The following is a 101,694-nucleotide window of genomic DNA, read 5'->3' on the forward strand; positions in this document are numbered from 1 at the left end:
CCATGCGCCGAGGTCTGATCTCCGGTAATGAGCCATGCGCCGAGGTCTGATCTCCGGTAATGAGCCATGCGCCGAGGTCTGATCTCCGGTAATGAGCCATGCGCCGAGGTCTGATCTCCGATAATGGGCCATGCGCCGAGGTCTGATCTCCGATAATGGGCCATGTGCTGAGGTCTGATCTCTGATAATGAGCTGAGGTCTGATCTCCGATAATGAGCCATGCTCTGAGGTCTGATCTCTGATAATGGGCCATGCGCTGAGGTCTGATCTCTGATCCTGCATTCTGAGCTGAGGAGCGCACAGGTAAATGCTTACTACTTCTTGGTTTAAATTAACTAGTCTTTTATTAAAGATGACTTGTATTTAAATTACTACACAATTTATTAAACAAACATGCAATGCTACTTTTACAGCACTTGATTTATTTAATGTAACCTTTATGTAGGTCAGTATAGACAAAAGGAAAAAAAAAAAAAAAAAAACTTATGGCATTATTAAATATTTCAGAAACACCACCAAACCTGTCACAGCCCATCATATCCATGTTTACTAGTTTTGAATTACGGTGTATGGGCAAGTGCCAAATAAGCATACATTTTATGGGAATGAGAATACTACTTCACATTGCAGATTATTCAAAGTGCTTTGTTTTCTAAACCATGGTTAAATGGAAAACCATACTAATTAGTTTTGCGTGAGAACAGAGTAGAGATGGGTCAACACCTAAATTGTTGAGATCCCACTGTCTCGCCTTGTTCCAGTCATATGGAAGCAAATTATGTTTGGTCTCCCTGGAGTGCACCCTTTGCATAACCTCAGAGAATCCAGAATATATAAAAGTGCACTCCTGAGAGGAGAAACAGTACAGCCTACAGCATTGATTTAAGTGCTAAGAGAAGAAAGTGAAACACCATCCAAAACTTTTATTGTCTTACCCAAAGTAACATAAATAAGGTTAGAATCTCTGACCAATTATAATGCTGCTGACATCTCCTAGTGATCTGTCCTGGTGATACTAGGAGTTCTGGATTCCTTTTATTGTTTGTTTATTAAATACTTCAAATCAACAAATGTACTAGGAAGCCAATAAAATTATCCCAAAGCCATAGCAGGGCCTTCATAGGTATATTATAGTTACGCATTTATACAGAACTAACATTCCACAGCACTTTACATTTACAGACTACAATAAATGACTCATTTCATTAACTGTCCCTCAAAGATGGTCAAAACCTTATGTGATATGCTAACAATCTTGGGCCAATTTAGGTTAAGTCAACTAACCTACCAGTATCTTTTTGGAAAGTGAAAGGAACCTGGAGTTTCAGGGGGATACCCTATGCAAACAAGGAAGAACATACAAACTGTGTGCAGATAGTTTTCTGGCCAGTATTGTAACCAGGTATTCTAGCATTGCAAGCAGAGTACTTTACTACTTAGAAATAGAGGAGAAACACAACCACCGCCCTCCCTGAATATCGAGAGGAAAGTTCATGTACGCTCTACCCCCTGTGGATTTACTGCACGTTGTCTTGTGGATTTCCTAATAAAGAACAGCTATTTTTTTTTCATCAGCCAAGTCTGGTTTGCGGATCCTTTTCCACTTGCCTTCCTGAAGATCACTTGAAAAGGAAGTGAAGGAAGATCTTGTGAAGAAGGACATAAACCATGAAATCCTAGACACGGATTTTAACCCTTCATCGTGCTATCCATAATTAAAGGAAAGAGGTTTTGGCTGGAGTTCCACTTCAGAGGCCAACATAAAACACAAACAGAAGACTCAACTTTGGGTTGGTACTAGCAGGTTGAATCACTTGCTGGCTTGCCTCTTTCAGGAACAGTATTGCCAAGATGTGCCTGGAGTGAATTCTGTTTCTACCTCTTGCTTCATGGTATTTTTTTGAAAAAGGAGTGCAACACCATTTATTGGCTTTGTAATGGTCACTGTCAGTGGGCAGTTTTGGAAATATTATTGGAGATCTGTTGATGCTAAAGAAGGTTGGAACTGCCAATTGGAAACGCTTGTACCCATTGCTAGGTGCAAAACTAATAGTTGCCCCATCATAAAAAAAAGAAATATACAAATTTATTCGTTACCTGTGTCCATGTCCAGCACCTGTATACTGAAAGACACTGAAGTAAGCACTCTTCTCCTTATGACGCACTCCTCCCCGCCTTCTCCCTCGTAGAGACACATTCCTGTGGCAATGGCTAATGCCTCATTCAGGAATGGACCCAAACTGTGTAGCTTTCCACTGGCCCAATACTATTGATGTCACGGTGACTGACAGCAGTATTGGGCCAGTGGAAAGCTGTGCAGTTCGGGTCCATTTTGGAATGATGCATTTGCTGTCGCTACAACGTGTCTCTGCTTGAAGTACGTGCTCCTCTTCCTATAGTTTACACCTCCTTCCTTGTAGACACCTTTTGGTATACAGGCACAGGTAATGTAAAATTGCATCTTCTTAAAGAAAATGTTGGGGGAAACTATGCGACACTAACTGCTCTTGTACCTAGCAATAAGTACAAGAGTTTCAATTGGCAGTTTCAAACACTTTTAAAGCTCAAAAAGATGTAAGAAGCCAGCATGTGATTTTACTTGCCAACAGCACAAAATTTTACTTGGCAAACTTGCATTTGTTAGATGTCATAAATGGCTCTTCGCTGCATGTTAATCTTTATCAATGAAATTAGCATGATCAAGATTAAATGATAAGATTGCAAAACTGGCTGCTTTAAAAGCTATGATATTGCAATATGTGGAATGGATACTTAAGGTGACTTTCCTCACTCTGTAACAGATTGCACTTACTGTATATATTACATATATAATCCATTTTCTGCTTTTCATTCAAACAAGCATGGCAATACTCCCAGCACCAGATATTCTGTTAATTTAAAAAGCAAGGGAGATTCTTATCTTTAATAATATAATCAAACACTTCATTGTTAACCGTGTACACAAAATTCCACCCGCATCACATCAGTCCTGGCCATGAGGATGCTTGGCTTGGCTGCTTAATAAGGGGTGCGCAGTCAAGGGTCTGAAGGCTCCTGTCCTCTCATATTTGGTACTGCTGGGCTGCAGGGTGAAAGCTAACTAAAGAGTCCACAGCACAAACAGATAATGGCACTGGTAGTAGCTGCTGTCTACTGTCAGTTAGGCACCCTTTAAAGAACAGCACAAAAAAAGCTCAAAAAAGTCAGAGCAGCAAATGCAAACAGTGGGGCTGAGTATGAGTGTCAAGGCGAGGACGCTCTGCGTGTGTACTGCACTCTGTATCTTGTGACCGTCATGCCATGAACCTCCGAGATCTCACAAATTGTCTTGCAGGGAACCATTTCCTCGTCATCTTCACCAGTCAACCAGTCTTGAACCAAATCAGCTGCCCTGGAACTAACATTCTCCTGAAGCCAGCTGTTGTGCCAAGTGACAAACTTCTCATGCAGCCTCTGGAAGATCATAGGCTGGAACTGCAAAGGAAGAGGTCTGTTAGACAGTTTCACAAATAAGAGTTTTTCACTTAAAAACCAATGTGAAATAAGGACAACAGAGTTTGGCATATGATGCAAGTATTCTGGTTTTTAATGCAAACAATGCTACTTGGAATTTACCCAAAACAGCTGCCGCTTTTCTTTGCTCAAATTCCAAGCTGCATGAAATGTGTATGTAAACCAGCCATGTGTTATATCATTGCCCACCTCTCCAACAAAGCACATTTACAGCAGTTGTAAGATTTAAAATATGTTATTAAAAAATGACATTTAGATATTCTTCACAATACGATTATTGAGCATGTCTACTGAGGTAATCACACAAAACCAACAAAAGACAGGGGACTGTCTTATTAAGATTTTATTCTTCAAAGTGCACATAAAGAATTGTGCTTAGTGAAGGTGGGTGCTTATGAGGACAGGGCAACGACTGCCCTTTCCTCCGGAGCACCTGAAAAAGGGTCCCCTATGTTCAGAAACATAATTGGAAAGGTCAGAAAGGGTCCCCTATGTTCTCCTGCTGTTTTTGAGCGGTGCATGCTCAGCAAGTAGATTATCAAGTGCTTCCAGTTTATTCATATAAAAGTTTTATAACTGGATTCTCCACCACAACAGCTTACCAGAATTTAATCCTGTGAGCCAAGAGCTTTTGTTCTATCTCCTAACGTAAAAGTCTATTGAAGTCACAGTCAAACCAACGAGACAATCTGCCCCCACCGATTGTGTACCTTTCTCAGTCCACTACAATAAATTGTTGATACCGTTCCCCAGCTGATACCACTGGTTTAGCTATTTACCAGGAAAGCCACAATTCCAAAAAATTGCACACGCAGCACAACCCACACTAAGCTGCCTCCCACAACAGCATGACCACAGGTGCTTCCGGGTTAGTGCACATTTACAACATTTGGTAAGTATATAGGATTTAAAGTGTTCAGAGTCGCTGAGAATATAATGCATTTTCAAAGAAAAAACTTTTCTGACACAACATGTACTTATCATATAGTCTGCTCTAATCAAGGGCTGGAAAATCTTAGGAGTAATTTTTTTGGAAAGGTTTAAGTACACTTAAAGTGTAACTGTCGGGCAGAAAATCAATTCTTTATTTTTATCTGGTAAACAAGTGATAAGGAAGCTAACCAGGCAATCCGAAAGTTAAAAAATCACTCTAAAGGTGCCCATACACTCAGCCGATTTTCTGGCCGATCGATCAAAATCAGTTGACCGATCGGCGGGCAATTTCGATCGATTTCAATCGATCTGGCAGGGTGGAAAATCTAGGTCGATCTGTTGAGATTGCTTATTTTGCATTGGCCCTAATGGAAATCTGATGGCAAAAAAATGCCATCAGATCGATTTTCAATAGATTTCAAACTGCCAGATCGATTGAAATCGATCGACATTGCCCGCCGATCGGTCAACCGATTTTGATCGATCGGCCAGAAAATCGGCTGAGTGTATGGGCACCTTTAGAGTGATTTTTAACTTTCGGATTGCATGGTTAGCTTCCTTATCACTTGTTTACCAGATAAAAATAAAGAATTGATTTTCTGCCTGACAGTTACACTTTAACCACTTGAGGACCTAGGGCTTTCTACCCCTTAAGGACCGGCCACTTTTTTTCCATTCAGACCACTGCAGCTTTCACGGTTTATTGCTCGCTCATACAACCTACCACCTAAATGAATTTTGGCTCCTTTTCTTGTCACTAATAAAGCTTTCTTTTGGTGCTATTTGATTGCTCCTGCGATTTTTACTTTTTTTTATATTCATCAAAAAAGACATGAATTTTGGCAAAAAAATGATTTTTTTTAACTTTCTGTGCTGACATTTTTCAAATAAAGTAAAATTTCTGTATACATGCAGCGCCAAAAATGTGGACAAACATGTTTTGGATAAAAAAAACCCCATTCAGTGTATATTTATTGGTTTGGGTAAAAGTTATAGCGTTTACAAACTATGGTGCAAAAAGTGAATTTTCCCATTTTCAAGCATCTATGACTTTTCTGACCCCCTGTCAGGTTTCATGAGGGGCTAGAATTCCAGGATAGTATAAATACCCCCCAAATGACCCCATTTTGGAAAGAAGACATCCCAAAGTATTCACTGAGAGGCATAATGAGTTCATAGAAGATATTTTTTGTCACAAGTAAGCGTAAAATGACACTTTGTGACAAAAAAAAAAAAAAAAAAAAAAAAAAAAAAAGTTTCCATTTCTTCTAACTTGCGACAAAAAAAAAAAAAAAATTAAATCTGCCACGGACTCACCATGCCCCTCTCTGAATACCTTGAAGGGTCTACTTTCCAAAAATGGGGTCATTTGTGGGGTGTGTTTACTGTGCTGACATTTTGGGGGGTGCTAAATTGTAAGCACCCCTGTAAAGCCTAAAGGTGCTCATTGGACTTTGGACCCCTTAGCGCAGTTAGGCTGCGAAAAAGTGCCACACATGTGGTACCGCCGTACTCAGGAGAAGTAGTATAATGTGTTTTGGGGTGTATTTTTACACATACCCATGCTGGGTGGGAGAAATATCTGTAAATGACAATTTGTTAATTTTTTTTTTACACACAATTGTCCATTTACAGAGATCTTTCTCCCACTCAGCATGGGTATGTGTAAAAATACACCCCAAAACACATTATACTACTTCTCCCGAGTACGGCGATACCACATGTGTGGCACTTTTTTGCACCCTAACTGCGCTAAAGGGCCCAAAGTCCAATGAGTACCTTTAGGATTTCACAGGTCATTTTGAGAAATTTCGTTTCAAGACTACCCCTCACGGTTTAGGGCCCCTAAAATGCCAGGGCAGTATAGGAACCCCACAAATTACCACATTTTAGAAAGAAGACACCCCAAGGTATTCCGTTAGGAGAATGGTGAGTTCATAGAAGATTTTATTTTTTGTCACAAGTTAGCGGAAAATGACACTTTGTGAAAAAACACAATTAAAATCAATTTCCGCTAACTTGTGACAAAAAATAAAATCTTCTATGAACTCGCTATACTACTAACAGAATACCTTGGGGTGTCTTCTTTCTAAAATGGGGTCATTTGTGGGGTTCCTATACTGCCCTGGCATTTTAGGGGCCCTAAACCGTGAGGAGTAGTCTTGAAACGAAATTTCTCAAAATGACCTGTGAAATCCTAAAGGTACTCATTGGACTTTGGACCCTTTAGCGCAGTTAGGGTGCAAAAAAGTGCCACACATGTGGTATCGCCGTACTCGGGAGAAGTAGTACAATGTGTTTTGGGGTGTATTTTTACACATACCCATGCTGGGTGGGAGAAATACCTCTGTAAATGGACAATTGTGTGTAAAAAAAATCAAAAGATTGTCATTTACAGAGGTATTTCTCCCACCCAGCATGGGTATGTGTAAAAATACACCCCAAAACACATTATACTACTTCTCCCGAGTACGGCGATACCACATGTGTGGCACTTTTTTGCACCCTAACTGCACTAAGGGGCCCAAAGTCCAATGAATACCTTTAGGATTTCACAGGTCATTTTTGTTTCAAGACTACTCCTCACGGTTTAGGGCCCCTAAAATGCCAGGGCAGTATAGGAACCCCACTAATGACCCCATTTTAGAAAGAAGACACCCCAAGGTATTCCGTTAGGTGTATGGCGAGTTCATAGAAGATTTTATTTTTTTGTCACAAGTTAGCGGAAATTGATTTTAATTGTTTTTTTTCACAAAAGTGTCATTTTCCGCTAACTTGTGACAAAAAATAAAATCTTCTATGAACTCACCATACTCCTAACGGAATACCTTGGGGTGTTTTCTTTCTAGAATGGGGTCATTTGTGGGGTTCCTATACTGCCCTGGCATTTTAGGGGCCCTAAACCGTGAGGAGTAGTCTTGAAACCAAATGTCGCAAAATGACCTGTGAAATCCTAAAGGTACTCATTGGACTTTGGGCCCCTTAGCGTACTTAGGGTGTAAAAAAGTGCCACACATGTGGTACCGCCGTACTCAGGAGAAGTAGTATAATGCGTTTTGGGGTGTATTTTTACACATACCCATGCTAAGTGGGAGAAATCTCTGTAAATGACAATTGTTTGATTTTTTTACACACAATTGTCCATTTACATAGAAATTTCTCCCACCCAGCATGGGTATGTGTAAAAATACACCCCAAAACACATTATACTACTTTTCCTAAGTACGGCGGTACCACATGTGACACTTTTTTGCAGCCTAGGTGCGCTAAGGGGCCCAACGTCCTATTCACAGGTCATTTTGAGGCATTTGTTTTCTAGACTACTCCTCGCGGTTTAGGGCCCCTAAAATGCCAGGGCAGTATAGGAACCCCACAAGTGACCCCATTTTAGAAAGAAGACACCCCAAGGTATTCCGTTAGGTGTATGGCGAGTTCATAGAAGATTTTATTTTTTGTCACAAGTTAGTGAAAAATGACACTTTGTGAAAAAAACCCAATAAAAATCAATTTCCGCTAACTTTTGACAAAAAATAAAATCTTCTATGAACTCGTCATACACCAAACAGAATACCTTGGGGTGTCTTTTTTTCCAAAATGGGGTCACTTGTGGGGTTCCTATACCGCCCTGGCATTTTACGGGCTCAAAACCGTGAGTAGTCTGGAAACCAAATGTATCAAAATGACTGTTCAGGGGTATAAGCATCTGCAAATTTTGATGACAGGTGGTCTATGAGGGGGCGAATTTTGTGGAACCGGTCATAAGCAGGGTGGCCTTTTAGATGACAGGTTGTATTGGGCCTGATCTGATGGATAGGAGTGCTAGGGGGGTGACAGGAGGTGATTGATGGGTGTCTCAGGGGGTGGTTTGAGGGGAAAATAGATGCTATCAATGCACTGGGGAGGTGATCGGAAGGGGGTCTGAGGGGGATCTGAGGGTTTGGCCGAGTGATCAGGAGCCCACACGGGGCAAATTGGGGCCTGATCTGATGGGTAGGTGTGCTAGGGGGTGACAGGAGGTGATTGATGGGTGTCTCAAGGTGTGATTAGAGGGGGGAATAGATGCAAGCAATGCACTGGCGAGGTGATCAGGGCTGGGGTCTGAGGGCATTCTGAGGGTGTGGGCGGGTGATTGAGTGCCCTAGGGGCAGATAGGGGTCTAATCTGATAGGTAGCAGTGACAGGGGGTGATTGATGGGTAATTAGTGGGTGTTTAGGGTAGAGAACAGATGTAAACACTGCACTTGGGAGGTGATCGGACGTCGGATCTGCGGGCGATCTATTGGTGTGGGTGGGTGATCAGATTGCCCACAAGGGGCAGGTTAGGGGCTGATTGATGGGTGGCAGTGACAGCGGGTGATTGATGGGTGGCAGTGACAGGGGGTGATTGATGGGTGATTGACAGGTAATCAGTGGGTTATTACAGGGAAGAACAGATGTAAATATTGCACTGGCGAATTGATAAGGGGGGGGGGGGGGGGGGTCTGAGGGCAATCTGAGCGTGTAGGCGGGTGATTGGGTGCCCGCAAGGGGCAGATTAGGGTCTGATCTGATAGGTAACAGTGACAGGTGGTGATAGGGGGTGATTGATGGGTGATTGATGGGTAATTAGTGGGTGTTTAGAGGAGAGAATAGATGTAAACAATAGATTTGGGAGGTAATCTGACGGCGGGTTTGCGGGCGATCTAATGGTGTGGGTGGGTGATCAGATTGCCCGCAAGGGGCAGGTTAGGGGCTGATTGATGGGTGGCAGTGACAGGGGGTGACAGATGGGTGATTGACAGGTGATCAGTGGGTTATTACAGGGAAGAACAGATGTAATTAATGCACTGGTGAATTGATAAGGGGGGGTCAGAGGGCAATCTGAGCGTGTGGGCGGGTGATTGGGTGCCCGCAAGGGGCAGATTAGGGTCTGATCTGATAGGTAAAAGTGACAGGTGGTGATAGGGGGTGATTGATGGGTAATTAGTGGGTGTTTAGAGGAGAGAATAGATGTAAACAATAGATTTGGGAGGTGATCTGATGTCGGATCTGCGGGCGATCTATTGGTGTGGGGGGGGGGTGATCAGATTGCCCGCAAGGGGCAGGTTAGGGGCTGATTGATGGGTGGCAGTGACAGGGGGTGATTGACTGGTGATTGACAGGTGATCAGGGGGGATAGATGCATACAGTACATAGGGGGGGGGGGGTGATCAGGAGGGAAGGGGGGGGGGATAAAAAAAAAAATAGCGTTGACAGATAGTGACAGGGAGTGATTGATTCGTGATTAGGGGGGTGATTGGGTGCAAACAGGGGTCTGGGGGTGGGCAGGGGGTGGTCTGATGGGTGCTGTGGGCGATCTGGGGCAGGGGGGGGAGGGGAAATCAGTGTGCTTGGTGCAGACTAGGGTGGCTGCAGCCTGCCCTGGTGGTCCCTCAGACACTGGGACCACCAGGGCAGGAGGCAGCCTGTATAATACACTTTGTAAACATTACAAAGTGTATTATACACTTTGTATGCGGCGATCGTCGGGTTAACATCCCGCCGGCGCTTCCGTATGGCCGGCGGGATGTTGCGGCGGGTGAGCGGCGCCAGGCAGAGGCGGAGGATCGCGTCACGGATGACGCGATCGCTCCGCCCATGCCCCTACAAGGACCGCCGCCATTTGTCTATACGGCGGTTCTTGCGGGGTGCACTTCCCGGCCGCCAATTGTATATACGGCGGTCGGGAAGTGGTTAAGTGTTCTTAAACCTTTCCTCTCCTTGAGAAAGCGGACGGGGGTCCGCGGAACTAGTGGGACTTATCCATAGGGGAACTCCTGCCTGCCTCGCCACCCTGCACTCCCATTCATTCAGACCCGGTCTAAGTATCAGATTTTTTTTCTAGCACCTTTTTCTATTATCCACTCTGCGCACTTTATCTATGGGATTCTCTTATTAGGATGTTATCACGTGAATTTATGCAATTTGTACTATGTATTATATGAAACGCTGTTTGTTATTTTGTTTATGCACTGAACTTTAGACTGAACCCGGGTTCCTTCACTTCATGGGCTTTACTTTAAACCCTGAGTGGAGTTAGATATACAAACTGATTGGCTTATCATTGTAGGGATGTGCAATAGGGATCAGATGGCTTGGCTGTGCAACAATGCGTTTTTAAATGTCGTTATCTTTGCATTGGTATAAGCATATGGGTATATTATATTATGATCAAATGGCTTATATACCGGTACTTCATATGGACTATATGTTGTGACTTCATTATGTGTGTATAAATAAAGATTTTTTTGTGACTTTAAATAAGCACCAACCAGCTAGTGGTAAATATAATGGGCTGCTTTTCTCTTATTTAAATTAACTATTAGAAGCTAGGATAACAAGTACAGCAGCTGAAGAAGGAAAAAATAAAACGGTCAGCAATAAGAAACTCCAGTCTCTAAAAACGGAATCAACTGTTCTCAATGACACCCTCACCTCTCTGGCTCTGGTCAGTGTTCCCCATCGGTACATGTAATCTTCAGAGTTTATGATGAACATCATCTTATGGCTGTTGAGTCTAAAGCGGCAATCCATATTGCTGGCACTTTCCACACCCATTAGTCTTTTCCATGAGCTCTTCACTTCATCCTTCATCATCCGCATTGTTCTGCACTGCCATCTATGAAAATTTCTGATATTCCTGCGAAAGTAAATGCCGGTCACACAAATGCTTCAACAACTGATACATGCACGCAGACATTTATCATTATGTTATTTAACCCATCAATAGGCCTGATTCACGACGGGCCAGCAAACACTTATGCATTGCTGAGCTGATTTCAGCAGTGTGCGATATGCAGCAAAATCAGAAAGTGCATAGACTGCACTGCTTGATGGGCAAACGTATGTGCTGCGCAGCAGTGTATTTCGACAGTGCAGAGAAGCATGCATTTGTATGCAAATTTCAGTGTCATCCCCATCAATATCATTGAATGGGTTCCTGCACTGCAAGGAGTTTCTGTAAAATGCAAGGCCATCTGCATTACACAGCAATGCTACAGTGCTCAGGCTCTCAGGCATCTCCAGGTGACCCAGCAAGCACATTAACTATGGTCTACTATGTAAGCAACCTTTACCTCATTACTTGTATAACGATTCAAGTTTACTTTCAGAGTTTTGACAGAGGGGACTACAACACTATTGTAAATAAGAAGGTGGGAAAAGCTAACCAGTTGGAGAGTGCACTCAGCTTCCCACATGGACACATCCCCTCTTGAGTTAGAGTTGAGCTCTTAGGAGATATTTTAGCAATGGGTCATAAAATGCCTTTTCAGCTATCAGCAAGCAAAAAAATACTCAAAATAGATTTGATAATACTTTTTCACCAACTTTTGGGTACTTTGTAAAATGCTGAAAATTTAGTTTAAAGAGAAGATGAAAATCAACTCCCAGGAGAGAACTCAGGTAAAAATAATTGCATATGGGCCAATATGTTTAAGATGCACTATAAAACAGGAAAAGAATTGTGTACAGGAAAATCCACTAACGCTTGTAGACCACACATGCTGTTAAAATCTTACACAGTAAAGGTGCCCATATATTACTTTTTGAGGGCTGGGCGACCTTCCGTCAGGAAATCAACTCAAAGGATCGATTGGGAATGCTGACAAGATCTCAAAAGGGATCCATCAGGCCTGATGGAAAATCTGGGTGACAAGGGCTATTTTTTTTTACAATTCAGAGCTCTGCAGCTTGAACAGCTTCCTGCAGAGCCATACAACTTAGCACACATAAATATTACTTCCTTTTGTTGCCATCAAAAGCGCTTTCTGTTGGTGGCATCTGATTACTGCTGTGACATGTAGTTTTTTTTTTTTATTTAATTTTTTTTTAATAAAAAAATGCTTAATTTATTTAAATGTATCCCTCCCCCGACAGCCAATCAAAGTTATCAGCCTATGAGAGGGATCGGTTTCTCTGACTCTCCTGGGGTTAGCTCAGTGACAGAGCTGTGCCCCCGTACAGCGTTGCAGTAGATTGCAGCTCTGTATACATTTTTTTTTCCAAGTAACATGCTACCGCCAGCGATTGCGGGCAGGCTGATCTCGGAACTCTGCTCCGTCATTCAGCGGGGATGTGCGCACATCTGTGTGTGATCCCCTGCAATCTCCACCCCCAGGACTTGACGCCAGTTGGCGTTAGGCAGTGTTGGGGGAGCCACTTTGCAGCCGCCGATCGTCGTTAGACGGTCGCAGAGTGGTTAAAAGCAGATTTATAATAGTGGTTGAAATTCATGCCAGACAGACATGTGTTGCATGATCTGATCACAAACAAGCTACTACACATTTGTACAATTTAGGTTTGGAGAAATAAACTGAAAATGGCTTCTGTTGAAAAACTTGTGTGATCACCTTTAACTCTCAAATGTTTTATGGATTCCATTAATTAAAACAAAATCAATTAACTTCAACCATTACCTCTGTAAAAACACAGGCTTTAATAAAAATCCTTCGCTGTGGGCGTTGTCTTCACCTTGCACATTAATAAACTGCTCCACGTAGTTTGAGAGATGCTGAAAAGAAAACACACATGCATTGGTATGGTTTACAGCACTCTTCGTACACTATTATATAAGCCTCAAATACTTTCCTACCTGCACTTCTGCAGGGTCTTCATTTTGGACATCTTCTGTGTCAAGCAGCTCGATTGTCATTATTACCTGGCCCTGCCTTTGCAGAAACATTATCTAATAAAAAATAAATAAAATAAAAAGTAAAGCATTGCAGATTTTATTCCACTGACACGATACAATGTAAATACTATTTAAAAGGGAAAAAAAAATGAATGCATTTTTCGGTAGAAGTTTTATTGGATCTGCCATTTGCTATGCCCAGATGCTGGTTACAGAAACTATCCTTGTGAGAGATTGGTTTTCACCCTCGGTCCAAATGTGTACCTCAAGTCACCATTGTGAGTCCATCATCGTAACAGGCCTACTGGTGATAGTTATGGTCAAATGAGTGCATGAGAAATATGGGCACCCAATTTTGGCAAGTAGAAGATCAGTAAATTTACATTTGAACTTGGCAATCACAATAGTAAAAAACACTAAAATATATCAGTAAATATTACTATTTTGAGACAACTATACCTAACTATTCTCACACAGAACCCTCCCTCTACCAAACCACCCCTGCTGATGCCTAATCTTTAACCCCCCCCCCCCCACACACACACACACACACCAATGCCTAACCTAAATGACACCCCTCTCCTTAAAGAAAACCTGAACTGAAAATAAAAAGTCAAAATAACCATACACCGGTCATACTTACCTCCTGTGTAGTCTCCTTCTCAATCTCTTTCTCCTCCCATTTGTCCACTGTGATCAATGGAATTCTCCGTCCTCCATTTTAAAAATGGCCATTAAACCATAACAGCTACCTGGCCAGCAGACTGGTCAACTGTAATATCACCCAGTTGAGCCATAGGGAAACATGGACATTACCTTGCACATTCAGTTGTAACTGACAGCTGCTTATATATAACTGACAGCAACTAGTATATTTCAGTTCTGACAAAATATTGCCAGAAATGGAAGGGATCCTTCTAAGAAAAAAAAGTGGTGAGCTTCTGAGAGGAACTGATGGTGAGGTTAGTATGGAATATTCATTTGCAGTGCTGTTGTGTTTATTTTAAATAATTTTTCTCGCTTCAGGTTCCCTTTAAGCTTAAACTCCTCCCAAACAGACATCTATCCATAAACCCCCAACCCCTGCAAATCGGCAGCAAAAGACAATTAGTATTGGGCGCCCCATTGTTGCCCATAGAAGATAGCTGTCCAAGTATTAAATTTGGAAGTCTGTGGCACGGCAATGAAAAATGCAGCTACAGATAGTGGGCAACCGCTATTTTATATGGGTGTCTATGAGGTGCCCAAATACTGCCACTAAAGGACGCCCAAATTTCCTGCTTCTAAATAAATTGAACATCCTGGGGAGTGGACGGAAAGTGTAACTACCAGCTAGGCATTTGGTGCTGACCCTATGACATATACCTAAATAAATTCTGTATGCCTAAAAAAATACATGCATGCCTTTCTTATGCAATGGTGGTTGTCCTATTTGTTCCATTCCTTTGTTAGAGAAGTGAATTTCAGGAAGCGTCCTCACATATCACACAAAATATAAGTTTATAGATTTTAATGAAAGTGCTCCGTGCTCCTTATACTTTTGCCTGATGATGGTAATTACTGTTTCATTACCGAGGCAATTCTAAAAGCCAGTGGGCTGTATTACAAAGTGTGTTTTACAAACAGCATATTTCCTTTCCCACCAATGTCGGTTAAATGGACTCCTTCCACTGATTACCTTGAAGCAATTCTCATCTGCCATACAATGCTCTGCTTTCCACTGATAGCTGGTCTCTTTAGCTGTACGCACACACTGGGTGATCAAACTGCCTCCAGCTGCCCCTTTCTTCTTCTCATTCAAGTACAGTTCCACCACCTTCAAGCAGATCTCATCACTCACAAGATGATGGAGCTAACAAAATGGAAAATCACAAAGCAGCTTTGAGATCACGTATCGGACAATAAAATACAATGAACGTTTATTACCAGCAAGAGTATCATCGGCAGGACTGTTAAAGCGGACCCAAACCAAACATTTTTTTTTTAATTCAAAATATTTAGTTGCACCACTCTGACACATACAAAGATAAATAAACACTCCTTTAAGCCTATGAGCATTTCAGTGTATGCTTTTCACCCTTCTCTTTTCATAACTAGGGCTATACAGGTGGCAGCCATTATTTCGGAGCTTAGTAGGAGGTTTTAGAACATGGGTGTGTTTGTCATCAGCTACCCTCCCTCACAGGGGCGTCGTCTATGTGAAATCTCTCACAAGCTGAGATCACCTCCCTGTGACATCAGTAGCAGCCTGTGTTTTGTTTTTTATCTCCTCTACCAGTTTGCCAGAAAAATCCTGGCAATTTGAAAGGAAGGGAGGGGTTCCTCCAATAAATGTAAAATATTTTAGGTTTGTCATCATGCAGCTGAAAAAAGGCTGCTATTTATCATTATAATTTAGAAAATAGATTTTATTTCTGAAATCTTGTATTTTTAATTTGGGTCCACTTTAAGACAGCACAGGCATAGGTCGGTTTAACATGTTTTAATATATTACCACAGAAAAGATTCTGAAAATTACAATCTGGAGGCTAGCAATCATGTGATTTAGCAGGAACAGTTTAAAGCATACCGGAAGGGAGATATTTAACAAAATAAATAAAAAGATAACCCAGTAGAGGGAAGCCTCTGGATAGTCCAGAGCTTCCCGGATTTTTCTATGCCCCTCCGTTCCAGTGCTGGAACACTTTAAAATTTTCAACAATAATGCTGAATATTGCTCATGGTCACGCTTTCTAAAGTCTGTAAATAATCAGCATCGGGAGTCAAATACCCAAGGTACGCCACTGATAATGAGGCTTCCCTCAACAGTGGTAAGTATATAAAGCTTTTGTTTTTTTTCTTCAGGCTTCAAGTTTACTTTAACCTTATGGTGCATTAGGTTAATTGAAGGCCACATTTTCTTAAAGGAAACCTTAGTTCTAATTAAATTCTAAAAAAATGACGCCCTGTATGTGTGGGCATAGGCTTACAGCACCTCCCATGGCCCAACAGCTGCCTCTGTCTGGTATTGCTGCCATTGTCCAGGTGTTGCTCGGAACGGGCGGTGCCCTTTGACCTGGACATACTGCACAGTATGTCCTCTTGGGCGGCTTGTGACTGTGATCACAGGAAATCCAGTGTGCTGTATGCGCGCGTATCCACACGATGATGTAATCAGCATTGTCACAAGCCGCCCAAGAGGACATATTGCGCATGTGCAGTATGTTGGGCCAAAGGGTGCTGACCGATCTGACCAAGCCAACGGCAGCAATAGCGGGCAAATGGAGGCAGACGCCAGGCCACGGGACGTGCAGCAAGCCTATGTGTACCTCCCCCCACACAAACAGGGCGTGATTTATAGAATCTATTAAGGCCTAAGGTAGGTAAGGTTAAAAGGACTATAACAACCATATACTCACTGCAGAAGCCTGTATTGCAGCCAAATACAGTATATCATGTGTCAAAGCTGACAATGGGAGTCGAAGAATGTTAAAGAGAAACTCCGACCAAGAATTGAACTTTATCCCAATCAGTAGCTGATACCCACTTTTACATGAGAAAAATAATGATTTTAACAAACAGACCATCAGGGGGCGCTGTATGACTGATTTTGTGCTGAAACCCCTCCCACAAGAGGCTCTGGTACCGTACGGTACTCTGGGCAAACTGTCACAATGTAACAATGTTCAGACAGGAAATAGCTGTCTGTTAAAGCCAGACCAGCTAGAAACAGCTCCATAATCTGCCCACAGTAACAATGTCACCATGTAATACAAGTCAGAATGTGAATCTGGGAGAGGAAAGATTTTACAATGAGCAAACACTGACTAAATCATGTATACATAATTATTGTAAAAATGAAGCACTTTTTTTATTACATTATTTTCACTGGAGTTCCTCTTTAAATAACCTCCATCTAATATTTATTGTGAATCCCTGTAAAGAATTATCTTTACCAGGCTGGATAAAGGTTCACTCCTGTTCAGTATATTCAATACATTTATTTTATGTAGAATGAAGGAAAGTTCGGAGAGTTCAACCCTTAAAGAGGAACTCCAGTGAAAATAATTTAATATAAAAAAGGTGCTTAATTTTTACAATAATTATGTATACATGATTTAGTCAGAGTTTGCTCATTGTAAAATCTTTCCTCTCCCAGATTCACATTCTGACATGTATTACATGGTGACATTGTTACTGTGGGCAGATTATGTAGCTGTTCTGGCTTTAACAGACAGCTATAAACAGCCATTTCCTGTGTGTGTCATTGTTACATTGTGGCAGTTTGCCCAGAGTACCGTACGGTACCAGAGCCTCTTGTGGGAGGGGTTTCAGCACAAAATCAGTCATACAGCGCCCCCTGATGGTCTGTTTGTGAAAATCATTATATTTTTCATGTAAAAGTGGGTATCAGCTACTGATTGGGATAAAGTTCAATTCTTGGTCGGAGTTTCTCTTTAAGTATTCTCCATTACAAGCAGGATTGGTTTTGAGAGGATTTTCCAATTAGTTGTGATACCATTTTAGTTTAATAAAAAAAAATACACAATGTATAGATTCCTCAAAAGGGCGACATGTAAGTGTGAAAGCTTGCTGACATCTAGGCAGCTACCTGTCTTGTGATGTTTTGTATCAGCTTGTCCATGGTAAAGCCAATGTAAGCATGTATAGTGAACATTTCCCGTAGTGTGTCCTCATAATGTGTAGGGTCCATATTCCCAACAAGGAGGTTCCTCACCATGTCCAAAAATGCAGGGTAGTATTCTTCTAACTCGACCTCACCTGAAGGGAAAAAAAAACAAAAAAAAAAAACAACATGTTACACACCATAAGTTCCTAAAATACTCCTGAAAATTAATCTTTTTTTGTCAGCTGTTGAAAAATATACAGGTAGCTATGCAAGTGCTTTTAAAGGGAACCCGAGGTGAGAGATATATGAAGGCCGACATATTTATTTCCTCCATCTCTGCCGTGGCAGTCATGTGACACAGGGGAGAGATGAAATTACAACTTATGATAAGACACAAATGAGGGGGAATTAAACAGGCTAAACTCTCTAAATACCTACAGGGTGCATTTATCTAGGTTTTCCTTCTGTCCTGTGCAAGAGTTCAGGTCCACTTTAAAACAATTCATGTTGCTTGGCTGTTCTGCTTATACTTTTAGCCAAAGTGCATGAAAAAGCATGAAGATCAGTTACTGACAAAAATCTGACAAGATTAGCTGCAAGCTTGCTTCAGGTGTGCGATTCAGACACTACTGACCAGAAAGAGCAGCAGAACCACACAGTGTTTTCATTTAAGTATGTTTTAGGGAGATAAGTAATTACATGATTTATGACTTCAGACATTAATCCTGTTAGCTTAAAAGATATTGGAACACACAGCTATATACATGTAACAACCTCTTACCCCATTTAGATGTTCTGTTTCTTTTAAAGGTTACGAGAGCCCCCTTCTTTCATACCTAAGGCCCCTCCGGCAGCCTCTTCTCCGGGTCGCCGGAGTTGGGCATCACAGTGCCTGCACCGGCCCGGCTGCGCATGTCCTACAGCACACGACCGTGGCAGGGAGCACTCTGCGCATGATGTCACGCATATGCTCAGAGTGCTCCTGGTTGCGAGCCCAAATTTGGATGCGCACAGCCGGACCAGTGATGCCCAACTCTGTCAACTCGGAAGATGCTGCCAGAGGGACTTTATGCATGAAAGGAGGGGGCAGAGCAGTGGGCTTCAGTAAAGCTCCCCATACATGCTGGTCATTAAGATGCCTTAAAAGGATACCAGAGTCAAAAAGGGGCTCTGGTATACTTTAAAGGACATCCGAGGTGAAAATAAACTGATGAGAAAAACAATTGTGTCTATCCTCCTAAAAATGACTCCCCCCCCCCCCCCCCCCCCCTATTTTTTTTTTTAGATATCCCACAGTTGTATTTCATATTTGAATCTTGTATTGTTTTAAGTTTTTACTGTTTCATTGTCTCTGCTCTATGACACCTTCATTGAAATGTCCCAGAGTTTAAATCTACGAATAATTGACCCGTTTTTAATCTCTTTCCTGCTCTCAGAAGCCATTTACTGACAGGAAAGTGTTTTAAGGCTGTAATTACTCATCAATGAGGGTTATGCTATAGTCTGACCCAGTCCCAACCCGGACAGAAACTGTCACATGCAAACCTAATGTTTAACTCTTTCAGGCAGAGAAAGGAAAAAAAAAAAAAAGGAACACAGCCTAGTTATTTGTATGCTTGGCGCTGTACATATATATGTGTAACGCAACATATCACCTCGGTTGTCCTTTAACCTCCCTAGCGGTACTGACAGATATAGCCGTCCATAAAATCATGCTGTGAACAGTATAAACGTGCATACACATCAATACTCTCCTGCACTGTATACTAGACCCTCGCTTGACACATTTTGGCAAGTTACAGGAAAAAAAGTTTTAAAAATACATGTTATCACTATTTGCACAGAAATCCTGGGGAAATTGAACACCAGGTAGGTTAAGGCATCTTAATGATGTATTTATGCTTGCAATCCAAAAAAAATAAATCAATCTATCCCCTTTTGATGTTGCATGTAAATAGCTGTCTGTTCCAACATATTGTAAGCAAACAGGATTGAAGTCTGATGAAGGCTGCACAGCCAAAAGCTTATTCATCTCATTCTTTTAATGCTGGAGACAGTGGCGTAGCTAGGGTGTTTGACACCCGGTGCAGATAATTCACCAACACCCCCCCCCCCCCCCCAAAAAAAGCAAAGCTTGCAGCGGCAAAAAAATGGGTGTGGACATGACATGGGTGGGGGTGACTGTAGGGCAGTGGGCTAATATAGGTAGCCAGAATAGTTGCCCCCAGCATAGGTTAGATAGGTAGGTGCCCCCAGTATAGGTTAGTTAGGTAGGTGCCTCTGATATAAGTAGCCAGTATAGTTGCCACCAGTATAGGCTAGGTAGGTAGGTAGGTAGGTGCCCCCAATACAGGTTACATAGGTAGGTGCCCCAGTAGAGATTACATAGGTAGCTGCCCCCAGTATAGGTTAGATTGGTATTTGCCTCCAGTGAAGGTTAGATAGGTAGCTGCCCCCAGTATAGGTTAGATAGGTAGGTGCCCCCCAGTATAGGTTAGATAGGTGCCCCCCAGTATAGGTTAGATAGGTAGCTGCTGCCCAGTATAGGTTAGATTAGGTAGGTGCCCCCCAGTATAGGTTAAATAGGTAGCTGCCCCCAGTATAGGTTAGATAGGTAGCTGCTGCCCAGTACAGGTTAGATTAGGTAGGTGCCCCCCATTATAAATTAGATAGGTAGCTGCACCCAGTATAAGTTAGATTAGGTAGGTGCCCCCCAGTATAGGTTAGATTAGGTAGGTGCCCCCCAGTATAGGTTAGATAGGTAGGTGCCCCCCAGTATAGGTTAGATAGGTAGGTGCCCCCTAGTATAGGTTAGATAGGTAGGTGCCCCCCAGTATAGGTTAGATTAGGTAGGTGCCCCCCCCCCCCAGAATAGGATAGGTAGGTAGCTGCCCCCAGTATAGGTTAGATAGGTAGGTGCCCCCCAGTATAGGTTAGATTAGGTAGGTGCCCCCCCAGTATAGGATAGGTAGGTAGGTGCCCCCCCAGTATAGGATAGGTAGGTAGCTGCCCCCCAGTATAGGATAGGTAGGTGTCCCCCCTAATGGAGGGGAGAGCCGCAGCGAGGGCAGCCCGACCTCTCCCTCCCTCTCCCAGGGCTGCCCTCCATGCTCCCCCCTCCAGAATTCATAGAGCAATGCGCAGGGGAGCCGGTGTACTAAACGACTCACCTCCCTGCGTTCCCATCGACGCTCAGTCGCCGCTGGTCTTCTCCTCTCCGCATACGCTGTTACACACACTAGCAGTCGCCGCTGGTCTTCTCCTCTCCGCATACGCTGTTACACACACTGCTAGTGTGTGTAACAGCGTATGCGGAGAGGAGAAGACCAGCGGCGACTGAGCGTCGATGGGAACGCAGGGAGGCGAGTCGTTTAGTACACCGGCTCCCCTGCGCATTGCTCTATGAATTCTGGAGGGGGGAGCACGGAGGGCAGTCCTGGGAGAGGGAGGGAGAGGTCGGGCTGCCCTCCCCGTGGCTGCGGCTCTCCCCTCCATGCAGCGCACCCCCTCTAGTGCGGCTGGGGTCACCCCACCTGGTGCGGGTTGCACCCCCGTCACAACGCCAGTGGCTGGAGACCATGCTGGGTGTTAGGCAATGGGTAGTCTACGGTGCAGGGTAGGAGTCCATGCGGAGGCTGTGGTAACCAGTAACATGAAAGGTTCTACATTCAGCAACTTCAGCTAGTCCTTGTACTAATGTTGCACTAGTCATACTTTTGCACAATTTTGTTGTAGTTTAATGGAAGTCACTAGTAAATGTAATCTGACAGATGAAAGAGATAAGTGTAAGGCCATATTGTACATGTACTGTTGCAATGCCATATGATCTGTGCTTTTCAATATTTTAATATTTAGTATTCATACTAAAAGTTGAATACCTCTTTGGCACTCCTTGTGCAAGCTTCAAAATCACTTGCTTCCTCATCAACGCTCGATTCCCTGCCATTGTCCGCCGGCGGGAATCGAGCGGGCGCGGGTCGAGCGCCATGATCGGGCCAGCTGAATATTATCAGCTGGCCGATACACGGTACAGAAACGTACTGTGTATCCCCAGCAATAGAGTGACAAACAGCTCACAGTTCTCCACCAGGCTTTTAGGATAAAATTGATAATATCTATGGGGAAGGTAAAAAAAAAAAAAAATCTGGTACAGTACACAGGCAATTTCTGGTATTAAAAGGATAACTCTCCATTCACATATATACATAGCACTAACTCTTCCGCACAGAGCTAATACAGACATATGAAAGGGTCCTTTCCAAGGCATGGATCCAATGCACCAGACTGCCGCAGTACACAACAGTGCAGCGCAGCCAGCACAAAATGACTAACTGCCCTTATACAGTACAGTTATCTAGAAAGCCTCTTGAATGCTTCCCCAGATCGCGGGTACCTGCTCCCACCTCATGACCACATAGCAGCAACGAAAAGCTGGGACACGATTTTCAGTACCACCATTTCCTCTGCAGCCCTGAGGTGTCATAGGAGAGTATGCTCAGCACTCAAAATGTTGTGCTAGATGTAAACAGGTAACACGCGGAGCAGGAGCAGACATGGTAGAAGTAGGCCCTGGAGCAAAGGGGGCCATGCCTAGCCAATATATACTATGAAGTTAAGGGGTGGGATGAGGCAGGGGAGACACAGCAGCCATGTTTGCTGGTAGAGCTTCAACTAAAATCCGATGTATTCACACTTTTCAAGGCACAGGTCAGGTTTGTATGTACCAGGCACTCACCTAATTTAGGGAGAACATCAGGGTGTATTTACAGTACAGGTTCAAAGAAAAAAAAAAAAAAAAAAAAAGTGCAGCAGATGCTTTGAACCTTTGTGTATCAGCTGAAATGCATTTGGTGCTTTTGACTACAGACCCAGTTTTCTTTGCAATTGGCTTGATAAATCAGTACTTCTGCTATTAAGAAAAAAAAAACTCACTTCAACCTCTATCCGACTGTACGTGTTGCATCACAAAAAATAATCAACATATCTGTAGCGCAGCAGTGTCACTGAATGTTATTAGCATTGCAAGTGCCATGCATTCATGTATAATTCATGCCCACTTACATTGCATAGAAGAGGATTAAGGTTTCTATCCACTCATTGATTTACTCATTCAATTACTTGCAGATTTGATTCATCTGCCAGGAATATATTTTTTAATCAATTTTGACTAAAGATCGATTGAAAGTATCGATTGGACAGGATGGAAGATTTAAAACAATTGGAGGAGGTGCAAGAGCATTGGTAGATTGCTGGCCTATAGCTGTGCACTGCTTCAAACAGTGCAACTCTGCAGTTTGTTCGATTTTCAATACATCCCATACTGGAATCTATTGGAAATTGATGTGCGGTGTATGGAAAGAATAGATTCCTTCAGCATCAATTCTTTTCAGAAAGGAATCGATTGTTTTGAGACACGGGGTGGAAAGCTATATGTGTATGGCCAGCTTTACACACCGCTAGAATGTATTTAACAGATCTTAATCTTAAAAATCATAAAGCAGACCTCATACAAACAAATAGTATCATCATGCTTCAAGCAGTATCTGAATTATGTGACAACATATGAACACCAGAGGATTTGCAGCAAAAATACACTGAAAATAATGCTCACTGGGCTGTTTGAGTCGCAGCTCCATGGCAGGTCCATTCGATTTTTCTTTCCTGCCCTCACACAGTAGTTTTTCACGCTCCTTCTCAGTCCTATACTCGTGCAACTGGATCTGTGCCTGACGATAGATCCTCAGAAGCCGAGAGCACAGTGTGTGGTGCAGTCGGAGGAAGAAATACCAGTTATTATTTGCAAAGAACAAGCTGTACATTTCTTCTGTGGTCTTCGGTGGTGGTTCAGGAGGAGACCGTGTTGGGGTAGTGGGTTCTTGAGGCACTCCAGGATTTGCTGCTTTTCTCCTGCGCTCAGGAAGTTCTGTTACAGGAGGTTCTATGACTGTCTCTGCTGGAGTATCCTCTGTGTTGGGACCAAGTAAGGTCTGAAATGTGGAAGAGGTTGGAGAAAAAAACAACTCCGGAATAAACTGATGTAAGATCTGTCGGATGGTGTCTTTATCTTCCTTTTGAATGGCTGGTTGCCTTTTCACATAGTAGCTAACTAAAGATGCAGCATCTTCCAGAATCTGCCAGTCCTCATATGTATAAATAAGGTGCGGACTGCTAGATGTGTTCGGCCTACCATCTGGATGTTGTTCCTGGTGCTGTTATGCAAGAGAAAACAGTATGAAAGTTACGTGATGGAAAACATTTTTATCCAATTAACTAAAAAGTTTGATAAGAAGAGTGTACATAAACAAACAAATTTCATAGGGCTAAAGCCTCTACATTTGTGCCTGCAAAATGATTGTTCGTTATAGTTTTGTTAAGTTCTATGTCAGAAGCCAGTAACAATTCATTAAGGTTCAAATAAATTCAAAGTTGACCAAGGCAAATTCTAACAAAATTCACAATTGATTAGATACCACAATGCAAGAAAACTAGCGCCAAGGGAGAAAGTATACATTTTGTGTGGGGTTTTTGAAATACTATAAGTAGTGTATAAAAATGAATGACTTGGTAGTCAAGCTAAACAAACCTCACCTCATCATACACACTCTCAATTTCATTCAGTAGGCTCTTTGAGCGCAAAGCCTTGGTGTCATTCTGCTTAAAATTCACAGCTTGATGATCTAAGGATTTAAGGTATGCCCTCTCGTACTGCTCTCGCCAAGTCTTATTAAAGCCTTGCTGAGCTTCCCTCCACTCCTCCTCTTTTGCTTTCAATCTGCAAAACAAAAACAAAAAAAAATCATGAATATATTCTTGACAAAGACAGGTTATATGATTAAAGATCTTTCTAGCAGGTATTATTCTGATCATATCTAAATCAGAGAGGGAACTATTGTCGGCCCACACAAAGCAGATAAGATTTCCAATAAATTTCAACACAAAATCTATTTGACATTGTCCTAGTGCCGTCTACCTGGCTGTCCCCCTCCTCTGTCCCATAGCGAATGCTGAAAGCTCACCTGAACACTGGAGCGACTCATGACCTCCACCTGTGTCTGGTGTCCCCGCGAGCGCCTGTACCACATGGCACAGAAGCTTGCAGTGATACCGGAGGCGAGAAATCACACCAGCAGACAGGTGGGCCTTTAAAACTCCCCAAAGACGCCGGGGGACACGGCATACACTTGGGGGTACAAGCCGGGGATCCATCTGTCTTCAGCAAACTGAAAGCTGTCATCACCATGCACCCAAACAAACCCTTGTGACGAGATTTTCCAGCATGTCCATTCGATCTTTTTGAAAGATTTCGGTAAGAAAACGATCCAAAGATAGATCAGTTGGCCAAAATTATTTGTGCCTTACTCTGAGTATCACTTGCCTTTTTAGCACAACAGGTACAGCAGTAACTGGATTTTTCTTGAGGCTTTCTATGATATCCGGAGCTTTGTCCCCATAAATGCGATAGATAGCACGCCGTTGGATAACCTCGGACGTGCCACCTAAGCAGTCATCCAGCCGAAATTTTTCCTGATCATCTGCAGACATGCGAGAAAGTTTCTTTTGCACACTCTCCAGAACACGAATTGTTGCCAAATTTGTTTCCAACACAACGTCCAGCTGAAGAAGCAGAAAATGTAGACGTTAAATTACTTTGGACTTCTGGAAGTAAACATACAGGTTAGTAAACCTGGAATAATTCCAAAGCAAAGGTTTGACTTCTTATAACAGGAGGAATTTGCAATAATTCAAGTTGGAGTGGGCATATGACCTCTCACCCGAAACAATGCCAAATATGCAAATTATCCCTTGTTGTTCTGGAGGTGTGGCTAGCTTACAGGGACAACAAGGGATAATTTGCATATTAGGCAGTGATGCATCGTGGGAGACAGAGGCTCACACCAACCTGAATTATTGCAAATGCCTTCTGTTTAAAGACGGCAAACTTTTGTTTTGCGTAACATTTTCGTAAGAGGGCTTTTTGGTCCTTTGTAGCCCCTTACACACTCCTAGGAGTTCTGGTTCACCATGAGTTTGCAGGGTAGTATGTAACTTTCGAATAATTACAGGATTCATCCCACCCATACTGGCTGCTGGTAAAAATACGCCCATGTATAACACTGGTGGATCTCGGCCTTTTGGCTAAGATCAAGTGTAGTATCTGTTCTTGAGGTTTTGGGGGGGACCTGGAAGGATGGCACTGTGGCAGGGTGTCCCTTCTGGTCGTAATTCCCCAGAGGCTGATGGAATGGATCGACCATAATCAAAGCTGAAGGGCTGAGGGCTTTGCTTAGGCATATTGCCCCTGAAAGTGGCGCTCCAGGTGTACCTGAAAAAAAGTGTGGCAGATCCCAAGCTGAAGTACGGTGCTTTGGTCTGTACTGCCCATATGCATAGCCGACTAACGCAGCTCCCCGGCCTTTTGGCTAGGGAGAGTGCGGAATTTTTATAACTCCGGCCGCAATGTCGGGGCCAGCTTGCTGGCACCGGGGACTTGTCCCCTGGGGACCTTGGTTCCCACCCGGGCTCCCTCTCAGGGGAGCCAGCCGGACCAAGTGGATGGCCACATGGCCCAGGCCCTTTGGGCAACCACTGGGCAGTTTGGGGTCCTCTTATCCTTCGGGTGTTGGAGCACCCAGTAGCCCCCTGCGCCGAAGGCAAAGGGGGAAGGTTCCCGACGGGGAACACCAGAAGGGCCCTGCTGCATTGTGGGGCCCGTGGCTGCTCATGCACGTTTTGTGGGGGTGTTTACGCACTCCCACTTTTTCCGTGCATGGGCATAAAGGCCTTGCTTACCCCGGGACTCCTGTTGCATGCAACAGGAGCCAAGAAAGCTAAAAAAAAAAACAAAAACAAACCGGTGGATCTCCACTACTGCTCTCACTTCAGGATGGTGAAAGTGTATAAATGCAGCCCTCTGAAATCATCCTACAGTGTCTGCACCAATGCAGAGACTGAAGCAGTGAGATAACTCAGGGCCCAAGGCTAGGATTGTGAAAACATCTTAGCCCTGGAAGTTCCTATTAAAAGGAAGTGGAATGAGAGTGGTATTTGTAAAAGCAGCCAGCATATATAAGTGAAGTCTGCCATTTTTTCAGTTACAGCTTTGCAGCAAAGCCTTTAGCGGTCACCTCACAAAAAGACCGCCCCCCCACCCCAAAAAAAGTAAAAATCAAGTAAATTCTACGTTAAAATTTGGGCCCAACTTAGGTCTGCCTGACCAAAAAAATAATGTTCAGCAGTTAAAAAGTTCATGATGCACTTTAGATTTGTTGTATTTGCACACGGGAGTGAGAAATCCTTCTTAAAGGGAACCTGAAGCAAGTAAAACTATTTAAAACAAACACATGACGTAGCTGCAAATGAATATTACATACTAACCTCATCGTCAGTTCCTCTCAGAAGCTCACCATTTTCTTCTTACAGTGATCCCTTCCAGTTCTGACAATATTTTGTCAGAACTGAAATCTACCAGTTGCTGTCAGTTATACATCAGCAGCTGTCAGTCACAACTGAATGTGTAAGGTAATGTCCATGTTTCCTTATGGCTCAAGTGGGTGATATTACAGTTTAACAGTGTGCTGACCAGAAAGCTGTTGTGGGGTAATGGCCATTTTTAAAATGGAGGACAGAAAATTCCATTGATCACAGTGGACACATGGGACACAAAAGAGGAGAAAGAGATTAAGTAGACTACACAGAAGGTAAGTATGACCTGTGTCTTTAAAAGATGAAGTCTATTATCTACTCAGTATTTTTTTTTATTTTTTTTTGATCAACAAAAGTTTATTCTAATGTAGAATTTAATTAAGAAGATTGCAGACCAAGTAGGAGTGGGCACTGGTGCTTCACCCTTGTAGCAAGGATAACAAGGTCAAAGGGAGGTTCCACACACAGGCTGATTCAGTCAGATGTCTTTAAAGGAGTTATCAGGGAAAAGCTTGAAAATGAGCTTTACTCACCTGGGGCTTTCTCCAGCCTCTTGCAGCCAACTGTCCCACGCCAACTGCTCCGTTCTGCGCGCCATCCCGGTCTCCGTGCATGGTGCGGAGGCCGACCCCGAGGTAGTCCTCACTGCGCCTGCGCTAACCGCCGCTGTCACTCAAGCCCACTTTGTACGTGGCTTACTGCGCAAGGGGCTGGAGAAAGCCCCAGGTGAGTAAAGTTCATTTTCAAGATTTTCCCTGATAACTCATTTAACTTGTGTGATGGGACAATAAATTGCACAGTTCCTGAAAACAGCCTGTGTGCGGAACCTTCATTTGACCTGGATTATTCTAATGCAGAGGTTGTTACCATGTTACCACTTTGCCTCGTAACACTGAATGCCAAACATTTTTAAAAAATAGGTCTCCAAGTTCAATTATGCGAAGTTCCTTTTGAACCAATAGTGCGGCGCTCCTAGGTCTCTTTAATTGACAAACATTGTATGTGTAGGGCTTCTTTTTCAAAATGTTTATATTAAAGTTTTATTATATTACAGCACAACATATTGCAGGGTCATTGCATATCAAAAGAGTACCACCTGATAATCATTCAAATTAATAGGTGTAGGGCTTCTACTCTACAGTATTACTGCTTCATAGATCACTACTTCTATATATAGTTTGCTTTGAGGCTTTGCTGATGCCCTTTTTCAAAATGTTACTCCTAAGCTGCCATAAAGATTAGATCAACCATTGGAGGTACTCTGATCTCCCTCTGGACTGATGGATAGCACAGCCAAGATGGGGATTTGAGGGATAATCTATTCTGTTATAGTATTAACTAGTGATCTTAGCCCGTTTAAAAACGGGCTAGGTTCGTCACCGCTGCTAGCGTGCGTGTGCGCACCCGCACATCCCTGGCTGTCCTGCTCCCTGTCCAAAAGGTGTCCCTGCAGCACATACACAGTAGCGCAAACGCAGGAACCCACACGGACACGGGACGCAGAGACACAAGGGTTTTATTAGAGGGTAAGGCAAAATAAATTTAACCAAAAAATATGAATACATGAAAAGAAGTGGAAATATGCACATTTAATAAAAGTGCACAATGGAAAGGGGGCAGGAAATAGCCGATAGTAGAATATCAGTAAAATTATAGATGTTCTGCTAATTCATAGAGTAAAATAGCGGCAATAGTTACTGATATTTTACTATGACCTAACTTTACACTCGCAAAAAGCCCTCCCTCTACCAATGCCTACTCCCAAGAACCCCCTGGTAATGCCTACTCCCAAGAACCCCCTGGTAATGCCTTCACCCAAGACCCACCTGGTGTTGCCCAACACCAAGACCCCCTGGTCATGACCAACCTTAAAGAACAAGTGACACCCATGCTAACCTAGAACAAAAAAAATAAATAAATAAAAAACACACACAACTTCTACTTACATAACAGATGTATTGTGCTATCCACGTAATGATTCCCATGAATTTTATAAAGGAAAGGCAGAAAATCCTATTCTAGGCAGTGGCCATCTTGCCAAGCTAATGCTGACATCATATCCTCCCTGACTCTTGCCCTCCTCCCAGAGTCTTCAGACACTCCCACTGAGATGTATACTGACAACTGCACTGTTTTTTATTTACACTGAGTCACCTCAGCCTTGCTTGTAAACACAAGTAATCAGAGGGTGTTTCTGATAAGCAACTATGCAGGGAAATAAATGGAAGAGGAGGAATATATTATAGATAGAAAGAACTCCCAGCATTCAACTCTTTGGCACTGTTTGGCACCAGGGCCAGTGCTCCTAAAGTATGTGATAACTACAAACCATAACAGCAGAAAAAGTTTTGCAAGTTTTGAATGCAGGATTAGCAGGTTTATCACTTAATACGCTCAGACCAGTTGCTGTTGAAATTTGATTTTTTATGGTGACAATACCGCTTTAAGAACCCCTGGTGGTGCCCAACCTTAAATCCACCCCTTGCCCAATACTAAGGACACCACCGACAACGCCTACCACTAAAGACCTCCCACTGATGTCTAATCTTATCTGCTGATGTCCTGGTGGAAAGGACGCCCTATTCAACTGTACCATGGGAATATCTAGCTCACCTCAAATCTCTCGTCTTCACAACGGTGAAGCTGCTCCTCATATGGAGTCTTCTTAGAACTGACAAAAGTAGAGTCTTCAGACCATGCAGGAAAAGACACCCAGGTGTCATTTAATACCTAAACCAAATGAAAAAGTAAGTAATAGAAGTACATAGATAGATCTGGGATAATTGAAAAAGAATACTTAGCTAAAATCAAAAAGATTTTCAATGCAAAAAAAGTGCTAGCTCTACAGTGCAATGTATACTGCTGGTTTCCAAACACAGGTTCAAAGAAAACTAGAGCAATATCGGCTTTGAGCTGATAAAAAATTTCACATCTGCGCCAGTTCTTCCTGCAATGACAGACTGGAATATAGGTGCAGGTCAGGCATAATTTTCAGTTTAGGGTGTGCAGTTTAGGGTTATGCTTAAAGCACTAGTTTAGTCTTCCATTGTTTGATGCATATTAAAATATACATTCATTAGCAGTGCAAAGTTGTGTGCATTACAAATTACCCAGCACCATAAAAATGTATTGATAGTAGGAGAATGGAGTTGCTATCCCAGCACAGAGCTGATCTCCTGACTCAGTCCACCTCAACTGCTACTAGCAGAGATTAGGGCTGTGTTAACATTGTGTGTTGCAGTTTACACACTGTGTGTTGCATTAAATGTAAAAGGGCCCTTAACCTAATATTTTCTCACAACCTATTACATGCAATTACTGCAAGCAAAAAATTCTATTCTTTGAAAGTTGCCCGTGTCTACCATTCTCTCTGTCTGGCCACTCTGGGGTCGATATTCCTTTTGGTGCGGATTCTGGGAGGTTGATACAGTCCAAAGGACCATACACATCTTAATCTTTGCAACTGTTGTATTAGAAACTTCAAGGTGCTTGGTGATGGCCAGATAGACTTTTCCTTTAAAGAGACTCTGTAACAAATTTCATCCTGTTTTCTACCATCCTACAAGTTCCTAAACCTATTGTAATGTGCTCTGGCTTACTGCAGCACTTTCTACTATCACCGTCTCTGTAACAAATCAATGTATCTTTCCCCTGTCAGACTTGTCGCCCTGTGTCTGGAAGGCTGCCAACTCTTCCGTGCTGATCTGTTATGCACACCCCTCTCCAGGCCCCTCTATGCACACTCGAGTGTGTGTGTTATTTACATAAGCCAGCAGCGTCTCTGCTCTCTTATCAGTGACAGAAGAGAGCTGGATAAAAATCCTACTCTGTTAGGCTGTGAAAGGAGCTGGGCTGTCACATGCTGAGGAATTACAGACACAGGCAGAGCTGTCTGCAGGAAGCCTGTCACTATTCAGTGGATGAGAGCTGCAGGGGGAAAGAAACACACAAATGATCTCTTGAGATTCAAATTGAAGGCTGTATACAGCCTGCTTGTGTATGGATGTATTTTCTATGTGTGGACATACTGTACATCAACCTACTTCCTGTTATGGTGGCCATTTTGATTGTTTATAAACAAACTTTTTAAAACTGTTTTTCACTACTTTTAATGCGGCGGGGAGTGGCGATATTGTGACAGAGGGGAATAGGAGATGTCCCCTAACACACTGGTATGTTTACTTTTGTGCGATTTTAACAATACAGAAACTCTTTAAAGCGGACCTGAACTCAGAACTCCTCTCTGCTCTAAAAGATACGCAACAGCATAATAACCTTTACAGAAAAACATTTTTGTTACAGCTGATACAAATCCTGCAGTAAATCTGCAGTTTGTCTACTTCCTTCTTTCATGGAAGCAGGCATATTGTTGACATCCTGTGTTTACCAATTAGCTTCTCTGCCGTGCAAGTCAGCTGACACAGGTGAGAGATAAAATTACAACTTGTGATTAGACACAGATGAGAGGGGATTAGACAGGCGAAACGCTCCAAATACATACACGGTGCATTTCTCTAGGTTTTCCTTCTGTCCTGTGCAAGAGTTCGGGTCCACTTTAAAATGCTTGTCTGCAGTGCATTTAAATAACCTAGATAGCTAAATGCATGATTTGAGACGTGGGGTGTTAAAATAAACAAAACCGCTGATTTAAAAAATAACTAATTCAATGAATTGTGATGCCTTCTGGAGTTACAAGCAAATATGTCCAAGCCATTTAAAATTATGTAGATCAAAACACTATATTTTGCACACTTGCGTTGCTGTACTTGAGGACAAAACAAATGGCACTGTCATTTACTACTTGCTCTAGGAACTTTAGTTTCAAAAAGGTTTTATTTAAGTTACTGTAAACTACATATCTATAAGCATACATACACACTAACCATATGTTCCAATTGTAAAAATATTGACGCCTGGACACCATGTTATGGTTTCGTTCTATTAACATCACATAATTTGGGCAGCACCAGTTCAAGCAAGTATAGCTCATAACAAGGTAACTAATAAATAGACATCTGTGTGTGCAGAAAAGGACTCTGAACAGGCTAATCTATACAACAACAAAGATGAATCCTGAGGGACCGCACCACACAACCAATTGAATATAAATGAGCTTTATTGTACTAATATCATACAAGGAATGATAAAAACAGTTAAAACAATGAACACCAGGTAGACACAATTGATAAAGCCAAATGGCTATAAATATGAAAAATAATAAATGCTGGAATGCATAAATCAATACTGCCCAACCCTTCACTCACAGCCAAAATAATTCATTGAGTAGCAAACCTAGATGAGAAAGTGCCATGTGGTAGAAGCCGCTTTATGCGGCGAATCACGAAGGCACATTCCAGGCAGACGCAGCCCTTCCTCCATCCAGTTCCTTTAACTTTGGTGAGTCTCTTCCCCGATGCACCCTGTCTTTTCGTGGTTCTTGGAACTCTCACTTTCTATGGTTGATACACTTTTTCCTGTGTACACTCTGCACACATTGCATCCCTTTTCTATGGGACCCATATTTTATCACGCTTCATGTTAGCTCTTCTCATGCACTTATGCACTTTGGAGTGTTGGATCCTTATCGATCCCTTTAGCGATCTTGCACTTGAGCACATGGCACTTTCTCATCTAGGTTTGCTACTCAATGAATTATTTTGGCTGTGAGTGAAGGGTTGGGCAGTATTGATTTATGCATTTCAGCATTTATTATTTTTCATATTTATAGCCATTTGGCTTTATCAATTGTGTCTACCTGGTGTTCATTGTTTTAACTGTTTTTATCATTCCTTGTGTGATATTAGTACAATAAAGCTCATTATTTATATTCAATTGGTTGTGTGGTGCGGTCCCTCAGGATTCATCTTTGTTGTTGTATGGTTTCGTTATATATCCTATTGTTATACATCTCTATATTTTTGCTCTAGAAATTTTTAATGCATTTACCTCTTTGCAGACAGCAGTTCTTCCACTACACTTTGGCTGCTGATAAGTCTTAGGGAGAGCTCTGTAGCTGGAACCAATGCGTTTACAAGAGGCATAATCAATTTCCCGACCAATACCTTCATTAGAACGGTCACCGGTTACCGGTGAGGTAAAAGAAAGTTCTTTAACACCTAAGAAAGACTTAAACTGGGCAAAGAGCTCTGGGAACTTCCTGCAAAAAGAAATAAATATGGATTTACAAAGATGACCAATTATAGCACGATAACATGTTTTCCACTAAGTTTTACTTTTTTGGGGCGAACTAAAGGCGCGCATCCATATCTAGTGAACTTCAATAAACACAATATGGTAACACAATAGATTTTTTTTTCAACAGTCAGTTTGGTAACTGGTAAAATTCTTCTTACAATTAGTGTACATCTACATTAGAGTGTAGTGGGAAGGGCTATCGAGATGGTGGGGGTTGTATATCCACTGCACATGTTACGCTTACAAGGGGCACCAGAGGTTGCACTTTCCACTGCATTGAACGGTGGACACCGTGATATAGGATAGGAAGCCATTGTTTTGGCCCCCCCCCCCCCATTTTTTTTTTATATTCTAGTATAAATAGAACATACTTCTTTATTTAAAAAAAAAACAAAAGAAAAGAAAACATAGGTGGTAATGTAAAATATTTGGTGACAAACAAATAGTAACTTATGGGAACATATAGTAACTTATGGACAACTGTGCAAAATTGCTTAACTTTTTAGGTGAGAAGCAATTGTCATAGTTGACCTTGCTTGTGTGTAACTTACCCTAGAAAAGGTGTGACCAGTTGAAGAAGCTCTGAACCAGATACCAGCTCCTGATTAAAAAGTGCAATACATCTTAAAAAATTCTCATAAACTTCTTGACTCTTCAGTACTCTGCGAACCTTAAAATATACATATGATTAGAAAGGCAGAAAACATAACTGGTTAAACTTAAAGAGACTCTGTAACCCATTTTTCAGCCTTAGTTCTTCTATCCTATAAGTTCCTATGCCTGTTCTAATGTGTTCTGGCTTACTGCAGCCTTTCCTAATTGCACTGTCTCTGTAATAAATCTTATCTCCTTTCCTCTGTCGTGTCTGTCGGGCTAAGGCTTGAATGTGTGGAATGTGCTTGTGATTGGATAGAAGCGATACACACCCTCTGCAGGCCCCCTGCACACTCTGTATGACTCACACACTGTTTATGTGAGCCTATTACAAGCTGGTTAGTTTGTTTGTAAACACTGCCTAAAACTGTTAATTACAAGCCAGGATTGCAGCAGAGAGTGGCAGAAACAGCACAGCAAGAGAAAATAAGGAATAGAATGGTATGCTTTTTAGTGTAAGAATATTAGAGTACAGATTCTCTTTAACAGAATGTACAAATATCAAAAGTGTTCCTATGTATGCTGTAGAAAATTATGACATGATATCAAAGGAGATGGAAAGAAAAAGCAAGGAATTTAATTTTGTACAAATATTATTGGTCTCGTTTATGAAAAGGGACTAGAACATTCTTTGCTCCCCACCTGAGTAATAAAACAGATTCTCTTTTTTTATTTTAACAGGATTACACTTTTGATGCTTGAAAATACTGCAGTAACTCCTTTTAATTAGCCACTTGTACAGTGGCTTGCAAAAGTATTCAGCCCCCTTGAAGTTTTCCACATTTTGTCATATTACTGCCACAAACGAATCAATTTTATTGGAATTCCACGTGACAGACCAATACAAAGTGGTGTACACGTAAGAAGTGGAATGAAAATCATACATGATTCCAAAAATATTTTACAAATCAATAACTGCAAAGTGGTGTGTGCGTAATTATTCAGCCCCCTTTGGTCTGAGTGCAGTTGCCTATAGACATTGCCTGATGAGTGCTAATGACTAAATAGAGTGTGCCTGTGTGTAAACTAATGTCAGCACAAATACAGCTGCTCTGTGATGGTCTCAGAGGTTGTCTAAGAGAATATTGGGAGCAACAACACCATGAAGTCCAAAGAACACACCAGACAGGTCAGGGATAAAGTTGTTGAGAAATTTAAAGCAGGCTTAGGCTACAAAAAGATTTCCAAAGCCTTGAACATCCCACGGAGCACTGTTCAAGCGATCATTCAGAAATGGAAGGAGTATGGCACAACTGTAAACCTACCAAGACAAGGCCTTCCACCTAAACTCACAGGCCGAACAAGGAGAGCGCTGATCAGAAATGCAGTCAAGAGGCCCATGGGGACTCTGGACGAGCTGCAGAGATCTACAGTTCAGGTGGGGGAATCTGTCCATAGGACAACTATTAGTCGTGCACTACACAAAGTTGGCTTTTATGAAAGAGTAGCAAGAAGAAAGCCATTGTTAACAGAAAAGCATAAAAAGTACCGTTTGCAGTTTGCCACAAGCCATGTGGGGGACACAGCAACCATGTGGAAGAAGATTCTCTGGTCAGAGGAGACCAAAATGGAACTTTGTCCAAAATGCAAAACGCCATGTGTGGCGGAAAACTAACACTGCACATCACTCTGAACACACCATTCCCACTGTCAAATATGGTGGTGGCAGCATCATGCTCAGGGGGTGCTTCTCTTCAGCAGGGACAGGGAAGATGGTCAGAGTTGATGGGAAGATGGATGGAGCCAAATACAGGGCAATCTTGGAAGAAAACCTCTTGAAGTCTGCAAAAGACTTGAGACTGGGGTGGAGGTTCACCTTCCAGCAGGACAACGACCCTAAACATAAAGCCAGGGCAACAATGGAATGGTTTAAAACAAAGCATATCCATGTGTTAGAATGGCCCAGTCAAAGTCCAGATCTAAAACCAATCGAGAATCTGTGGCAAGATCTGAAAACTGCTGTTCACAAACACTGTCTAGCTAAACTGACTGAGCTGGAGCTGTTTTGCAAAGAAGAATAGGCAAGGATTTCAGTCATCTGTAATTGCAGCTAAAGGTGGTTCTATAAAGTATTGACTCAGGGGGCTGAATAATTGCGCACACCCCACTTTGCAGTTATTTATTTGTAAAAAATGTTTGGAATCATGTATGATTTTCGTTCCACTTCTCACGTGTGCACCACTTTGTATTGGTCTTTCACGTGGAATTCCAATAAAATCGGTTCATGTTTGTGGCAGTAATGTGACAAAATGTGAAAACCTTCAAGGGGGCCGAATACTTTTGCAAGCCATTGTATGTGGATTGCTACCTTTTAATTATGGCAAACTTGAAGTTAAAACTTTAAATTCTGGTATGTTATACCATGAACCACCTAATACCAGGTGACAAGTTTTTTTTGTGCAAGATTATTTTTTTTTCTACATATACTCGTGGGCTGCTCTGTGTGCATGCCTGTGCACACATCTGTGCGTCCACACATGCACACAATTGTACGCTTATTCCCATGCATTAACCGATATTTTTTTTGGGGGAGCGTTTTAATGTATTTTGATGAGCTTTTCAATTTTTTAGGCAGAACTTAGGCAATTAGGTCTATATATATATTAGGGTTACTTCTAAGAGTAACCTTTTTTGATTGGATAAGTTATGGATGGATATAAACAGCTTATATATACATATGAGTTTTGCAAGCATTTATAAACTTATGATACATATCCTTTGATATTAGTTTTATATGCATTTTTTTCCATATAGTATGAAAATAGTCTTAGATTTTGTGTCAGGATAATTAGTGTATATTTTGATATGGCTCCTACATAGCCCCTTTTTGCCTGAGGAAGCAGGAAGAGTCACATGAAACGCGGTGCATTCAGAAGTTTTAAGTGACAATTAAAAATAAGTCTAAACCTAAACTGACTATTTGGGTCATTATTGGAAAAGTAAGACCACCACTAACTCTTTTTAACCAGTTTTTGATACATTTTGTTGGCGCCTTTGTTGTTGCATTGCTTTTTTCACCTAACACCGTAGTCTTACTCAAGAAAATGTGTAAAACCTTTGCTAAATCACTTGAGATCTGGACGCTGTCACAGTTCATGGTACCATCACAAAGTAATAAAAGTTTGCTTGCAAGCAAGAAGGTTTCCCATCTCTTTGAAGGAAGCAATCACCAGCCACCTACTCAAAGTCCCAGATGCTATGCTCTACTCCTGAGAAAAGTTAATGAAAAGGCAATATCTCTCTAATTTGATCTTAACCAGATCTGCAATGATCTGCTCATGGCAGGAGATAGAGGTGAATGTTCTTGTTCCACCCATTTTCTGCTGGAACTTTCCACGACTTGATAGTTGACCAAGGAATATTTCTTAGTAAGTTATTGAAGTACTGTGATATCAACGGTTTAGTTCTCCAGTGATTCTGATCGTTCTCATCTGTCAGACCACAAAAAAGGTATTTACATCAGCTTTCCTGTCCTACCCACTTAAAAATGGTGTGCCCCAGGGCTCAATCCTGTCCTTTTTTCTTGTCATTCAAAATATACATGCTACCTTTTGGTAAACATATTCAAAACCATGGCATGATGAACTACTGATATGCTGTTATAGTTATATATATATTATTCAAAGCTGAAATGAAAGACCCTACTCCAGCCACAAGCACTTGTTTAATGTGTACCTGAGGCGAAAAGAATAGATGGACAACTGTCTAAACCAGAAAAATGAAGTTCTCGTCAACGGAGTCAGCACCTAGCAACCAAACAGCTCCAATCTCAGTCAGCATCATTGAGGGTAGAGAGCTAAAACCTATATAGCTCTGACCATGTGTGCATCTTGCAAGTAATAATGGATGGGAAATAAAATGTCAGCAATTAAATCTCTGTTGTTGTGAAATCTTACTACTTTTACCGAAGAACACTGCAAAAAAATTGTGCGATTCTCTCTCCGACCAATCACAATTAAGATGCCTTAATGTAAGACTTGTTTGTACTTCATTTCACAAACCAATAATATGCTTGGATTTAAAATAAGGTAATCATTTTTTCCCCATCAAAATGCAAACAATGGAGTAGCTAAACTTACTTTGTTGAAAAAGGAAAACTCCTGCAGTGTCCCATATTTGCCAACACTTGCCACTGAATGGTCCTTGGACTTTCTCATCTTCATCTTTTTCTACATTAAAGCACAATAGGTTGTAGAAAGCCAAGATATTACAGCATGTATCACCTGGAAAATCTAAAGATTAAATTACCTTTGAGGGACAAGACATGGGTCGTAACAAAAGAGATCTGGAGCGTTTTCGACTCTGATCTAGATTTCTCTGGTATTCAAGTTTTCTTGCACTGCTTAGATCACATGTACCATTTCCAGTGAACTATAAAATATACAGTTGTAGTTTGTTAATTCTGATCCACCTTACATGCCAACACAAAAAAAATGCACAACAAAGAAATCCATCATTTTTAGTCAACAATACTACAATTCTGATGTGCACTATAGTGTGAACAGTAAAATAAGTTTGGGAAAGATGAAATTATTTAATACCAGAGATCTCTTTGCTTCGGGAAGAAACTGGCCAAATTCAGAGAGTAAGTCTTCCTGTCCACGGAATAGGCTGGCTACTTCTGTGAAGACCTCTTCCTCTGACATACCGCGGAATGGACACCCTTTTGGATTGAGCTGATCCTTCTAAAATGAAAATATCTGTTACTCTAAAGTTACACATCATTGCGGTTCAGCAGAAATTGGTGTTAACATGAAAATTTCCAGTTACCTAGGAAGGGAGAGCAATTTATAGGAAAACAAATCCACTGGCTGATCCTGAACTTGCTAACAGCTGGTCAACAAACTAGTAGCTAGTTGGTTTGATTTACAAGAGACTTTATGTTTCTGAGAAAGCAGAGACTTACACTTAACCATTTTCTACTAAGCACAAAAGACACACACACACACACACACACACACGTTTGTGACACCCTCCAGTAAATAGAATTGTGCAAGCACACATACCTAACACCAGTGACATGCCCTTCAGAAATCTGCTGAGCCAGAAACTCCTCCAGCCATTACTCTGGTTCCTGTTGCAAATTGTAGCAGAACATCCCCTGCATATCCTCTCACTTCTATAAATAGGGGTATTCAGCAGAAGGGCAAGCAGACAATGATTAGGGATAACCTGTCACCAGAAATCATGAAAGATTGCTACAAGTGACCTGTATCCCAGATGTGTATATAGCTTTAAATGTATAATTTTTTCACAAGATCAGATGGCTACCACCATCAGATCTTTACCTCAAGTGCTTCACAACTCCTTATATCTCAGTCACTGTCCGCCATACTTCAGAATCCTTTCTTTGCATTATACATACTTGCACCCCAGACCATTCTGCCCCTATCCAAATCTCATTGGAGTTTAAAGGTTTGTGAAACCTTTAAAAAATGGTTATGTTTTTGAAGTGCTCTAAAACAATCTGATTTTCAAACAAAATCCTACAAGTAGATGAAGAAAAACCTAAATCAAACAAAACAAAAAAAGATAATGTGGTCATGTTTTGATTATATAGGAGTGTCAACAGTACAAAAAGTGAAGTATGCCTCTGTGTATTTGGTCTGACCCCTTTGTTTCACAATAACTGCAAAAATATGTTTGCATTAAGTGAGGATCAACCTTGCACATCAACTTGGAGGAATTTTAGTCCATTTCTTCACACAGAACAGCTTCAACTCTTGGATGTTGGTGGATTGGTGGATTTCCTCACATGAACCGCTCACGTTAGATCTTTACACCACATTTAAAAGGGATTAAGGTCAGGGACTTGGCCACTATATTCACTTTATTTTTTCTTCAACCACTCTTTGGTAGAGCAAATTATAAGTTATGTGGTTTTTTGTTTTTTTTGCATGACCCACTGTCTTTTGACAGTCAAGATTGGATTGTCATCCCACTGACTGAAAACAATTAAGAGCATAATACGATCTGACGGTGCCGGTCCTTTCTACGATACAACATTGATCTGGAGTGCTACCAGACCATCCAACGAACATTAAATCGGGACGAGAGGAGTGGTGCACCTTACCTAGCAACTGACTGAAAACAAACACACACTGATTTCACCTTCAAAACATATGATGATTGTAGGGATTCACTTATATTGGTTACCTGCAGATATTATTGGATTTTATATGAATACAGGACCAGACAGGATTTTTTTTGTTTAATTTGTTTAACTATGTTTTCTTCATCAACTTTTAGGTCACAGTCATAAAAATAAAGAAAATTTTGAGGTGTTCACAAACTTTTAAGTATCACTGCAGTTCTGTCCCCCATAGTGTGCAAGGTATTGGAGCTAAATGCAGGGTGAGCAAATAAACTTTCAGGCCTAAACAAGAACACAGAGTAGCAAAGTCCAGCAACAGTCCAGGGTTATACACAGGTAAACAGAGATATCGCAGTACAGGAGGGCAGAAGGGAGGTCAAAGAGCGTATCAGAGGTCAAACCAGGCAGCATACAGTCCTAACAATAATCCAGGCAATAGGTTGGTTCAGGCAGCAGACAAGGGAGATCCAGTAAACAAGCAGAGGTTGAAATCCAGATCATCCAATAAGAGCAGGTATACAGTGCACCCAGCAACCAAGAGCTATCACGGGCAACATGCAACTGTCACAGCAAGGTTTAAAATACTGACAGCATTCAATCAGTGGCCGGCCACATGCACACAACAGCCAATCACATGCAGGCATTAATCCTGTTTAAGTGTCAGGCGACAGAGAGATCAGCTGACACAGGTGGCAATATATGTCAGCGTACTAACAAGCAAAACATCCTGACTGTGTGTCAGCTATAGCATACAGGTTAAAAGCATAGCCTCCGACGTGAGAGACCAGGGTTCAATTCCAGCCAGGGTCAGCGTCCATTATATTTATATCATAAACCCCTGCCTAAGTGTCAGCTGACTATCCCGTCGGCTGACACTACCTCTGTCGCCGCCTCAGACCATACTGCGGCCGAGAGGAGCGAGACATCCGCCCACCGGTATGCGCAGAGCGATTCCTTACAACAGCCTTACTGTCTGAATGTGATAATAATGTTCAGTTTTACTTAACCTCCCTGGCGTTCTATTAAGATCGCCAGGGAGGCTGCGGGAGGGTTTTTTTTAAATAAAAAAAAAAAAACTGTTTCATGCAGCCAACTGAAAGTTGGCTGCATGAAAGCCCACTAGAGGGCACTCCGGAGGCGTTCTTCCGATCGCCTCCGGCGCCCAGAACAAACAAGGAAGGCCGCAATGAGCAGCCTTCCTTGTTTTGCTTACATCGTCGCCATAGCGACGAACGGAGTGACGTCATGGACGTCAGCCGCCTCCGATCCAGCCCTTAGCGCTGGCCGGAACTTTTGTTCCGGCTGTGCAGGGCTCGGGCGGCTGGGGGGGACCCTCTTTCGCCGCTGCTCGCGGCGGATCGCCGCAGAGCAGCGGCGATCAGGCAGCACACGCGGCTGGCAAAGTGCCGGCTGCGTGTGCTGCTTTTTATTTTGTAAAAATCGGCCCAGCAGGGCCTGAGCGGCGACCTCCGGCGGTGATGGACGGATATATTCGTCCATACCGCTGAGGAGGTTAAAGAGAAACCGTAACCAAGAATTTAACTTCATCCCAATCAGTAGCGGATACCTCCTTTCCCATGAAAAACCTATTCCTTTTCTCAAACAGATTATCAGGGGGCGATGTGTGGCTGATTTTGTGGTGAAACGCCTCCCACAGTGTGATGTCAGCGCCTCACAGTTCTGAGGTCCTGACATCACACTGTGGGAGACTTGTTGCATTGTAGGAAATAACAGCCGTTTACAACTGCCAAAAAAAGCAAGCAGCGTCTCCTTTCAATTAAATCACCTGCCAGCAGTAAAATGTCACCATGTGATAAATGTCAGAATGTAAATCAGGGAGAGGAAAGATTTTATAATGAGCAAATACTGACTAAATCATTTATACATAATTATTGTAAAAATGAAGCACTTTTTTAATTACATTGTCACTGGAGTTCCTCTTTAACCACCCTGGCGTTCAGTTTCCCCAGGATTTCCGTGCAAAAAGTGTTTCAATTAATTTCCAATAATTTGCAACCAATTTTTTTTTAATATTTAATTTAATACAGATTATTGTATTGAATTCAATTTAAAAAAAAAAAAAGAAAAAAAGTGTTTTCTGCAAGATGTTGATGACGCTGTGTGACCCTGGTGTCATCAACGCCGATCAACGGGGGACATGTGATCGCTGAGGAAGAAGCAAAATCCGCCAAGGGACATGGAAGAAGACACTGGGGAAGCTATCAGAGGTACGCGACGAGGGATCAGCATGCCAATGGTGAGTATAAGACCCAGATGTATAGGTAGAAGATGTGCAGCCAGGTATAGTTAGCCAGATGTGCAGCCAGGTATAGTTAGCCAAGTATAGTTAGCCAGGTATATAGTGAGCCAGGTGTTTAGCCAGGTATATAGCGAGCCAGATGTTTAGCCAGGTATATAGTGAGCCAGGTGTAGCCAGGTATATAGTGAGCCAGATGTTTAGCCAGGTATATAGTGAGCCAGATGTTTAGCCAGGTATATAGTGAGCCAGGTGTTTAGCCAGATTTATAGGTAGCCAGATGTCCCCCCTCCCGATCCCCCCCCCCCTCCAGCACGCTGTGGGTAGCGATCTGTGCTACCCACAGCGTGCAGAACAAGCATCCAGCCACCCTAGGGAATCCCTGGGCAGCCAGCGGGGCAGAGAATGTGCGGGGGATCCCCCTTGTATGTGGAGGCTGTGCTGGCGGGGGATCCCCCTCTGTGCGGGCGGGGGGAACCCCTTTATATGGTGGCTTTTGCGGGCGGGGGGATCCCCCTTCTATTGTGGCTGTTGCGGGCGGCCTATCCCCCTCCCTCCCGATGTCCCCCCTCCCGATCTCCTCCCCCCTCCCCTCTCTAAGCCCATTGAGTAAATAGATTTACTCACCGAGGGCTTTTTCCAGCGACGGCAGCAGCACTTCCTCCTCCATCTCCGAAGTCTCGTTCTCTGTACAGTTACATTACGAGACTTGGTGACGTCACCAAGCCTCGTAATGTAACTGTACAGAGACCGGGACTTCGGAGATGGAGGAGGAAGTGCTGCTGCCGTCGCTGAAGAGAGCCCTCGGTAAATAAATCTATTTACTCAATGGGCTTAGAGAGGGGGGGGGAAGGAGATCGGGAGGGGGGACATCGGGAGGGAGGGGGAGGAGGGGGATAGGCCGCCCGCAACAGCCACAATAGAAGGGGGATCCCCCCACCCGCACAGAGGGGGATCCCCCCGCCGCAAAAGCCACAATAGAAGGGGGATCCCCCCACCCGCACAGAGGGGGATCCCCCCGCCCGCAAAAGCCACGATAGAAGGGGGATCCCCCCACCCGCACAGAGGGGGATCCCCCCGCCCGCAAAAGCCACCATATAAAGGGGTTCCCCCCGCCCGCACAGAGGGGGATCCCCCGCCAGCACAGCCTCCACATACAAGGGGGATCCCCCGCACATTCTCTGCCCTGCTGGCTGCCCAGGGATTCCCTAGGGTGGTTGGATGCTTGTTCTGCACGCTGTGGGTAGAACAGATCGCTACCCACAGCGTGCAGTCAGGCATCCAGCCATCCTGGGGAATCCCTCTGATAAGAAAAAAATGCAGCCGGCAGGGCAGAGAAACAGGAAATCTCCCTGTCGGCATGGACGAGCTCAGCTCGTCATTAACGTTTTTTGCAAGTTTTTGCTGGACGAACTCAGCTCGTCCATACCGCCAGGGAGGTTAATATTAACATTATTGCCAAGAATGCTTTCTAAGCAACATTAATACTGCACACAAATGTGCATTATAATTGATTTGTCATACCTGGTAAGTGTGGAGGATTTCTAAGAAAGATCTATAGATCTCAGGCCGATCAAGAAATCGAGTTTTAATTTTATTGACATAGCTGATGGCATTGTGAAACTCCAGTGAGTCCGATTCTGGTGGAGTCTGGGTCTTCTCTTTCTCCTGGAGTCTGGACTCTTCCACTAGTTCACTGTGCGAGTTGTCAGGAACCGGAGGCACTACAACACGAGCATTTGGCAACATGCCTGCCGTTGCCTCTGATGGAACCTGGAATGACATTAAGACAGGTCAGTCCTAAACCTTTATCCTCTCACACACATACTGAACATTAGAATAAATAAAAAAGGTTTTGCTAACTTACAGGACTGGCCAGTGATGTCTGTATCACCACTTTACCATTTTTCGGAAGCTCTATTTTGTAGCCAAGTGGCAAAAAAGCATTGAAGCCCAGTATTAAATCTGGGTGGTCGTGAAAAAGCTGAGATACGCGGCGTATTACACCAGGAGTGTCAATGCTGAAAGAAAGTACAGATATGTCCAACATTATTTCTTTACCAAATTTGTGAAAGGATTTTAGTTTTAGGCAGGGTAGAAAAGGGGTTACACTCTTTATTTTTTTAATTGACAGGACTTCCTGTCCAGACACGTCATTTTGGCTGGACATTTAATGCTTAACTAAATGGTTAATACTCCTCCTGTAAATAACTACTTAAGCAACAGCATGCAATTGCAGTAGGAGGGAAAAACCTTCCATGAGGGGAGCAGGATGGCAAGTCTTGTAAAATAAGGCATAAAGCCCCATCTACACTATGGGACATTGCAGCGATCCGGCGGCTCGATTAGCCGCCGGATCGCCTCTTCCGCGTGCCCGCCGCGTCCCCGCTCGCCGCATTCAATTCCCCGCCGGCGCCGCTTATCTTCCGCTCGATTCCCTGCCATTGTCCCCTCGCGGGGAGCGAGCAGGAAATCGGCGGTGCAGAGATCCGTCCTGTCGGATCTCATCAATCGAGAGCATCAGCGGCCTCGATTGATAAGGAGCATCGCGGCCGCATCTACTCGTGTAGATGCGGCTCAAGGGCAATACTTAATAGTAGAGTTTTATGGCTGCACTTCCATGCATATTTAATACACATTGGCCCATATGCAATTCCATTTTACTCCTGAGTTTTACAGCACATTGGCATTGAAAATGTACCAAAAAGTGAAAAAGTACTAGCGTAATTATTTTGAGTATTTGCTTTCTTGCTGGTGGTTTAAAAAGGTATCTTATTGCCCAGTTGTAAAATATCACCTAGGAGAATCCTCAGAAAAAGTAAATTGCATATGGGCCATTGTGTGTAGCTTGGTATTGGGCCACTCAAATTCATTTCCTGCTGATTTTGTTGGCTCATTTCCAAACTACATGCAATTCAGACTTCTTTTCACCTTTGACTACTTCAGGGCCCGTTTCCACTTGCAGATTCACATAGACAATACAAGTGGATGGGACTGTTTCCACTTGTCAGGATTTCTGAGCGTTTTTCTGTGCAGAAAAAAAATCTGCACGGCAGAGCCCTCAGAGTGTGATTCACATACAATGTATTTAATAGGAAATTAGCATGCGTTTTCGTATGCGAATTTTACCGAGACTTTGCGGGAGTTTTTGCATAAAATCAATGTAAAAGCACACAGGCACTGACATGGTTAGATTCGCATACTCATTAACATATACGAAAACACCCGCAAATTCGTGGTAAAATTCGCATCCGCGTGCGAATTCCCTTTTTCGTTTTCCCCGACTAATTCGCACCGCACAAGTGGAAACGGGCCCTCAAGGTTGGAGCTACTTTAAAGAGTTCAAAATGTACTGATTTCACGGCTGGAAAAAACTGCTGCATGAACTTACAGACCCTTTAAAACGACACTGAAGTGAAAAAAATAAACAAACAGACAAAAAAAAAACAACAACTTAGGATATGAATTGTATATGTAGTATGGATAATTCATAGATTAGTAGCACCTGCAACGGGTACAAAGATACGTGTTGGCACCCGCAATAGCATCCTGTACTTTCAGGAACGCGTGCAATGATACGCATGGAGGCCCAAAAAGGAAACTTGGTATGACACTCAAAAACTGAGTCTAAAACAGCATGATTACACCACACCATAATAGGTGTCTCAACAGAAGTATGTAATACAACAAACACTTAAAGAAAAAGATCATCTGTCTGAGAAGCAATAAGAATGATTGCTTCTCACACAGATAATCTTTTTCTTTAAGTGTTTGTGGCAAAAAGGAAACTATCTGGCGGCAGCGGACCAGAGGATCCGGGAGTGACTTCGAGGGCACAGGATGGCTGCAGGGGGGGGCTGGTAGAAGCCCCAGGTAATTGATTTTTTAAGGTTCACTTTAACTCTTCCTGTACTGGAAACAATATTACACTCATATATGTGCTACTAATGTTCTATTAGCTGTACTACACATACAAATCATATCATAAGTTTATTTTCTCTTCAGATTCCCTTTACAGCATGCACAGTAGGTTGGAAAATAGAATATAGAGATTTGTACCCTCATAGGCTTTTTTAAACTAAAATGAGAAAAGTATGGAAGGTGTAACTGACTACATCCTTCTGATTTGTCTGCCTAAAAGGATGAGCATCTAAATCATAAATCAATTGCTTTTCATAACTTCATGCATATGATTCAAAGGTAATCAGGAACACAACATTTCAGGCCTCTCACCCTTCCTAAAATGCCCTTGGTGATGGCAGAGTTCCTGTATTTGGTTCAAGTTGAAGCCTTTTTTAGTGGAAATAAAACCAGTTATTTAATAATTAAGAAAGTAATCAATAGGAGCCTCAACGGTTCCATCATAAAACATGTATTTTGAAGATGAATTCCCAGCAACAAAAACAAGCAAAAGAAAACCACACAAGTGTTACCTTTGAGATTTAAACTCCTTCATTATCTCTAAAAATCCATTGTAGGTAGCTGGATCACTGCCAAATCGGATTTTGACCTGATCGAGATAGGACAAGGCATCTTCCACCTAAGGGCAACAATAATTACAAACAGACGGGCTTATTACATAATAGTTTCTATACTTCTGTATATGTTTTGCTATCTAGAAGATCAAGTCACTGTATTCTTTGTTCATGTGCACTCCCATAGCATACTAGCAGTTTTGCATGTCCGTGACACTTGAAAAAGTGCCATCATTTTTTTCAAATAGAAACAAAACGCAAATAGCTTCAATAGCAAGCACAGACATTCAAATGCCAATTATTTATTTTTACAATTACAGCAAATCTTAAATACAAAATACAGATAACTTTGGACACATACCTCTAGTTAATTGCCAACAGACAGATTCTACTCAAACACTCCTATGTTTTAGATAGTCCAGACAGGACAGCAAAAGCAACTCATTCTACTCTGCTTTTCTGTAGGCAAACTAAATTAACCTTATGCTAAAAAAGTGATCTGTAGTTGCTTAGTTGCACAATTTTAATCTCAACAGGCTTCATGTTCAGCTTGGATTGCATATGTAAAAATAAGAGTCGATATACATACATTTCAGTAAAATCCAGTGATTAACCTTCTCAATAACACTGAAATCTGTTGTGCAATCTCTGATCTTCTTTTCACCTGGTACACAACATGCAATTTCCCATAATATGGACTAGTCAAATTGATTATTTCCAACAGGTCCGATCTGATTTACGTTTTAGTGATCGATTCTGTATAGAAGTGACCATAAAATCAAATCGATAATATTTGTCTATCAGACCGGAAATTGCATGTTATGTACCAGCCATTAAAAGGTATTTAGCGGTTGCAAACCAACTGGAAAGTTATTGCTTTCAGAGATGATACAATGTCATAGATAGCGCGTGGATTAACAAAGTATTAGGAATTAGTGACAAAAGACTACACAAAATACAAGCAAGAAGCATTCCTTTAACCACTTGCCCTCCCCCCGGGACAATTAACTACGTCCCTGCAAAATGCCACAACTCTGTGCAGGGACATAGCTACTACGTCCCTCCCCGTTGCACATTCCCGTAGTGTTTTTAATGGTAATTCAATTCCCAGACAGAGAAATGATAACCAGTTAAACTTTTTCTGACTATCCAGCTATTGGAAGTGTTTGTACAGCCACACAAAGTTTTTCTGCAGTCAGGAAGTCTTGACTGCATAAAATATCTAACACTAAGGGCCTGTTTCCACTAGAGCTAATCCGCATGCGTTCTCTGCATGCGGATTCGCATAACCAATACAAGTGGATGGCCCTGTTTCCACTTGTCAGTTTTTTCCTGCGTTTTTCTGTGCAGGATTTTTCTGCACGGTAGAGCCTGCAGAATTCGCCTGCGTGAGGAATGCAGGCGATTCGCAGGCTATGTATTTAATAGGGAAAACACGCATGCGGTTTTTGCCGCGATTTCGCGTGCGAATTCGCATGAAAACTAATGCAAATTGAACCAGGCAGTGACATGGTTAAATTCGCATATACCCTGCCTATGCGAAATCGCGGCAAAAAACACACGCGGAATCGCATCCGCATGCGATTTCGTCAGCGGTGGAATCCCGGTGATTCGCACCGCACTAGTGGAAACGAGCCCTAATACAATGAAAAATGCTTAATTAAACCTTTGTACAGATAAGCATGCATTATTATTATACTTACATGTACAGGAAGTTTTTCTTGAGACTTGCACCAGCTATTTGAGCTTGGCTTACCACTACCACCACCGCTGCTACTGGCCATGATTGCCGACGAAAAACCACACTTGACACCAGGCAGAATTGGTTCTTCAGAAATGACTAAAGACTCAAATGTGAGGAGACATGGCACTCGGCTTAATTCCTCTTGCTTAAGGATAATCACAATACTGAGAACATAAAACAAGGATGTTAAGTAACATACGATACTCTAGATTTCACTCAGTTTGTTGTATACCGTCTATTCCGGCGTATAAGACTACTTCCAACGTTTCCAGTTAAAATATACATTTTAGGATATACTCGCCCTAGAAGACTACCCCCCTCTTGACTCTTGGAGATTTGTATACTGTACCTGCTTATACAGTATAGCACCAGTACATACAGTACAGATACTGGTACTATACTGTATGTGGTACCCTGTATACAACAACCAGCCAATCACGGCAAGCGATATACCTTATCGGCAATTGGCTGGTTGTTGTATACAAAGTCTACTTGGATTGGTCAGCTATCCCTGTCTCTAAGACTATCAGAGCGGCAGCGCAAATATGACCCTTTCACTCGTCTGGCCCACCCATGTATACTATTACCTCCTCCTCTGCCTCTCAGATCTTGCACATGCATGCCTGCACTGCTTCACTGCAGTCCTCAAAAGCGAGATCTGAGAGGTAGAGAAGGAGGTATGGTAATACGATACAAGGGCAGGCCAGACGGGTGAAAGAAATGAGTTTTCTGGGTACAGCGCCACTCTTTTTTCCATACCCCGGGCATCCCGAACGCCTGCAGCAGTGGATTTTCTTTTGCCATACTTGTACAGCACCCTCCTTGCTGCTTTGATACGGTCGCTGCATACGGTAAGGATACGGCCTCAGATGTTTTTGAGCTCTCCCCACCATATGCGACAACCGCAGATTCTCCAGTCCGGCTCAGAAGTTTCATCACCCGCCCTATAAGACGACCCCCTGACTTTTGAGAAGATTTTCCTGGATTAAAAAGTAGTCTTATATGCCAGAATATTATAGTGGACATTATTGTGAATACACCAGTGCACTTGCAACATCAAAAAAAAGGCTGATAAAGAAAAACCATGACCAAGAATTGAACTTTATCAGTAGCCGATAGCCCCTTTTACATGAGAAATCTATTACTTTTCACAAATGGATCATCAGGGGGCACTGTATGGCTGAGATTGTAGTGAAGCCCCTCCCACAGGAAACTGTGAGGACCATTTTCCTGGCAGTTTCCTGTCTGTGAACCTCGTTGCATTGTGGGAAATAGCTGTTTACAGCTGTTTCCAACTGCCAAAAAAAGCAAGCAGCAGGTACTTCCAGTGACATCACCTGCCAGCAGTAAAAATGTCACCATTTGATAAATGTCAATGTAAACCAAGGAGAGGAAAGCTTTTACAATGGGCAAACGCTGAGTAAATCATTTATACATAATTATTGTAAAAATTAAGCACTTTTTTATTACATTATTGTCACTGGACTTCCTCTTTAAGTGGTATTCTTAGCACCAACAGGGTTAGTTTTTTTTATTGAAGTAAGCATCAAATAGTGTAACTGAATAAGCACGGATTGTGGGGGATGTTTAAAGCCAGTCAATGACTTTTAAAGGGACTGAGCACCTCTAATGGGCATGCCTTTAAGACAGACTATTTCCAACAAAAGTTGTGCTATGATCCCTCTGGAGGAGCCTCTTGCAATGGCCATGCGTGTCACTTCCTCTTCCTGCTTCATTCAGTGATGCACTTCTCTAACAGAGAAGACAGGGATGATCCCGGAAGTTATAACATAGCCAAGATGACAGCCGCGATTTTTAAATTAAAACTGAACAAAAACTATTTTGTGTAGAATTAAAATTAAAGAGAGCACAAGCTACTGAAAGGTATGCACCGTTAAGTACTTTGCAGTACTGGTTGGAGTCTTAAAGGTATGCCCATGAGAGGTGCTCAGAGTCCCTTTAAGCAGAAAGGCACTTTCTGAGCATACAGTTCTGCAACCATTTCACTCACTCAGATCATAGGAAAGCCTAGAGCAGTGATGCAGTTGCAGGAAACGTTAAACAAAATGCAGATGAAAGGCTGTTAGATTTAGGCAGAAGTTTGTTCACAGTTCAAATTTAAAGTTAGGCTATACATGAAAAATGCTGCATGTATTACATTTGTATTTGGGTAAAAACCAAATTGCTGCAAGGAGGAAAGGGCACCATGAATACTATATAACTCATGGTGCCCTTACAATTGGCTAACCTCACATGCTTTGATAAGGTAATGGAAGCACATGCAATGCAAACTGGCCCTAAAAGGTACATATACACGTCTGATTTTTTCCAAAAGACCGGTCGTTCGGATGTCAAATCGGGCGTGTACACAAATAATCGTTCGGCTGATAAGGCTGGTTTTGACAGATCTGCTTGGTGAATCCGTCATAATCAGCCTTATCAGCCGAACGACCGTTTGTACACACGCCCGATTTGGGTGTGTATGTACCTTTACTAACCTCTAATCAACAACTCTCTCTCTGTTTAGATATGATTCAGGCAAGGGTAGAAAACTGTATCCCCTAATGCAGTGTTCCCCAACCCTGTCCTCAAGGTCCAGTGTATATTGTGTGGAAATTTACCAGGGCTGTGGAGTCGGTCCAAAAATCCACCGACTCCGACTCCTCTAATTTGCATATTACAATTTTGTTGAGTATGTAACATGAAATTCGTCTCTTAACTGCCAATGCTTAGGAATTTTACAAGACAACTGAAGTGAGAAGGATATGTAGACTACTATATTTATTCCCTTTAGACTAAAACTAGTCCTTGGTAAGAGTACTTGTAAAAGGTACAAACCGGAACAAAGAACATCTATCAGGCCCTAGGCAATGTAAGTGTGGGTACATGTAAGAATGATGTGCAGGTACTCTGCAGGGGAATGAGGAGATTGTAAAACAGACAACACCTCTGTGTTCAATGTGCACAGCATTCTCAGTGGATTCCCTGCAACTCTGTGGGGAGTGCATATGTATAGTACTACTGTGTAACAAAGTAAGCCTAAAACAGATGAAATTAAAGTTTTATACATACCTGGGGCTTCCTCCAGCCGCCTTCAGGATAATCAGTCCCTCGTTGTCCTCCTCCACCACCTGGATCTTCTGCTATGAGTCCAGCTACTTGAGCCAGTCGGGCGTAGTGCGCATGCACACACTCCGCCGCCGGGAGTATACTAGACCTGCGCAACACTATTGCGCAGGTGCAGAATGTTCCAGGCTGTGGGAGCGTCATGCGGCCGGACAGCGCTGACTGGCTGAATTACCAGGACTCATAGCAGAAGATCCGGGTGGTGGAGGACAGCGAGGGACTGATTAGCCTGAAGGGGGCTGGAGGAAGCCCCAGGTATGTATAAAAAAACTTTACTTTTCATCCGTCTCAGTTACCCTTTAATTTGTAGTCACCAAACCAAATTTTAACATCAAATGATTTGATTTCATCAGCAAAGGGAGTGCGTACATCTGCATAAACCAGCATCAATGCAGAATTATTTCCATCTCGTTGACCATCTCTATTAGTGACACGGCTACACATCAGGCTTTATTCTTACAGCATAGATGTTATTTAGTATATATAAGAGATTCCTGTGTACACATCATATATACAGTCACAATCAGATATGTATATCTGACCTTAAAAATACGGGGACTGCTTTATTAAAGCAGCACAAGTAACTAATTTTGATTGGTTTATTTCATTTTTGTGGACTAAGCACAGCTATTACTGTATATACACACTGTATATATACACATTATTTGTAATGACTATTATCTGAGAAATAGAACATTTTATCATATTTTCTATTTTAATTATAGTTACAAATTCATTAGGAGTCGGTGCATTTTTTCCCCGACTCCAGGCACCCAAAATTGCCCGACTCCACGACTCCAAATCCACGACTCAGACTCCACAGCCCTGAAATTTACAGAGGTAGTTAAACAGCTCTGGTGAAACACTGATTATGCCACCTGTGAATGTTTGTGAAGACAGAGTTGGGGAACTCTGAGGGCCCGTTTCCACTATTGCGTTGCGGAATCGCCGGCAAATCACCGCAGGCAAATCGCATGCGGGTGCGATTCCGCATGCGTTTTTTGCCGCGATTTCGCATAGGTTAGGGTGATGCGATTTTAACCATGTCACTGCCTGTGTGAATTAACATGGGTACCTATGCGAAATCGCATGCGACTACGTGGCAAAAACCGCATGAGGAAAACGCATGTGATTTCCCTATTAAATACATTGCGTGCGATTTGCCTGCATTCCACACGCAGGCGAATTCTGAGGGCTGTGCCATGCAGAAAAATCCTGCACAGAAAAACTGACAAGTGGAAACAGGCCCATCCATTTGTATTGGCGGTGCGAATCTGCATGCGGGCAACGCATGCGGATTTGCGATAGTGGAAATGGGCCCTGAACTAAAAGACAATATAAAAAACAAACAAAAAGACAAATACACAAGTCCTTGTTTTGTGGATCAAATGAAACAACTGTGCCTCCAGATATTTAACTTACCTTCATCAACACTGTGTTCTGGTTCGAGTACAATGTAGCCACCAACCATGACTGCTTAAATTCAGCATTGAAATGCCAAGATTTCAAGAGTTAAATCTGACTACTCAACTGTTTTCATACTTCAGTTCCTGGGAAAAAAATATGTAAAAAGGAAAAATAAATAAATACAAATCATAAAAAAAAAAATCAAAATGTCCATCTTTCTGATGCCACCTGAAAGTTAAAGGGGCACAAAGGCAAAAAATTGTAAAATTTAAAATATGTGCAAACAGATAGATAAGAAGTACGTTATTTTCCCCAGTGTAAGATAAGCCATAAAATACTTTTCTCCAATGTTGCTGTCACTTACAGTAGGTAGTAGAAATCTGACAGAAGCGACAGGTTTTGGACTAGTCCATCTCTTCATAGGGGATTCTCAGCAAGGCTTTTATTCTTTATAAAGATATTCCCTAAAAAGCATTTAAACAATGATGCTGGCCAGCTTCCCTGCTGACTACACAGCTTTTTGGCAGTTGGACAGAGCAACTGCCATTCACTTAAGCCTAGTACACACTAGCAATTTTGATAGGCCAATCACTGGTCAATATTACCACCTCCATGTAGTATGACCATTTACCTATCTAATCTGCATAGAATTGAAAATCTGTTTGGCCCTCATACTACATGGAGGTGGTAAAATTGACCAATCATTGGCCAATCAAAATTGCTAGTGTGTACTAGCCTTAAGTGCTTTTGAAAAATAAATAAATCCCTGAGAATCCCCCATAAAAAGATGGACTAGTCCAAAACCTGTCGCTTCTGTCAGATTTCTACTACCTACTGTAAGTGACAGCAACATAGAAGAAAAGTAATTTATGGCTCATTTTACTCTGGAAAAAATGTACTTATCTGCACATATTTTAAATTTTTCGCTATAGTGCCCCTTAACTTGAAATAAAGCCAAGTTCAAATGTAGCATTGGGATATCAAAATATAGTATTGTCATATTGATCCCCAATCCTGTACAGCTTCTTAAAACCTTGTACACACACTAGCTAAGATATTCCCCAGTTTTATTTTATATTTGAATCTACTTTTTACTCTTATTGTTTTTGCTCAATGACACGTTCATCGAAGTATTGCAGAGCTAAAATCTATGAACTATTGATCCTTTTTATCTCTTTCATGCCCTCACAAGCCATTTTCTACAAGGAAAGCGTTTTATAGTTGTAACTTCTTATCAGTGAGGGTCACACTGTAGTCTGACCCAGCCCTGACTCAGACAGGAACTGCCACTTACATACCTGATGTTTAACTCTTTCAGGTAGAGAAAGAAAAAAAGGAACACAGCATAGTTGTGTAGCACTGTACATACACATGTATTTCTCATCATGTAACATGTCACCTGGGGTATCCTTTAAGGACAGTGTCCATGCTTGTCAATGTCATTTACAGATCTGTCAGTCATATCAATTACTATTATTAATTTTGAATAACTTGTCTTCCTAATAATTGGATTTAACATTATTGCTGTTAATAGCATTTCTGTTAAGCCATGCACATTTGGCACCTACTCAATCAAGAATCTAGCATGTGTATAGGTGTCCCACAAAATCGCTCAATGCTGGGAATACACGGTTTGTTTTGAACCGTTTAATGAGCCGCTGATGGCTCGATCGATAATTTCTGACCTGTCAGATACCCCGCCGGATCGATTGCCCCCTCGATACAGCGGGCAGGACAATAGTAAAAAACAAAAAGATAAGAAGCCGCCCGCCAGGACGCGCTGGAATCTATCGAGCGGCTCAATACATGGTTCAAAACGAACCGTGTATTCCCAGCATAAGGCCCATACACCCTTGATTGAGTTCACTTGATCCCTCAGGCAACGTCTCTGGGCTGAGGCTGCTGTACAGACGTGGAGCTAGTATATGCAAGCATGAATATGGAGAACCCGCTGGACAAAACAATGCCATGCTTTGGTTGTATAAACCCACCTGAACAGATAACTGGTAACATGCTATCACTACACTCTTTGCCCATTGTGGGTGAGAAAACTCCAGCACAGGTATGGGAAAACTTGGCCCTCCAGCTGTTAAAGGACTTACGAGCCCAAATATATAAAAAAAAAAAAAAAAAAAAAAAAAAAGACAAGTACCTTAAACACTTTTAAATGCATGGAGGACGCCGTCCGCGTCCTCCGTGCAGTTCCGCCGGGTCCCCGCAGTCTGATCGCCCCCCATGCCGCTCCCGACCCCAGACGGGGTCGGGCTCCCTTTCCTCTCATAAGATGGCCGCCGGAGTTGGCCGCGGCTGCGCAGTCCGCATACACGTTAGTGCGGCTGCGCAGTTCTAGGGCCTCCCCCCTCGATCCACGCTACTGTGCGTGGATCGGGGGGAGGGCCCTAGAGCTGCGCAGCCGCACTAACGTGTATGCGGACTGCGCAGCCGCGGCCATCTTATGAGAGGAAAGGGAGCCCGACCCCGTCTGTGTAGTCGGGAGCGACATGGGGGGGCGATCAGACTGCGGGGACCCGGCGGAACTGCACGGAGGACGCGGACGGCGTCCTCCGTTCATTTAAAAGTGTTTAAGGTACTTGTCTTTTTTTTTTTTTATATTTGGGCTCGTAAGTCCTTTAAGGAACTACAAGTCCCACAATGCATTGCAGGAGTGTTACAGCCACAGTCATGACTCATAAAGGCAAGTGCATTGTGGGACTTGTAGTTCATTGTAGTTAATTGACTGTGGCTGTAACACTCCTGCAATGCATTGTGGGACTTGTAGTTCCTTAACAGCTGGAGGGCCAAGTTTGCCCATGCCTGCTCTAGCATATGCGCACAGCTAAAATGCATGTTCACACAGTAAAAAGTGCAGAGGGGTACACATAGCTTGGCTCCACTGCAGTCAGTAATGCTGCAGTGTCTCACTCAATACAAGTGAATCGGTCTGCCCATCTCCTCCTCAAAGTGCACCTTGATGCACTTTCTACGGAGGCACACCACATGCAGTGTGAACAGTGCTGTAAAAAAGTGCAGGTAGAACTCCCCGGGAGAGGAGGGTCAGAGGTGGTACAGGGTAGGCGAGGATATGGGGGAAAAAAAAAAAAAAAGTCGGCGTTAATTCAAGATCATACAGCTTGAAAATGGACAAATCAAATTCTACCTTGGTGAGATAGGAGTGGTTTGAATTTGACAAGCTCATTTATGTAGAGAACTCTTTAACCCTTGCTGTACTGGAAGACAGAAAAGGACTGCAAACAATTTCTTAGTAGGGCTAGTACTGTATGTGAGGAGAAACGCCAGCGCATACCACTAAGGCTGCCTCTGAAATGACCACCAGCTCAGTGTGCAGCACCTAAATAGATTTTCTGCACACCTCACATTCAATTCAGATGCAAATCATATGCAAATCTGCTACTACTTATCATGCAAACAGGAAACTCAGGAGGAGGGGCTGGGAGCAGCTAACCTGGCAGTTACATAGTTACGGAAAGGTGGGGGGAAAGGCTGCGCATCCCTAAACATGTTGCAATTGAATGGTTAATCGCACAGGCATACACCGCCTCTGCCAGACTGAAAAATGCATGCCCTGCATCCAAGACAAGTGCTAACATTTATTAAACTAGGACTAAAGTTCCTCCTAGTTTAACCTCCTGGGGGATACAATTATATCGCCCAGGAGGTGGCGCAGCACTATTTTTTTAAAAATTTTTATTTTTTAAATCATGTTGCGAGCCCAGGGCTCGCTACATGATAGCCGCTGTGCAGCGGCATCCCCCCACCCCCTCCGATCGCCTCCGGCATACAAAGCAAACAGGAAATGCCGTTCAGAACGGGATTTCCTGTTTGGCTTCCCCCGTCGCCATGGCGACGATCGGGATGACGTCATCGACGTCGTGACGTCAGAGGGAGTCTCGATCCACCCCTCAGCGCTGCCTGGCACTGATTGGCCAGGCTGCGCACGGGGTCTTGGGGGGGAGCGGCGCGGCACGGCGGGTAGCGGCGAATCAGCGCAGAGCGGCGGCGATCGGTATATACACGCAGCTAGCAAAGTGCTAGCTGCGTGCAACAACAAAAAAAATTATGCAAATCGGCCCACCAGGGCCTGAGAAATCCTCTGTGGCGGCTTACCCAGAGCTCAGCTCGGGATTATCCCCCAGAGGGTTAATAAATGTTAGTACTTGTCTTGGATGCAGGGCATGCATTTTTCAGTCTGGCAGAGGAAGTGTATGCCTGTGCGATTAACCATTCAATTGCAACATGTGTTTAGGGATGCGCAGCCTTTCCCCCCACTGTATGTACCTATGTTTCTCTCATGTCACTTCAGGAGTGCGCTAAGAATTTCTGCTATTGCAGTCACATGCATGAACCACACAATGGTAGGACTTCAATAGAATTTCCCATTTCAAGTGATCAGTGAAATAAGAGCGATTGAATGTTTGAGAAACACAGTTAACATGTTTGATTCAGTAAACTGCACCGTTGGTACATTCACCGGATCAATGAAAAAAAAAAAATCTGTCACATCAATATATTAGCATGTGACAAGCAAGAGACTAAAGCTTGATTGAAGCTTGGCTTGATATTCATGTCAGATCAATCCTTTTCAGCAAGAATTAAATCACACTGAAATCGATTCTGCCACAGCGTGTCCGAATAATTAAAAATTATTTCAGCCAAAAAAAAACCCAAAAAAAATAAATAAACCAAAACACGAATCAGATTAAATCAGTCATGGTAGGAAAGAAATGCATTATGTAGAATTCTAATTGATTGTAGGTCAATTTCATACTTCGGAGTATGCTCACTACATGCCAAGTATGTACACGAACGAGGAGATCTTTCAGATGTCAATTCCTATACGTGGGTGTCTGATCGATTACAATTTAATCAACCTCATTTTTGAGCGAGAGGAGGAATCAAATACTCTCTCGATTTATTACAAATCCATCTGTGTTTGTCCAGCTTTAAATTGGTCGCAGTCTATATTATTTGTAATAGATCAAGTAAATAACTGACATCTTCCTGACTGTATACCACCTTCAACCATTACTCGCGTACCACTCAAACATGTCCCCTGCCTTTCTCAGTTTGGCATTTCAATCAAATATCGATATGGAGTGCCTTTTAAAAAACACCACAACTAACATAATGTAGCCACCCTGGCGTTCAATTTCCCCAGGATTTCTGTGCAAAAGGTGGTTCAATTAAAATAATTTTCAAGTTTTTTTTTTTGTGTGTGTAATCTTTTTTATATTGAAATCAATATAGGTTATTGTATTGAATTCCATTAAAAAAAAAGTGTTTGCATTGAGATGTTGATGATGTTGTGTGACCCTGGTGTCATCAATGCCGATCGGCGTGGGACATGTCATTGCCGAGGGAGAAGAAAAATCTGCCAAGGGACATGGAAGAAGGCACTAGGGAAGCTATCAGAGGTTTGCGACGAGGGATCAGCACGCCAATGGTGAGTATAAAACCCAGATGTATAGCCAGGTATACAGGGAGCCAGATGTATAGCCAGGTTTTTAGGTAGTCAGATGTGCAGCCAGGTATATAGGTAGGCAGATGTATAGGGAGCCAGGTTTGTGGGCGGGGGATCCCCATTCTATGTGTGCGGAAGCCTTGCCAGGTGGGGGCTCCTCATTCTAAGGTGGGGGGTTTCCCCTTTGAATGCGTGTGGATGGCCGGGTGGGGGATCCCCCTTCTAAGGGGGTGGAATCCCCCTTCTATGTGCACGATGTCCGGGTGGGGGCTCCCCTTTCTAAGCAGGGGAATACCCCTTCTATGTGGGCGGATGTCCGGGTGAGGGATCCCCTTCTAAGGGGGGGTGAATCCCCCTTTTATGTGCGCAATGTCCTGGTGGGGGCTCCCCCTTCTAAGCAGAGGAATACCCCTTCTATGTGGGTGGATGTCCGGGTGGGGGATCCCCCTTCTATGCGGCGTGCTGTGGGTGTCCCCCTCCTCCCATACGATCTCACCCCCCCCCCCCCCCCGTCCGTCTGAAGCACCTTGAGGTGGGATCTACTCACCCGAAGGCTCTCTCCTGCGGCGGCTGGCTCACTTCCTCCTCCATTGCTGAAGTCTCGTTCTCTGTGTAGTTACTGTACGAGGCTTGGTGACGTCACCAAGCCTCGTACTGTAACTACACAGATCGGGACTTCGGCAATGGAGGAGGAAGTGAGCCAGCCGCCGCAGGAGAGAGCCTTCGGGTGAGTAGATCCCACCTCAAGGTGCTTCAGACGGACGGACGGACGGGGGGGGGGGTGAGATCGTATGGGAGGAGGGGGACACCCACAGCACGCCGCATAGAAGGGGGATCCCCCCCAAAGTAGGGGGATCCCCCACCCGGACATCCGCCCACATAGAAGGGGTATTCCCCTGCTTAGAAGGGGGAGCCCCCACCCGGACATCGCGCACATAGAAGGGGGATTCCCCCACTCACCCGCATAGAAAGGGGAGCCCCCGCTCGGCCATCCGCACACATAGAAGGGGGATCCCCCCACCCACCCACATAGCCAGCACATACTCTGCCCCGCTGGCTGCACAGGGATTCCACAGGGTGGCTGGATGCTAGTTCTGCACGCTGGGGGTAGCACAGATCGCTACCTACCGCGTGCAGACAGGCATCCAGCCATCCTGGGGAATCCCTCTGATGAGGGAAAAGTGGAGCTGGCGGCGCAGAGAAACAGGAAATCTCCTTGGCAGTATTGACGAGCCTAGCTCGTCATTACCACTTTCAGCAGGTTTCTGCTGGACGAGCCAGGCTCGTCATTACCGCCAGGGTGGTAAAAAAAACAAAAAAACAAAACAAAAACAAAAAAAACTGTACAGTGTAACGGAATACTAATAAAAAGACTAGACTGGTTTCATAATGCTATGTTCACTGAAATTTCCAATGTGTACAGACACAATAAAGTGGGAACTAATAAGAATTAGCATATGGGGGCAAACAAAGGAACAGACTGATACTTTTATGATGGAATTAGACAGCTGTCTTTCTTATGCTGGGCATACACGGGTTGATCCGGCGGCCGATTAGCCGCCAGATCGACCCCTACCGCGTCCCCGCTTGTCCGCGGATCGATTCCCGCTCGTCCCCGCCGGTGCTCCTTATCAGCCGCTCGATTCCCCGCTATTGTCTGCCGACGGGGAATCTATCCGGCAGGTCATCGGACCAGTCGGATATTATCAATCGAGCCATCAGCGGCTCGATTGATAAGAGGAATCTGTGCAGTGTATGCCCAGCATAATACTTCAGACAAATCTAAAAGCAAAGGTTACAGTAAATAGCCAAAAATGAAGGTCTGCAAAGGTAAAACAAGGTCTGTATACGCTTGTACTTCATTATGCCAATGTACATGCTGTTACTCCCACACAAAATACCTAGCAGGTGGCATTATTTCAACAGAGAGCAGTTCTAAAAGAAACTGTTTTATGACCACTGCAGCCCTGGATTTCCAGCCAATTCAGTTCTGGGCCAAGATCAATTTATCTACCATAGGTCAGTGTATATATTTTTCTCTGCTAAGTAGGGAATAATTAGGCTACTGTACAAGTGTGGTGGTGGTGGTGGTGGTGGTGGGGGGGGGACACGACCTATATACTCTACCTATGGGTTCCAGAGCATTCCCCTCTTTTTTGCAGCGGATCTTGTCAATTCTGACATTGTCAGAAACACCTGAACTGTTGCATGCTCATTCAGGGTCTATGGCTAAAAGCATTAGAGGCAGAGGATCAGCAGGATAGCCGGGGAAACGATTATTGCTTAAAAGTAAATAAATATGGCAGCCTCCATAACCCTAGGATTATATATATGTAATATAAGCGCAGTGTCTTGATATCAATCAGCAGCCAGAGGTTTTCCAATCCACCATGAAACAGTTTGCCAAAGATGAACAATAATCCTCAGCACTCTATTGCACTCCGGTATACTGTGAAGCCTGCAGACACCAGGGCCCATATGCATTTCACTTTTTCACCTGAGTTTTCTCCTAGGAGATAATTTTTCATCTTCAAATTAAAAATAACTTTCCAGCACTTTTCAACTAAAAAAGTACCAAAAAGTAAATTAAAAAGTACTATAAAAATTATTGTGAGCATTTTCTTGCTTTCTGATGGCTTAAAATGCATTTTATTGACACATTTAAAAATATCACCCTGGAGAAAACTCGGGTGAAAAAATGAATTGCATATGGGCCCTTGTGCTCAATATTGGAGACCGTGACCAAAAAAACAAACAAAAAAAAAAAAAACATGCAGGAGTCAGGGCTAAGTTCAAACACAGGGGGGTACACTTTATTGCAACAACTTAAGATCATTAAAATGAAACAAATACTCACATCGTGGGTCCATGCACACTGGATGCGTTTTAAAGCAAAAGGGGTCAACACACTATTGCACAATAACCAGTAAAGTGCCAAGTGCTGAGAAAGTCACCAGACCGTAGTTCAGAGAATGCCCATTCTCCTTCCTGACCAGGTTTCGACCTTCCGCCGTCCTCTGATGACTTACTCAGCACTTTACTGGTTATAGTGCAATAGTGTGTTGATGCGTTTTAAAGCAAAAGGGTCCAGTGTGTATGGACCCACGATGTGAGTGTGTTTTATCTCCAATATTGAGCGCAAGGGCCCATATGCAATTCACTTTTTCACCTGAGTTTTCTCCTAGGAGAAGAAAAATCATCTTTGATTTAAAATAATTTTTAGCACTTTGCAATGGGAAAAAAAAGTATCAAAAAAAATAGGTGAAAAGTATTATTAAAATAATGGAGTATTTTTTTGCTCCCTGGTGGTTTAAAAAGGCATCTTATTGACAAATTTTAAAATATCACCTAGGAGAAAACTCAGGTGAAAAAGTGAATTGCATATGCCCAAGGTGTCTGCAGGCTTAACAGTGTGCGGGTGTGCAATAGAGAGCGCTTTATTGTTTATCTTTGAAAGCATCCATAACCCTCTTGTGTCAGCTGTTCTTGAAAGGGTCCCAGACCTTTGGCAAAGCTTCCTAAAAATAACATACAGTAGGTAATGTTTGTGGTGAATCCATACACAGTGTTCAGCATAAATGAGTTCACCCCCTTTAAAATGTATGAATTTAATCAGTAGCTCAATGAACCAAATAACTATTTAAAATTTTTTCACAAGGCTGAGTTTTATTGAACACTTGTATAACCCCATAACATGAAATTAAGGTTAATAATACAGTATAACAGATCACAAAATCTTCAGTTTTACTCAAATTGGTTGACGCAAAAATGAATACACCCCACAACAAAAACTACTACATCTAGATTTTTAAGGACAGCACCAAGTCTTCTAGGCATGGAATGAACAAACTGGCACCTATCTTTTTCCATTCTTCAAGAATAAACTCTTTTTAGAGCCTGGATGTGGGACGGATAGTGATGCTCAACTTGTCGCTTCAGAATTCTCCGCAGGTGTTAGATTGGGTTCAGTTCAGGAGACATACTTGGCCATTCAATCACCTTCACTCTCCTCTTCTTCAGAAATGCAACAGTAGCTTTAGATGTGTGTTTTGGATCATTGTCGTGTTGAAAAAGTGCATGAGGACCAAGTGCACAGAGTGATGGCAGCAACTTCTCCTTCAGTATAGAGCAGTACATTGTTGAGTTCATGATACCATCAATGAAATGCAGCTCCCCAACACCAGTAGCATTCATGCAGCCCCACATAAGGACACTGCCACAATCATGTTTCACTGTAGGCACCATGCATTTTTCTTTGAAATCCTCACCTTTACAAACGCCATACAGTTTTGAAACCATTTGGTCCAAAAACAGTGATCTTTGTCTCATCACTCCAGAGTATAGAGTCCCAGTAGTATTTTTCAGCATGGGCCCTAGCAAACTCTAGCCGTGCTTTTTGGTGCATGGGCTTTAGGACAGGCTTCCTTCGTGGACGATACCCATGCATGCCATTCCTCTGCAGTGTGCGCCGTATGGTGTCACAGAAAACTGTCAGTACAGTTTGGCTTTCTACTGCTTTACCTAACTGCAGTGAACTTGCATGGCAATTTCTTCAACCATTCTTACCAGAAGACGCTCCTGTCGAGATGTTAACTTCCGTGGACGGCCTGGACGGCTCTGTAAGATGGTTGCACTTCCATCTTTAAGTATTTTGATCACTTTTGCTACAGTATTTTGACTATTGCTTTGCTGATCTTCTTGATTAACCTTTTTGTGTAAAGTAAAGATATCCTTTCTCAGATTTTGTGACATTTCTCTTCCATGTGGAGCGATTGCTGACAGCATGAAATAGGAAGGGCTTTTCTTTGTTAAGTAATGCCCTTTTATAGTTACCTGTCTGCTGGACACCCCTTAAAGAGAACCCGAGGTGGGAATTACTTTTACTATTGGGGCACAGAGGCTGGTTGTGCGCACTAAGACCAGCCTCTGTTGCCCCATCGTGTGCCTCCATGTCCCCCCTGCTCGCCGCTATACCCCCCGCATTGCTGGCTGTGTCGCCAGCTCAATGTTTACCTTGCGCTGTCAGTCAGCGCCGCTCCCCCGCCTCCTCCGCATCGGCGCCACCCGCCGCGTCACTTCCCTCCTATCAGCGGGAGGGAAGGGACACGGGCGGGTGCGCCGATGCGGAGGAGGCGGGGGAGCGGCGCTGACTGACAGCGCAAGGTAAACATTGAGCTGGCGACACGCTGCGTGTCGCCAGCAATGCGGGGGGTATAGCGGCGAGCAGGGGGGACATGGAGGCACACGATGGGGCAACAGAGGCTGGTCTTAGTGAGCACAACCAGCCTCTGTGCCCCAATAGTAAAAGTAATTCCCACCTCGGGTTCTCTTTAAATGAATCAGAATCACCTGTGGTTGAATGCCTGTTTAAGCACTTCAGAACCACAGTGTTAAACCCCCCAAAAGACCAGGCCATTTTTCTGTTAATAGGCCACTGCAGCTTTAAGGCCAAGCTGCAGGGCCGCACAACACAGCACACAAGTGATTCCCCCCCCCCTTTTTCCCCACCAACAGAGCTTTCTGTTGGTGGGGTCTGATCGCCCCCCGTTTTTTTTTTTTATAACTATTTAGTCCACAAATGGTGGAGCGCTCCCTGGCTATTTGTGACTAGCTTCAAGAAATAAAAGATTAATTGGGTAAGCGCTTAGAAAAGTCTCTGCTGTCCAATCTCAGTGGGTGATAATCTGCAACTGCAACAGCATAACATCAATGGGGCCATCCCCCCCCCCCAACATAGAAATACTCACCAGACTTTATGGCCTAAGTGGGCCCGACCTCGCCTTAGGGCTTTCAGCTTGCTTCTCGAATAGTTGTTGCTGTTACCTCCAGGCCCCTGAAAAGTTTCCATAGCGACGAAACGTGTAGGGCGGAGCTACAGAGGGGCGCAACGCCTGACGTCACCGGACGGGTTGATTGAGCGGCGGTCATTGTGGGTCTTTTGAGCCGGGGTAACGCTGTGTATAGCCGCTTTTATCAGCGCACCCAGCTGTTTGGTTCACCTCACTTCTGCATAGCCGCTTGTTCTTATCCTGTATCTCAGGCTTTGTCTGTTTTTAACCCTTTTTTAAATACAATAGAAATGTGGAACTCCGCTCAATACCTCCGTCTATCGACAGTGCAGAAAACAGGCTGCCAAGACCTCAGATCCAAGGATGTAGAAAGTGAAGTCCGCACGATGTCGATGAAATCACTATGGCTTTATTCAATAGTTACACATACAAGCTAAGAACCAGCACCACATGCTGACATGTTTCGGGCGTTACACACGTAACGTGTAACGCCCGAAACATGTCAGCATGTGGTGCTGGTTCTTAGCTTGTATGTGTAACTATTGAATAAAGCCATAGTGATTTCATCGACATCGTGCGGACTTCACTTTCTACATCCTTTTTTAAATAAACGTGGGACTACTCCCTTAACCAGCCGGGCGGTATGGACGAGCTCAGCTCGTCCATCACCGCCGGAGGCTGCCGCTCAGGCCCTGCTGGGCCGATTTTCATCAAATAAAGAGCAGCACACGCAGCCGGCACTTTGCCAGCCGCGTGTGCTGCCTGATCGCCGCCTCAGCGCGGCGATCCGCCGCGTGCAGCGGCGAAAGAGGGTCCCCCCAGCCGCCTGAGCCCAGCGTAGCCGGAACAAAAAGTTCCGGCCAGCGCTAAGGGCTGGATCGGATGCGGCTGACGTCAGGACGTCGGCTGACGTCCATGACGTCACTCCGCTCGTCGCTATGGCGACGATGTAAGCAAAACAAGGAAGGCCGCTCATTGCGGCCTTCCTTGTTTATTCTGGGCGCCGGAGGCGATCGGAAGAACGCCTCCAGAGCGCCCTCTAGTGGGCTTTCATGCAGCCAACTTTCAGTTGGCTGCATGAAATAGTTTTTTTTTTATTTAAAAAAAACCCTCCCGCAGCCGCCCTGGCGATCTTAATAGAACGCCAGGGTGGTGGCACCTTTACGCTATGTGAAGCTTCTTGTTTTTGCCTGGAGGTAACAGCAACAACTATTCGAGAAGCAAGCTGAAAGCAGATGGTGCAGAGGTCCAGAGATTGCCAGAGAGGCTGAGGGGTGGCCTATACCCCTAAGGCGAGGTCGGGCCCACTTAGGCTATAAAGTCTGGTGAGTCTATCTAAGTTGGGGGGTGGGGGGGGGTGGAGAAAGACAGCCCCATTGATGTTATGCTGTTGCAGTTTATCACCCACTGAGATTGGAAACTGTGTCACAGCAGAGACTTTTCTGAGCGCTTACCCAATTAATCTTTTACTACATGAAAATGTAACTTTAGCCAAAACTGTGATTATGCGGACCAGGGGAATAGGGGGTGTGGCAGGGGACAAGGAGAAGAGCAAACAACACACAGAGGTGTGTTGGTCTAGCAGGAACATACTCTGTGGTTTACCTTGGGTAGCTTTGCTTTTTCAGTCAGCACTAAAGGGCCTAATATAAGAAGCCTGTATGAAGGAAAAGGACACATACAGCAGTAACCACATATCAGATCGTATCTTTAAAACTTGAAATCTGCCAACAGGAACAGGCATAGTTGGTCTCTGATGCCGTCTATGGTTATTAGGCACTAAAAAGCTCAAGACACATTATGGAGTGGCAGGAAGGAGGGCCTACAAAGCCTGAACTATTTTAGTAAAAGATTGATTTGCACGATTTTTGCCAGAAATTGTGATTTCTATTCAATGATTTTCAATGCGCAACGATGGATCAGCACACCAATGGCGAGCAAAGAGGTGTCAGAGTCCCAGAGGTGCCAAGCGTATTTTGGACTCCGTGCTGTGTATCACTCCAGTTGTTTATTGCCTGAGGAAGCGGGATTTTGCCAGTGAAACGCGTTGCAACTTGTCTTTGGAGTATATAAATAAATTATTTATTACTTGAATCGACAGTACCTGTGTCTGTTTTGGGTTGGCTGGTCCACCACCGCATATCGAACGTTTTAAACGTTTTAGTGACTTTTATCCTACTGGCGCCTCTGTACAGCTGTTACATATTCACAGTCATTCATACAGAATACATGACAGAGGTTCTACATATAAACTACCCCATTTCCCCATGAATAATCCCTATCCTGAAAGCAAGCCCTAGCTGCAATTTTAAGCATGCTTGTAATTTAAGCCCTACCCTGAAAATAAGCCCTAGTGGAAGTTAAGAGGAGGAGGAAGGGGTAGCCAGCAAGTGGGGACACTGCATGTGCGGTGCTGATCAGGCACTGGTCCTGTCATCCCATGCAAGGTTATCAAGTGTGTTCAGGGATGACAGTGCAAACGCCTGATCAGTTCCATAGCATACATTCAAATCCAGGAACAGCACACTACAAAGGAACAGGAAATGTTCCACTGAGACACTCTTCCTGATAGAGATACAAGACATCCCATGAAATGAGCCCTAGCACATCTTTTAGAGCAAAAATTAACATGAGTCTTATTTTCGGGGAAACATGGTAGTGGTGATATTTGTATCACAGTATCACGTTTGCTCTCCAATAAGCGTCAACTACTCTGGTGTGAACTGGAACTTTGAGTGAGTGCTTTTCAGATTGGCAGCATTTCAAAAAGTGCTTGGCTACTGAAACCTTATGAGGGTGTTCCCCACAGCAGCGTTGTGATTTTATTAAAATCGCAAATGTGCTGCACGTAGCATATTTTGGAGCGATCCAGCTTGAATGAATGAGCAAAACCGATTATTCATTCAAAAATCTAGCTATCTCATGTTACAGTATACAAGTTTTTATTACATAGTGAACTCCAGTCAGGGATTCTCAGTTTCTTACCATGGGAAGCTCCCTTCTGAAATTGAGAGCAGAGATCTGTCTGACTAATAAACAAAGCACACACACAGAGCCTGCAGGGGACGTGGAGGGGGCATGCATAACTTCTCCCTATCATAGCAGAGGCAGTGCATTCCTCTCTGGCTCAAAGAAAAGATTAGATATATTACAGAGACAGTGCAACTAGAAAAGGCTGCAGTAAGCCAGACCACATTAGAACAGGTATAGGAACTTATAGGATAGAACAAATAATTTTGTTACATAGTTTCTTTAAAGGAGTATTGTAAGCGGGGTAAGAAATGGCCTTCCAATGGTCCCCCGCAGACGTCCTTTGCCGGGACAAAACGATCCTCCAGTTCCCTGCATAGTACGCTCCCGGTGACGTTAGTGGGAGAGAGGACGCGACCCCAGTGTTCTCCCCAGAATTTTTTTCCAGCCGGGTGGCATGAAAAAGTAGGTGGTTGGCATGAAAAAGTAGCCGGGTGGGGTGCGAGTGGGGAATGCAGGGCCGCGCATCTCTGCTTACAGCATAGGAGGAGGTTGAGGAGTCGAGCTGATGACAGCCAGGTGAAGAACCCCACTAAAAGACATTATTGAAGTTCGCCTTCCCAGAATAACTTTGGATGAACCCCTCCCCCCCTCTCTCCTTTACTAAGTAGTAATGCCTTGGTTAGCAAACATATGGCAGGGATTAGATTCGTGCTGCAGAAGATGTCAGCGCTATTTAAATGCATAATAAGAATTTAGTAGGACATTAGAATATGACTATGGTAGGATTAGATTGTGAGCTCCTCTGAGGACTGTGACATGACTATGTACTCTGTAATGTGCTGTAGGAGATGTCAGTGCTATATAAATACATAATAATAATAATAATAATAATAATAATAAGGTAGGACATTAGACTATGACTGGTTGGATTAGATTGTGAGCTCTTTAGGGCTAGTGGAAGGAGTTCACTGGTGCTAGTGCGGGAAAGGAGAAGGTCACTGCGGCTAGTGGAGGCAGAAGGTCGCTGGAGCTAGTGGGGGGGAAGAGGTCACTGGGGCTAGTGGGGGTATAGAGAAGGTTACTGGGGCTAGGGAGGAGGTCACCGTGGCTAGGGAGGAGGTCACTGGGGCTGGAGAGAAGGTCACTGGGGCTAGTGGGGGTTAGGTGGAAGGTCACTGGGGCTAGTGGGGTAGAGAGGTCACTGGAGCTAGTGGGGGTTAGGTGGAAGGTGACTGGAGCTAGTAGGGGTAGGGAGGAGGTCACTGGGACTAGTGGGGGTAGAGAGCAGGTTACTGGGGCTAGTGGGGGTAGGGAGGAGGTCACTGGGGCTAGTGGGGGTATAGAGAAGGTTACTGGGGCTAGGGAGGAGGTCACCGTGGCTAGGGAGGAGGTCACTGGGGCTGGAGAGAAGGTCACTGGGGCTAGTGGGGGTTAGGTGGAAGGTCACTGGGGCTAGTGGGGTAGAGAGGTCACTGGAGCTAGTGGGGGTTAGGTGGAAGGTGACTGGAGCTAGTAGGGGTAGGGAGGAGGTCACTGGGACTAGTGGGGGTAGAGAGCAGGTTACTGGGGCTAGTGGGGGTAGGGAGGAGGTCACTGGGGCTAGTGGGGGTATAGAGAAGGTTACTGGGGCTAGGGAGGAGGTCACTGGGGGGTAGAGAGTAGGTCACTGGGGCTAGGGAGGAGGTCACTGGAATTAGTGAGACAGGTAGATACTTACTGCATTTGGCTGCAGCTGTCCATTCCTCCTCTATTCCTCTGGGGGCGGGGCTTCATCTGGACAGGAGACAACTTCCTCCAGGCAGGGCTTCAACCTGCCACACACATGCTCCCTGGTGAGCTTCCCCAGGGCTGGAGCAACCCTTCCTCTGTGCGGGAGTCCTATGGGGGCGGAGTTTCGGTCGCCGGGGGCGGAGCTTATGCCGAGAAACCCCGCTCTTCTCAGCTGCGGGAGACATGATGGACTGGCTGCCTGCCCTAGCCCCACCACTCCAGTTCAGAGTAAAAGCCTGTGGGCGGGGCATGGCTTCAAAGAGGCCCCCAGGAAATCCCCCGGTGGCTCACGACGACACTCAGTCAGTACGACCCTGGTGATCGTCGTGTGCAGTCAGTCCTAACCTATCTGGAGCTGCCTGGAAGGGATGGGACTGGCTGCAGTCTGACATTCATGCAGCCAGAACAGAGACGCTGCCAGAAGAGAGACGCTGTGTGGATTCGCTCAGGGAAGAGGGGAGAAGGTCTGTCTGCAGCTTCAGGCTTTCTCCCCAGCCTCGAGTCACACAGCACTAGTCTCCCCGTGAGTTCCACTCACATGCGTATCTGGGCTGCAGCCTCCGCTAGCTGAGCTGCCTGGAAGTTAATAGATCGGCAGAGGAGCGCTCCTCCTAGGCGGGCGGGGTTTCAAAACAGCCGGGCGGCCCGCCCACTTAATTAGTCCTGGGGAGAACACTGGACCCGCAGCCGTAGTGGTTTGTGACATTAAAGTCTCCCATTCCGGAAGTGAGCTGGTGGTGGGGACTGGAGGACCGTATTGTCCTGGCGCAGGCACAGGACGTCCGCGGGGGACAGTCAGAAGCCCCAGGTAAGTTCAACTCCTCCCCCCCCCCTTACAGTACTCCTTTAAAGAAAACCTGTAACATAAAAAAAAAAATCTCTGGGGATACTTACCTCAGGAGGGGGAAGCCTCTGGATCCTAACGAGGAATCCCCCCCCATCCTCCGCTGTCCCACAATCCAGTCCTCGAAAAGTGGCGAGGTAAATATTTGCCTATCATGATCCAGCGCAGGCCTAGCTCTTCGTTCAGGCTATGGCAGAAATAGCCGTGCCGAATCGTATATCTGCGCATACGATCGGGCTCAGCTATTGCCACCTTAGCCTGAAGAGCCGCTACTGCGCAGAATCGCAGTAGGTAAATATTGTTGTGCCTGCGCACTACTTGTAAATGGACTTTCAGAGGAGTTAGCGCTGGATTCCCCAAGGCTACAGAGGACGGGTAAGCCTCATTGGGACCCTGAGGCTTCCCCCTCCCAGGTTATGTATCCCCCATAGGTTTTTTTTTATGTTACACAGTCTCTTTAAGTTATAGTGGTAAGCTAGTGGAATGCCTACTTATGACCAGATAAAATAGACATTTGAGGCCTCGTTCACAGTGACCTTTGCATGGTGTTCCCTGTGACAGCTGGAACGCAACAGATTGAGAAAGAGGTGCCACACATTACCCATGCATTGTGTTGCATACAATGCAGCATACAGTCAATGTAAAGTATGATTCACTGTAAGGCTTGGTTTATGCATAAAAAAAAAATTTGTCCTATCAGTTTTTGACAGTTGGCATCAGTTTTGTATGTGCTTCTATGGATGAGTTCACACATAAATCTGTACATTTCCGGTCCAGTCAGGTAAAACCGATAGAAAACTGAGGCAAAACTGACAGGACTGGACCCGTGCTGTACAGATTTGTGTATGTGTGAACAAAGCATCACCAATAACACACGCATTTTGTGGTAACTCACTGCATGCAGTGCATTACCATGTCTCACTACTTTGTACTGCAACACAAGCACCACAGTGAAGTTCATATAAGTGGTGCATTGTAGTAAGCCACATTAAAGAGCAGCCGTTATGCAACATCGCAATGCGCAATTGCGAAGTCTGTCTGCAGTGTGTGGGCAGTTAATAGATCCCTCTGATAATAGTGATCTATTGCCTGCCCATACAATGCAGAAAGACTGCCAATAGATTTCATCCTAACACCTCCTCCTGCTGAGGCCACCCCCACCCAACCCCTTGGGCCTGTGGCGAGTGTTGCATGCTCACCTGTCACACCGGCTCAACTCCTGGCTTCCTTGTGTCCAGCAACTTTACACCGCGAGCGCTTGCTACACACGTGATACCGCTGCACGTAATGGCATCAGTACATGTGGCACTGTCACATTGTACAGACGCTCGCGGTGGCAACTCAAAAAGATGCTTGACAGCAGGCCAGGCGTCATGCTGGCATGACAGCTGAGCCTGCCACACTCTCCACAGGCCTGGGGTGTACACATACACTTTTGGGGAGATCAGCCAGTGGTGTGTCGGTTGTTGGGAAACTGAACGCCATTGCACACCTGATTGAGCCCTTGTGACCAAAATTTTCCAGCATGCCTGATCAATCCTTTCAACAGATCTTGGTCAGAAATCGATCAAAATGATTGTTCGAGTGGCCATATTGCAGCATTGATAGCTGCAAGATTTGATCATTATGATTGGCCTGATACGGATACCAAAAATCTAGTAAATCATGGGCACCCTTACAGTAGTCTATACACAAACAATATACTGCAGACAGTAGAAATTGAGGGTCACTTAATTCACACAGTAGACTATTGCTGCAATAGTAAAAACCCTGAACTGGATGCAAAGCTGGAGATTTTAACTTACTAGGGGCTTCCACTATAGTTCATCAGGTACCTTAGCATCCTCTGAGGCCCCTCTGTTGTTCCACTGTCAGCCCTGATATTCCTGCCATCTGGTGCTCCACTGCACAAGCGTGGTCCCATCCATGTGCACTCCAAACACCAGCGCATGCACAGTTCATGCTATTGAGAACCGACAATGGGAGGGCAATCATGCAGCATGATTCGCTGCCATTGTCCACCCGCGGGTATCGAGCGTGGAATCGATCCCCGCGGTGATCGGACACGTCGGATATTATCAATCGAGCCATCAGCGGCTCGATTGATAAGCCTGCGTCAAGCCATGTTTGACCAGCATTAGGTCCGGTTCACATTAGCGTTTTGAGCCAAACTGATCTGGTGAGCTGATCCGGTATGCATTTCACTGGATCCGGATGGCTCTGTGCACACTGCCAAATGGAAAGTGAAAACAGATCTGATCAACGATCGACCGGATCAGTTTTCACTCAGTTTGCCATTAAATACATACCTAATGCTCTTTTGAAGCCGGTGGTAGAGGCTGCCTATTCTTCCGCTGTGACTACAAAGCACGTCATGTGACCAGTCACATGACGCGGAAGACGACAGAAGCCTCTATCACCGGCTTCAAAAGAGCATTAGGTATGTTTTTTACCCTCCCAGCCACTGCACCCTCCCTCCGCTCAAGTTTGCGTACCCACCTCCCCGTGGAATGGTCCATTTCATCACTAATGTGAAGAAACGTTCCGTTTTCCATTGCCCCAATGCTGCAGCATTTTTTGTACAGTTCCATTTCACTGGGCAGAACGGTCCGGAAAATTAGGGCCTGCAGCATTTTTTAGGTCCGGGGAATGGAACATATCCGTGCCAACGGACGCATGTGAATGGATCCATTAGTTAACATTGGATCCTTTCACATCCATTCCGTTTGTACAGTATACGTTCCGGTTACATTCCGCAAAAAAGCGCAGATGTGAACCGGGCCTTATACTACATAAATGTGAAAAGATAGTACAATAAAGACTGCATGGTGTATACTATGACAGCAAATGAGCCTGGGCCTCTCCTCCACACTGCCCCTGTCACTATTGTACAAGTATCTTACCAATGCTATGAATAACAAGCTCTCCTGACTGCTGTCACCACTTCCTGCCCACCCAATAACGAGGGCACTACTGCATCCCTATTAGCCCTCCATAGCCTCCCCTGCAGTGTTCCCCACCCCATGACAGATTCGGCGCACAGCGCTCACTTCTACCACACCTCGCACCCCACCTGCTGCTATACATGTGGCCTCTGCCCACTGCAGCCCTACACACACCACCGGCCTCCCCCAGCATATAGAGAAATCTGCGCACATACCATCTTCTTCAGCCTCCTACTCTTCTTCACAGCTTCTCCGGCCTCACCCGCTCACACAAACTAACCATGAGTAACTCCCACCCATTCCGGCTCTCATTGGGCACTGCTCATACGTGCTGCCCGAATAAGCCATCACCGATTGGCTACTTTTCATGTCTGTCAGCAAGCGGAACCTCTGAATGGTTGTTTGCGTTGATGTCGAAACGGCTAGTTATGTAGGTTGCGCAGGAAAGACGCCTGTGTTCATTATCATTGGTCGACTAACGCAGCTTATCGCGCAAGGGACGTGGGGAGTTGTAGTTTTTTTTAGCTTGCACCGGTGTTCCAACATTTTTGCAGTGAAGAGAACGAGAAGGCTGACCTTGCTGTTTTTTAATCTCGGTTACTTGGTTGTGGCTTTGGTAGTTTGGGGGCACTTGTAGCAAGGATGCATATAGTGGAGTGAAGCTGCCACCTTTATGTTTAAACAGAGATACAGTCCTGGAATTGGGCCTCATCATGCTAGTTTTGGACTATTTTATGCAGAAATGTACGTGTGTGCGTGTCCCCTTCATGCAGTATGAGGGTTTACGTACACTAGAGATGGGAAGTTCGGATCTTTTCAATGATCCGGATGATTCGAATAGGATCATTGAAAAGATCCGGATCTTTGATCCGAATCCTGGATCATTTTACAAGGGAAGCATTGGTGTGTGTGTGTGTGTGTGTGTGTGTGTGTGTGTGTGTGTGTGTGTGTGTGGGGGGGGGGGGGGGGGGGTGAAATGACTAGCAGGGCAGGAGAAGGAGAGGGGGGTGGACACACAGAGAAGGGGAGAAGATGGACAGAGGGCAATGAGTGGACAGAGAAGGGAGGAGGGAAGCAGAGAGCATAAATGTTTGCTTGCACACAATACCCACATGCTGCAATCATATGCTTTACATATATTTCACCTACATGTTCATCTGTATACCTTGAATGCAAATGTCGCACAGTGAAAGAAAGCATTCCTCAAAGTATTCCCAAAAGATAAGTGCAGCTGTTTAGAGCGAGTGCAGGAGGATCATATTGCCCTGCAATCACAGTGCCTGCAAAGTTACTGAGCTGTGCTGAGCCAAAAGTTTCCAATGTGTTCACTGTGCACAAATATTTGGTACTTATCCGTTAGCCGGGCGCATCCTCTAGGTGGCGACAAAACTCCACCAGAGTTACATCTTTCCCTACTATCCATGTCGGCCTGGAGGGGGAATAGTCAGAATCAGAATCTTTATTATCGCCAAGCACGACTGGGTCGTGCCCGGAATTGGGCTTGGCACGTACAGGGTACTGATACACAGGGCCGGCCTTAGGTTTCACAGCGCCCTGAGCAGAACCAGATTTTGGTGCCCCCCCCCCCCCCAAATTCATCCTCTTTGCGTGTGAGCGCACCACACACATACACTAATGGGGGGGGGGGGGGGGATCTGCTGCCTAAATACACTAAAAGGGGATCTGCGACTGTAAGACTAGTAGCCTAAGCCTATATACACTAAAGGGGATCTGCCTACAGTATAGTATAGATAGGTAGCTGCCCCCAGTATAGGTTAGATAGGTAGCTGCCCCCAGTATAGGTTAGATAGGTAGCTGCCCCCAGTATAGATTAGATAGGTAGCTGCTGCCCCCAGTATAGATTAGATAGGTAGCTGCTGCCCCCAGTATAGATTAGATAGGTAGCTGCTGCCCCCAGTATAGATTAGATAGGTAGCTGCTGCCCCAGTATAGATTAGATAGGTAGCTGCCCCCCCCCAGTATAGATTAGATAGGTAGCTGCCCCCCCCCCAGTATAGGTTAGATAGGTAGCTGCCCCCCCCCCAGTATAGGTTAGATAGGTAGGTTCCCTCAGTATAGTATAGATAGGTAGCTGCCCCCAGTATAGGTTAGATAGGTAGCTGCCCCCAGTATAGGTTAGATAGGTAGCTGCCCCCAGTATAGGTTAGATAGGTAGCTGCCCCCAGTATAGATTAGATAAGTAGCTGCCCCCAGCATAGGTTAGATAGGTAGCTGCCCCCAGCATAGGTTAGATAGGTAGCTGCCCCCAGTATAGATTAGATAGGTAGGTGCCCCCAGTATAGGTTAGATAGGTAGCTGCCCCCAGTATAAGTTAGATAGGTAGCTGCCCCTCCAGTATAGGTTAGATAGGTAGGTGCCCCCAGTATAGGTTAGATAGGTAGGTGCCCCCAGTATAGATTAGATAGGTAGCTGCCCCCCCCCAGTATAGGTTAGATAGGTAGGTGCCCCCAGTATAGATTAGATAGGTAGCTGCCCCCCCCCCTATAGGTTAGATAGGTAGGTGCCCCCAGTATAGATTAGATAGGTAGCTGCCCCCCCAGTATAGGTTAGATAGGTAGGTGCCCCCAGTATAGATTAGATAGGTAGCTGCCCCCCCCAGTATAGGTTAGATAGGTAGGTGCCCCCAGTATAGATTAGATAGGTAGCTGCCCCCCAGTATAGATTAGATAGGTAGCTGCCCCCCCAGTACAGGCTAGATAGGTAGGTGCCCCCAGTATAGATTAGGTAGGTAGGTAGGTGCTCCCCTCCCCTCATACTGGAGGGGGAGCCGCGGGGAGGGCAGCCCGACCTCTCCCTCCCTTCCTCTCCGGGCCACCCTCCGTGCTCCCCCCTCCGATGCTGCTGCAGACTGCAGAGAGAACAACTCACCTCCCTGGTTCCGATCGCCGGCGCCTCTCACGGTGCCGCTGGTCTCCTCTTGTACATTGACACTGATACACAGTAAACTTCCTGTTAAGCAGGAAGTTTATTGTGCATCAGTGACAATGTACAAGAGGAGACCAGCGGCAAGTGAGAGGCGCCGGCGATCGGAACCAGGGAGGTGAGTTGTTCTCACTGCTGCAGTCTGCACTCTGCAGGGGGGAGCACGGAGAGCGCCCGGAGAGGAGGGAGGGAGAGGACGGGCTGCTCTCCCCGCGGCTCCCCCCTCCATCACGGTGGCCGCACGGGGGGGGGGGGGGGGGCGGAGCGAAACGGACACAGCCAGCTACATGCGGCCAGGCGGCAGGAGCGCCCCCTGGAAGCCGGCGCCCTGAGCGATCGCACAGGTCAAAGGCCGGCCCTGCTGATACAGGATATAGATACAGATACAGGACAAAACAAGCAGTCAGGAAGGAACACATTTGCAGAGAGAGACAATGTAGCATAAGTAACAACACAAAAAACACACAACCAAAAGAAAGTCAAAAGAAAAGTCGGCTTGAGCTAGAGCGCCGTCTATGTGTAGTGCGCCGCAGTGCCGGCACACTGTTTGGTGTGGGGATGGGCAGTTACGTGGAGAGAGTTCAGAAGGTTGACAGCCGAGGGAAAGAAACTGTTTTTATGCCTTGAGGTCTTGGTGAAGATGGACCGGAACCGGAGTCTCCGGCTCGAGGGGAGCTGACTAAAGAAGCGGTGGCCTGGGTGCGAGGGGTCGCTGGTGATCTTTAATGCTCTGCAGTACAGCCTGGAATGGTAAAGGAGGTCCAGAGAGGGAAGGGATCTCCCGATGATCCTCTCCGCTGATCTGATGACCCTCTGCAGTTTGAGTCTGTCGCTGGCAGAGGAGCTGGCGTACCAAACCAGGATGGAAGAGCATAGGACAGATTCGATTGTAGCGGTGTAGAAGTTTGTCAGAAGTTTTTGGGCCATACCAAACTTTTTTTAGTTGGCGGAGAAAGAAAAGTCTCTGTTGGGATTTCCTCTGTGTGGAGGCAGTGTTGGCCTTCCACTTCAGGTCATTAGAGATAGTTGTGCCCAAAAGGCGGACGCTGGGGACTCTTTCCACCTCCTTGCCATCGATGCAGATTGGGGGCGGGGTGGAGGCGCATCTCCTGAAATCAACAATCATCTCCACAGTTTTCGCTGTGTTTAGAACCAATCCGTTCTCTCTGCACCAGTGACAGACACCTTCAACCTGGTGGCGGTACTCTTTCTCATCATTATTGGTGATGAGACCGACAATGGTCGTGTCGTCAGCGAATTTGATTACTTTTACCGAGTCTGACGTGGATTTGCAGTTATTTGTATACAGAGAGAACAGAAACGGCGACAGAACGCAGCCTTGTGGGGCTCCTGTGTTGGTGATCCTAGGTTGTGAGGAGATAGTGCCCAGCCTAACAACCTGGGACCTATTGGTGAGGAAGTCCGTGATCCACAGGCGCAGGGTGGGGTGGACTCCTATTGCGGCCAGATTGTCTTGCAGTATTTTGGGGCTGATGGTATTGAATGCTGAGCTGAAGTCCAGTAGAAGGATCCTGGCGTAGGAGTCTGGTCTGTCCAGGTGATCATAGACGAGCTCCAAGCAGATGTTAATGGCATCATCAGTGGACCTGTTTGCTCTGTACGCAAACTGGTGTGGATCTAGCAGTCCCTCTGTGGAGTGCTTAAGGAGGGGGAGCACCATGCTTTCAAAAGCCTTCATGATCACGGATGTAAGTGCCACGGGCCTGAAGTTGTTGAGGTCAAGGGTACCCTGCTTTTTGGGGACGGGGATAATGGTGGACCTCTTGAAGCACGCGGGTACTTTGCCTCCCTGGAGGGACCTCGTGAGGATGGAAGAGAGGGTGGGAGCAAGCTGACGAGCGCAAGTTTTCAGGCAGGCTGGTGACACACCATCCGGACCGGAGGCTTTCCTAGCATTTAGCCTTAGCAGGTGTTTCAGTACATCCGCCTCCCTCACTGTCGGTGGGGGCGGGTTCGGGCCCAGGGCGTCAGAGGATTGTGCAGGCGGCTGTGGGAGTCCCACAGGTGTTGGCTGGTTCTCGAATCTGCAGTAGAAGTCGCTGAGACTCTCTGCCAGCTCAGTGCTAGGTGTAGTATGCTGAGGGGGAGGTTTGTAGTTGGTGGCAGCCTTAAGCCCTTTCCACACAGCTCGTGAGTCGTTTGAGGAGAGGTTCTGTTCCAGCTTTTCCGCGTAGCACTTCTTAGCGGACCTCAGTTCCCTGTTTAGGTCGTTCCTTGCCCTCTTGTAGTCCTCCTGGTTGCCGGACTTGTGTGCAGCTTCTTTGCTGCGTCGCAGTTGTCGAAGTCTTTTTGAGAACCACGGTTTATCGTTTGGATATAGTTTGAAGGATTTTGTAGGGATGCAGGAGTTCTCGCAGAAGCCAATGTACGAGGATACATTGTCTGCCCACTCGTCCAGGTTAGGCGATTCCAGAGCCTTCCAGTCTGTGCAGTCAAAGCAGGCCTGAAGTTGTAGTTTAGCCTCACTTGACCACACTTTGAAGGATTTGGTGACAGGTTTCGAGGTTTCCAGGCGCCTTTTGTAAGTTGGTATCAGGTGGATGATGCAGTGGTCAGATGAGCCTAGTGCTGCCCACGGTGTCGCTTTGTATGCATCTTTCAGGACCGTGTAGCAATGGTCGAGGGTGTTGGTATTTCTGGTGGGGCAGGTGATGTGCTGATGGAAGCGGGGCAGCTCAATACGGAGGTTGGCCTTGTTGAAGTCCCCCAAGATGATGAACATCGAGTCCGGGAGGGCTGTCTCCCACTGCATGATGGTATCACTGAGATCACGCAGGGCAGCATTTACCTCTGCATCAGGAGGGATATACACACCCACGAGGACGTAGGAAGAGAACTCTCTGGGCGAGTAGATTGGCCTGCAATTGATAAGGAGGAGTTCAAGTTCTGGCGTGCATTTCTTGGCCAGTACGGAGGTGTTTGGGCACCAGACAGAGCTGATGTAGAAGCAGATGCCGCCCCCTTTCTTTTTACCAGAGAGGGTGCTGTCACGGTCTGCTCGGATGAGGCTGAAACCTGGGAGCTGGAGGGCACTCTCAGGGATGTCGTCATGAAGCCACGTTTCGGTAAAGCAGAAGACTGGGGTGTTGTTACCGAGTTCCCTCTTGTCGCTGAGGAGTCTCAGTTCATCTAGCTTGTTAGGGAGGGAGCGGACGTTTGCTAGGAGGACCGCGGGGATGGATGACCGCAGGCCTCTCCTCTTCAGCCTCGCCCGAACACCTGATCGACAGCCCCTGCGGCGTTGGTTGGTGTGAGGCCAGGACGTAGAAGCGGTGATTTCTTGGACGTGGTTCCAAACAGAGTTGGTCAGGAGCCTGTCCTCCGGATGAAGGGCTGAGATATGTTCCCATATGAGTAGCTGTGCCCTGGAGTAGGAGGTACGAGGGGGGTAGAGTAGCGTTGGAGGCATGGATGGTAACCCAGCACTGTGCAACATGGTATGTACACCATACAGTCCATCCGCCGTGTGGCACAGATGTAAGAGGCATGTGCAATACAGTCTATTGGTAGTGTGACTCAGATGTAAAGGGCATGTGCAATAAACAGTCCATCCGCAGTGTGACACAGATGTAAAGGGCCTGTGCAATAAACAGTAATTAGCGCCACCTGCCGGATGCGCCCGGCTAACGGATAAGTACCAACTATTTATTTATTTATGTATTGTATTTATAAAGCGCCAACATATTACGCAGCGCTGAACATTAATTTAGGTTACAGACAATATTTAGGGGTGACATACAGCAATATGACAATACAGGAATAATAGAAAACCAGATCACACGGCACAGTATGAGTGCCAGGTAATGCTTAGTCATTGGATTGAGCATGTAGATTAGGCAAGTTAGGTTCACTCAGATGCATAGCATGGGTTCACAGTAATGGAGGTGCATGATCAGGTAGGACACAAAAGGAAGAGGACCCTGCCCAAAGGCTTACAATCTAGAGGGAGAGGTAAGGACACGAACGGTAGGGGACCAGAGTTCAGCTGTAGGTTTAGAGCACTTGTGAGGGGTAGTAGGCCAGAGTGAAAAGGGGAGTTTTGAGGGCTTTCTTGAAGATGTTGAAGGAGGGGGCTGCCCTAATGGGTGGAGGTAGGGAGTTCCATAGTGTTGGAGCAGCTCTTGAGAAGTCCTGGAGGCGTGCATGGGACTGGGTGATGCGTTGGGCGGTTAGGCGAAGTTCATTGGAAGAGCGGAGTGAGCGGCTAGGTGTGTACCTCTGAGTAAGATCGGAAATGTAGGTTGGACAAGTTTTGTGGACAGATTTGTAGGTCAGACACAGTATCTTGAATTTGATTCTGGACTGGATAGGAAGCCAGTGGAGGGATTCTAGGAGGGGATCTGCCGTGGTGGAGCGATGGGAACAGTGGATAATTCTGGCTGCCGCATTCATGATGGACTGCAGTGGGGCTGTTCGGGTCATAGGGAGACCAGACAGCAGGGCATTGCAGTAGTCAAGGCGGGAAATTATGAGGGCATGGATGAGGAGTTTGGTGGTGGCAGAGGTCAGGAAAGGGCGAATCTTACAGATGTTACGAAGGTGGAAGTTGCAGGACTTTGTGATGTTTTGGATGTGGGAAGTGAAGGAGAGTGCGGAGTCCAGGGTGACACCCAGACCACGGGCTTGAGAGGTAGGGCGAATGGTAGTGTGGTTAACAGTGACATGCACATCTGGGAGGTTCGTGGATGGCCGGGGTGGGAAGATCATAAATTCCGTTTTGTCTAGATTTAGTTTCAGGAACCTAGCGGACATCCAGGAGGAGATGGCTGATAGGCAGGAGGAGACCTTGTCCATGGTAGTGGTGGACTAGGTAGTGGTGGACTAGGAACAGACAGCCTATAATGAGCAGCGCATTGCAGCCAGTATGTGTGCTCTACACATATCTGGCAGTGGCACCCATGTCCCCTCTACCTGTCCCTGCAAGGCTGGCTCCCCTGAGTCCCCTCCAACAGAGCGATCCATCTCTGCTCTGCTTCCAGGACCCCGCTGCCCGCTGAGAGGGGGCGTGTTGCTCCTGGCCCCGCCCCTTTTGTGATCCAAATCACTCATTTTGATGATTCGGATGATTCGACTCACAAAATAGATTCGGATCAAAGATCCGAATCGTTCATGATCCGGACAACACTAACGTACACAATCTCGTAGTATTCAATAACTGTTGACCCTTACAAGCGCTATAAAACCAGAGCAGGAGATTTGGGTGCAGCTGGTGCCACCATAGGCTGTAATAAGAAGACTATAGCAGCGCTCAGTGAGTAATTTGGGCGCTGACTTGTACAGGAGCAGGGTACGCCGCTTTTCAGCTTTAGCTTGCGCCCAAATCTCCCGGCGGCCAATTCATAGGCAGTGGCATATCAATAGGGGGTGCAGAGGTAGCGACCGCATCGGGGCCCTTGGGCTAGAGGGGCCCACCCCTCAAACACAGTATTAGTTCTTTATTGGTCCTGTGCTGATAATATTCACTTCTATAGTTCATTTGAATAGTAATGATTATTAACACACAGTTTCCCATCCCTTTCTTGCACCTCTGACACTGGTTGTCCCTGATTGTGTGTTGTATCAATTGTTATCTGTAGCATGAGTGGGGGGCCCAATGCTAAACTTGCAATGGGGCCCACGGCTTCTTAGTTATGCCACTGGGTAAGAAGGTAGGGAGTGTGCCTATAGACTCTTTGTCCTCCTTTCCACCCACTGCAGAAGAAATACCAGCATTTGAGGCCTATCTGGCACGGCACTTTTGTCAGTGGGATGCAAGACAAAGTCAAGATCAGAAGCATATCAAATTAGCAATATATATAGCTAATGTTATATGCTACTTTAGTGTTCTCCCTAGAATTTTTTTCCAGCAGGGTGGTGTGAAAAAGTAGCCGGGTGGGCTGGGACAGCATGGGGAAATTTGCTGATGTGGCCTGTCATGTGCACTAGTGTTTGCATATTTTAAACTTCATTTGCAGCTCCTTATGCAGTTTAGTTAGGAGTGGGCAGATGAGAGGGAGTTTCCTGCATGCTGGTGCCCCCTGCTGGTCATATAGCTCTTGTCTATATGCGACTGAACCCTCTCCAACGATTGGCTGAATTGCTCAGCCTCTGCTCAATTAAAGGGAACCAGAGAGGAAAGAAAAAAAAGCTTTTATACATACCTGGGGCTTCTTCCAGCCCCATAAGCCTGGATCGCTCCCACGCCGCCATCCTCCGCTTCCTGGATCGGCGGTACCGGGTCCCGTCACTTCCGGCGGATGCAGCCAATTGTTCGCATCACAGGGGCTCCCTCCATGTATGTACGCGTGAGGCTGCGCAGTAGGCAGCCTCACGCGTACATACATGGAGGGAGCCCTGTGTGATGCGGACAATTGGCTCCAGGCAGCAGAGGACGGCGGCGTGGGAGCGATCCGTGCGTATGGGGCTGGAGGAAGCCCCAGGTATGTATAAAAGCTTTTTTTGGGGGCCTCTGGTTCCCTTTAAAGAGGAACTGTTAGCATTAAAATACACAGTTCTACATTGCAGGCTGATATATTAGTAAAAAGGATGTTAATAGGCAATTGAAAAGTTTAAAATCATTCTTACTTTTTTTTTCTTTTCTGTGCAGTTTCTCTCTCTATGCCCCCAGGCTCTAAGGCCTGGTGCACACCAAAAACCGCTAGCAGATCCGCAAAACGCTAGCAGATTGTGAAACGCTTTTTCTTATTTTTCTGCAGCGTTTCAGCTAGCGTTTTGCGGTTTTGTGTAGCGGTTTTGGTATAGTAGATTTCATGTATTGTTACAGTAAAGCTGTTACTGAACAGCTACTGTAACAAAAACCGCCTGGCAAACCGCTCTGAAGTGCCGTTTTTCAGAGCGGTTTGCGGTTTTCCTATACTTAACATTGAGGCAGAAACGCATCCGCAATCCAAAATCTGCAGCAGCCCATTGAAATACATTACCCTAGCGGATCCGCACCCGCAAGCAGATCGCAAAAAGCAGCGGAAACGCTCCGGTGTGCACTAGGCCTAAGAGCGTACGCACGGCCGCAGAAGAGAAGTGACAGGCATGCTGAATCAGCCTGATTGGCTGATGCCTCTGTCACTCCTCTGCTCTTTGATTAGCCGCCTTGGTCTCTCCTTCTTCTCTCCGTGGTCCAGCCACTGTAAGAGCGCAGGGAGGGGGGTGGGGGGACAGAGGCTATCTACTGTCACTGTCCTCTGCCCCCCTCCTCCAGTAGCATGTCCGTGCCCCCCTCAGCCCTTCTGCCACCCATCACCGCCGGATACTCTCTCTTCCCTGCACTGAACATTGGGGAAGGATAAAGGCGGCACACACAGAGTCCCTGAATAATGGTTCCAGGCACTGCAGTATCATTTAATGCTCTCTGCACTGCCTCCAGTGGTAGTGCAGAGAATAGATGGGAACGGCAGCGATTGGATCCATTAGCAGGTGAGTCTGTGGCCAGAGGCGGGACAAGGTCCTCCAGCACCCAAGGCTGAGACACCAAAGTGCGCCCCTCCATCCCTCCCACCCCAGCTGTCACACACTCATTGCTATTACACTAAGAGGTGCCACAGGGCCCACAACCTCCCCAACACCTTAATATCTAGTTATCTGGCTTGCAGTCACTGCTATGTATCCCCTTTTCTTATTTCTTTCTGCTTCAAACACAATTAGGAATGACAGCTGAATGAATTGTGCGCCCCCTCCTACAATGCGCCCCAAGGCTGGAGCCTCTCCAGCTTATGCCTCGGCCCGGCCCTGTCTGTGGCTGCTGCATTTATTCCTCCCCGCTGTGCACAGAAACAGTGCGGGGATGGGGGGCAGGATCCAGCCGGAGGACACAAGAATGGTACCTGCCAGGAATAGTAGTCATCTAATTTTACAATTCAAAAAACGTGGACACTACAATACATCTGTGATGTAAGTAGAGCAAGTATTTACTTACATATGTGTTTTGGGTGGGGGGCATTTTTTAGCTAATAGTTCCTCTTTAACCTCCTTAGCGGTAACCCCGTGTGTGACATGGGGTAAGCCGCCGGAGGGTGCCGCTCAGGCCCTGCTCGGCCGATTTAAAGGGAAGGTTCAGGGAAACCTGAAAAAAATAAAAATCCCTATCCACTTACCTGGGGCTTCCTCCAGCCCGTGGCAGGCAGGAGGTGCCCTCGCCGCCGCTCCAGAGGCTTCCGGTCGTCTTCAGAACTACTGCGCCTGCGCAGTACAGCCCGGAGGACGTCCGATGACGTCAGCGCGCCCGCGTGGGATGCAGAAGAGCCCGTCCTTAGAGCGCAGAAGAGCCCGACCTGGCAGCCGGCCTGGCCAGGTCGGGTCGGCCACCGAAGACGACCGGAAGCCTCTGGAGCGGCGGCGAGGGCACCTCCTGCCTGCCACGGGCTGGAGGAAGCCCCAGGTAAGTGGATAGGGATTTTTATTTTTTTACAGGTTTCCCTGAACCTTTCCTTTAAATAATTTTTTTTTTGCTGGACGCAGCTAGCACTTTGCTAGCTGCGCCAGCACCCAGATCGCCGCCGCGCGCCCGATCGCCGCTATCCGGTGCGGCGCGCCCCCCCCAGACCCTGTGCGCTGCCTGGCCAATCAGTGCCAGGCAGCGCCGAGGGTTGGATCCGGAGTCCCAATGACGTCCCGACGTCGCTGACGTCATCCCGCCCCGTCGCCATGGCGACGGGGGAAGCCCTCCAGGAAATCCCGTTCTTTGAACGGGATTTCCTGATCGGAGATCGCCGAAGGCGATCGAAGCGGGCGGGGGGATGCCGCTGAGCAGCGGCTATCATGTAGCAAGCCCTGGGCTTTTTTTAAAAACTGCTGCGCTGCCCCCTGGCGGTATTTTTCATACCGCCAAGGGGGTTAATCCCCTTGCCGTTCCAATCCTGGCGGCAAGGGGGCAGCGCAGCATTTTTTTTTTAAAATCATGTAGCGAGCCCAGGGCTCGCTACATGATAGCCGCTGACAAGCGGCATCCCCCTACCCACTTCAAACGCCTTCGGCGATCAGAGTAAGCAAGAAATCCTATTCAGAATGGGATTTCCTGCTGGGCTTCCCCGGGCGGGATGACGTCACCGACGTCATGGACGTCAGAGGAAATCCCGATCCACCCCTCAGCGCTGCCTGGCACTGATTGGCCAGGCTGCGCAAGGGGTCTGGAGGGGGGGGGGCAGCGCGGCGAATTGGCAGCGAGCGGAAACTGCACGCAGCTAGCACTTTGCTGAAAAAAAAATTTAGAAAATCGGCCCATCGGGGACGGAGAAATCCTTCTGCGCAGGTTACCCCGAACTGAGCTCGGGATAACCGGCAAGAAGGCTAAGTACTGCAGACTAGGTGTAATGTATTTGTACTTTTTATTGGCTGACTGGCAGTCTGCAGACTATATAAGTGGCAGAGTGTTGTCTGGGAGTGAGCAATCCTTTTGTGGATATTTATTTGCAAGGCAATATGTTCAAGAGGGCATCCTGATAACTCACATAGTGCAGCGGCAATCTCACCCCTGCATATGTGCAAACTTCTGCGGTTATCCGGTTTTCTTCTGTATATGTTCAAGTCCCATAGAACCATGTAATCGTCCGTCCAGATATAAAAAACAGTCCTCCAGCGGTAACAGGTAGCGGAGGAATCCGCTTTTACTGAGCTACTTACCTGGCCGTGGCTAAGCAATCATCAGTGGTTACCGTATGTAGTACACCGTGCAGAAACAAGCCAACTGCGGGACTCTATTGGCTAATAGAGTGACCGTGACTTAACTAGCTGCTGGTTATGTCACACTCACTCTATCAGCCAATGGAGTCTACCTCCGAGCAGCGTAAACCTCTCCATGCACGGCTACTTCTTAAGCATCCAGACAGAGCGGCCAATCAAGCGGGGTGCTGCAGCTAGCCCAGCCAATCACTGCTGCTCTGCTTGACGACTATAGTCGATGGTCCCACCTCCAAGACCATTGGTTCCAGTCAAAAAGCAAAGCAGCGGTGATTGGCTGGGAAAGCTGCAGCACCCCGCCTGATTGGCCGCTCTGTCTGGAGGCTGAAGCGGGAGCTGCACATGCAGAGGTGTATGCTGCTCAGAGCAGCAGCTGGCTGCATGAACCGAGGACAAGGAACTTTGAATGTCTTGGATTTCCACACAAAAGACATATTTCTTCCAAAACTTTAAGTATTCATTTTCTTTATTTTTACCTTTTATTTTACTTGTGGCTATCGTCTCCATAATTGTTGCTTTTAATTATTGTCGTTATATATGAATTATTTATATTGCATTTACAATAAAAGACTAGGTCATTTTTTTCGGCTACATAACTGGTTTGAGTACTGCAGAAAGAATCGTAGCTCTCCTGAAGTTTCGCTACCTGTAGTAGTAGCAGTGCAGCCTAGCTAGCAGGTTCCCCTTTCTCCTGGATAAATAGAGATGGTGTTTGTGTTGTTCGCGTGTTCCCTCCTGACTTGTCTGTTTGCCTAATTCCAGCAGTTTCAGCACATCAATTGAATCCACAATATTGGATTGTCTGTGCGTTGAAACGGATTTGGAGGCATTGAGCAGTCCAGTCACTAGATGGCCTGTGACTTTTGTGATAATTCAGGTTGGAGTGAGAATCTGAGGTGTCCCACAGTGCATCACTGCTGAATATGCAAATCATCTTTTTGCTATCTCTTTTCGCTAACCACACCACCAGAACCACTGGAATGCAACGATATGTCAGCTTGGTAATTTTATAGAGCCAAACTAATCCAACATGCATACACACTGTTTCAGATTGGTTGATCCATTGGCTGAAGATGGCAACCTCCGGATTCCTTTCACATCAAATTCCTTTTCAGTCACAACTGTGTAAGACTAGGTTCATAGTGGTCCGTTACATAACGCATGCGTTATAATGCATTATAATGACTGTGAACTGTAATGGAGACTACTAGACATAGACTTTAATACAAAGCCTGCATACCGCGAGTTAGAATAACGTGATCTGTAACAACACAGTACTGTAAACAACCCCATGCAATTGTATGGGCAGTGAGTTGACTTGCAGTATTATTCTGCAACGCAACTTACCCCTGTGAACAGGGCCTTAGCATATGTTGTTTTTACAGCTTACCACAAGGTGTCACTGGTTACCCACAAGTCTAGCTGTTTATCTTTTTCAGGTTTGTAAACACTATATTCCTTCAGCCTCCAAACCAATGGGGCCACAGCTGTAAATTGGATTTTTTAAAGCTGGAAATACATTTTTACATGTAAACATTGCGGATTTGTGTTTAAGACATTAACTGTACTCTCATCCCTAAACCCTAATCCTAGAAATGTATGCAGGGCCTATTCTAAAGTTTTTGCAGCCGGATGTCAAGAGATTACCTGGTATGCAGGACCATTGTTTCCTGAGGTCAGAGATTTGCTGGTTAGCTGTCGAGGAACATAAAGTACCAGCTTACCCCACTGGTTCTCCAGTTGACATTCTTTGACTGGACACTTATGCCATTTTCAAGACTGTAAGGCTTGTTTCCCACAGATGGCTGAACTGCACACTTGTCAGATAGTGCAGACTCCTGGCTACAGGCCACAAGCACCTTCCAGCTGCATTTTTACGCAGATGAATGGCAGTGTTGGTAAGCCCATGCATGTCATAGTTTGACACACGGTGGTGTTACCCGGCTGCAAAAATCACAATATGTCACATCTGAGCAGGGCAGCATGTTTGCTCAGATGTCACTGCATGGGGGAGCTGGCTTTGGAATGTTACTAAGCTACCAACGCTTCATGGACCTACAAAGTAAGATTGTGCATGGCGCTCCAGACCAAAGACAATTGATGGTCATTGTTTTTTTAGAGCAGTACGCCTTATGAGACGCAGTCCCGCTACGTGGATCTCACAGCCACCGGGAACCCAGCTATTGAACCACCGAGCGGCCAGCACTTCCTACACATGTTCAGGCGCAGGAACGGTTTGAGCAGCAGATTGCCAACCAGCGCTTTTGCCCATTGCGGGCTGGACACAGCAACGGTCGGGTACAACACCTTTTGGATCCTCTGACCATCTGCCACCACATGTGAGTCAGCCCCCTCCGGGGCCAGTGACTAACCTTCCAACCATCACTGTGGTTAAGTCGGCAGCCTGAATCATCAGCGTACATGCTGTGTTCGGCACACAGACATCAGGATGTCTGTCACATGGATCCAATCACCTCAGCCCTTCAGTAACCGTGTGAAGCCCTTGGTATGGTGAGACTTCCATTCATGTTCGTTTCATCTATACGAGGTGTTGCCAATATTATGTGCCAATCTACGCTGTCTGCTGGATTTCTTATCTCTGCATATCTGCTTGCTGGCTCTATATGGTGAACTTTGCTGTCACTTTCATGTACTAATTACGCTCCTTGCTGGAACTTTAGCTTCTGTATACCTGCTTGCTGGTTCAGTATGGTGAACTGTTAGTTATGGTCCGGTTCTATTCACATTGTCTCAATACTGCACTTTAGGAGTGTGAAGATCTTGTGTGAACTGTACCCTTGGATATACATAAGAAATTCTATGCACTGGCCAGTGTTACAAGGTTATTGTAAGGAAACGCGGAAAATCAGCCGCCTCTACTCAGCGTGAGCCGGCTGTTTCCATGGAGAGCATGGCGGAACGCGGAAAAACCGCCGCGTCTGACGCGGCGGTTAGCACGCATGGCCCTGTTGCTGACACTTTGACCCAGTGCGGGGAGGCGGCCGCCAATGCAGATAGCGGTGCGACCAACCCCGCGCATGGGTCAGCGGGGACATTGCAAAGCAGTACTGGTGTGGCTGGGACTGATAGTCCACCTAGATTCAGAATGACGCGCGTGCGCGCAGAGAGGCAGAACTTTTATGCCAATCAGAGAAGGGTCAGCTGACAATTACAGCAAATTTCATTGGTCCAGCACTTAAGGGAGGTGCCGGAGAGCACAGGTGGATATATACTGGGTGCTGGTCATTCTCTGGTTGTCTGGCGTTGCGATCACAGCGTGGTAGCACTCAGACCTTGTTCGTATATGTGTTCTAGCATAGTTTCCAAAGGTGTTGACGATCAAGGACCTCACACCTTAGCGTTAGGAATACTACCTGTATTATTTGTTATGACCTTTTGCCTGCCTGACTATTCTTCTGAAACTCTGATCCTGTACCTTGCTATTTCTGATATCCTGTTGCCAAAGTTTGCTCGTTCCTGAACTCTGTATTTGCCTTCTGACTCTGTACCTCGCTATTCTGATACTCCGTTGCCAAACCCTGCCTGTTTATTGGATTCCGTATCTGTCTCCTGAATCTGTACCTTATCTGTCTGTGTGTTAACGACCTGGCCTGCCCGACCTCGAGAACTGACCTTACTGTTAGAGGCAGTTCCCAGACCTGTTAGTGACACCCTCTCACTGGTGTCACTCACGCTCTGTCCTTCCTACTCTCAGCCTAGCTCCTCCCCCGGGAGAGTCTAGGCCATCGAAAGGAACATACTTCTGTGCAGTACTCATAGTATACTGTTGCATCAAACACTCACTTGTTATCTCAGGTGTCCAGAGGTTAGTAGATATATCTGATTATCAGTGATACTGCAGATCACCAATAATCAGGTATATTCTGTATTCTCGGTGATACTGCAGTTCACCGGTAATCAGACCCTCTCTGTGTTACACAGATCGTTACAGAACGCCAGACCAAAACAATATGGACGCACGCACTGACCGTCTGGGCGCACTTGCCACTTCGGTGGATAACATCAACCAAGTGCTGGGTAATCACAAAGCGTTAATTGATGCCCTATCAGGGTCTGTACAAACCCTCCAGACGTCAGTGGACGAGGTGCGATCTCCTCCTAGCATTGACATACGTATGCCCGTACCCAAAAGATTTTCTGGCCACAGATCTGACTTTCGGAATTTTAGGAGTAGAGTGTTGTCTTATTTTGAGTTGAGACCCCGATCCTCGGGGACCGAGACCCAAAGGGTCACATTTATTAAAACCTTGTTATCTGGCGACTCTCAGACATGGGCGTACAGTTTGCCCACCGGAGACCTAGCCCTTACTTCTGTGGAGGAATTTTTTTAAAGCTATGGCAGTAATTTACGATGATCCGGACCTTGCCTCGACTTCTGAGCGGAAGCTCAAGTGTTTGCGTCAAGGCAAAGGTCCGGTCGAAGATTATGCAGCTGAATTTAGGAGGTGGTACACTTATGCCCTGTTAGATTGTTTCTTGTCAGGACTGTCCGATGAGGTCTCTGATCTAATGCTAAGTCAGCCCGAGCCCAGAACAGTCAATGAGGCCATTTCAACGGCCATTCGAATCGACCGCAGGCTGCGCTATCCAAGACAGACCAGGGGTAGTCACCGTGTCAGAGTAGTGTCTTACGCCACAACCCCAGTGACCCCACCTTCTTCTGCCTCACCTCCTCCCGTCTCGCCTCCGCCCGAGCCAATGCAGATTGGTCGGTCTAAGCTGTCCCAGGTGGAGCGAAGACGGAGGATGACTGAACAGCTGTGTCTGTATTGCGCTGAAGGGGGACATAGAGTACGAAACTGTCCTAATAAGCCGGGAAACGCTACCGCCTAGGAGTTGTAGGGGGTAACACCCTAGGCGCCCGACTCTTACCCCTAGAAGATAAACGGTTGCTTCTTCCTTGTACAGTTACATGTGAAGATAAAACCGAGGTCACTGAAGCCTTTGTTGATTCAGGCTCTGCTGCTAATTTTATGGATTTTGAGTTTGCTAAGAAATTGGGTATTTCACTCACCCCGGTAAAACCACCCATCCAAGTTACAGCTGTGGATGATTCCCCCCTGCAGAGGAATCATTCCTTATCCCAGACACCAGAGGTGGGAGTCACTATAGGGGTACTGCACAGAGAAAGATTGCAGTTCTTTGTACTACACATGACAACCTCCACAGTTATCCTTGGCATGCCCTGGTTGCACCTCCACTCCCCACAGATCGATTGGGCCACCGGTCAGCTAACTAGCTGGTCAGATCTTTGTGTTCAGCAGTGTTTAGGGAAGGTGAAGTTAGGCCAAACCAGGGTTCATTTGGAGGGTGTACCCGTGCAGTATTCTGAGTATTCTAATGTGTTCTGCCCCAAAGCTGCAGATAAGTTACCTCCCCATCGCTCGTTCGATTGCCCCATCGATCTGCGATCTGGTTGTATGCCTCCCAGGGGCCATCTTTATAATTTGTCTGGGCCAGAGAAAGTGGCCATGCAGGAGTACATCCGTGACAACCTAGCCAAAGGGTTCATTCGCCCGTCCCGGTCGCCCGCTGGCGCAGGTTTCTTTTTTGTTAAGAAAAAAGACGGTGGCCTGCGTCCCTGCATTGATTACCGGGGTTTGAATAAAATCACAGTGAAGAATCGCTATCCTTTGCCCTTGATAGACGACTTATTCATGCAGATTACTGACGCTCAGATTTTTTCAAAATTGGATTTACGGGGTGCATACAACCTGGTGCGGATTAGAGAGGGCGATGAATGGAAGACGGCCTTTAACACGCCCGACGGGCAGTACGAGTACTTAGTGATGCCCTTCGGGCTGTGTAATGCCCCGGCCGTCTTCCAAGAACTAATCAATGAGGTATTCAGAGAGCTGTTGGGCAAATTTGTCTTGCTATACCTGGACGACATCCTTATTTTCTCCAACAACCTCTCCGAGCACAGATCCCATGTCAAGTTTGTGCTGAATAAATTAAGGCAAAATATGCTTTATGCGAAACTGGAAAAATGCACCTTTGAGGTCACATCTGTTGCCTTCCTGGGATATATAATTTCCACCTCTGGCCTGTCTTTGGATCCTGCCAAAGTCTCCGCTGTTCTGGAATGGCCACAGCCAGTGGGGTTGAAGTCTTTGCAGCATTTTTTAGGCTTTGCGAATTACTATAGAAGGTTCATAAAGGGGTACTCCACAGTCATTGCACCCCTCACCAGTCTCACTAAGAAAGAGGCAGATACCACCCACTGGTCTCCAGAAGCTCTGCAGGCATTTTCCACTTTAAAAGATCTGTTCTGCTCTGCACCCATCCTGAGACATGTAGACACTTCCTATCCCTTCATCATCGAGGTGGACGCCTCAGAGGTTGGGGTGGGAGCTGTGCTTTCCCAGCGGTCAGGGTTGCAGGGAAGATTACACCCGTGTGCTTATTTCTCTCATAGGTTCTCCCCAGGAGAGAGAAACTATGATATAGGCAACAGGGAGCTCCTAGCCATTAAACTGGCCTTTGAAGAATGGCGTCATTGGTTAGAGGGTGCAGAACATATGATCACAGTTTACACTGATCACAAAAATCTGGAATACATCGAGGGGGCTAAAAGGTTAAGCCCTCGTCAGGCTCAATGGTCACTGTTTTTCTCAAGGTTCAGATTTATTATTACGTACACGACGGGTAGCAAAAATATTAAGGCAGATGCCCTCTCCAGGTGCTTTGAACCAGAGACAGCACAGCCCTCCGTTCCTGAGACCATTGTCCCACAGAAATTGGTGCTAGCTACAACTGAAACTTAGGAGGACTGGAAGGAGACTTTGGATCCCTTCCAGCAGGACATCCCGGAGGGAAAACCGGATGGGGTTATGTTTATTCCACTACCATTTCGTCTCCAGGTCTTGGAAATGTTCCATTCACACAAGAATGCGGGACACCCTGGGGCGTATAGAACGCAAGATCTTGTGGCCAGGTGTGCTTGGTGGCCTTCTCTGGCAGCAGATTGCAAAGAGTTTGTTAGGGAGTGTGCGGTATGTGGAAAAAGCAAGCCCTCCCGGCTGGCACCTGTAGGTACGATGCAGCCTTTGCCCACCCCGAGTGAGCCGTGGACTCATTTGTCCATGAATTTTGTGGGTGAGCTTCCCAGGTCTGAGGACATGTCGGTCATTTGGGTGGTAGTCGACCGCTTCAGTAAGATGGCCCATTTTGTGCCCTTGAAAGGACTCCCCTCGGCCCAGGAACTGGCCAATTTGTTCATCACCCACGTTTTCCGGCTGCATGGCATTCCGGAAAACATAGTGTCAGATCGGGGAGTCCAATTTATTTCTAGATTCTGGAGGGCATTTTGCCACCAAATGGGCATGAAGCTGTCATTTTCGTCAGGCTACCACCCAAAGACCAATGGTCAGACTGAGAGAGTCAATCAGTCATTGGAGCAGTTTTTGAGGTGTTACGTTGCAGAGGCGCAGAATGACTGGGTCAAATTTCTGCCCTTCGCAGAATTTGCACAAAATAATTTGAAAAGTTCTTCCTCTGGATTTTCTCCGTTTCAGGTAGTGACGGGAAGATTGCCCAAGTTCTCCCCATTGCCAGTGGCCTCCACTCCGTTTCCAGCTCTGGAGGCCTGGCAAAAGTCTTTTAAAGACATTTGGTGGACCATGAGAAATAATTTGGAAAAAGCGTTTCAGAGTCAAAAGGGTCAAGCTGACAAGAGACGTTCTTTAGAATGGAGATTTCAACCAGGAGACTTGGTGTGGGTGTCCACACATCACTTGACCCTGAAACAGCCCTCAGACAAGTTGGGCCCCAGGTTTGTTGGTCCATTTACGGTGGCTAAAAAGATCAACAATGTTACTTATGCCATTGATCTTCCTGCCAGCATGCGTGGCGTAAGATCTTTCCATGTGTCACTGCTCAAGCCAGCAGTCCATGTGGGTCCCACTCCTCCTCCTCCTGTGATGATAGATAACCAACCGGAGTATGAAGTAGAGAAGATTTTAGACTCACGTGTGGTGCAGAATTCAGTGCAGTATTTGGTGCACTGGAAGGGGTATGGGATTGAGGAAAGGACATGGGTGCCTGAGTGTCGCATGCATGCTGACAAATTGAAAAGGGAATTCCACGCCTTACATCCTGAGAAGCCGGGAAAAGAGGTGTCTGGAGTCTACTCCTCGGGGGAAGGGGGTGGGGGGGGGGGGGGGACGGTACTGTAAGGAAACGCGGAAAATCAGCCGCCTCTACTCAGCGTGAGGCGGCTGTTTCCATGGAGAGCATGGCGGAAAGCGGAAAAACCGCCGCGCTGACGCGGCGGTTAGCACGCATGGCCCTGTTGCTGACACTTTGACCCAGCGCGGGGAGGCGGCCGCCGGTGCAGATAGCGGTGCGACCAACCCCGCGCATGGGTCAGCGGGGACATTGCAAAGCACTACTGGTGTGGCTGGGACTGATAGTCCACCTAGATTCAGAATGACGCGCGTGCGTGCGGAGAGGCAGAACTTTTATGGCAATCAGAGAAGAGTCAGCTGACCAGGCAGCTGACAATTACAGAAAATTTCATTGGTCCAGCACTTAAGGGAGGTGCCGGAGAGCACAGGTGGATATATACTGGGTGCTGGTCATTCTCTGGTTGCCTGGCGTTGCGATCACAACGTGGTAGCACTCAGACCTTGTTCGTATCTGTGTTCTAGCATAGTTTCCAAAGGTGTTGACGATCAAGGACCTCACACCTTAGCGTTAGGAATGCTACCTGTATTATTTGTTATCACCTTTCGCCTGCCTGACTATTCTTTTGAAACTCTGATCCTGTACCTTGCTATTTCTGATATCCTGTTGCCAAAGTTTGCTCGTTCCTGAACTCTGTATTTGCCTTCTGACTCTGTACCTCGCTATTCTGATACTCCGTTGCCAAACCCTGCCTAGTTATTGGATTCCGTATTTATCTCCTGAATCTGTACCTTATCTGTCTGTGTGTTAACGACCTGGCCTGCCCGACCTCGAGAACTGACCTTACTGTTAGAGGCAGTTCCCAGACCTGTTAGTGACACCCTCTCACTGGTGTCACTCACGCTCTGTCCTTCCTACTCTCAGCCTAGCTCCTCCCCCGGGAGAGTCTAGACCATCGGAAGGAACATACTTCTGTGCAGTACTCCATAGTATACTGTTGCATCCAACACTCACTTGTTATCTCAGGTGTCCAGAGGTTAGGAGATAGATCTGATTATCGGTGATACTGCAGATCACCAATAATCGGGTATATTCTGTATTCTCGGTGATACTGCAGTTCACCGGTAATCAGACCCTCTCTGTGTTACACCGATCGTTACAGTTATACAGGTGTGGTGACAGTGTGAAATGTGTGTGGCGGGGTGGCCATCTCATACTGTTTTTAAGTTTATATTTGATTAATAAACGTAATTTTGATATTTTTTGAAATTTGATAGTTATGAGTAATTATTGGGATTGCTTGTAGCCCCCATTTCCTCTCCTTTTTTGTATAGATTTTTTGTTTTTATTCTTAATTTCCAAATAATTGCACCCATAACTGGCACCTTCTCCTCAAGCTTTATGCTAATGGTCCTGTAGCTCATTCCAGCATAGTGCACGTCTACAATCTTGTCCCAGACCTCCTGTGACATCTCTTTGGTCTTGCCCATGGTGATGGAAAGGTTGTAATGGAATAAATTGATTCTGTGGACAGGTGTGCATAAAATACATAAATTGAGATCAGGTGTACCAGTAATTAATTGACTGATTGTAATCTGTGTGCCAAGCATCTGAGTCTGTTATGATTACTGGACAGAAAACCATGGATGACCACAGTTTGCAGAAATACTGAGACTGAAACCAGAATATGATGCAATAGAGTTTATGGTAAACAAAATTGTGCATACAAAAATAACAATGCAAATTAAACGCAACCATATGCACAGCACGGTATATACAGAGAATCACCAACAAACCAGGACATGCAGTGTATACACTTACAAGCAAATACCCTAAAGGCCCATACACACGTCGGATTTCCGCGAACGACGGGTTGTTTGAACGTTCCGTCGTTCGCCCGCTAAATCGGGCGTGTGTACAGGCTGTCGTTCGCTTGATAAGGGTGAGTTTGAGCGATCCGCCCGGCGGATCGCTCAAACTCGCCCTTTTCAAGCGAACGACAGCCTGTACACAGGCCCGATTTAGCGGGCGAACGACGGGACGTTCAAACGACCCGTCGTTCGCGGAAATCCGACGTGTGTATGGGCCTTTACTCTCTATTTACAAAGCAATATACTGGAGATATATACACAAACATATACAACACACATGTATACAATCATGCAGAGAGCCAAAGGAGCAGGCAGCAGCAGAGTTTATCAGATGTGTACAGTACAAATGAGTAGGCACAAAGCAGAGTGAAGGCAAGATAACGGGTTTGACAACAAGTAAGTAGGTAAAGGATCAGAATCAGGGAACAGGTATCAGAAATGTCCAGAATGCTCAGGCCTGGGAGCAACAAAGTTCTGGCAACTAGCAGGGGGAAGAGGCTGTTCTTAAAGGGCAACTGAAGTATGAAGAATATGGAGGCTGTCATATTTATTTCCTTTTAAATAAACATTACTAATTACCTTGTAGCCCTGCTGATCTATTTAACTGCAGTTGTGTCTGAATAACGCCAGTAACACGCATGCAGTTAATCCTGTCACATCTGACAATAATGTCAGAAACACCTGATCTGTATGTATATGCTTGTTCAGGGTCTATGGCTAAAAGAATTACAGGCAGAGGGTCAGCAGGACTGCCAGGCAACTGGTATTGCTTAAAAGGGAAATAAATATGGCAGCCTCTATATTCCTCTTGTTTCAGTTATTTAAATGTTGCCTGGCTGTCCTGCTGATCCCTCTGCCTCTAATGCTTTTCGTCATATACCCTGAACAAGCATGCAGATCAGATGTTTCTGACTTGATTAGCTGCATGCTTGTGTGGATTGTGTGATCCAGCTACTATTGCAGCCAAATAGATTAACAAGAAGCCAGGCAACTGGTATTGTTTAAAGGGAAATAAATATGGCAGCCTCCATAGCCCTCTCAGTATAGGTGTCCTTTAAATTGGTGGTCCATGGATTGTTTTCCTGTGCATGCTGTTGTTATTCACTCTCAGCTAGTTGTGTACTCGAGGATTTGTGAATATTGGGGCTGATGAAAGTTAAAACCGTAAAATATTACAGTAAAGTACCCACTCTCTACTGTAGTTGTGGGCTTTTTGATACACTGAGGCTGGTTTCACAGTGGGACGTTAAAGTCCCACTTTACAGCAGCCAGTAACGCAGCCTAACTCACAGCACTGTAAAATCAATTGTGCTGTTCACAGTGCCCACGTTGCGTTACATAGTAACGCAGCACATTGAAACAAAGTGCTGCATGCTGTACGTTATACTGGGCTAAGCAGCGTTAGACTGCTTGCACATGCTCAGTAATGTTGGAGGAGGAGGTCTCCCCTCCTCCTCTGCGGCCAGCCACACGGCTAATTAACCTATTTTGGTTCCTGGACGTAGTTTCTACGTCCAGGAACCATGCACGCTCCCGCGGCCGATCGTGCACGCGCATTCCCGGCCGCGGATTTGGTAGCCAAGGAATCAATGTATCGGGCTATGGTGCCCGATCACTGATTCCTCTCCCCCGCTGAAAAAGCGACAGCTTCTCTCGGAAGCTGTGCTTTTTCTGGCTGTCTCCTTCCCGATGCGTCACTCTAAGCGCGTGCTACGCTTAGAGTGACGTCATGTAAACAAACTCATGGCCGCCATCTTGTATACCTGTGTGTAGCCAGTGATTTGCTTCCTACCGCCTCACATCAGTGACTACCACAGCAGCTTAAGCCCAACCTTTGACAGAAAACAGAGTGGGGGCTTTGAGAGGTAAATCAGAGTCTTACTCTCTTCACTGCCCTCCATCACTCATCCCTCTGTGTACTCCCCTCTCTGTTCTAATTCTATCCTCTCTCTCACCCCTGACCATCAATAGCCTCCAGTCTCTCCCCCAGACATTAAATAATCCATTCTCTCCCCACCCAGTACCACCCTCCATGGTAACACTGTCTCCCCAGACCCTCAGAAAGCCCCTCTCTCTACCCTTCCACCCCCAACATCCTCAGAAGCCTCACTCTCTCCCCTAATACTCTCATTAGGACCCTTTTTGCCCATCTACACCCCAGCATCACCAGCAGCCCCACTCTCTCTCCCCAGACCATCAGTAAACCTCTCTTCTCCCCATCTACTCCCAACATCCTCAGTAGCCTCTCCCCCCCCCCCCCGACCCTCAGGAAACCCCTCTCTCTCTCTTTCTTATAATCCCCCCCCCCCCCCAGCATTCTTAGTAGCCCCTGTCTTCCTCCAGACCCTCAGTAAGCCCCTCTCTCCCCATCTGCCTTTCAGCATCACCAGCTGCCTTGTTTTATCCCCCCCACACCATCAGTAAGCCTCACCCCCAGACCCTCAGTAAGCCTCTTCCTCTCCCCATCTACCCCAATCATCATCAATTGCATCTCTCTTCCCCTTCCAGATATTTAAAAAGCCTCTCTCTCTCCTGACTACCCTCCCTCTTGCATCGTCAACGTCCTGACTGTCTTCCCCCCCCCCCTCCCCCAGCTGCTCAACAACCCACTCTGTTCTCACTCACTCCTCAGTACTCTCAAACCAGTCCTCTCTCTTTCCTTCCATATTCTAAATAATTTTAATAAAATATTGTCAAAAAATGAAACTACTATAAAAAAAATTACAAACTGTCAATTTCTTTGTAAGTCGGATTATTTCCCCCACAATATAAAGTTCAAAATGCTCCAAATGCTTACTGATTTTTGTAAGTCGGATTATTTCCCCCACAATATAAAGTTTAAAATGCTCCAAATGCTTACTGATTTTTGAGCATGGCAAAATGCTAGGATTGTAGTAGCCCTTGTGCTACTTCATTCAAAATATAGGTTGCACAATGGTACCTGTACACTTCTTTTGTATACCAGTAACTGACAAAAGTTATACTTAACAATATTAATATGAAAATTGTGCATTTCAGTAATTATGCATTGATTGGCAATGTACAAAGTTGTGTGCTTTGCACATCTGTTCTTTTTGCCAGCGGCGTCGCTAGGGCCTTTTATCCAGGGCACTGCCCCTGAACCTGTTGCCATGGTGCCCCAGATCGATTGAGTGGCAGGAGGGGGCACTGGGCGGAGCGGCAGGGGGAGCAGGCAGTTAAAAACTCACCTCCGATCGCAGCCTCCAGTTTTTTCTGACTTCCTTCCCCGGCGCCCGGCGCCTTGGTTATAGCGCCCCCTGTGATGTCATCACAGGGGGCGCTGTTACCAATGCGAACTATGCCAGAGGAGGAAGTCGGAAGAAGCTGGAGGCTGCGATCGGAGGTGAGTTTTTAATTGCCCGCCCCCCCCCCCCTGCCGCTCTGGCCAGCACCCGCTTCTTTACGCCCGCCTCCTACACTAGGGGGAAGCTACCTATCTAACCTACGCTGGGGGAAGCTACCTATCTAACCTACGCTGGGGGAAGCTACCTATCTAACCTATGCTGGGGAAGCTACCTATCTAACCTATGCTGGGGGAAGCTACCTATCTAACCTATACTGGGGGAAGTTACCTATCTAATCTATACTGGGGGAAGCTACCCATCTAACCTACGCTGGGGGAAGCTACCCATCTAACCTACGCTGGGGGAAGCTACCCATCTAACCTACGCAGGGGGAAGCTACCTATCTAACCTACGCAGGGGGAAGCTACCTATCTAACCTACGCTGGGGGAAGCTACCTATCTAACCTATACTGGGGGAAGTTACCTATCTAACGTAAACTGGGGGAAGCTACCTGCGCCTGGGGCAAAAGACCCGCCTCCCCCCCCCCCCCCCTAGATCCGTCCCTGACTGAGGGAAGCTACTTATCTAAACTGGGGGAAGCTATCTATCTAACCTAAACTGGGGGAAGCTACCTATCTAACCTAAACTGGGGGAAGCTACCTATCTAACCTAAACTGGGGGAAGCTACCTATCTAACGTACGCTGGGGGTAGCTACCTATCTAATCTATTCTGGGGGAAGCTACCCATCTAACCTACACTGGGGGAAGCTACCCATCTAACCAACGCAGGGGGGAGCTACCCATCTAACCTAAACTGGGGAAAGCTACCTATCTAACCTACGCTGGGGGACGCTACCTATCTAACCTACGCTGGGGGAAGCTACCTATCTAACGTACGCTGGGGGAAGCTACCTATCTGTTACGCTTGGTGGTATATCCTCCACGGTCAGCACACAATGCAGATTCTGACGTGAAGGAGGTACACACAAGGAACCAGGATATCCCCAGTTCAGTGGATGAGAGGACTGACTCCAACAGGAGATGTGGCGCACAGAGCAGACGTAGATCCGAACAGCCACAAACAATCCTACCACTGTAGTGGCTCAGCGCAAGGTAGCGCTGAGCGCATAAACCAGAACTCAGGAGATCAGGACAGGTAACAGAATTAACGTTTGCTTAACTAGTCACTGCTTAAGTGACAGAAAACGTCTTGGACAAGACGTCCAAGACAAGACAGACTGGAATGAGGCAGCCAATGCGATTGCAGTGGTGGCGTGCCTCACAAGGACAGGACAGAATAGTCGGAAAATAGAGTCAAAGAAGGCAGACGTAATCCACACAAATATACAATAGGTATGATTTCCTAGCATATTACGGTTACAGCTATCAATGAACTACAAATGACTAACTGACATATGTATATATCGGCGATAAACCGATATATGACATAAGCAAGGAACACTAACTAAGAACTGGAGCAGGACTAGGAACAGGACTGAACTAGCTAAGCACGGGTGATCACGATACGCGCAACCTACTAAAACGTGCTGGAAACTAACTAACTGAACACAGAATATAAACAGTTCGAGTATGTATATATCAGCGACACTGATGTATTAACGTAACACGAATACCAAGAAAATAACAAACGTGCTAGTATGCGTATATATTGACGATGAACCGATATATGACGCAAGACAAGCAAAGTAACAACTTCTGATAACAAGAGCAAACTAGGAGGACTCGCTGACCCCTTCGCAGGAGTCAGCGCAGTCCACATGGACTAGGAACGAGGTGGGGGCCGGACAGAGTAACAGACAGAATGTGAGACTATGATAGCACTGCAGGAAGCAGTCCTTTATACTGAGGTCATCCAATGGGAGCAGACATGCAGATTCCCACACAGGTGAATGGTAATCAATCACAGGCTGACAGCAGGAAAGGGCAGATAATGATATGCAGCCTGCAAGTAAGGGATTACAGCTCCATTGCAACAGACAATGGCCTCAATTCACTAAGCTTATCTCCTGTCTTTAATAACTCTTCTAGAGTTGTTACCATGGTGATAAGGCATGTAGTATTCAGGAAACATTTTACCTCAGGCAAACCTAAAGTTAACTCTTCTGTCTTTAAGTTAACTCTTTAATCCTTAAAATAACTCCAGAGTTAAAGACAGGCTGTTCATTAACTGCGTGTAAAAATAACTACAGAGGAGGTAACTTAACTACAGAGGAGGTAAATTAACTACAGAGGAGGTAAATTAACTACAGAAGAGGTAACGTAAGGAATGAAGAGATAAGATAACTCTCTTACTTGCCTTATTATCTCCAGCATGATCTTAGTGAATTGAGGCCAATGGCCTCAATTCACTAAGATCATGCTAGAGATAATAAGGCAAGAGAAAACTTACCTCCACACGTGAGAGAGTTATCTTACCTCTTCATTCCTTAAGTTACCTTTCCTGTAGTTAATTTACCTCCTCTGTAGTTAATTTACCTCCTCTGTAGTTATTTTCACATGCAGCTAATTAACAGCCTGTCTTTAACTCTGGAGTTATTTTAAGGATTGGAGAGTTAATTTAAAGACAGAAGAGTTAACTTTAGGCTTGCCTGAGGTAAAATGTTTCCTGAATACTACATGCCTTATCACCATGGTAACAACTCTAGAAGAGTTATTAAAGACAGGAGATACGTTTAGTGAATTGGGGCCAATGTTTGTTTTCACAAAAGCATATTAATCTGTCATTAATTTCAGAGCGACTGCAGATGGAATCAACGTTCAGTGTAAGAGCACGCAAAACTATGCGAGCAAATGCACGCAAAGAAATAAAAAACTGCTTGTCTCCAGTAAAACTGC

The 101,694-nt window shown here is 45.4% G+C and overlaps 1 protein-coding gene across 1 annotated transcript; it reads right to left on the minus strand.

The window, feature by feature from the left end:
- Positions 1–908: 908 nt before the first annotated feature.
- Positions 909–73,286, minus strand: SIN3B (SIN3 transcription regulator family member B). The gene is made up of 21 exons (XM_068234160.1): positions 73,096–73,286; positions 53,096–53,223; positions 48,507–48,711; positions 46,762–46,868; positions 44,196–44,349; positions 43,853–44,101; positions 38,519–38,662; positions 38,226–38,348; positions 38,057–38,146; positions 33,875–33,993; positions 33,075–33,285; positions 29,742–29,858; positions 25,081–25,319; positions 24,294–24,477; positions 23,317–23,914; positions 17,688–17,857; positions 14,775–14,948; positions 13,058–13,150; positions 12,882–12,976; positions 10,900–11,104; positions 909–3,474 (listed from the first exon to the last, which is right to left on the minus strand). The coding sequence occupies exons 3-21, from the start codon at positions 48,585–48,587 to the stop codon at positions 3,244–3,246; spliced, it is 3,384 nt and encodes a 1,127-aa protein (XP_068090261.1). The 5' UTR covers positions 48,588–48,711; positions 53,096–53,223; positions 73,096–73,286; the 3' UTR covers positions 909–3,243.
- Between the last annotated feature and the right edge of the window lie 28,408 nt (positions 73,287–101,694).

The sequence above is a fragment of the Hyperolius riggenbachi genome, chromosome 1 (genome assembly GCF_040937935.1).
Source record: "Hyperolius riggenbachi isolate aHypRig1 chromosome 1, aHypRig1.pri, whole genome shotgun sequence".
Taxonomy (NCBI): domain Eukaryota; kingdom Metazoa; phylum Chordata; class Amphibia; order Anura; family Hyperoliidae; genus Hyperolius; species Hyperolius riggenbachi.

Bases quoted from the DNA above. Each gene is read 5' to 3' on its own strand.
- SIN3B (XM_068234160.1), bottom strand. From the start codon at position 48,587: ATGGCCAGTAGCAGCGGTGGTGGTAGTGGTAAGCCAAGCTCAAATAGC. The intron at 38,663-43,852 runs GTATGACAAATC...TTTTCATTTTAG, and splicing joins AAATCCTCCACACTTACCAG to AAGGATCAGCTCAATCCAAA. The intron at 11,105-12,881 runs GTAATGGTTGAA...TTACTTTCGCAG, and splicing joins AAGCCTGTGTTTTTACAGAG to GAATATCAGAAATTTTCATA.